Source organism: Sciurus carolinensis, chromosome 13, assembly GCF_902686445.1.
Source record: "Sciurus carolinensis chromosome 13, mSciCar1.2, whole genome shotgun sequence".
Lineage (NCBI taxonomy): Eukaryota > Metazoa > Chordata > Mammalia > Rodentia > Sciuridae > Sciurus > Sciurus carolinensis.
Genome location: NC_062225.1, coordinates 37,043,565 through 37,187,743, shown reverse-complemented (window position 1 = coordinate 37,187,743; position 144,179 = coordinate 37,043,565). Strand labels below are relative to the sequence as shown.

At 37.7% G+C, this 144,179-nt stretch overlaps 1 protein-coding gene, 1 long non-coding RNA gene, 1 other non-coding gene and 3 pseudogenes across 3 annotated transcripts; 3 read left to right on the top strand and 3 right to left on the bottom strand.

Moving 5' to 3' along the window:
• Positions 1–19,174: 19,174 nt before the first annotated feature.
• Positions 19,175–22,909, bottom strand: LOC124962688 (uncharacterized). The gene is made up of 3 exons (XR_007104557.1): positions 22,814–22,909; positions 22,234–22,292; positions 19,175–19,542 (listed from the first exon to the last, which is right to left on the bottom strand). It is a non-coding gene; the product is annotated as an uncharacterized LOC124962688 (long non-coding RNA).
• Positions 22,910–40,272: 17,363 nt separating this feature from the next.
• LOC124962862 (neugrin-like) lies at positions 40,273–41,327 on the top strand (annotated as a pseudogene).
• An 11,984-nt stretch (positions 41,328–53,311) lies between these two features.
• Positions 53,312–132,898, bottom strand: Kcmf1 (potassium channel modulatory factor 1). Its single transcript, XM_047522204.1, has 7 exons — positions 132,512–132,898; positions 88,960–89,127; positions 85,701–85,840; positions 64,323–64,424; positions 61,410–61,584; positions 58,913–59,195; positions 53,312–55,387 (listed from the first exon to the last, which is right to left on the bottom strand). Exons 1-7 carry the CDS (start codon positions 132,525–132,527, stop codon positions 55,126–55,128), a joined length of 1,146 nt encoding a protein of 381 aa, XP_047378160.1. The 5' UTR covers positions 132,528–132,898; the 3' UTR covers positions 53,312–55,125.
• On the bottom strand, positions 78,772–78,843 carry Trnat-agu (transfer RNA threonine (anticodon AGU)). The gene has a single exon. It is a non-coding gene; the product is annotated as a tRNA-Thr (tRNA).
• Positions 107,869–116,120, top strand: LOC124963482 (cleavage and polyadenylation specificity factor subunit 5-like; annotated as a pseudogene).
• Positions 132,899–138,371: 5,473 nt separating the features above from the next.
• On the top strand, positions 138,372–138,485 carry LOC124963796 (uncharacterized; annotated as a pseudogene).
• The last annotated feature ends 5,694 nt before the right edge of the window (positions 138,486–144,179 follow it).

Here is a 144,179-nt window from a genome sequence, read left to right as displayed (position 1 = left end):
TAAACTCTCCATACCCAGACATACTTCAGTCCTTCTAAAAACTTTGTGGTACTTTAATTCCCTTATCTCTCTACTATGTTCATGGAGGAAGTGCTTTGGCTTGTGCTTCTGGCCCCAGCAATGGATGTGGTGCTGGGGAGTTCTTCCTTATTTTATTATATCCAATCTCCTGAGTTCCAAATCTGCTATGAGCGTCCAGTACTAAATTCCAGTAAAGTATTCCCCCCCTTTTTTTTTTCACCCACCTTGTTGAGAAGTCATGTGTCTACTTTCTTGGTTTCATGCCACAGAGCATCCAGGAAAGTGACCTGCTTTATTCCACCATCTTGAAACCTCCAGGAAAAATCTTTTCTCAGCTGCACTTTTGTCAGTAATACTCTCTCCTGAAAAGAAAGATTATTGTGGACTGAGGTGTGAATTGGCAGAAGATCACTTGCCTAACAGGCATAAGGCCCTAGGTTCAGTTCCCAGCACAGAATACAAAATAATTTGGAATAAGTCACAAGATGTTGAGTCTTCAAAGGATTGTTTGTTGAGATAGCTTTCAGTGTCTTCCTCCTACAGCAGTCCACCCTGCCCTGCCATGCAGCACCCATTCAGTGGGCACACTGTAAAGTAAGTTCTGCACACACACCCAGGTCCAGCTGAGGGTAAAGCAAGTTCTGATGCATAGAAAAATGATTAAATATTTTCATTTTCTGAAAAGAGTTGTTTTTTTATTTTGTTTTCTATTAAAATATATTTAGTTTCAAAAAATGCTAGACATGAGGAAACAAATATGTGCATGTATAAATGTCCACAAATCATTCAACACATCAGAAGAAAAGGGAATCTTGATGAAAAACTAAGAAGTCATTTCCATTTCAATGGACAAAAACATCAATGAGAATATATGCCAGTTTCTGTTTCTTCTTGGGTGCAAGTTAGGGGCCGCAAGTTGTCAATTCCTTTCTTATATCATGTTGCACATCAAGATGACTGTTGAAGTTCAAAAACTTCTACTTCCCTTCTGAGAGGTAAGATGAAGTTTGGGATGGGAAATCTGTCAGTTCCTCTTTAGGGTGAAGCCACACTTGGGTTCTGTGAGATGAGTTCCTGTAGAAGCTCTTGAGGGCAGGGCTTATGTCTCATGAGGCCATACATGCTTTATTGTGATGCTACTTATCTGAATATATTAAACAATGCACCTTTAGAACCCATCAGATATATTACTATGCTGGAATACTGTACCCCAAGAGTCTCCCCAGGGAACCACTTATAAGATGAGGGAGTCCCACATCACTTCTGTTGCTCACAGGTTCCAACCTTCATGGCCTCTCAGAGTTCATCTCCAAGAACAACCACACCTTCCAGTTCAGGTTCCTGACCTGTGGCAGGTGGGCCTGCATTCTTTCCTGCCTCCCAATTCTCTGAGAATGGACACACCCATCCATTCAGATTCCCAATCTAAATCCATCCCAGCTTCTTGGGGGTCAGTACCCCAGCACAGATAAACCTACTTATTCCAATTCCCAATCTGCTGCAGCTGGTCCTGAAAGTCACTGAACTCAAAAGGAGGAGGGAGACAATTCTCCCTAGCCTCCCAGACTTGTTTTCCCCCACTCAAAGTACTATCTATACCTAATTTTCTCCAAATTTTACTAGGCTCAAAGTAGTTCAAGTGGCTGGTGTCTGCCTGTACCGTGCATTGGAACCAGACCCATTTTCTTAAGTCCAAGTTCTCAATTCTGGAATACACTGGCCATGGCAGTACAGTAGACTCAAAATGGATCATGCCTAAGCTCTCTGTGAATAATTGTTAGTCAGAGGGTATCATTCATGTACCAATTCATTGTGTCCAACAGCCTCTGGATCACCCTAGGGCAGGCTGCCCTTCCAATATCAGGATTTTCCACACTAGGACAGTTTGATGTATTTCTTGATTTTTTCTATCCTTGTATGCCTGTTCTACTGTTCCTGTCAGTATTTTTGTTCCTCTTCTTGTTTAGTTGACCCAAAATTTCTAAGTCTCTAAGGAACTCTGACTGTCTAGTATTGAGTTTTAGTGAAATCCTTCATTCACCCACCTCACAGAGAAGCAGTATTCCCACTGCTTGAATACCAGGTCACTGAGCAACAAGAAAAGCTGTTTCCCTCTAGTCTACCATCTTCCTTCCCACCTCATACTTAGTTTTCAATGGTGATTAGGGAATTGATTTTCATTACAGCACCATTTTCACATTCTTCCTATTGGCTTCTTTTGGACTAGGCTAAATACCACCAAATATTTTTATAGTAAAAATAACTGGTAACAGCAGGATAAAAATGCAGGTGTTGGCCTGGAGTTCTAGCTCAATGGTAGAGTGCTTGCCCAGCATGTGTCAGGCACTGGGTTTGATCCTCAGAACCATATATAATTAAATAAAATAAAGGTATTGTGTCCATCTACAACTAAAAATATTTTTTTTTAAAAAATGCAGGTGCTAATCATAAGCTCCAGTAGCATTTTCAAAGTTAGTACACAGAGTAGTTTTCCAGAATTCACTCATACTGCAAAACCACATTGAAATTCTTCCTATGACATACTTTGCATCAATGCCCAATACTGGTACATACATGCTTTCTGAGAACAGCTTGAAAGAGAACTAAAATCATATAACTTAATTCTCAGTGTGCATTTTAGGTTTTATCCCAAGATACACTAACATGAACTGATAACTCATTTGTGATCATGAAGACCAGTTCTCAATTTTGCAGCACATGTGCCATTTGTGATCTGCTGTTCATAGGAAATGGGAAACCACTGTCCTAGAGAGTTTCCACAAGGAGGTTCATATTTAGTTTTCAATGCACTTTAGGGAATTGCCTTTCATTGTAGTACCAGTTTCAGTTTCTTCCTGTGAACTTCTGCGGGTTCATGCTAAATAACACAAAATATGTCAGTAGTGAAAAGGGCTAAAAAATCAGCAGAGAAAGGCATGTGTTAAACAGGTTCAGTAGAAGTTTCAAAGTCAATACATAGAATATTTTCCTGGAATGCTCTCATATTGCCACAACACATTCAAATTTTTCCTATGAGACACTGTGAATCAAGGCCCCAAAATTGCTATACATGTGATTTCTTAGAAGAGTGTTAAAGGGAGATTCACAATAGTGGAATAGAGGAAAGCTGCATTCCTTGTTGATCCATGACCTGGGATTCAAGCAATGGAATAGTGCTTTCTCTGTGTAATGGATGCAAGAAGGATTTCACTAAAACCCAGTATTGGACAGTCAGAATCTTTGAGACTCAGAAATCTGGATACATTAAACAAAGAAAAGAAATGACATTGGAGTTAAGCTGGTTGTGGCAACAGCAGCAATGGTTGTAGTGGTGCTGGTTCAGCACAGAGGGAGGGAGTGTGCAGAGAAACACAATGGACAGATTTAGTATGGAAAATCCTGAGCTTGGAAACTCAGCCTAACTGTTCTGGAGGCTATACTGTACATTTGTGCAAGTAAAGTACCCCATGTTTCCCAACTGGCCTCAGAGAATGGCAGGAAGAGCCATCTGATGCAGCCACACTGCAGCTGCTGCTGTGGAAGCCAGAAGATCTGAGCAAAAATGGCTACATAGTCCTGCAAGTGCCTGCCACATGACCTAGGTAGTACCTAGGAGAACAGGAGTGAAACAGGCACATAGAGTGTTTTGCCAGGGGTATTGAAGTTGAAAAAGTCAAGAGAAGAATAATTTGCTTCCCCCTTTGAATCTGGAAGCTCCCAGGAGCAGCTGAAGAGGGTCAGGAATTTGAACAGGTAGGTGTAAATACACTCAGGTTGTAAACCCAAGACATCAGGAAAGACTGTGTTCATGGGCAGCAAGAGGGTATGAAGGATTGACTCCCCAACCCTATGAATAGAATCTTAGGTAAATTTCTGATATCCAGACTCCCAGGGATGTATTGATCTTATCTCTCCAGAGAAATCACCACCCAGCAAAGCTTGAGACCCGATTACACCTAAACCCCTCCTGTGGGAACTCCATTCATAGAACTCTGCAGTGGCCCAACCCTGGGAATGCTTCCACCTAGTTTGTGCAGACAAAATTCCAAATGAAAGTACTTCCCATCCCATCCAACCTCATACTGGTAAGAAGGGAAGCTGATAATTTTTGAACTCCAACTGACTACTTGGTGAGAAACACAAAAAGAGAAGGGTTTAACAACTCTCAGCTGTAACTCTTGTGCTAGGTACTTAACTCAGGAAAAAACAGAAGGAAAGAAATTTGGCATAGACAGTGAATATATATTCTCATTGACTATTTTGACCAGCTCAGTGGAAAAAATTCCTTAATTTTGTATTAAGAATCTCTTTTTTCTTTCTTTTTTCCTGTTGTTTGGTGGTTTGTTTGTTTTATGTGTGTGCATGTGTATATGTGTGTGTGCGTGGATTGATTCATGAACATATATACATATACATATTTATTTCTGTTTTTTTCATATGTAGGATTTCTTAAAATGTAGGTATTTTTCCTTGCCTTATCTTTTGAAGGTTAGGGTTTCTGATTAGTATATTTTGGTTTTGTTTCATATTGTTTTTCATTTGTCTTTTTCTCTTGTTTCTCTCTCCCTCTTCTCTTCTGCTAACAGCCAAACTCTGTTGTTTCTCTTTCACTCTTTCTTTAATGTTCGACTTCGGTTTCTCCTCTTTCCTTATAACCATCACATCCTACATATCTTCAGCATTCTCTGTTCTTTTTGAAAATGTAAATTCATTTCTACCTTTCTATCACATTTATCTTAATTCACTGTGTTCTTACCATCTTTTAGCACTAATTGGTTTATATAATGACTTCCCCCACCATTAATGCTGTTACAGTTAGTACTACTGTGGATGTCATAGTTTATACCTGTTGTTTGATTTAATGCCAGATATAATACAAAGCTACTTATTGTTTTTGTTGATTATAATTACTGGCCCTATCATTTGTTTTTGATGGCAATTGATATTGTAGATGTCATATTAGGAATGAAGTATTTAGTTTAATTCTGTATAATATTTGCATTGGGTTTTGTTATTATTTCCCTCTGATCTCTGAAGTACTGGAAATCTATAGGAATACTACAAGTTCACAGGATACAAACCCTGCTGCTGAACTAAATGCAAAAAATAGAGAGTACACCTTGCTCCACACACAAATTAATGACACTCAACTTCGGTTATACTTTAATACAAATATTAGAATAGACAAAAACCCAAACTACAAGGCCCCATGAAGGAAGAGCTAGACTGAGCCCCCAGATTCCTCTTATGGACACTCATTGCTATAGTAGAAACAGAGTGAAATAACACAAAGACCCAAACACCACACCCACAATGGGATCTCAATCCAGATCACTGTAGGACACTTTAGTGATTGAAGACTGTTGCCTTAAAAAAAGAGGTAGAGAAATCCATTTCAATTGATACACAAGACCAAGACCTCTATAAACATGAGAAAACAAGCAAACAAATCTCCCCTCAAAGTCCAGAATCCCCCAACAAAAGAACTCAGTGAGGTAAATGAAATCCAGACAAAGGCTTTAAAAAAAAAAAACTGGTTATAAAAATGTTCAATGAACTAAAATAAGTTCTAAGGAATGAATTAAGAGAGCAATTATAGGAGATGAAAGACTATTTTAATAAAGAAATAGAAATAGTGAGAAGAAACCAAGCAGAACTCCTATAAATGAAAGTCAGGATCAATTAAATTACAAACACACTTGAAAGTATTAATGACAGACTAGCTGGTGGAGAAAACAGAACCTCATCCCTTGAAGACAGAACTTCAGGCATTGAAGTCAGGCTATATGATCTTAAATACACAGATGGCAGTAAAGGATGAAAATCATAGAGCATGACCAGAATATGAAAGAACTGTAGGATAATGTTAAAAGATCAAACTGAGAATCACTGGGATAGAAGAGAACATGGAGATATAAACATTTTCAATGAGATAGTTATAGAAACCTTCTCCCATATCAGAAACAAGATCCACACACAGGAGACATCCACATACAGGAGACTTACAGAAGCCCAAATAGACCAAGCCAAATGAGAAACTTTCTGAGACATATTATAATTAAAGTGCCTAACAGAAAATAAGGAAAGACTATTAAAAGACAAGAGAGAAAAAAAACAGGTCAACTTTAGAGGTAAACCAATAAGACTGATTTCTGATGTCTGATTTCCTGCTCAGACCCTAAAGTCAAGGAGAATCTGGAATGAGATAACTATCAGCCAAGGTTACTATACCTAGCAAAGTTCAATTTCAAATTCAAAGGGGAAATTAAAATAATTCTGACAAGAATAAACTAAAAGTTAATGAGATGAGACCAGCACTACATAGAATTCTCAAAGATATACCTCACATGGAAGAATGAGAAAATAATTCCCAAAGCCCACAAAAGAAGAAAATTCAACAGAAGAATAATCTACTAAATGAGAACCAAGACAGGATAAAATATAGCAAAATATAAAATAAAATAAAATGCAGGAAACCGCAATCCAATATCCATACTAACACTGAATGTTAATGTCTCAACTACTCAATTAAAAGATACAAATTAGCAGAATGGATCAAAATCTAACTATATGCCATTACAAGAAACTCATAAGCAAAGACACCCACAGACTGATATCAAAGAATGGCAAAAAAAATTCCAGGCATATGGTTCAAGAAAACAAGCAGCAGCAGCCATTCTTATATCTGAGTAAGTAGACTTCAAGCAAAAAATAATCAGAAAAGACAAAGAAGGAAATTATATCCTAGTAAAGGAAACAATCCAATAAGATAGATCCATAGTAAACATTTATGCCCCAAATATCTACTCACTCAGTTACATGGAAAAAATATTCCATGACATTAAATTCCACATAGATCCTCAATACAATAATGCTGGGGTATTTCAAAACAACCTTATCAACAATAGACAGATCATCAAAACAATAAACAAAGATATCTCCAACTTAAACAACACTATAAAAGAAGTGGACCTAACAGAATATTCCACCCCAAGACAACTGAATTTACCTTCCTCTCAACTGCACATGGAATGTTTTCCACAATAGATCATATTCTCTGCCACAAAGCAAATCTTAGCAAATATAAAAAATCATTATATCTCATGTGTCCTATCAGATCATAATGGAATAAAATTAGAAATCAAGAGCAAGAAAAATATTTGAAACCACATAAACTCATGGAGATTGAACTGCACTCTCTTAAATGAAAAATTGATCAAAGAGTAAATGAGAACAGAAATTAAGAAATTCCTATAAATGAATGAAAATAAAGACATAACATATCAAAATCTGGGACAGCATAAAAGCAGATTTAAGAGACAAATTTGTAGCCCTGAGTGCCTACATTTAAAACATTAGACCACTGCCCATGCTGGAGTGCTGCACCAGACCCAGACCCACCACATCCACACATGACCCACCACACCCACACAGGACCCACACATACTTGGCCCCATCTTAAAAATGTAGGGCTCCTCCAGCTGCCTCCACCTTGGGACACTTCAATCACCACCATAGCTCTCTCCATGAGGTAGACTCCAACTGGCATCACCAGGTGGCCTGGAGGCAGTTGCCCTCCCTAGCACCACAGGCCACAGAGCTGCATCTCTGAACAGGCTGCCCACTGCCACTGCACAGACTACCTCACTCCTCCATCTCTGAAAATGCTCACCTCCATCATGGGACACTTGTGTCACCATCTTGGGTTATCTCCACTACCACCATTGCCATCTTTAGTTGGGGCAACTACCATCTTGGGACACTGGCTGGGACCTGGAAGCCCATTATCAAGGTTCGCTCAGTATTCCAACTCACCCACCCCCAGTACCAATCCGGTCCACAGCTCTCAAAGCCTGGTCCTGATCTGCCCAATACAGAACAGCTCTCCACCACAGGCACACAGTCCTGGCACTCAGCCCTCAGGACATCTGGAGAGAGAGGTCCCTGAATGGGAAATCAAAAGGGTGGGGACAGGAGAGATACAGTTTAAAAACTGAACTAGAAACCAGGAATTGTAGGGTCCACAGGTGATGTAAGGGGCTAACACCAGGCTCCTACATTACATGAGTGAACCCCAACAGAGATTCCTGGGGGTGGGGGAAGTCTTCCAATAGGGACCAGAAATTGCTGTACCCCACCTCCAAGAATTCCACCTCCGGGACTAACCCAAACTAGTAGACTTCACCATCCTGGGGGTGGAGATACCAGCAAACTCCAGACAACGCCATCTATCAGATGGAAAGGGAAGCAGAGAAGATATCAAACTCCAACAGAAACAATTATTCAATTTTCCTTTGAGATTTTTTCTTTTCTCTTTCTTTTCCTATTCTCACAACCCAAACATTTATGAAACCAAGTACTTTTCATGCAGCACACTAAGGAGGACTGTGATGTCTAATTAGTATGTTACAGTTCTGTTGTAATGCTTTTATATTTATATAGTTTTAATTTTATAATTCAATTTTTTATTTTTTGTTTTTATAATCTTTTATTTCATGTTTTACTCTCTAGAGTCTCCTCTTATGTATCTATTTCCCCAGTCTCTGTTTTCTCCTGCAATCAGTCAACTTCTTTAGATTCCTCATTCATCCCTCCTATGATCAAATACCTCTATATCTCACCTCCTACCTCATTAACATTTTATCCTACGCCCCCATTCTCTCTTTGTCCACCATTAGAAACTGTAGACCTATTAACAAACCTTCTGTTTATATTATAGATAATAATTGAACACACCATTTCTGTTTATTGTGACAAAACTATAAATATCCTAATAGGAGCTATTTGGTTTAAGACTGCATAATGTTTGCATTGGGTGCTGTTAATATTGATCTCCCCCTTAAAGGCAAGGTATTGGAAACCTGCAGGGACACTATAAGTTCTATAGGATAGAAACTATCCTACTAGAGGGGAAGACACACGAACAACATGAAGAAAACAGGGAAGAAAGTACCCCAAACATCCAAGAAGCTACAATAATAGAATCCTTCGACAGCTGTGGGCCCCTTCTCCTAGAAGGAGGCCTATGTCATATTCTGTTGGGAGACAAACACACCTTTCAGGCTACTCAGGTACTAAGACTGTGCTATCCCCTGGAGGAGGCCTATGTGGCATGCACTTTTCAGGCCACTCAGGGACTGGGACCTCCATCCCTCTTTTCCTGTGCTCTGTGAACAGGTCATTCTTCTGTGGTCTGTAAGACGGTTCTTCAGTGTCTGTGAAATTGTCAGCTTCTGTGTTCACATGGCTATATTTTACTTTCTGTTACCAACATATAATCTTCCAAGAAATAGGCTAGTAACTGCTTATGCAAGGCTCAATCTTTAAGATGTATGGCTAGTTTAACTGCTATATGCAGTGTTATGTGTAGCAAAAACAGAAGCAGCTTCCTATGTGATGAGTGTTCCACCTCTCCCAAATAAAGCTCTTCTCCTCAGAACCTCGGTGAACAGAGACAGTACTTTTCCTATTGTTGTCAGTGTTGCAGACTGGGATAGTGTAACAAGTGGTGCCCCAGACCCCCCAGAATTGCAGACAAGGACAGTGCAACAGTTGATGCCCAACATTTTCTTAAGGTCTGGAGGTAAGTACCTGGCAGTAATGTCCCTGGCCAGGGTGAAGTGTTATTTCAGCAGTGGTTCTCACTGATCAAGAAACTGCATCTGCCCCCACCCCTGCCCATTTTGGCAACATGGGAAACAACCCCAATAAGATGGAGCCTCATTTAAAGATTCTTAAGATAATTTTGATATCTCAAGATCTTCAGATAAAACATGATGACCACCTAAACTTTTACAAGAGAGTTCTACAGGATAATTCCTGGTTCCCTGAAGTAGATTGTTTGATTCTGAACTTTGGAAGTGAGTATTTCAAAATAGTAATCTAAATGCTCATGATAAGGGAGGACTAGAGCCAAAGCTATTTTCTTGGCTGTCTTATCAGCCTTGGGAACTAAAGTGGAGACTTCTAAACCAGACAGTAAAGATAATCTGGAGATAGAGAAGCAAAGAAAAGAATACTTTACCTTGTTATGACCTTTACATTAAAGTCTGGAGGACTTAACATCTCCCCAGCATTCCATAAAAGGGTTTTTTAATCTTATTGTATTTGGGTATGTGGGTGCATTGGTGGTTCAGTGATTAGTTCATCACATTACTTTTTGTCAGTCCTATTTTTATTATTTCAACTGGAGTTTTTTAAAACATCTGTTACATTGCAATGGAAATTCACCTATAAAAAGGCCTTTACCTTTGAGTTATGTGTATATCATGTTGTCTGATAACATGCAGTCTATAAATGTGTGCCCAAATATCATGTACATGATGTTAAAATTTATATATAATGAGCACTCATAAATTAAAAAATTAAAAAATGGATCCAATATGTTTAATTCACATGATTTTAAAGGGTTTAATTTAAATTGGGCAAGCAAAGGAAAAATGTCTTTAAAAAAATAACTCACAGGTTTCCAAATGTGTTGCCATCCGCGGATATTTATTACCGCCCGCAGCAACAATTGCATGGGTATTTATCAGTGGTGGTCTGGAAACTGAACTACTTTTTCTGAGCTGCTTCCTTACTTGCTTGTTTATAGAGGATAGATGAAATGAGGCTTATTGCTTTGAGAGGAGAGAGAGAGGCTTTGCATAAGAGAGAAAGAGAGACTTTGCTTAAGAGAGAGAGACTACACTTTCAGAGATCTATATCTTCTTAGTTCTGCTGCTTCTTAAAGGTGCATCCTGCATCCTGTGAACTAAAGGTGCGTCTATCTGAGGTGCTTCTTAGTGATGCGACCCGCGTACTGTGATCTGCCTATCTGTGACCTAGAGGTGTGTTCTCAATTCTCTGCTCTGTGATCTGCCTTCCGCCGCTGCCTGCTGCTTCTCTCTGTGAGCTACTTCTATTTGATTGCTGCCTTTTCTTCTTCCTTTCTGCTAATGGCTTCTCTCCACTTCTTTCTGCTAGCTGCTGCTCTTTGTTGTCGCACCCCTGCCTACTGCCCACTTATATTCCCTCCAGGAGTGGAGGGCGGGGTCATGCCAGTTGTGATCAGGCAAGGGGCCAGCTGCCCTATCACAGCAAGGGTCAAAACGAGCAGGCCCAAGCAGGTGCACTCGGGAACACCTGTGCACGTGTTGTGCGCATGGACTTAACTGAATACGGCCAGTGATAAATCACCTGAGTGTGCTTATGTCAATTAACCTCCTCACTGCTGATGTGATCAGGTGCCATTCTGGTGTCGTACACATGGCACAGCCCCCAACACAAATGGGTCTAATAAAATGCTGATGTCTATAAAATATCTAACCAATTGTTTCCTAGGACTTTTCTTCAACAGGAAGATGATGACAGATGTTACTTTATATATTTGTTTGATATTTTAGTTTTTACAGTAAAATAAGTAAATTAGATTTAACATGTATAAAATTACTTAGATATGTTTGAACAAAGACATCTGATTAATTTGCAAGGTTAAAATGCTAACTTTTAAACATAAAACCAAGTAATCTTAACTTCTTAAATTCCATGGGATGATATACTAAAACAGTGTTTGTGTTTTTAAAAATTGCTAAACAGGTGTTATTCCATGTATGAGGAGTTCAAAAGGTTTCAACTGGGTTTTTGACTAGAGTACTATAAATAACATAAAATTTCATCTTACATAAATGGAGTAAATTATCAAAATTAAAAAATTTTATAAGGGTCACTTCAAAAATGTGAACAAGAAGGGATCAACAGATAAAAGACCCAACTACCCCATTCCTTGGTATTTATACAAAAGTACTAAAATCAGTATATTACAGTGATACATGCACATCTATGTGAATAGAACTATTCACAATAGCAACACTATAGAACCAGCTTAAGTGCCTATCAACAGATGAATATGAAAAGAAAATTTGGTATACACACACACATACATACATACACCTCAATGGAGTTTTACTAAGTCATAGAGAACAATGAAAATATGACATTTGTTGGTAAATGGATGTAACTGGAGAACATAATGATAAGTGAAATAGTAAGTCAAGGGTCAATTTTTTTTTCTCTCACATGCAGAAATTAGAGTAAGAAGGGAAAAAAGGGGATAAGAATCACATGAAGATGGAAAAGATCAATGGAATAGAGGAAGAGGATTGGGGGAAGTAGGGATGGAAAAGGCAAGAAGTTGAGAAATGAAATTTACCACATTATGCTGTATACATATGAGACTATACCACAGTGAATTCCACCTTTATGTATATCTATAAAACACCAAAAAATAATAAATAAATAGAAGGAGGATCAGAAAAGCAGAGGGAGGTGAATGGGGGAGGGGAGGGCAAGGAAAATGGAAGTAATAGAGATTGAAATGAAGCAAATTGTATTCTATGCATATATGTATATGTCAGTGAACTCCAATGTTATGTATAATTATGCACTAATAAAAACATTAAAAATAGAAGCTAAATAGAATTTAGAAAGATTTTAATAAAAGTTTTAAAAAGTCAAAAATAGATGTGAGAAGAAAATTTGTAACAAAAATACAAGTTTTCTAAAATGTATTTAAATATGATATACTATTTTAAGAATACATATTTGAAAACACTTTAAACTGTTTCTGGAAAATGTTAATAACAAATGTTGCTGGGAAAACGAAATCCATATTAGCAAAATGAAATTAGACCCCTACCTCTCACCCTACACAAAACTCAACTCAAAGTAAATTAAGGATCTAGGCATTAGACCAGAGATCCTGTGCATAGTAGAAGAATAAATGGGCCTAAATACTTGTTGAATTCCTCAACAAGACACTGAAAGCACAAGAAGTAAAATAAAGAAATAATAAATGGGATAGTATCAAACTGAAAATTTCTTCACAGCAAATGAAACAATCAAGAACATAAACAGAGAGCCTACAGAAGTGGAGAAAGTCTTTGCTACCTGCACCTCAGACAGAATACTAATCTCCAGGATATATAAAGAACTCAAAAACCTTAACTCCAAATAATAATAACCCCATCAATAAATGGGCAAAGGAACTAAACAGACACTTCACAGAAGAAATATGAATGATCAACAAATATATGAAAAAGTGTTCAATATCACTATCAATTAAAGAAATGCAAATTAAAACTACACTGAGATTTTATCTTACTACAATCAGAATGTAATTGTCAAGAACACAAGTAACAATAAATGTTGGCAAAGATGTGGGGGGGAAAGGTACACTCATACTTTGGTGGTACTGCAAATTGGTACCACCACTCTGGAAAGCAGTATGGAGATTCCTCAGGAAACTTGGAATGGAACCACCATTTGACCCAGTTATTCTGCTCCTCAGCACATACCCAAAGGACCTAAAATCAGTATACTGTAATGATGCAGCCACATCTGTGTTCATGGCAGCTCAATTTACAATAGCTCAGCTATGGAGCCAACCTAGTTGCCTTTTAATAAGTAAATGGATAAAGAAAAATATGGTACATATACAACATGGAATCTTAGTCATAAAGAAGAATTAAATTATGTCATTTGCTGGTAAATGGATGGAACTGGAGGCTATCATGCTGAGTGAAATAAATCAATGCCCAAAAACCAAAGGCCAAATGTTCTCTCATATGGGGACAGTGACTCACGATATGTGTTGGGGAAGGAGAAATGGAGACTCACTGGATTGGGACACAGGGGAATGAGAGGAAGGAAGTTTGGATGGGAATGGGAAAGACAGTAGAATGAATCAGACATTACTTTCCTATGTTCATATGTGGATACACAATCAATGTAACTCCACATCATGTACAAAGATAAGAATGTGAAGTATGTATGTATATGTCAACATACATTCTACTGACATGTAAAACTAAAAAGAACAAATAAAAAATTAGAAAAATAAAATAATGTTGATAATCATGTAAAATTTTATCTCCATTCCTCAGTTAAATGCAATTGCGAATGATATCCTTATTTTTCTGATTATTTATTTATTTATTTATTAGAGATTAATGGTTATACACAGTCATTGGATTAATCCCAACAAACTCATCATATATGCATTTAGGAAATCAATTTTAGTTCATAATATGATCCCCCTTTTCCCCTCTTTTCCTTCTTCCTCCCCTCTCCTTTTCCTTCCTCTACTAGACATCATTTTGCTCTAGTAATGTATTTGATTTGTTCTTTATGTGATCTTATCATTCCCCCCTTTCCTTTATTTTACTCTAGATTCCACATATGAGAGAAAAACATTCAATCTCTGAGTCTCTTTCTTTCTTTTTTGAGAAAAAAAGGAAATTTTAATGTTTTGCTAGAAAAGGAGAAACACAGGGGACTCTGGTCCCAGAGGCTATGAATCTGTCCATCAGGAGGAATAGGAGTGTTTTAAAGAGGTGATTTGAATGCTACTTTCCAATGTTTTGTTCATAGTTGTAATTCACTTGTTAATTTGGGAGATAGTCTTTCCTGAGATCTTCTGGTTCCATCCCCAAAGTTGAAATTACTTCATTCCTGTGGTGGGTATGTGCTCAAAGGAGGATAATTATGCCTAGGATGGGGAATAAATGTAATCCTGTTTCCCCTGAGGTTAGGGAGGGGTCTGAGATTAGGGAGGACCAGGGAGAGAGGAAGAAAAAGAAACATGTCAATTTTAAAAATCAGTTGCAGTGGCAGAGAGAAAGTGCTATGTTCAAGCATAAAGTGAACCACTGTAATATTTCCCAATTGTTAGTTTCTGCATTCTATTTCTGTGGAAAATGGGCAATGACATCTCCAAGCTGCTTTCTGCTGAGAGAGCAAAGTTGGAGGAAGTGACCTGAAGTCCTTGTTCTTTATCATGTGGGACATAGAGAGTTTAGGGTATTCAACCTCAGAGCAGTTCAGAGATCCACAGTGGCAGATGGCAGGTGACTGGACAAGGCATACATAGCATGATCTCTGATCATGCTAAAACAACAATGAGACAGAAAAGCATTATCTTTTTATAGACAATTAGCACAAAAGCAACTAGTATTTCAGCCATTTTTTGAAAACCATGAAGACAATAACTCATAATTATCTGAAAAACAAATCAACAGATCTTGTTTATCTACACAGGAGGTTAGAAAGATTTGTAGGTCTACGAGATCAGCCTCAAATTGATTCAGGACAAATTTGACTCTAGAGTTCTTTGTGATCATTATTTTTAGGCACTCCCACACAAGAACTCTTCCCTTAGAGTGTCCAACTTTACTTATATTGTCTTTCCTTTTAAATGTCCATATAGACTTTACTTTGGCTATACTCGCCTATCTAGTGGTTTTAACCAACTTTCCTCCTATCTAAGTTATGAGTCAGCTAACATTCCTCAGAAATCACTCAGGATCTTATCTTGGCTTCTTTAGCTTTCCTCTACTAGTGGTGCCATCTCAGGATGGGCCAGGTCTTGCTGACTATATGTGGCTTCTCCTGGAAGCATCAGGGACATTTCTCTCTCAAATGATCCTCCTCTTTGCAGAATGTGCGCTGGTGTTTTCCTGTTCTCTGAGGTCCTCTTGATCTCCCTGATCAGCAGATCAGGTCACTTTCCAGAGTTGCAGGGTCTTTCGAGGGGTCCTGTCATTCTTTCTGTCCTGGTGACCTTACACAGCAAGGACCAAAATATTGGCTGCTTTTTCATTGACCCTCTTACTTCCTTGTCTTTGTCTCCAAGTTTTTGTTTTTGAACAACTAGCAGGCCAGTTTCATCGGTCTTAAAGTGGGAGTAATTAGTTATATTTTAATATCTATAATTTTACACTTACCCCTTCTTTTAGTTGGAGTTAGTATTAATACTGCAAGTCAACATTATATCCTATCTATCCTATAGATGATGGTTTATTGTATCAAATTAATTCAGGTTGATCTGTTAGAAGTAGTATTTATGTGAAACACTAATAGACAGCAGTTCTGAAGTTTTATAAGGAAAACACAAAATGAACATTAACATATCTTTGATATCTATTTAGCTTCTAAAAGGACCCATATATTTATCAACTCAATTACATATGTTTTACTTTTTAAAACATTTATAAACCTAAATAACTTTTACAATTTACCCAAATTTTTACTTAAGTTTTGTATTATAGCCCCTGCTTACTTTGAGATCACAGTAATCTTACAAGAAAAAAAATTCAGTCTTTTGAACATGACTTTAAATAAGGCTAATTCTAACCTACTTTGGAGCTCTCCTAATATGGTGAAGGATGAGAGGCAGAGCTTTAACTCAGGTGAGGCTAGCCTTTTGACAAATTTTTAAAAAGTATTTTATTTCTAAATCTGATCTTTTCCCCCTTTAAAAATATCATTCTATGAAGTTCTTATGCATTATTTCCCAAGTCTCTGAATATCAGTTAATATAAGACATTACATCTGAAACATAGTCAAACATAAAGTCTAAGAGAACTCTTAACTTCTTTGTTTGGAAAAGGTGGTAGAATGTTTTTATGTTCCACATTGTCAACCTTTAAGCAGACCAGACTCTCCTTAACACCTTCCAAAAATACATTTAAATTCCCATCCCAATGTAATGAGCAACACAAAATTTTATATATGACTTACTGACAACAGGTTACTTTTATCCAATTATAAAACATTAAATGACATAAATAAATACCAACCATATTTGTTGTGTTTACATAAATCTGAAGGAGAGGTGAGCATGCTGTCTCCTCACTAGAAGCAGGCAGTGGGGGCATCTGTGTGAACAATCAGAAATGTGGGTGATAGTCTGAGACATTGCCACCAAGCTGGAAACTGGAGGGATGACTGAGACTGACCCTAAGACTGTGTAGGACCTTGCTTCAGTGGTGCACACTCCTGCAGCAGATGCAAGATAAATTCCAGACCATGTCCAACCAGATCTTTGGAACTATTGATAATATGAGTAGTTGCATTGATGATCTGGAAAAACCATTGAAGACATCATGACAGGCTGGCGTGAAAGAACTGGAAGGCAAAAACAAGATAGCTGCCACACAAGAGTTGAAAGTTGCTTCTAACGACCATGAAGTTTGGAACACCATTTTTCCGAGACAAGAGAAGACTGAATGGATATTTGCAACTAACTACTGTGTAGACAGGTTTTACATTTTGGTGCATTTTTATCACATACCATATAGTTAGTTTTTAGAGTGATTTTTCCCCCCAGTTTATCACACATGGTATCTTCACATCTTGGAACTTGGTCAGCTATGTCTGTCACTACTTTTTTACCAAAACTCAGAATTTGAACCACAACTTATGACTAGTCTGTGAGATCAGATGCTAAAGTCAGTGAAATGTAACCACTGCCACTGTACTATATTAGCATTTAAATACAGAAAATACCCGAATAGCCTTTTGTAATGAGGCATTTATTTGTTAGTGTTTTGTGTAAATTCCCAGTACTTCAGTAGACCGTTAGTTGTTCATCTACAATGTTTACCACAAACAGCAAACTTTTAAAACTCAATTATTCCATCCTTTCTCTGAGCTACTGATTGAAGAGGAGGAAGTGGGGGGGGAGAGAGAGAAAAAGAGAGTTGATTCTGTGTCAGTGACTTGGGTAGAAAATGATGAGTGACTGGTAGTAGGCTCAAGTTTTTGAACTATTTCTTACCTAAATCCTTGTAGAGTAATAACTTTTGTTGTTGATTATAGAGGAAAAAGATAATAACATTTGCCATTAAAAATGCATTTACAGAAATACTTAGCCTAGAGACCAATATTGATAACCTAGAAGATAATTCATGTAATTTTCACCACAAAGTAATTTTCTACAACCAAAACATAAATGCCTGAAAATGTTAAGGAATGTTATGGGAAACAAATAAAAACAGTAGGATTTAAGTTTCCCTTATTACCAGTCTTGTTTGTATTGCAAACATATAATAAGAAATATTTTATCTTATTTGTAGATTATGTGAGGAACACAAATTCTGTAATAAAGCTACCAGGATTGTGATCCAAGCTGCAGCAACTTCTGGGAGCAGGCCAGCAGCTGATTATGCAGGACAGATTATGTGTGTGCTGCCCAGACAGTGCCAGCTGCAGCCTGCATGCAGGATGGGCTCAGACCTCCTTAAGGGTAGTAGAAATGACAGACTACTGACTGTTGGAGGATGATGGGGACTTGGGGAAGAGTTCACTTCCTCGAAGTAACATGTTTCAGAAGCAAAAAATAAATATGCCTGAAATCCTGCTAAATAAATAAATAAATAAAATCTGAAGGAGACTATTGCTGCAGACAATCTTAATTTGGAGAGTACCAACTTGGTAAAGTACTGTCTTAAGCTTCACATTTAACTGTTTAACTTTTAAAGTAAAATTTAGAATTTATAATGTATGATAACAATAATCACAGGTCTGCATGTTGTTAGCAGTACTAGCTAAAAATCAAAGAATAGCTTTAAATCTCTTATACATTTAGGAAACAGTGTTAATGATTAGAAATAGACTTAGTCAAAACACATATAAGACAGGTCTTCAAGTGACAGTGTGGCTCTTCTATGTCAGTTGCAATATATAAAAAAAGAGCACTTATTGGTTACCTTGCCAGTAAACCTAGAAGAACTTTCATTTTGTAAACTTTTACATAACACTTAGACAAGGCTCATACAAATATATTTCTCAGATGTATACATCTATCTAGTCACATATATTTAGGGTGTCAACTATATTTAGGTAACAACTATATTGTATATTTAGGTAACAACTATATTGTCGTTACGTAAAATAACAATTGTTTATTTAACCAGTTATGAAATAATCGTTTACAAGACTTTAAAGCAGGTACAAACCCTAATTCCTTTAAGACTTAGTTTCCCTAAGCAACAAAACCTAACAGATACAAGAAAAGTATCCTAATATACAAGAGCACATCACTGTTTCAGACTTTTCTTCATATAAGCACATTAAAACTTGAATAACTTTGTGTTAATTATAGCCAATTTCATCACATACACAAATATTTTGAGATTTACCTTCCACAAACCTTCTGCCACTTACTTAGATATGCAACTTGTTTACATCCTTAGTTTTGTTCTCTCTTTATCTTGTGCTTTAACACAAGAATATTACTTTACCATACAGAATACTTTCTTATCCAGAAACATTTAATTTATTTACTGTTTCCATACTAAAATATATTTACATACCTATAACTTTCTTTTAACTCTTTTCTAGTTTCAGACCTTTTTTTAAAATTCATATCCTGGAACAATCCTTATGAATGTTATTTGTGCATTTAATGTACATGAATTCTCATTCCACTAGCGGAATCAGAAAATCTGGCATATACACAAATGTTGTCTTAATCTTTTTTTCTCCCAGGTTATAGTCAAGAGGCTGGAGCACAGGATATTTTTTAGACTGACTTGTCTCCCTTGTTATTCTCAAAATGCCGTCTACTGTGAGTTTCCCATAGTCAATTGTACTCAGAGTCTCCTTTTGGGCCTTTTTCTTACACTAGGCATATTGATAGTCAATGAAGGAGGACACTTTCATCATTTTCTTCAGACTTCCTTGAAGATCCCTTTTCAGAGGCTGCCAATAAAACAGGGGTTGGCTTAGTTTCTGCTTTTTCTTTTTCTGGGTGCAGTTGTTTATCCTGCCAGTTTTCCCATGCATGTAGTTTAATGGAATATTTTCATAACAGGAATTGCTCTACTCCAATGATGGATATCACCTGGCCAAATGGGATATCCTGTCAGATTTTAAAAGGGGAGGCTATTCCTGTCCCCAGGTCATAAACTAACAGTACTAGGACCTACTTCCATGTCCTTTGTGGTCAGCAACCTCCATCCCTACCATGGGCAAAGGTGACTGGAAGACAAGGCAGAGACCAGGTTCTCTTTGCCCATTTCTACAGTTCAGGCAGCTTTCCCACGATTTTTTTTTTTTTTTTTTCAGATCAGGGGTGGTGGCTCGGACTCACAGCAAGATAATCTGAAGTGGCCTGGGGCAAGACTGAGAAACAGTACTGGGATTACAGCTTTTAAAGCTTTTTTAAACCCTTTCTTCAGGTGTCCTATCCTTGCACACCACAGGCAACTGCATTCCTAACGTAGCGATAGATTGTTCAGATTCCTTATCCTGCAACTGCATAAATGCTGTATATACAGAATCTCTTCCATATATTTTACCTCTGACAGACCAACTTCGACGGCAAGACTGTATGATAATCCAGAGAATCATTCAATGGCCACCAAATTGTGTTATAGTAAAACATCTTTCTCTTTGATAGGTTTACACCTGGAGGTCACTCATTCTGCCAAGTTCTTTCTTCCCAAGAGAGTATCTGTAAGGTCAATGTATCATGACCCATGCCTTAAAGGGCCAGTAACACATGTGGAAAACACAAGAGACAGACAAGAGAGGGTCACCAAAACCAAGGTTGACAGGAATCTTTAAAACAGCCAAATTTCTTCTACTTACTCTATTTCTGACATACTAATTCTATTTATAAGGTTGTAAAATTCAGAAAGTTATCAAAAGCCAGATTATTAGAATAAAACATTATCACTTTCTTAGACAGGCTTATACTTATAGGTGGTCATTTCAACTTACTTTATCTCTGACAGAACAACTCCAATTGCAAGACTGTACAAAAAAAGAAACAGACAGACAACCAGAAATGATCCCCAAAACCATGGCTGACAGATAGGAACCTTTAAAATAAATCAGTCAAGATCTCTCTCTAGCCGACTGACTATAGGATTTACACAGTATTGCCCATGTCTTAAGGTTAAATATTTTGTCTTCAATATCTGAGGTTCTGTCTTCCAGATGTTCTATCCTATTGGTTATGCTTTCTATGGAGTTCTTAATTTGGTTTATTGTTTCCTTCATTTCAAGGATTTCTGGGTTTTTTTTTCAATATCTCTAACTCTTTATTGAAATGATCTTTTGCTTCCTGTATTTGCTCTTTTAACTGTCGATTGGTGCGATCATTCAAAGCATGCATTTGCTCTTTCATCTCATCATTTGCTTCCCTGATCATTTTAATTATGTACCTTCTGAACTCCCTTTCTGTCATTTCTCCTGCCATGCTGTCATTGGATTTTATTGATGTAACATCTAGATTTGTTTGGGGCATTTTCTTCCCTTGTTTTCTCATATGGTTCAGGTATCAGTGGACTGCTAAGATATTGCAGATTTCCTCTATTGACTTATAATGTCCCTGAAGATTGCTAGTATATCCCCTCTTAGCCTTCAGTAGCCTGAAGTCTTGGAGGAAGTTGATAATGTGGTGCTCCACAAGGAAGCTGCCTCTCTAGGGGTGGTGGCCTTCAGGTGGGGTATATTCCCTGCTAGTGGGCAGAGGTGCCTCCCCTTGTTGACCAATGTCATCCAAAGGGGAACTAGGCTGTGGGCTGAGGCAAGGCCTGTTTGTGCCTGTGTCTCTGGTTTTACCATCCTTGTGGAAAAACCTCACCCGGCAGTGGACACTCACCTGGTTGGGAGGTCTCGTTGGTCAGTTCCCCTCCTAGAGGTTCCCCTCAATCCACAACTATCGCCTGGACTGGGCAGCCTTCCTCTGCAATTTTCCCAGGGGCCCGGACCTACCTCCTGGGCCTGGGAGCCTCACCCTTCACAGACGAGTCTCCTTAGGCTGCCCCTCCTCAGAGAAGCTGCCCGCAGTCCTGGAACCTTCGCTCCGCCCCTCAGCTTGTCTCTGTGCGGCTCTTCCACCAAGAAGCCGCCTAGGTCCTGGGACCCTGCTCTGTACCTAATTGCCTGGCTATGCAGCCCCTCCTCTGAGCAGCCACCTGGAGCCCTGTGCAGTCGCTCTGAGTCCAAATGACCCGCCTCACACCTCCTCCTCCTGCAGGCAGCCTCCCAGAGTTCCAGTGTGGTTGCCATGAGTCCAAGCAACTCACTGCACACCTCCTCCTCCTGACAGCCACCTGTAGCCCTGGTACAGTCACTCTGAGTCCAAGCGACCCGCCGGCTCCTCCTCCTCCTCTGGGCAGCCCCCCAGGTGTTCAGGAGCAGTCACTCTGAGTCCAAACAGCTCGCCGCGCACCTCCTCTGGGCAGCCGCCCAGAGCCCCAGTGGGTTTCTCCGAGTCCAAGCGTTGTGCTAAGCGGCCTCCTCTACAATGCTCCCAGTTGTCCGAGTTCACTGCTCCAGCGGGGGGAGGGGTGTTTCGTTGTGTAGCTCTACTTCACAGAGTTCCCTAAGTTCCGGGACTACTGCCCCATCCGGGACACTTCCCCAACGGGAGAGACTCACCTGGCGGCTTTGAGTTGGTCCCAAGTCTCTCAATATCTCCTCTTCTTGAATTCTGAGTCCTGGAGCAACATGAAATGCAGTCACCCTCTAGTCTGCCATCTTGAAAATCCACCTCTCTGCCTATGTCTTAAAAGTGGCAGTAAGAGATACAAACAAAACCACAAACAGAAAACAAGAAGGAATTCCCAAACCCAATGCCAACAAACAGATGAGAACCTAGAACAGATCAGAAGTAAATATCTCTAGGTTCTTGGGTCCTACTTAACCGTAACTCCTACACCAGTGGTGCCACAGATTTCCTCACAAAGAGGGACCACAGGTTCCCATGAAGAGGAACCAGATCTGTGGAATCAAGTGGCATGCACACTGGGGGACTTACCGGGTGACCAAGAGTGTCATGACTGTACTGAGTTCAGTTTCATTTTTCTCAAAGTGGACCATGATGGAGTAGCCTGTACTATTCAGGGAGAGAAGGCAGGAGTTCCCCAAAGCAAAAGGAACTTCAACAGCCACTGGGATGATCTGTCAGTCCCTTTACACACAGGAATACCTCCTCTGGTTCAACCTAAAGCAAACTCACCTGTCTCCTAACTCTTCAGCAAGTTGGCTTTCAATAAGTTTTCCAGTCACATTGCATCCTTAGTATGGAAGTAGAGTTCCTTGGAGATCCAGGCCTGTCCAAGAAAGATTGAACAGAGGCTGCTCTCAGGTCCCACCTGTGGTACTAAATTTGTTACCAAAAGTTCAGTCCTCATCACCAATGCCAATCCAATAATGAGAACACAGTTTTGAGAAAAAGGAAAAAGAAGTTTTATTGCTTTGCAAGCAAAAGAGAAACACAGGAGACTCCTGTCTAAGAGGCTGTGATTTGACCTTTGAGTTTCTAATTTCACTTAACATGATATTCTTCATTTTAATTCATTTACTAGAAAATGCCAAAATTTTATTCTAATGACTGAGTAGAACTCCATTCATCTATTGATGGGCATCTGGATTGATTACATAATTTAGCTATTGTGAATTGTACTGCTACAAACATTGAGCTGGGTCAAATGGTGGCTCCATTCCAAGTTTTCTAAGGAATCTCCATACTGTTTTCCAGAATGGCTGCACCAATTTTCAGTCCCATTATCAATGAATGAGTGCGCCTTTTCCCCACATCCTTATCAAAACTTATCATTATTTGTATTCTTTATCACTGCCATTCTGACTGGAGTGAGATGAAATCTTAGTTTTGATTTGCATTTCTCTAATTACTAGAGATGTTGAACATTTTTTCATATATTTGTTGATCCATTCTGCCCTTGATATCAGGAGCCTCTATGGTCTAGGTACAATTTTCTTTGTTCCTATGTCAGTCACTGTTTCAGTCATACTCTGGGAATCATAATAGGTTGCCAACTTCCTATATGAGTTCCTATATCTTGCCAATGCTCACTGCTGAGCAACACTTAGAGACTAGCAACCACTTTCTGTTCCTGGGCACAGTTATTTCAGTTCTTGCTGGACTAACTACTAATGGGGAGAGAGATTTTTGGTTGGTTTTAACTGAACCACTTCTCCCACTGATTCTGTGTCCACTAAGATCAGCCTTTCCATCTAATACACAGGTTACCCCAAGCTGATTTTTTTCTTTTATTTTCTTATTCACCAGCAGCACTGTCTTCTCCCTCTGCCTGCAGTCCCCTCTCACCTCAGTCACCATGGCTAAAACCACTGGCAGCCAAGCTGGCATGTCTCTAACATATTATTTCCTATATTGTGTTTGAAGTTCCTTACTTTCTATGTCTGTATGATTTCTTTTACAGTCCAGTGTTGTTTCACTGAGTTCCCTTAGTTATCCACCTAACTGAAGAGCAGCCTTCCTTCTTTGTAAGTCTGGTGCTACAGAACTGCTAGGAAGTGCATACTTCCTCTAACTTGCCATCTTCTGTCTTCCTCTAAGTTATTCTTACTTGGTAGTTTGGTCACAGTGATGAAAAGTTGATAACACAAAAATGGGTACCAAAAAGTGAGGTAATTGTTGTGACTATATTTGACCATATGGTTCAGAAGTTCTTGGACTTTGGAAAATTTTGGAGATGGGGTCTAGAGAGATCTTATAAAGATGTAAGTGGAGCTTCATGAGTGGTTCTTGTAGGATCTCAAAAGACTAGAATGCTGATAGGAATGTGGACAGCAAAGATTCTGCTCATGTTTCAGATGGATATGAGGACTCTGTTGGGAATTGAACTAGAAACCATTCATGTTCCATTTTGGCAAAGAACTTGTCTACACTTCATCTATGTCCTGACAATTTCTGTGAGGCTAAATTTTAAAGTGACTGATTAATAAATCTGAGAGAGTAAATTTCAAGGCATGCAGCATTCAAACAATGACATGGGTAATGTTAAAACTTTGAACCAAGTTTAATGTGAGAATCAGAAACAAAAAGCATAAAAGAATTTTTTAATGCAGGCTTGGCCAGAAAAGTGTATGTAAAATTGAGGCAAAAGAAGACATAGTTGCTGATATTAGCAACATTAGAGAAACAAAGTACATTGCACAGAGACAATAGAAAAGATTCCTTGAGAGCATCTCAGAAGCCCATCACAGACTCGATGCTGTAAAAGTGTAAACTCATTTGAGGCTTTCTGTTTTGTTTTGTTTTGTTTTGTTTTGTTTTGTTTAGAAGAGCACACCTTGGTGTCCTGCCCACACTGGGCATCCTTGGAAGCTATTTTCCAAGGATTCATTTCACCATACTCAGCCACCCAGGCTCTCAGAGTTTGATGTAGCTATGGTCAGAGTCTCAGATATGGCTAAAACTGGTGGCAAAATGTATCAGAGTTGGAATCCCTGAAAGAAACTCCTGATAGGGAAATGCATGAAGTTTTAAGAGTGAAGCCAAAGATGCACTGGAGACCCCAGAAATTAAGAAATGCCAGGAATGTGAAACTTCTAAGGAAAACTGGAGGCAATGAGGAGTGTCAACCCAAGAGAAAGGTCATGTGAGTTGAAATGGGCAAGGCCATAGGAGTGGTGTTCACCCAAGCCATTTGGAACCCACATTATCACCACATGCCCCAGATGCTGGACATGGAGCTATAGGATTTAATATTTGTTCAGCTGGGGTTTGGTCTTGCTTTGGTCCCATCTGTTTTTTCTATGCCCCAATTTCTCCCTTTTGGGATGGAAATATTTATACAACTATATGTTGGAGGCTTATAACTTGCTTTTTGATTTTTACAAGGTCTCACAGTTAAGAGATTCCCTTGAGTCTCAGAGGAGACTTTAAACTTGGACTTTTGATCAATACTGAAACTGTTAAGACTATGGGAACCCTTGGAGATGAACTAAATTTTTCATTTTGAGATGGGCATGAGTGTATGGGGTCCAGGGGTAGAATGTTATGGTTTGGATTTGAAATGTCCACCAGAAGCTTATGGCCAATGTCCAGAGGTGGGGCTTTAAATAAATTATTGGATCATGGTATTCTTACCTAATCATTCCATTTGACTAATTAACAACTACTGAGTAGTAACTGTAGGCAGATGTGGCGTAGCTGGAGGAAGCAGGTCACTGAGGACTACAGCTGTCCCTTGAGAATATCTCTTCTCTTCTCTTCTCTTCTCTTCTCTTCTCTTCTCTCTCTCTCTCTCTCTCTCTCTCTCTCTCTCTCTCTCTCTCTCTCTGTCCGTATAAGCTGCCATGAGCTGAGCATAACATAACTTTCCACCATGCTTTGTCTGCTTGGAGACTACTTACCATAGACTGGATCTCTGAAAACAGGAAGTGAAATAAATATTTTCACCTCTAAGTTGTTCTTGTCAGTATTTTTGTTACAGCAAAGCTGGCTAACACAATAACTTTGTATTCTTATAACTTCTTAATCTCAGTAATTCTACCTGTATTCTATTGGTAGAGTGGAACTTGTTCTGAAAATAAAAATAATTTTTAATGACCCCAAGGAAAAATATTTGGGCAGTTACATTTCCCCTTGTAGAGTTGGGAGACATAATTCCATATGGGATAGAGGATCCTTATGATAAAACAATCCAGGAGGTCACAAAATATTTCTTACTTTCCCAAATAGGTTAGTTTGAGGTGGGTACCTATGAAGTGGGGGAGAGGACATATTTCCATGACATGAATTTCATGTTTCTGGGAACATTTGTGTTTTCATGGAGTCATTGAAGCATAAGAGAGAAACTGATCAGATAAGATAATAGGTGCATTCTGGAATATGTAGGACAGTTGAGATCCAGGCAAAGAGTCCAGAGATGGAAGGTTATATATTCATGACAATCAATTCTTGTTCTCACTGGGCACATTAAAATAGGCTTCCAGTAGGTCAGTTTTATAGAAAAGTTTATTTGACAGAGCTGGAAAGCCAGGTGCCTCAGGATTATGCCCTGGGAAAACAGTACCTAAGAGCAGAAGATAACAGAGGAATGGAATTCACCATGGAGAAAGGGAACATACCAGCATACCCAGAAACCAGTATTACCTGAGGTCATTCATGGCAGGTATAGGGAAGAGGAAGTTATCCAAATGAGGGCAAGTGCTTTCTGAGGTAATGGGCAAGCTTGGACCATTCTGGAGGAAGGATGTGAAATGCCCATGTGTGATAAACCAAAGGTTGAGATACAAGCCAGAACAATTTTTGCAACCTAGGCCTCGAGTCCTGAGATTATACTGGATTTGTCTCAGATCTTCAAAACATGAATCTTTGCTGTAGGTCAGGTTGCTAAATACAGGTTAGGTGAATTATTATCAATATCTCTAGACATACATCTACATATCTATTTATAGTCTACATTGGAATATGTACTGAATCCTATGAATGTGTGCTGATCCAAAATGTTAATGTTCATTTCATTTCTGTGATAAGACTGGTTTTCCTGAATGCATTGACTGGAAGAAAATATTTTTTTATCATTTTTCAAAAGATGATGTAACTTTCCTATGCACATATATTAATACAGCACAGTGAATCTCAGCACAATGTACATTAACAAGACTGTAACCTTAGAAACTTCCTTAGAAGTTTCACATTCCTGGCATTTCTTAATTTCTGGGGTCTCCAGTGCATCTTTGGCTTCACTCTTAAACCTAATTAGAACAAAATATACTCCATGTTTGTATAAATATGTCAAAATAGACTCTACTGTCATGTATAACTAAGAATAACAAATTAAAAAATAAAAAAATTGAAAAGGAACAGATGCATTCACCTGGTAATTGTGTTTTTACTAAACTAACAGAACTTCCCAGTAAAAGTATTTCAATTCCCAAGGAAAATATTAATTATCATGAAAGAAAATGACCACAACCAATAAGAAAAGCACACATAATAAGTAAATGCAATGAATATATGCAACAGAAGTATATATAATGTGATATACACATAACAGTTCAGGCTCCTGAGAACAGAAGAAGGCAAAACATATACTGACACCAATGTATGCTTTTAAAGAAACCTATATTATTTCTACACAGTGAGTTTAAGTTTTTCCTGTCCTGAGGCTATAAGTCTGTATTGATCTCTTGCATCTGATAGAGCCCAAGAAACCTGAATATGCTCTAGTTTGTGGTCCCACATGCCAAAATTGTCCAAGAGATCAAAGAACACTTCCTATTACCCAAATGGGTTGCTTGAGGTGGGTGCTCATGACTGAGGGTGAAAAGACATATTCCTACTATGTGACTTTCATGTTGCTGATAGTGTGTGTTTCCATGGAGTCACAGTGAATACCTAGAAGGGAAGCCTTGGACTAGGTGAGACAGATAGTTGGAATTTGAAGGACAGTTCAGCTCCAGAAAAAATACTCCAGACTTGGAAGTCTCCACATTCCTGACTGCAAATGTTATTTGACCCTATGAGAAATTGGACAGGCTTCATCGGACTTAGGAGGAGTTTGATTTGTCATAGCTTGGGAGCCAGGAGTCTCAGGACACTGCCCCCATGAGAACTATATTTGGAATAAAAGAAACTCAAGGAAAAACTTTTACTAAGGATATATTTGTGTGTCCCAAAGGAATTGAAATACTTTTACCGGGAATTTGTGTGTTAACTAAAAACATAGTCATCGAAGTGAATGTATATGTTCTTCTGAAACACAGTAACAAGTACTTTTCTTTCAGTACTATATTTTCATTCAAGAAAGCAGTTCTAACAGATAACAGAAAAGTGGGAAGATTATTAACATTTTGCATCACCACATATACATAGTATATAAGTGCTAATTTGTAATATATACAGATGTATGAATGTGTGTTCAGAGATATCAGTAATAGAACTGTAAGACTGTGTTTAGCATATAAATAATAAAGAAAAGATCCATGCCTAGAGAATCCAAGACATATTACTTTCAGGCCTCAATGAAACCTACATTTAGAGATATCCATAATAATTTATCCAAGCTGTGCTGAACAAGTTAGTACCAAGGCCAAGAACCATGCCAGAGGACCTAAAATCTATCCAATATTATGGCAGAGCCTTATGCACCAATGGCCTACAGTCATCTAGGGCCCCAACCTAGGTGTAGGACCTCCCTCATGAACATTTCACATCTCTCAGCAACATGAGGCCAAACCACACTCACAACCTCCCAAAAGTGGTTCTCCTCGTTCTGGTTATTTCTTCCAAATTGTACCTAGCAGGAATGGCTTCATGTTTTAACTGGGACCTAGGTATATTGATTTTTACCTCTTTCCTTGGCAAATCCTTTTCCTCAGATTTCCCCAGGTCTGCCCTGTGATTCTGACATTGAAAGGCTCTTCTAAAGGCCCCAGACTCCCCAGCTGTGACTAATAAAATCTCATCTTAAGTCTGGCCAGAGAAGGCTTAGGCCAATACACCAATATTTAGTCACCAGTGGCCCCGAGATAAATGTGTAGTCTTCTAGATCTGGGCCATCCTACCTAGAAATCAGGAAATACTCCTATACTTCCAGTTTTGTCCAAGCTTCTCTACAAGGTATTCACACTGACTCCACTGTTTATTGATTTCTGCCAGTTGCAGTGACTAAAACTGAAGCTCCTTGCTTGTTGAAATAGCTCTCATTTTTACTTCTCACCAGTATGAAGATGGAATGGGAAGTTATCAATTGGAGTTTTTTCTGGACAGATCATATTGATGCAACCATAGGTGTACCCCACTTACCCTGATGTGTACAACATGATTGCCAGATTTACATGAAGGATCTCACTCTTTTGAGGCCTACAGGGAAAGTGAAATCCTCAAACTTTGACACAATAAACATAGTATCAAAATAAACTAGCTCCAAAGAATTAGCAGGAAAACTATAGTATAAAACCCACTTGGAAAAATGTTGAAATTTTTGCAACTACCTGATATCACAGAACACTTTGGCAAGAGAAGGCTGTGTCCTAAAAAGGTACACACATATGATACATAAAATCCAGCACAGGAACATAAGAAATATGAAAAAACAGTAGCACAACACCTCCTAAAGTTTGTAATTAATCAGAAAATGACTCCAAAGACATTAAAGTGTATGAAATATCAGATAAATAATTCAAAAGAATGATTATTAAAAATGTTTGATGAATTCCAAGAGAACACAGAAAACTAAATGAAATAAGGAAGTCAGTATAGGATATTTTGAGATTTCAATAAGGCAATAGAGATATTGAAAAAGAACCAAGCAGAAATCTTAGAAGTTAAAAACACAATAACATGAAAATTTCAGTTTAATAGAATAAACCATGCTGAAAGCAGAACTTCAGAGATGGAAAAAAAAAAAAGTGGTATCTTGAACATTCAGGCAGTATTAACGTAAAAAAAATTAACCATAAGTAGAATATACAAGAACTCTGGAAGAACATTAAAAAGAATTTTAAAAGATTTAAGAATCACTGAAATTGAAGATGGTTGTGAGAGGTAGACTACTGACATGAATAGCCTCTTCAGGGAAATAATAACAAAAAATTCAACCTTGACAACGAGATGGACATCCAGAAACAAGAGACATTCAGAACCCCAGATAGACAAGATCAAGAAAAGAACCTCTCCATGACACATAATAATTAAAATGCCCAACGTACAGAACAAACAGAATTTTAAAAGACTCAAGAGAAAAACAATCATGTTAAAAGGCCAAAGTTTCTGAAAAGATGGAGAAATAGAGGAGGTCACTTTCCTGGCTGCTCCAAGGCATATAACCAAGAAAGCAGACAAGCAGCTTCTCAGCATGGTGGGTAAAAAAAAATAAAAAGGGGACTTTTCTGGGAATTAATACTGGACATTCAAAGTAGATCAAGGACTCAGGAGGTTGAACAAAATAAAGTAAGGAAGAGACCTCCAGTGACAACACTGCCATCACTGTGCAACCTGGAGTGATGGCTGAACCCAAAAGACCAGGAAATGCAAAGACTGCAGGTGACCAAGGGAAGAAAGGATTAACTCCTCTGCTACAGGAATGGAACCTAAGGTCTCCCAGCATGGACTGCCAACCACTAGGCTCTGGAGGTGTTGATTTAAAATCTTCAAATCAATCACTGCTCAACAAAGAACCTGGAAATTACCTAGGCTAAACCTTATCTGCAGGATCTCCTTTCACACTCCAGTGTCCCCACCCTGAGAGGGAAGCAAATATCACGCTTCACCCCAACAAACCACTGCTGAGAAGAGAAGTCAAGAAGTTTGTGAACTCTAACAGAAACAATTCTTTAACTTTTTGCTGAGAATTTTTTTTTCATATTTTATGTTTAATTGTAAGCTGAATATTTCATGGACACTTATAATTATACATATTTGTCTGTTTTTTCTCATTTCTAGAATTTTTTGAAGGTTTATTTGTTCTACTTAGTTGATAGATCATACATAAATGTAATATAATCTCATTTTTCCAATTGTACATATTGTAAGATCACATCAGTCATGCAGTCATATATATATACTTGAGGTAATAATGTCTGGTTCACTTCACCATCATTCCTTCCCCCATACCCCTACCCCTCCCTTCACTCCCCTCTACTCTCTTCTCTAAGATAAAGTAACTCTATTCTTCCCTATGCTCCCCCTGATTATTGTAAATTAGCATCAGCATATCAGAGAAAACATTCGGTCTTTGGTCTTTTGGGTTTGACTTATTTTACTTAGCATGATATTCTCTAACTCCATTCATTTACTAACAAATGCCAGAATTTCATTCTTCTTTAAAGCTGAGTAATATTCCATCATATATATATATATAACATTTTCACATTTTCTTTACCCATTCATCTGTTGAAGGTCATCTAAGTTGGTTCCATAGTTTAGCTATTGTGAATTGAGCTGCTATAAATATTGATGTGACTGTGTCACTGTAGTATGTTGATTTTAAGTCTTTTGGGTATATACCAAGGAGTGGGACAACTGGGTCAAATTGTGGTTCCATTCCAAATTTTCTGAGGGATCTCCATACTGCTTTCCATAATGGTTGCACCAATTTGCATTCCTACTAGCAATATATGAGTGTACCTTTTCACCCAGCATCCTGGGCAACATTTATTTTTACTTGTATACTTTATAATTGCCATTCTGATTGGAGTGAAATGAAATCTTAGAGTTGTTTTAATGCTTCTATTTTTATTTATTTTTGTTTTTTATTTTGATTTTATGTGTATTTTTCTTTTTCTCTCACTTTGTTTTCCATAATTCTCTTTCTTTCTCTTGTTCTGCTAACAAACTCTATTGTTCTCTTTCAGTCTTCCTTTAATTTTTTTACTTATATTTTCTCTCCTCCTCCTTAATGATTAACTCACTTGTATCACCTGCTCTCCATGTTCACCATTCAAAATTGAAAAAGATTTTGAAACTTACTGTTTTTAATGTTGGTAATAATTGATCATATATTTTTGTTCATTTTGACAATTAGCATTGTAAAAGTCATGGAAGTAAATATTTGGTTTAATGTTTTATATCATTTAAACTAGTGGTTGTTACTGTTTGTCTCCTCCTAAACTGTGAAGTATTAGCAAAAAAAAAAGGACACCATAAGTCCACAGAGTACAAACTCTACTGCCTTAGAGTCATACTATTAGATGGATAGACAAATAAACAACATGAAAAGTGATTGGAACAAACCACACCAAAAAAACAAAATATTGCAATACAGAATCCATCAACACCACAATGAAAGAAATGGCAGAGAATATTAGAAAGTTCATAGTTAGGCTGGTCTGCAAGGTAAAGGATGATGCAAGAAATAAAATCAGAGAGCAAATACAGAAAGTTAAAGGTCACTTCAATAAAAAAGAGATTCCAAAGAAAATAATGAAGTGGAAATCATAGAAATGAAGGAATCAATAAACCAAATTCAAAATTCAATGGAAAGCATCACCAGCAAACTAGACACTTAGAATACAGAATTTCAAGCAATGAATACAAAATATATAATCTTGAAAATAAAGTTGACCATGGAGAAAAACATGTTAAAAGATCATAAACAGAAATTTCAAGAAATAAGGGATAACAGGAAAAGACAAATTTAAGATTTATTAAGATAGATAAAGGCTCGGAGACACAAATGAAAGGAATGCACATTCTTTTCAGTGGAAAAAAATCATAAAATTCCTAAAACCATAAAAAATAAAATGGAAAATCAAATACAGGAGGGTTACAGGACCCCAAATATACAGAATTACAACAGACCCATACAAAGGCACATTGTTTTGAAAAATGCCTAACATACAAAATAAGGATAGAATTTTAAAGGCTGCTAAAGGGAAACAACAGGTCTCATTGAGAGGTAAACCAATCCTGGTCGCAGCTGATTTCTCAACCAACACCCTAAAAGTTAATAGGTCTTGGAATAAAATATACCATGCTCTACAGGAAAATGAATGTCAAGCAAGAATACTATACCACCAAAATTAAGCTTAAGATTTCATGATGGATAAAATCTCCCACAATAAACAAAAGTTAAAAGAATTCACAACTTGCAACCTACATTACATAACATACTTAATAATATACTTCATGAAGAAGAACTGCAAAACAAAAGTGAAAATCAGCAAATGGAGGAAGTACACTAGAATCAAAGGAGAAACTAATTCAAATTAAAACAAAAATAAATCAAAATGACAGGGAATGAAAATCATATCTAAATAATAACATTGAATGTAAATGGACTAAACTCATCAATAAAAAGACATAGACTGGCAGATTGAATTAAAAATCAAGACCCAACAATATGTTGTCTCCAAGAGACTCACATCATAGGCAAACACACTCACAGACTGAAGAGGAAAGATAGGAAAAAACATATCATTCACATGGGATCTCATAAACATGCAGGGGTTTCTATACTCATATCAGGTAAAATGAACTTCAAGTCAAAGTTAATCAGATGGGACAAAGAATGACATTTCATATTGCTTAAGAGAATATAATATCAACAAGACATAACAAGCATAATATTTATGCCCCAAACAATGGAGAATCTATGAACATCAACAAACCCTTTTCAATTTCAAGAATCAGATTGAACACAACACAATAATAGTGGGCAATTTTAACATGCCTCTCTCATCACTGGATAGATCCTCCAAACAAAAACTAAATAAAGAAACTATAGAACTAAAAAATGCAATTAATAATTTATACTTAACAGATATATATAGAATATTTCAGCAATCAATGACTGAATACACTTTCTTCTCAGAAGCACATGAGTCCTTCTCCAAAATAGACCATATCTTAGGCTACAAAGCAACTTTAAGCAAATACAAAACAGAGATAATACCTTTCATTCTATCAGACTATAATAGAATGAAAATAGAAATCAATTATAAAATCAAAAATAGAAACTTACACCTGGATATTAATAAATACTCAACTGAATGTTCAATGGATAGCAGCTTTTTTTATTTTATGGGTGAAATTAAAAAAATACTTAGAGGTAAATGAGAATAGCAACACAACATATCATAATGTATGGTACACTATGAAGGCAATTATAAGAGAAAAGTGTGTTACATTGCTTATTTATTAAAATAGTCACCAAATAAATGACCTAACATCACATCTCAAAGCCCTTGGAAAAGAACAACAAATTGGTGACAAAAGCAATACAATACAGGAAATAATTAAAATTAGAACTAAAATCAATGAATTTGAAACAAAAAATCCAAAACAAATCAATGAAACCAAAAGTTGGTTCTTTGAAAAAATAAATAAAATTGCTTAATTGTTAGCCATACTACCAAAGAGAAAGAGAAAACTCAAATCACTAAAATTTATGATTAAAAAGGAAATGTCACAACAGACACTTCTGAAATACAGATGATAATCATAAACTATTTTGAAAATTTATATTCCAATAAAACAGAAAATCTCAAAGACATTGACAAATTTCTAGAGACATATGACCTACTCAAATAGAACCAGGAGGACATAGAAAATTTAAACAGATCAATTTCAAGCAATGAAATTGAGGATGCCATCTAAAACCTACCAACAAAGAAAAGCCCAGGTCCAGAGATACTCAGTCAAGTTCTACAACACTTTCAAAGAAGAACTCACACCAATCCTCCTCAAAATATTCCATGAAACAGAAAAGGAGGAACTCTTCCAAACTCATTTTATGAGTTAGTATCACCCTGATACAAAAACCAGACAAAGACACAGTAGGGAAGAAATTTCAGACCAATATCCCTGGTGAAAATAGATGCAAAAATTCTTAACAAAATACTGGCAAATCACAAACAAAAACATATTAAAAATATAGTGCACCATGATCAAGTGGGTTTCATCCCAGGGATGCAAGGTTGGTTCAACATACAGAAATCAATAAACGTAATTCAACACATTAATTGACTTAAAGACTCACATGATTATCTCAATAGACACAGAAAAAGCATTTGATAAAATTGAGAATATATTTGTGTTCAAAACAAAAGAAAAACTAGGGATAGTAGGAATATACCTCAACATTTTAAAGCTATATATGTTAAACCCAAGGCCAACATCATTCTAAATGGAGAAAAATTGAAAGCATTCCCTCTAAATATGACAAGACAGAGATGCCCTCTTTTGCCACTTCTATTCCACATAGTCCTGCAAACTCTAGCCAGATCAATTAGACAGAATTTAAAAATTAAAGGGATACAAACAGGAAAAGAAAAGCTCAGACTATTTCTGCTTTGCTGATAACATAATCCCATGTTTAGAAGACCCAAAAAATTCTACCAGAAAACTTTTAGAACTCATGAGTGAATTCAGCAAAGTAGAAGAATACAAAATCAACACCCATAAATCACTTGCAATTAATCAGCTGAATGTGAAACTAGGAAAACTATCCCGCTCATAATAGCATCAAAAATATATAATACTTAGGAATCAATCTAACAAAAGAAGTGAAAGATCTCTATGATAAAACTACAGGACACTAAAGAAAGAAACTGAAGAAGACCTCAGAAGATGAAAAGATCTCCCATGTTCTTGGACAGGCAGAATTAATATTGTCAAACTGGCTATACTATCAAAAACACTATACGTATTTTCAGTGCAATTCCTATTAAAATTCCAGGGCTGGAGATATTGCTCAGTTAGTAGAGTGCTTGCCTTGTAAGCACAAGGCCCTGGGTTCAATCCCCAGAACTACAAGAAAAAAAAATTCCAATGACATTCTTCATACAAATAGAAAAAGCAGTCATGAAATTCATTTGGAAAAATAAGAGGCCCAGAATGGCCAAAGCAATTCTCAGTAAGAAGAGTGAAACATGAGGCCTCACAGTACCAGGTCTTAAATTATACTATAAAGCTATCCTAACAAAAATGGCATGGTATTGGCACCAAAACAGACTTGATGATCAATGGAACAGAATAGAAGGCACAGAGAAAAACCTACATAAATACAGTTATCTCATACTGGACAAAGGCACCAAAAACATACGTTGGAGCAAAGATCACCTCTTCAACAAATGGTGTTGGGGAAACTGGAAATTCACATGTAATAGAATGAAATTTAATCCCTCTCACCCTGCACAAAAATCAGATCAAAGTGGTTCAAGGACCTAGGCATTAGACCAGAGACCCTGTGGCTACTAGAAGAAAAAGTGGGCCCAAATCTCCACCATGTTGACTTTGGAACCAAATTCCTCAACAAGACTCCTGAAGAGCAAGAAGTACAATCAAGAATCAATAAGTGGCATGGTATCAAACCAAAAAGCTTCTTCACAGCAAAGGAAACTATCAAGAATGTAAAAAGAGAGCCTACACAATGGAGAAAATCTTTGCCACCTGCACCTCAGAGATCATTAATCTCCAGGATATATAAAGAACTCAAAAAAGTTAACACCAAAACAAACAAACACAAACAACCCCCACAAATAACCCAATCAATAAATGGGTAAAGAAATTGACCATACACTTCACAGACAATGAAATCTGACTGTTCAACAAATATATGAAAAAATGTTCAACATCACTAGCAATAAGAGAAAGGCAAATTAAAACTACATCAAATTTCCATCTCACTCCAGCCAGAATGGCAACTATCAAGAATACAAGCAACAATAAATGTTGACAAGGTTGTGGGGGAATAGGTACATGCACACATTACTAGTAGGACCACAAACTGGTGTAACCACTCTGGAAAGCAGTATGGATATTTCTCAGAAAACTTGGAATGAAACTACTATATGACCCAGTTATCCTTTCCTCAGTATATATCCAAAGGAATTAAAATCAGTATAACAGTGAGGCAGCCATACTAATATTTATAGCAGCTCAATTCACAATAGCTAAGCTATGAAACCAACCAAGCTGCCCTTCTACAGATGAATGGATAAAGAAATGTGGTATATATAAACAATGGAATATTACTCATCCATAAAAGAGTATGACTTCATGACATTCACAAGTAAATGGATAGATCTGGAGACTATTGTGCTAAGTTAAATAGGCCAATACCTCAAAATCCAAGTTCAAACATTCTCTCTGATATTCAGATGCCAGGACACAACAAGGGGTGGAGGATTAGAAGTTCAGTGGATTAGAAAAAGGATAATAAAGGGAAGGGAGGGGAATGTGAATAGTAAAGACAGTGAAATGAATCAAACATAACTTTCCTGTGTTCATATATGAATACACCACCAGTGAAACTCCACATCATACACAACCACAAGAGTGGGATCCTAACTAGAATAAGTTATACTCCATATATGTGTAATGTCAAAATACACTCTACCATCATATATATCTAAAAATAACAAATAAAAATTTTCATTACAAAATAAAGAAATTTGTATAAAACACAAGCCAATCAGAATTACTTTTAATTTCTCTCTACAAACTCCAAAATGCAGAAGGACTTAGAATGATATGTTCCATGTTACTGAAAGGCCCCTGCCTCTCAGCCTGGAATGACTCCAAGTCAACCAGGGGATTATCAACTAAGACAAGGTTTTACTCCACCTTCTGGAAGTACCATGACCCCTCCTCCAAGTGGCCTAACCTTTATACACATAACTGTCCTCCCTTTGGTCAGGGCTATACCCAACCTGGACCTGGTTATTGATAAGGAGGCCCAGCTACACTGATGGATGTAGCTTCTAGCTATTTGCCTCCCAAAATACTCCAATACCATTTTATTTTAATTTGTGTTGAAGTTCATAAATTTTAAAAGAGCATTTTTATGATATCATTGTTGATTTTAATAAAAAATTATAATTTGATAGAAAAAAAAGAACAAAATAAAAGTTGTTTTTCTTCCACTCTGCTTACAATGTAGCAGCTTTCTAGTTATTTTGGAGCACTACACTTACATGTGTGTAAAGTGATTGACTTTCTAGCTTCCCTTGTCCAGATGATATTAAAATGCCAGGTTGAGGTTTAGCCATCTTACTTGGCTTTTTATTAATAACATGATATGGAGCCCTTTGAGAAGATGACTGAATAATATGTATAAAATGTAACATTGATAGGTTAATGAAAGTGACTGAATCAAAAAAAATGCTGCTGAGGAAAAGGAACATTCATACATTGCCGATGAGACTTCAAATTAGTGCTACCACTAAAGAAACCAATATGAGGATTCCTTAGAAAACTTGGAATGGAACCACCATTTGACCCAGTTATCCCTCTCCTTGGTTTATACCCGAAGGACTTAAAATCACCATACTATAGTAACGAGGTCAAATCAATGTTTATGGTAGCTCAATTCACAATAGCAAAGCTATGCAACTAACCTCGGTGTCCTTCAACAGATGAATGAATAAGAAAATGTGGTACATATACACAATGCAATATTACTCAGCCATAAAGAAGAATAAAATTATGGTATTTGCTGGTAAATGGATAGAACTGAAGACTATCATGCTAGGTGAAAAAGACAATTCCCAAAATCCAAAGACCGAATGTTCTCTCTGATATGAGGATTCTAACTCACAATAAGCAGGGGGGAGGGGAATAGGAAAGAGAGTAAAATGAACTGGACATAACTCTCCTATGTTCATATATGAATACATGACCAGTGTAACTCCACATCATGTAAAACCACAAAAATGGGAAGTTATATTCCATGTATGAATGACATGTCAAAATACATTCTACTGGCATGTATAACTAAAAAGAACAAATAAAAATTTATTTAAAAAGAACACATCAAGAAAACTACAGACCAATATCCCTGATTAACTTAGATGCAAAAATACTTAATAAAATATTAGTAAATGATATTCAACATCATTACAAAGTTGGTTTTATCACCAGAATAGAAGAATGGTTTAACATGCACAAATAAATAAATGTAATTCATCATATAAATAAATGTAAGGACAAAAATCACTTAGTTATCTCAACAGATGCAGAGAAAGTTTGGTAAAATTCGGCATCCATTTATGATAAAAACACTGAAGAAACTAGGGATAGAAGGAACATACTTCAACATTATAAAGATTACATATGATAAACCCAAAGTCAACATCATAGTAAATGGAGAAAAACTGAAAGTTTTTCCTTTTAAAATTCAGAACATAACAAGAATGTCCATTCTCACTACTCTTATTTAATATAGTGCTAGTATTTTTAGCAGGAGAAATTAGGCAAGAGAGGGAAATTAAAGGGCTAGAAATTGGAAAGGAAGAAGTCAAATATCACTCTTTACAGATTATATAGTCCTATACTTAGATGATCCAAAAAGCTCCACCAGAAGACTGCTAGAGCTAATAAACAAATTCAGCAAAGTAGCAGGTTACAAAATCAACATAAAAACATCAATAGCTTTTCTATATAACAAAAATAAATCTTCTGAGAAAGAAAGCAGGAAAACCATTCCACTCACAATAGCCTCAGGAAAAATACCTAGGAATAAATCTAATCAAGGAAGTGAAAGATATCTACAATGAAAACTACAGAACATTGAAGAAAGAAAAGACCTCGGAAGTTGGAAAAAAAACTTCCACGCTCGTGGGTAGACAGAATTAATATTGTTAAAATGGCTGTACTACCAGAAGCAGTATACAAATTCAATGTAATCTCCATCAAAATACCAATGATGTTCTTTACAAAACTAAAAAAAAAAACAGTCCTAAAATATATTTGGAAGAATAAAAGATCCAGAATAGCCAAAGCAACTCTTAAGTCAAAAGATCAATGATAGAGGCAACACAATACCTATACTGCAGAGCTATAATTACAAAAACTGCACTGTACTGTCATAAAAAGATACATAGAACAATGTAAGAGAATAGAAGACACAGAGGCAAACCCACACATCTACAGTCATCTGATCCTTGACAAAGGTGCCAAGACGTACAATAGAGAAAAGATAGTATTTTAAATAAATGGTCCTGAAAAAACTGGTTATCCATATGTAGAAGAATGAAACTAGATCCTTTTCTCTCACCCTGAACAAAAGTCAACTCTAAATGGATAAAAGACCTAGGAATTAGATGAGAAACTACACAACTCCTGTAAGAAAACTAGCATCAATTCTCCTACATATATATATACAAGCAATGATTTTATCGATAGAATCCCTACAGTTCAGGGAGAAAAAATGCCTAGTTAATAAATGAGATTGTATCAAAATTAAAAGTCTCTAGATGGGCGCAAGGCATCCTTCAGCCACCTCTGTTGTGGCTCGAACACCTTTCGTGTTGTCAGCGGCGTTAAGGGCAGATATTCAGCTCCCTTGGGACCACAAGTCCCTTCACTAGTGACATATGTTTCATTACCCTTTAGGACAGTTCAGCATGCTTATGGGCAATTACTGTTCTAGGTGTTAGATTTTGGTGGCGGGAGGGGGGGTACAGAGCAGCGCTACGCTGGCGCACATGACCTGATGGCCTTTACCAACCGAGGAGAGATCTTGGTGATTTAGCCCTAGGCTTTTCAAACACCCATCTTGCTTCCACGCATGGCTTCTGCCCTTGGTTCTCTCCCCCAGCACCCTGATACGACAGAAAAAAGCAATTCGATGCCAGAAAATTCAGAGGCAAATGTAGGCGCCTGGTGCCCTGCCCAGAACCCTGACACGGGAAGCTATGGAGCAGATACGGTATTTACATTTGCATGTTCCTGGGCATTTTCCAGGTTGACTGAAGGTTTTAATGTCAGCACCGATGTTATCCAAAGGGTTTTTAAAAGTAAATTTGTACCCACTTTGAAACAGAAACTGAAGCAGGATCAAAAAGTCCTTAAGAAAGCTGAGTTTGCCCACTCACTCTGGCAACTCCAGGGCTCTAGAAATACCTTGAAGCCACTTGCCACAGGCCGCTCTGTATCAAGTTCTTTGCTGATACCAGGGGATGAAGCCTCATCTGAAGGTCAGCATCACAGTACAGCTTTGACAGTGATAGAGTCAAAAACTCACAGTACAAATGCAGTGAGACAAAAGGGAAGGAATAAAGGAATCCAGGGCTTGAAGAAGGAGAGCTTTATGCCTGTCACTGAAGCTTTGGGTCATCAGAGAGAGCTGCAAAAGTACTCCAGTGATTGCGTGGGCACCAGAAGAACTGACAATAGTGGATTGCCAAGTGGCGAGAAACTGGAAATGTTGAAGATGGTGGAACCAGGAAACCAGAACTTCAGTAGCAAAGTAGTGCAGAGGGCATGGGAGTTCTTTGACAGCAATGGGAATTTCCTGTACAGAATTTGAGCTGGGACCTGGCTTGTGGAGATGCCATGTGAAACACAGCTAGACAAATATATTTGGAGCTGCCAAGATTTCTGTATGTGGATAACCACTTTGGAATAGGAGGAATTGATGAGCCTGGAATACGGACAGAAAGAGCTGCTTAGTTATTTAAGCTTCTTGGATCACTGCTCCCAGTCTTTGTATCTTCAGTATTCCCCCTTATTGCTTAACTTTTGTATATTAAAAATCAGAATTGTTTCTGTGATACTTGCCAATAATATGTTTGGGAGAAGTTAAAAGTTTACCTTCTGACCTCATTTTCTTCCTGATCATTGAACACTAACAGTTTTTGAGCTGCTTAGTAAATTGGTTGTTTTGTTTTCCTTAAGTGCAAAGATAAAATGTAGGAGTTCTTGTTGAAAAAAAAAAAAAAGCCTCTAGCTGGGCATGGTGACACACACCTGTAATCCCAGGGGCTCAGGAGGCTGAGGTAGGAGGATTGTGATTTCAAAGCCAGCCTCAGCAACTTAGCAAGGCCCTAAGTAACTCAGTGAGACCCTATCTCTAAAAGAAAATACAAAAAAGAAAATACTCGCTGATGTGAGTCAGTGGTTAAGCACTCCTGGGTTCAATCCCTAGTACCAAAAAAACAAAAAGTAAAAGTCTCTGCACAAAAAAGGAAATAAGAACGTGGTGAGAGAACCTATAGAATGGAAGAAAAATCTTTGCTAACTACTCATGACTGAGAATTAATATCAAGAATATATAAAGAACTCAAAAACTTAACATCTAATTAATAGACAATTTAATTAACAAATGGACAAATTAAACAAACACTTGTCTAAAGAAGAAATACAAATAGCCAGCAAATATGTGAAAAATGTTCAATATTGTTAGCAATTAGAGAAAAGCAAATCAAACTACACTACAATTTCATCTCACTCCATTTAGAATATCAGTCATCAAAAATACAAACAATATTAGATGCTAGAGAGGATGTGGAGAAAAAGGAACACTTAAAATTTTGGTGGGATTGTAAATTAGTACAATCACTATAGAAATCAGAATGAAGATTCCCCAAAAGATGAGGATTGGAACCATCATATGACCCAGGTATTCCACCCAGTATTTATCCCAAAGTATTAAAGTCATCATATTACAGTGATACAAGGAATACCCATGTTTATAGCAGCACAATTCATAATACCCAAACTGTAGAACCAGCTGAGGTTTCTGTCAATGGATAAATGGATAAAGAAAATGTGGGATATATACACAATAAAGTTTTATTCAGCCATAAGGAAAAAATTACATTTGCAGGAAAATGAATGGAACTTGAGAATATTATGTAAGTGAAATAAGTAAAACTCATAAAGTTAAGGATTGTATATTTCTCTCATATGTGGAAGCTAGAGAGGAAAAAGGAAAATAAAGTTAGGGAGAGGGCTCTCATGATAATTGAAGGAAGGAGAAATAGAAGGGACTAGGAGGAAGTAGGAGGGGAGTGAAAGGGGAAATACTGGGGAATGATATTGGCCAAATTATGTTGTGATATCATGTGCAATTTGTAATAACATAACCCACTATTATATACAACTAAAATATACCAAAATATGGGGGAAAATGTGATAGGAAGTATTCAAAAATTTAGAATGTTCAAATTTAAACAGACAGAAAGCAGAAGAGATGTAGCAAGTGATAGCTATGAAGAATGGGAAGTCAAAATAAATTCATTTGAGCAACTGTTCTCAGCATATCTATACCCATCCTGGACTTCTTTGATCATTCAGTCTAAGTAGAATCTTTGTTTGCTCGTCAACTATTTGGTCCCTCATTATGCTAAATTCCGTTAACCGTATTTGTGTCTCTTCTCACCTCACTCTGTGAGCTGCCATTCCAGGTTTGCTGTTCATTCTAGTCATTGCAATCCCTTGGCTCTAGCAGTTAAGCCCTGACACATGCTCTCTGTTTCTTATGGTCTTAACCCCTTGTTGTTGAATGACACACACGAAGAGGAGGAAACAAGATCAGGGAGGGCAAACAAGAATAGTAAATATTTCCCTCAGTAAATAACACAGGTGTCTTCACTGCCCCAGGCATCACACTTTTACCCAGTTCCTGCTATTGCCTAGGAAACCTGCAAAATAGAGGACTGAACAAGGGGTTGCTTTTCCATTTCATGTTGATCCACTGCCCCCACATGGCCACATTCTGAACTTCATCCGTGTTTGGTCCCAAACTGTAAAGACCTTTATCCTAGTAGAAAACATTCCTGCTGACCTCAGACTGCAATCTATGACTTGGAACAGAATCCTTATCCCTCCTGAGCCTCAACGGCATTCTTTCCAAAACTGGATGACACCAGGTTAATTGAAATGATTAAATAAAATAATACATCAAAATTTCTGAATCAAACTAAGGGCCCAATAAACATTAGCTATGGTGCTGTCATGCTCAGTTCTTTCCTTTCTAAAATAAGGCAGCATCCATTATCCTTATAACTTCTCTTTAATGAGTGAGTTGCAAAGGCAGCTGCAAATATTAAAAATTGGTACTCCACATGAGGCCATATCCTTTTCAAGCTACTTGCAAAGACATAATTTCTATTCAATTTTTAGTCAAGACTCACAAGGTAGGAGAGTGGGCTCAAAGTTGAGTTGCTCCAACCTTTTATAGCAGCCTGAGCCTGGGCTGGGATTTGTTCCCAGGCCTGGTCCTTCCCAGGAATGGTCCTGTGTCATTAATCAGCCTCTTTACAACATGGAACTACTTCATAATGGCTGACCCCCACCCTTAAAAAGCTAGGAGAGGAGCCTGGCCCATGTCTGCATTATCTCCCCATCTGGTGGTCTCCTAGACCACAAGCACAAGTGAAAACTTCTCAGGATCTGCTGATTGTTATTCCCAGGAATTAGCTAACTTGTTCATTTTGAGGACAGAAGAGGCACTGGAAGATTAGGTTGGTAGGTGAAAGGTTATATAAGGTGCCATGTCTCAAGTGCCCTTCATGAGGGAGGACTTCCTGCCTTTGTGGCACTACAGTGGCAATTTTAGAGACAATGTTCCAATAGAAGACTACCAGTTTGATTTCTAATCATGCAAAAGTTTGTGTTCCTAAGCCTATCAGTTCACTTCTTGAAGTATCCTATCCTGAAATTTTCTCAAGGACTACTGTCTTTCCTCCCCACTTCTGAGTTCTTTGACTCCTCTGAATCTAGTAAAGATAAAGCAGACATTTTAAAGAGGTAGAAGAGACCATTAAAACAAATCTTGTATTTTCTAGAACTGTCTTCATTTTAAGTTACTATCATATCAGATAACATGCCAAATGGATTCTACTTTGTCTAACTTGGTTCAGATTACTTGGGACAGGTCCCCAGCTCCAACAGAGGTGGGACCTGGGAACATTTCTTCTCCACATCTTACCATTACACATTGCCAAGGAAGCAGTACTGTGGCTATCTCAGTCACAAGGATTACCCCTGCAGTTCCAGGATAGCAGTCTTACTTCCACATATTGGACTGTAAGGAGACATTGACACCCCATGGATTCAGACAGGTTGTTACATACACAGAAAACAAAAGCAAAGTAAGTATAATGTCAGTTCTCTGTGTCCCTAAGTCCCATAGGATGATGTTGAGCTGAGAGGCAACAGATGGCACTGGCAGTAGGTGGCCAACTACTGGCTAAGCAGTGTCTCAGACCTCACTGGAGCCTACAGACGTGTCTTGGAGTCAAGCAGAGCTGGAAAGTGCTGCACTTGATAGAAACCAGGAAGGCAGATGAGAATGAGAACAAGGTGGCAGCACATTTTGATGTCAAGGAAGCAGATGAGAAAGCACCTCATTACACAAGGCTGCTCAGCTTCCCCATGACAGGAATCACAGGTCAGGCCATGGTAAGGCTCTGTCTATGCCACCTCTGCAGAGACATGCCAGGTGGCTATGTACCATGGTAGAGCAGGTCCCCTGAACTTAGTTTCATCATATGTGAAATAGGGATACTAAGAGTACCCACCACAGATATTTTATTTTTACATAAAATTTACCATTTTAAAGTGAATTATTCAATGGTTCTTAGTATATTCACAGAATTATACAACCACCATTATTATATGATTCTAAAACATGTTAATTACTCAAAAAGAAATCCTGTATTTCTTAGCAATCCCTCTCTGCTCTTCCTACCCTCAGCCCCTGGCAACCATTTGTCTACTTTTTGTCTCTCTGGACATTTCATTTGACTGATTTATTTCACTACTATGTTTTAATGTCCTGTTATTGTTTTGGTGGTGCTGGAGATCAAACTTAGGGCTTCACACATGTTAACCAAGAACTCTTAAACTGAGCCACATCCACAGCCCATCATTTAGTATGTTTTTAAGGTTCCCCAAGTTCTACCGTGTATCAGTACTTCATTCCTTTTTAGAATCAAATGATTCTCACATGTATAGCTATATCACATTTTTACCATCAGTTGATGGACATTTGGATTGTTCTACCTCTTGACTAATGTGAATAAATCTGCACTGAACAGTCATGTGAGTTTTTATGTGAACATATGTTTTCAATGCTCATGTATCCCTAGGAGTGGAATTGCTAGGTCAAATGGTTAATGTTCAATGTTTTGAAAAACTGCCACTTTCCACATGACTGAATATGTATTTTATATCAGCATATACTTTTAAATAATAAAAAAACCACTCTTTAACATAGCCTGGCCCACAATATTCATTCTTTCATTCCATAAATATGGAGCACCTACTATGTGTACATGTGGAAATACAGTGATGAATACTAGAGAGCTCTGCCCTTCTGTAGTTGGCACTTGTGAGGGTGGAGTCAGACAGTGATATGAATTATGGAGAAACAAAGTAGGGAAGGAGGGTAGAGAGTACAGGGTGGGCATGTATCAGTTTTCAATGGGATAACAGAAAGACCTCACCGATGAAGAAAATGAGGTGAAAGGATATGGATCTTCTAAGAACAGTATTTCAAGAAGTAAAAATATTCCCAAGCTGTGGCATGCCTGAGGAACAATATGGTCATTGAGGCTAGGGTACAGGGGATAGGCACAGAAAAGAAATGAGAACCATGTCCCACAGATCCCTGTCATGGTGAAGGCTCTGACCCCTACTCTGAGATAGCTGGGAGCCACTGGAGGGATTTAAAGCATAGTAATAGGCTCTCACCTGGGTTCTAACAAGGTCACCCCACTACTGTGTTGAAAGACATGGAGGGCAAAAACAGAACAGAGCTGCCGGCAGATGATGACAATGTCTTAGCAGAGAAGAGGGTGGCCTAGGCCAGAGGCAATGGTGGAAAAGCTGAGAATAGTCAGTTCCTGTGAAAGTTATGGAAACAGAGCCAACAGGAATATCTGATGAAATGGATGTTTGGCCTGAACAATTGAAGAAAGGAAAAGTTGTGTTATCATCTATCATCTACCTACCTACTTTGTGGTGCTGTGGACCACTGTGCTATTTACTGAGCTGGGGACATCTATATTTTGTTCACTATGGAACCCCAAGTGCCTAGAACAGTGTCTGGCACTTTGCAAGCACTCAATAAATTACACAAAACATACCAGGACTCACAGTAAGTCCTTGGTCAGTATTCATTATTTGATACCTATGGTTACCTGACCTTTCTCCCTAACACTCTAAACTCTTCATATTAAGAATCTTGAGCTTGTATGATTTTTACCAGATTACTGACCCTCACAGCATGTCTCATAGAACTACTTGCGAATGTTTGAACTGGGGTTAACTGAATCAATGAATCATGTTTTCACAACTGTATGTGACTCTGTCTTGTCTGCTTCCATGCAAATCCCATCCTTTTCATTGGCCACCTTTGGGTCCCTCCTACATTGGCTATCTTCCAATAATTACCTGCCATTTACTTTAAAGTTGCTTCTACCTCGGAACTGTATTAGTACATTATTCAATACTATTATTAGCCCCATTTAAAAATGAGACAAGAGGCACCCTCTTTAATTTAAGGTTAATTAATTTGGCCAAGATCAAACAGCTAGTAGAGCTACAACTGAAACTGTGAAACTCCCTGTAGTTGCTGCTCTCACCTTCCCCCTGCTTTGCGTGGGTATACTATCAGGAGTGCTTCTGTAAAATTTATGCATTCAAAGGGCAGTTGGACCTTTCTAACTCTGAGCTTTAACTCTCCAGGTTTTCCCTAAACTTCACTGTTAATCCAACTTGATTTCTAACCCCATCCACTGCCCTTGACATAAAAGTCTACATTTCTTAAATTGTAGCCATGAATTTGAAATTCTACCATTTGTCAAGAACACCATCATCTTCCTTCTTCCTCCCTTAGGGCGAGCAACATCAATAATCCAGGGAATTCTGCGTATTTGATTCCTATCCTGTAGTGACCTAGTTTAGGCATGCTTTGGAGACTTTTGAGGTGAGAAAACCTCAAGATTATTAGCTGGACAATAATTTCTAATACTGAAAATTCACATCCATTCGTATTATATTCATTATAACCTCTCCAACCACTTCTTTTCATGGGTCCAATTCCTTTCTTCTGATCACCATCTCTTATGGCTGGTTACAGAATTTGTAAGCATCTCAAAACTGAGAACTTCACAAATACTTCAAAGGTTGTCTTAAATTCCACTTGAAATGCCTCATAATTAAGACTACCTTACAGCAATATTAAGATGTGAAAAGTGGTACAAGACTCCAGATATTGAGACAGGAGAATCTCAAGTTCAAGGCCAGCTTTGGCAACTTAGTGAGGCCCTATCTCAAAATAAAAAAATACCAGTACCTCACACAAAAATTAAGATTAGAGGTATAATTAACCAAACTACCCCACCTTTGGCTGCCAAATTCTGGCAGTAATTTGAAATTGAACTGTATGAAAAGTTAGTCTGGACCCAAGGACCACTGGACAAGTGCTTGAATGAATCTAAAAAGTGGGCTTTGGGTTTAGTAGGGACAGACTTCCCCACCCTCTATAGTCATAGGATGGTCAATGTTTAGAAAACAAGGATTGAGACTTACTGAAATATGTTAGAAATGCTCTTAAAAATATACAATTTGCCCTCCTTCCCTGAATACCAGTGATTTAGGGGACACCTAGTCCTAAGCTAAAGTGAAAGACTTTGGTTCAGGCTAACTGCTAAACTTTTGTGATTTTCATCAATCACTTTCAACCCTACCAATTGCTGGAGGCAACTGGATATTCAGAAAGGGGGAAACCACCACCAACACCACCAACAAAAAGCCAATTGAAGCTCTGAAGAGGGGAAAACAATTTGCTGAGAAGCAAACCTTTCCTCCTCTTTGGTCCAGGGTGGCTGTGACCAATATCCATGCCTATGACGTTTGAGTGGTTTCTTCTCAAGTCCTTCTATCTCATTTGCCCTATGAAGCTGTGGGTAGAATAAGTCCCATTGTGGACTGAGGACAGAGGTCACACCTTTACCCATCAGGCTCATCATAGTCTTCACACCACAGACACTTGCAGTGGGTCTTAGCATAACCTGGGTGGGTCCTAAAATTCTGTAGAAAAATGGAGCTAAAACTGCAGGTGTCACTCAAAGCATTAACAAAACACAGGTGAACAGAAGGAAATTGGAGACATTTAAATTGGTACAGAATAGCTGAACCTCCAGTGCTACAGACAATGAAGTCTGGTACAGCATTACTTATATTTTAAGATGACACTACACAGTCACTGAAGCCACGCACCACCATCCCAGTGATCAAAACTTAAAGTGATGTGTGTAACATAAAAGTCGGTCTACAGACGATGTGCCCAATAAGAGACAAAAACAGAAAAGCTGGGAAGGCAGGTGATACTATAGAAGATGATCTACATAAGGAATTCAGTGTGAATTAGCAGAGCAGCCTGTTACAATGTATTTACTTAAAAATACTTCTGTATAGTATGACCTTCTCCAAGGTAAGGGGGTTTTTTGTTGCCCATTTTTCTGAGATGGAGGTCTCACTATATTGCTCAAGCTGCCCTCAAATTTCTGGGCTCAAGAGATCTTCCTGCCTCAGTCTCTCAAATAGCTGGGAGTACCGGCATATGCTCACACACCCAGATTCTCCAAGGCAAGTTTTAACCCTAAAGGAGGCGAGCAAACGTGGTGGCTGCCATCCAACTGGGCTAAACTCCAATAGAAGCTAAAGCCCATCTGTAATTCAACACTTGCTATTTAGCAAACTGCAAGTTTAAAAAATGGGCTTTTATTGGTGAAATTAATTTCTTGTTAATGGTCATGGGAGGTTCTCATAAGCAAACTAAAATATACCCATGACTGGCCAGAATAGCTTCACTGACTAGGATGTTAAGAATTTACAAAATCTTGCTCAGTCCCTGGGACAGGGGCTGAGGCCTGCTTCTCCCTTGGTTCAGTCCACTTACCAACTGAGTAGTAGTACAACTGAGTAGTAGTACAGAATTGTACTTCAGGGAGATTGCTGCACCTGCCTCAAGTAAACCTTAGGGTACAGAGTAGACTTTCTGTAAGCCAGATGTATCTACTGTTTTTGTGCCAGCTTCACCATTAACTGGTCCTGATTTCTCATGTGTGAGGCTGAATTTCAAAGTCTCATTCTAATGTAGTTGACTTAAAGGAGTAGTTCTCACCAGATCAGATTGATTATGTGACCTACCAAAAGCAATACATTTAGTTACCTGGGAAGGGAGAAAGCTCCCTTTAGAAAGTTATTTTTGAAGAATTCTCTTACAGGGGATGTCTATAAAAACCAAAGGTTGTAAATGACTAACTTCCTGTGCCTGATAAAGGGTTTTTGTTTTGTGGTACTGGGGATTTTGTGGTACAGGGGTGCTTTAACACTAAGTTACATTCCTTGTCCTTTTACTTTATAATGAATCTCAGTTGCTGAGGTTGACCTCAAACTTGCAATCCTTTTGCCTCTGCCTCTTGCCACTGAGTTTACAAGTGTGCACCACCACAACCAGATAGTACATTTTAGTTAGAAGAGGAAAACTCATCTAGGCCTATGGGGGGCAGCCCCAACTGTCTATGCACACTTGGCCCACAAGGGTTTTCCAATCAAACACAACTCATCAGTACCTGTGCATCATCTGCATGGCCAGATTTACTGAGACACAAAATAGGACTCAAGGGTTCTTTTTCATTTTTACTAGTTGCTGTAAAGTTCAGCTGACTTTTTAAAATCTGAGGACTTAAATGAAGGGAAACCTTGAGAACTCAAACCCAACCAAGGCAACACCCACCTGATAGCTCCTGATTAAAATGAGACCTGGACTTGAGGTTCAGATACTTCTCTGAATCATCTTTTGAATTATATCCCACACCTAAACATCACATCTTTATGTGAAGTGCGTTGCTTATTTAAGAAATTCTGTAGCTCAGGTATTTACATAACATTATTTGACAGAAATTGGCTGAAAACCTATAGGAACCAGAGTTCCAAGAGTACTAATTAGAAAGGAACACTGTTTCCACATGATTGAAGCTAATGCGCATGTGCAATTAGATTTTTTTCACTGCTCTAAAAAACAAAATAACTTAAATCTCGCTTCAGAATACTGTGGTGACTATACAGATTAGGGTAATGTCTAATGTCACACATTTCACACCACTTTGACAAAAAAACTTGAAATTCTGCAAAGGATATTCCAACTTGCATTCCAATCCTAATCCCTCCCCTTTCCAAACTGAACATGGGGTCTCAATTAGTAATGTTAATTCACATAACCCCTCTCCTCCTATCTCAGGAAAATAAGTTTAAAATTGTCTAGGTGAAAGAATCCAGACGACCATTACCATTTTCCAGCATACATGAACTTCTGTACAGAATTCTAGGGCAATTTCACACCATTTCCCTTTACTGCACATTCAATCAATGCTAAAAGTATCCAAAAACTGAATGCGTAATTAAGGCGCACAACAGATGTCTCATAAGAAGTAAACATTGCTGTGCAGCTTTATCCTACAAAATGGATGCATTTAATTCCTAACACCTACTCCTCCATTATAATTGGACAGCTTTTTTTTTCTACCATACCTATTATCACAATGCTGTAATGACATTAGACTCCAATTAAAACGGACTTATGTATTCAGAGCGAACCTTTAGTTACCAGAATCCCACTGAGATTGCCTAGCATGTGCAAGGCCCCAAGTTCCATCCTCAGCACCACCCAAAAAAGAAAAAAACAAATTTTTATTCTATCTTACCATCTCCATACCACATACCATCCCTAGTCCCACCCAATTTCCTTATTTATTCTTACAGAGAATAATAAACAACTGAAGGTGGTACCTGTCCCAAAGTCAGGAAGTGAAATATATGAAGGAAGTGGAGTATTTGCTAAGAGGGGTCTAGCTTTCTTCTGGGAACTAAAGCTAGGATCTGTGGTGAGACTTTCTTTTTTTAAGTGTAGATGGAGATAATACATTTATTTATTTGTTTTCATGTGGTACTGAAGATAAAACCCAGTACCTTACACATGCAAGGTAAGCACTCTACCACTGACCTATAACTCCAGTCCTGTTGTGAGAACTTTTGAGGCCCCTTACCTGTGATTTTTTGTTGTTTATTTGGTTGTGGTTTTTCCTTTGTTTTTAATTATGGCCCACAGACCAGAAAAAGTATAACAGGCTTGATGACCTTAAAATTCTTTTAGTATATTACTGAAAAGATATATATTATGAAATATTTAGAGGGGAGGAATATTCAGCAATATTCAGCAATGGGATGAATTTTTGTTACTTCTATTATTTATAATATAATCAACTAATTTAAACTACATTTGGGACAAGAGGGACAGAACTTATTTTACCTGAAATAAAAATCCACTATTTTATTAGTAGCAAATCTAGGTTCTAATTCTGTGAATTAAAACAACAATGCAACTTAAATCCAAATCCAAAGATTTCACTATAGCCAACCACAGAAATTTTATGATTGTGGCCATAAAAGAAAACCACAGCTATGTATTAAAAGAATTTTTAAAAATTTAGGAAAGTAAATAAATGAAAGAGTTCAAGAAAGTTATGAGACAGGTACAACTGTTTCAGTCAAATTCCAAATTTCACTGTTCTCTGATTGCCCATGGATATTCTTCACAGAATCATAGTTTAGATGGTATTACTTTAGGATTCTTAAACACACTGCATATTTCATTATATAAATCACACAAAAATAGAAACAAATACAGTTGTCAAACATTCTCCATAAATTCCACCGTTCAGTATATTTGGGGTGTCTCTGAGTCAAGAAGTTAAAACCACTTCCAGAACACCTTGGGCAGAAAAATTATTTCCAAACAGGAAATAATAACAAGCACCGCAGAACATTTACAAATTTATAAGACACTCATAATTCAATAAAACAAAACCTCTCAAAACTCAGGAACTGGTCCTTAGAAATTTGAAAGTGGAGCCAAAATAAACGATCGTGCTATTCAATTATGTCTTCTCTCCATCAAAGTCTCTGCAATTTATTTTTATTCAGTAGTACATCCAATAATATGATGTTAATTCAAAAATTAAAGAAAAAGGACACAAGAATTTGAAGGGCTTAAATATATTTTTATATTGATATTCTGTGTCTTTCTACTCTAAAATAATACATTATTATTGATTACATACAGGATGAGGTGAGGTATTTGTAAAATATCTGATAAAAATAATTAATATACAGTATTCTACATGAGATGGAATCTTAAGAACCTCTAGTCTTCTTAAGTGTTAAATTGATCATCTAAATTAAACTGCCCTGAATGGACTTACAGTTGTTCCCTTAAACCATGTTAGAAAATGGAGGATCTTACATTTTCCCAGAATTTGTGCAGAAAAGGGAAAAGCACATAATTGGCAATTTCTTTCTCACATCCAAAGTAATGCATTCACACAAAATCAGGATCTCCATGTTTAGCATAAAAAGAGAAAAATACTGGATTTGAGATATAAAATCTCTTGAGAAAAGATTAGGCTAATTCAACAACACGAAGAAATTCAAGTGGTCAACAGTCTTGAAAATGCTTTATTGAAATGTGTGACTTATGTGCGAAGATGTGTTTGAAAAGACCACAGCTTGAAAACTGGATTTTAAACTTCTCAACAACCAATTAAAAAATAAAGAAAATCCCTACTGGGCTTGACTTTTAGTATAACTAAGAATCCTGGTGTAAAATTTTCCTTCAAAACATTTTGTTACAGAAACTAAACAAAACAAAACTATTATATTTGGAAACCACTGGAGTCTGAAGTTTCAGAGAAGCAACAGTTTTTTAGACATGGAGGGTGACTTCTTTTTTGGTACATTTGGATGAACATGGACTTCACAGTTCTCAGAAGAACACTGGAGGGGTGTTCAAGTCTGTATGCTTGTCATGTTGAAGAAACAGAGAAACAGAAAAGGACAAGGATGGAGACAGGAGAGGAGAACAAGAAAAGGGCTCAGAGGAAAGAAACTGGAACAAGACATGATTACGTTAAGTCTAGTTATAAATTTATCAGAAGCTGTGCGCACCTTTTTTAAAAGTCCTAAATTTACATTCCAAAAACTGCCCCCATTTCCCCCGAACCCACTGTCCCTGCCTTGGAGCTATTGTGAAAGTCTATGCACAAAAATTGAAACACAAAATAAAAAATAACCCGGCCCCTCCGAATCCAAAACAAACCCAAAAAAGCTGTACATTTTTTTACACATAGGATTAATAATATAGGCATATAGGTGGCATGATTCAATTAAAAGGCTTTACTTTTTATGCCAGGAAAAAAACCCCAATAAATAAAAGGTGCTAAAAGTTAGCATTAAGAATTTGGTTGTAATATCATGACAAAAACCTGGGAAGGCAAATCCTCAAAGCTCCTCTGATACTGATCTGTCTAAGCAAACTACAAAGCAAATACATAAATAACACAAAATGATTGAGAATGTGAGAATTTCAGAAACAGACAACATAATTCAGGTTAACTTTGTTGAACAGTGAATAAATGAAATTCATCTACACCTGAATAAAACATATTTAACAATCAAAAAATTTTAAACCACCACAAAAAGTAAAAACTTTAAACAAACAAACAGGATTTGTTTTTAGGGCACACAAACACCCCTGCAGCAGATTCCGACAGTAGCTTTACTGTTGTGTCTTCTACAGATGAGTTAAAGAGACAGGTTGGGCTCCATACAGGTAAGATGACTAACAGGGTGACAGGACAGTCAGAGGGTGGAGCGCCACACCTGGCTATACGACCCCAGATTCCACTGCAGAGCTGGCTTTGTGAGTAGGAGGCACACAAAGAAAGGTGATTCAGGCAGACATTATTCAAGAGCTACTTTGTCCGGTAACCATTGAATAATGTTTGGGAAAGCTTTGGGCTTTGTTTTTTAAGTTTTACTCCTTGTATTTAATTTTTTAAATAACAAGGTCACTAAAACTCATGCACGCTGCAAAAAACCTCATGCAGTAGTTAAGGTAAACCATCCAAGCAGTTTTTATTCATTAATATTCATAAATACACACAGCAGCTTCATTAGAGATTTCAATTTTCCTCTTCAGTTTGAATGTGGAGTATTAGGAGAGCCTTTTGCATGTCAAGGTACAGGAAGCAGAGATCACCCCTGCACTGCTACCTACATTTACCTGCTAGAAGTAAAAATTAGTTAAGTGGAAATGATTATCATATATATTTTCTCTCTTCCTTTTGAATGTACACAATGTAACAAGAGTGACAGACCTGAAATTACAATCACCAAACAAACCCAAGATAGTTGTTGTCCACTTTCATTGGCAAATACAGCACAGAGGACATTGTCTGCGAATTGGGATGTCATCAAAGAGGAGGTGGTGGAGGCTCATTTCCTTTATTACTCTCTTTTAAATTTAGGTTTTCTAAAGCAACATCTAAAGGCATAATATCTACACAGCCCATAGCACCAAAATCTGCCATCTCCCCCCGTTCATCCTCATCTGAGGACGAGCTCTCTTCACGCACTAAAGTGGACAGAAGGAGCTCTTGAACAAACAGGCTGCGGTCTGCACGCTCGCTTTCCATGGACTGACGCTCTGTTTCAGACATTTTAGGATCATTCAACCTGTGTAAGTTAAAAAGAAAAAATCTTATTGGTAAATAGTCAAGGAACAATGGCATGACCAACAATGTCCAACAATGTCAACAATGTCTTCCATTGTACAAGCTGTACATAAGTGGCAGCATTCAGAATCTAAGATGTATATTAGAACACCTTGCTCTAATTTGTTACCTTAGTTATATTCAGATGAATTTACCATACTTTTAGCAATACTATCATAACCCTGAGGTGCAAAATTATGCCTTAATTAGATTTAATTGGGGGGAAAAGATATTTAGACTTCCACTCCCTCTAGACCTCTAGAGAAAACAGTGGTAATTTTTTTTTTTCTGAGAAAACAATACTTCTAACAGATTAATGCTTGAGGAAATAGTGATTTCCCGAACTAGAATTTCACTTGTGAGATGTCAAAAAAGGGAAACAGCAACTTTACTCACGAAATCAAAATCTATACTGATCAAACTATACTGACCTCAAGAAAATCCTAAAATTTCTCCTGACTACTATTACTTCCAACTAATTCTCACAAAATAAAGATATGTCCAAAATCCCAAGAAGGCAAGAAAACACATACTGTCCTCACTTTCCCTACTAACAACCAACCCAAGTGTGGCAGTCCACTTGCCCATGGTGCTTAGCAAAGCATGCAGTACTATGCTGAAAAACTTGGCTCATCCACACAAGGCCTGGATAGATGTTAAGAGTTGAAAATTCTAGTTAACAATTGCTAACATCTTCTTAAAATTACTATAACATTTCAATTCTCCAATAAATAATTGAAATTGCTTAGTTTCAGTAGTGATGTTATTTTTCTACACTTTTAGTGGCTAAGAAACAAAGAGAAACCAGCTGAAACAGTGGAATCAGGAAAAGGAGCAAAACAGAGGACAGTGAGAGGCATGCATGCGTGATAGGCATGCATGTCAGGTACCCAGGTGTACCCAAGACTAGAGACAGATCTCCATGCTGCTCACTAACCAGTTCCCTCTTCCTACTGAAAGGAAAGAAGCATTCCAAAATCATAATGGCAGTAGTATGGGTCAGAGTCTGTTCTAAGGGCTTTTTATGTGTATTAACTCTTTTAACTCCTATCAGGATACATAATGAACATTTTAAGGAAAACTGAAGCAGAGAGTAAGGTAACTTGCTCAAAATCTCATGGCTGTTAAGTTAAAAAACACCAAAGAAAAACAAGATTTAGAGCTCAGAAAATAGAAAGTTTAAATTTCAGAACTTAAAAGTATCTAGAAGTAATTACATAAAAGCCACTGAAAGGAAATGACTGGTAACATACATAGTTAAAATTATATTCAGAATATCACAAGGGCACAGCTAAGGGAATGGAAATTGAATAGTAAGCTACATGTTCTCAATCCAAAACTACAGAGCTGTGTTAAAACCTGAAATGTTTTCCACGTTCTTAGCTTTGAAAAAACGTTCTTTGTTTAAAAAAAGAAAAATCTACAACAGTCATATCTATCATAGAAATATAGATTTCATATTTAAGACCACCTAGACAGTATCAAGCAAATTACAAGACACAGAGGTTGAGAACTTCAGCATTTTGTGGAACATTTGATTCCAATATTACTGTTTTGATTTTCAGGGAAATAACTATCAAAATGCCTCATACTTGAGGGGCAAGTGTAATCTGGTATTAGGGCTTGATCTCCTGATGGACCAACTTCTTTTGGGACCAAAGGAAGAGCAAAGTTTGTGAGGATCTTCAGACTGGGATAGCAGAACTAGCTGGCCCTAGCACCAAAAACCTGAACACACACATATTAGCTGGTGTCTATGAGATCAGAGACCAGGTTTTCCCCTGTGTGCAATGCACATGCTTTCCTTGCCTTAAAAATTTACAAGGTATGTTTGTAATATATCTGAAGTTCTTAGGAGCCCAACAGTAAATAAAACTTTTTGTTTGTTAATTAGTTTTCCCTAAACTTATAACAAGAAAAAAAGAATGTAAGTAACTATAAATTCCTCAGCATATATAAAATTCTAGGAAAATTTTTTTTTTAAATACTGCCTTGAATAAATCAAGTGAGTTCACATCAAATGATACAATTAAAGACATGGAAAATGATCTGCAAACTACAAGGTACTGTGCAACATGAAGATTCAGATGATAGGAGGAGTCTTCCAGAAGCGACAACTCAAATTCAAGGAAAGCACTCAGAGGCCATCTCCATCCTATGTCCTAGGAGCAGGATGTCTGGTATAGAATAAAAATTCCAGATCAAGTCCACTTAATAGTTTGGGGTTAAAAGACAAAGGGAAAAGAAAAGGGGCAGGAAAATGTCTTTTTCAAAGGGCACTGATGAGAACATCTACTCATAGTTCCATGAACTCTCAGTGAATATAGATACAAGTTGGTCTCCTTTATCAGGTAAGTGCCTAGGGATGACAAGTTATGAACTTGCTATTGGCTAATCCCTACAGGTAATACTATATGGCAGTAGGTAGATCCATCTGTGGCTGATTTCCTTACAATGAAACATTTTCTGGTAATAAGCAGGCAGTTACTGACCCTGGGGAGATAATTCAAAGGTAAATTCCTCACATGAAACTTCCTTCTTAGACCCATAATAAATGGTAACATGTACCAATACATTTAATCCTTTTTAATTCTCTCATGTGGCAAAACTCCTGGGATATTGACAATAAAACTTGCCTAAAGTCTAAACCTAGTAAGTAACAAAATCAGAGCTATAGACAGGGGCCTCAAACACTTTTTATTCCACATCCACAATATGTTATTTGTAAGTATACACATGTACCATTATGCTAACATATTTTTAAAAGTGTGAGATAAAAGAAATATAAGTAGAAATTTTTATAGTTTCTTCATTAGAAGAAATCAATGCATCATCATACACACTGAATTTTGGAGAGAGCTATATTATATGATACTAATTTTCTTCATTTTATGAATTTTATATTACTCTGTCACATTAAAAGCCCAATTAGTCCAGGTTTGTTATGTGTTGTGCCTAAGACTCCAGTCACCACTACTCTTCCAGTGGAATGGTTTACTATGTGTACTAAATATTATTTAGACTGTGGTACCCAACTTTTTAAAATCATTACTTCTGTGTACTAACCATAAGAATTTAAACATAGCTCCTTTAGAAATTCATAGGAGAAAACAATTGTATGATGAAGTCTTCTGTACCTTTTAATACTTCACAACAGACTAAAATTGGCAATTAGAAGCAAGCAATGTTAATTATGATAATAAATGTACCTAATATGCCCATATATAAAATGACATGATATGGTGCTTAAGTTTTATGTGTAGTATGGAAAAGGAAATTCATATTAGATGATCATGTGTACCTTGAGAAGAAGACCAGCATTCTTTCTTTATCTAAAATAGTAACTATGTTTCAAATCCTTAAATATGCAGTTTTAATTGGAGAGGTACTGAGTTGTAATGGTTTACTCAAAAGCAGAATTTTTAGACCGCATAGTGTCAATAAAACACTGGTTTTCCAACAAAAACTGTATTAATAAATGTGCTACCTTGTTAAAAGAAACTGGGAATTCTGGAGAGTCTGCTGACTGCTTTCTGTATTCGCTGTATTGGTTGTTGCTGTGGATTGTGTGATTGTAGTGGTGACACTGCTTGTGTTAGTACGCCGGGTTGCGTTGCGGGCAGTCTCCAGTTGTTGCCGTGCTGCCTGGGCATGCTGCCGTTCTAGCTGCAGCTGCATCTGCAGTTGTTGTAACTGAGAAGCGGAAGGGCCAGAAGAATTAAGCTGTCCTCCTGCAGAACGTCTCACTCCTGATAACTGAGATAAAAGCTCTGCCAATGGAAATGAAGATGATCAATGTCTACTTAACAACAAGGAAAACAAAATGCTAATAGAACACACTTTTACTGGGAGACTATGAAAAGTATTGTCAACAAGTAGATACTCAGAGCAACAGGTAGCACATCTAAGAGTGCAATACTCTTGAGAATGTCTCTTAGAGGCAGGAGTTACTGTGTACAGGAATGCAAAAAAATATGAATGTTACACACTATTAATTTTGTTCTAAGAAAAACTCAGAGACTATTTTAAAATTATTTGCATTGAGTACTAATGTATACTTCCTCTAAAAATTTAGTAGATTAAGGTGGTTTACTTAGAAATCTGATTATAATATAAGCCCTCTCAATACTAAGTTCCACAAAAGCAGAGAACAAGTCATACTCTGTTTACTACATTCCCAGTTCTCCTAACAGAGCCTGACACATAATGGAAATTCAACATGATTTGATTCCTTCAAAAATTGAAAGAATTATTAGAATTAAATCCAAGAGTTTGGAGCATTTTGGACTGTGACCCATGCACACGCACCTCTGCATTCCCTCTGGTACTTTCTGGTCCTGCCATTCAAAGTACCACTATGCCACCAGTAGAGCTCAGTAAGTCTGGTTCCTGGGAAACTGTAGCACCTAACTGGGTGGCCTATTTAGTCTGTTATAATCCAGACTCTTTTCTGTCAATAAGGTTGTATTGATGAAGAGTAATCTGGACCTTTATCCCTGTGTTCTCATCTAAGAAAGGTAAAGTTACTGCCATCTCCCATGGAGTGTCTACCTAGCTAACCAGAGAATGACCATTATCTTCCAGATGTTCTCAGGCCAACAAAGCATCTGATTTATCATTAAAACTAATTAACATGATCAGTTTGTTTTCTTGTTCACAAATGCTTTATCCCAGAGATTCTTAACACTGCTCTTTAATGAAATATACTCACTAAAATAAATTAATTTTCCCTGACTGTCCCCCAAAATCAAAGTAATGGAGAGAATTTCTGAATTCTGACTTTTGTTTCCAGAAATTACCCTTTAGAGTCTCTATTAAAGATAGCAGGTAAACGGTGCCTATGGATAGAGAAATGTTTTCTCAAATCCCAAAAACTCAGTTCACTGGGTTTGTTTTTGTTTTTCTACATATAAATGTCCAAAGCACATTTGGAATTTTAAAACTATACACTGTACATCTTCCATTTTTAACAGCATTTTATGAGTAAAACTGTTCTAAATGTCTACCACCTATTTAGATCTATCAACATTTCAGGTATTCTACAGGTATATCACAGTTTCTAGATACATATTACATCACATGAACACATTAAAACACATTTAAATTTGCAGAGACTCCTAGAATCTTACTGCTTGTGTGCTTGAGATTTCTCAGGTTCTCAAGTTATAGTGATTTCTGACATTTTATTCTGTCCCTTGTACTCTGCCGCCATCTTTCCAGGTTTTTCACTCAGTGAGTTGGCCGTGAACTATAGGTTAAAATACTGTCATTCTCAGATTTCCCCAAACATGTACCCTTCACTGTGTTCAACAACAATGTGGTTCTCAAATTAAGTCAAGAACAGAGAAATTCCTACTTTCTTCCATGAGAAAAGTTTGATTCTTTAGTACTGTCAAGTAGTTTTTTTAATCTGTGTGTACTTCTGAAGGATGAACCATGGAATTCTGGAAGTCTTCCACTCTGAAACCTTTTATGATCTTCTTGGGTTACAACAGAAGCCATAAACACAACATTAAGCTTTCTATGTTATCTTATGCTCCTAAGGACTTAGAGAAATGCATACCAATGGGAACTACTTTACATTAATAGCCTACTTTGAAAATATTTTACAGGGCTGGGGTTGTGGCTCAGTGGTACAGCACTTGCCCTAGTACGAGTAAGGCACTGGGTTCGATTCTCAGCACCACATACAAATACATAAATAAAATAAAGGTCCATCAACAACTAAAGGAAAAGTTAAAAAATATTTTACATTTGGGGATGAGGGTATAGCTCAGGGTAGAGCACTTGCCTAGTGTATGTGAGGCCCTGGTCTGATTCTGAGCACCACACGCATAAATAATAAACAATTTTCATGTTTATAAAATATTTGGGAATTCTGCAAAGAAACATAAGCATATATCTAAAAGGTAAGACAAAGATCACAAATCACATGAAAAAAATGTGCTCACACTATTTCCTTCATGAAGATGAAACTAACTTACCAGCTATAGGATCCATGGCTTCCCTATTGCTTGGAGAATATGAACTCTGAGAAGAAGAAAGTCCACCAGTAGAACTGCTAGTAAAGTGCATATTTGATCTACGAGCACGAGGACCTCCTAATCCCCGGCCAGGGTGAAACATTCTACGTACATGTCGAACACCACTCGATTCATCATAACTCAAAAGTTAAGAAAAGGATCAAATATTTCACAGAAATTAAAAAAAAAAAATCAGCCCTTGCTAGATAGACCTAAGAAATTCCTAAGCCGTCAGTATTTTAAATCAACACATTTAGTTTAGAATGTAATAGCTGTATGTGACAGCAATTCAGGAGGCTGAGGCAGAAGGAGCACAAGTTTAGAGATAGTAAGACTCTTGTCTAAAGAAAGGATTTAAAAAAACAAACAGAAGAATATAAATGTAAATATCCGAACTCTAGGAGGCCTATAAACCCTAAAGAATACTAAAACATAAAGCACAATGCATGTGTAAATGTTTGGGTGTTTTTAGGTTGCACATGCAGGCAAGGATAAGCACAAAGTTTAAAAAGTTTCACTGCAGGGAGAGGAATTTCAGAGTAACACTGCCAAATGAGGTCAAAGACACTGCCTGGTTAGATATCAACATGCATGAACATTCCCTTATCCTGATCTCAGTACTGAATTTTATATATGCTTACATTCAAGTAACCACAATTAGTATCAATTTTATTTCTGAGGAGCTGTATTAACATACAGCTACTGAAATCTCCATTACCATCTTTAATAAAAAAAGGAACAGTATACTATAAATTTAGTAGATAAAAGACTACTTTGATTATGAGTTTTAATCTTTGTCTTACAAGTTTTTCTTGAGTTTCTTTTGTTAGTGGACCAGAGAGAGATAAGCATCTATTTATCAAGAAATCAGATTTCCAACAGTGTAATTCATCTCACACAGCTGAGTGTGAATCAAACTGAAAGTCTTGAGAAGCAAATAGCTGTCAAAACTGAAGAAGACAACTTGTGATTTCACATGGGCAACTGTGTGTGCATGTTGGGGGTGGGAAGCCAGACTATAGAAGAAACTTTTTTTTCAAAGAAACAAACAGAAAAGCTTTATCATGCAGATTGTGTTACTAGATTCCCAGTTTTTCAGCTGATGGTTCCGAAGTCAATTTAAGGATAGGTGAATAGTTCCCCAAAGCCATCAGGTACCATTGTCATGCAGTTTCTTGTTGGCATTCATAAGGATGGTTTGGGTTCCAGTGAAAGTGATGTTATGATCAGTATATTTTAATTTTAAGAGCTGGCCAGGCACGGTGTTGCGTACCTGGAACCCCAGAGGAGGTGGAAGAAGGATTAACAAGTTCTTAGGTCAGCCAGGGCAACGTAGTAACTGTACACAAATAAAAAATTGAAAGGGCTGGGGATGAACTCACTAGTGAGCATTATGCCCCAGACCCTCACCTGAAAAAAAGTAGCTGGGTGTGGAGTGCACTTTAAGAGGCACACAGAGAAGACACCCCTTGATGTTGAACATGAACTTACTACAAAACAACATTGGAAATACCTGAAAAATGAACATGTTTTCAGTATAGCTGCCATGGCAACATTTTGTTTTATACAGCTTGATGGTAAGAAATCAAAAAACATATTTCTTCTTATTCTTATGTTTTGTATAATTTCATCTTTTCTTGGTAAAAGAGACATTTATTAAAATCGTATAAAGAATAGACAGATGATGAGGAATATTCCATTGAATGAATACCAAAATTACAGGAAGCTCCAGAATAAGCTGAAAATTTCAGGATGTCTACTTGATTTTAAATAATTTGTTTCATCTCTCCATGAAGATGAAGTGTGGATCAAGCATAACCCTTTTTGGGTGTTGTAAAGGATTTTTTTATACACAATGCATAGTGACTCAAATATTCTCAACCCATTTGGATTTTTTTCATTTCACCATTTCACCAGTTCCCAGACCAGTTTGGGTTTCTAGTTTTGCAAGCTGGTTCCGTTTCTTCATCTTTCCATTATTTTCCACTTATCTTCCCCACCTAAATCTAAAAAGCCATAATCCCAATTAGAAAATTGGGAACTGTGAGCAAGGGAGCTGTAGAATGAGAAAAATCACCATTTTCTTTCCCAAAAGGTCTAAGGTTGAAATTTTGACTGCCATAGGATAAGCAAAAGAATCAAAAGAAAGTCTGGCAAGAGAAAAAAGTTCTGATTAGCTCTTGAATTGCTTCAAACTACAATAAACATTGGATTCTTTTTATGAGACAAGATTCTACAAGGTAACACAGTTGTAGAAAAACAATTCCTGACCTTCTGGTTAAAGCATTCAGTCTACAAAACTAATCTGGTAAACCAGTAATCTCAGAGAATACAGCAAAGAATTATTGAGAAAGGAAAGAGTATGCAGAAATGAAAGTAGGAAAAAACTAGACCTGACTTTATTCTATACTTCTAAGAGAAGAAATGGCTCTCTTTGGAGAGAGGGACCCCAAAAGGGAGAGAAGCCCCACCATTATACCTCATCCACAAAAGGGTAAGGGTGCAGAGGAACAGAGAGGGAAAGTAAATAAAGCTCCTTTATATTTACCTAATCAAATTTAATTTGAATTCACACTTTCCTCTTTTTTATGAAATCACCTTCCCAGAAGACCTATAAAATCAAATTGCCTTTAAAAAATCTGATTGAAATGAACTAAAGATGATGAGCAAGTCAACTTTCACTTAACAAATATGGTTCATACAACTATTGTAGGTATATAGAAAGAGAAGAAATTGCCTTTCAACATTGTGTCACTTTTAGGAAAAGATGAAAGAAATCAAAATAATTTGAAGATTAGTTTTTCTCTTTTGGGGATATAGTCCTTAAAAATAATCAAAATGACAAATGTTATTTGTTGCCTCTTAAAAGGATATTAAATCTCTAGGGGCTCTGTGTTCAAGTGTAAGATGAGCTGCAAAGTCATCCGTGACATGATTAGGATCGCCTCCAGGTAACGCTGCACATATTGGACAAATCTGAAATGAAAATAAAGAGAGCAGGTTTAATAAATAGATACTGACCAGACATCTTTCTGGACCAGCATTTTGTTATAAATTTTACTATTAATATGTTTCAACCAGGCAAAAACACAGTAGATCTTTAACTAGTGAAGTTCAGTAGAAACTAAGCAAAAACTGTTGTACATCAATGCTATCACCCACAACTAAAACACCTTCTCTCAGAATCACACACAACAGTTCTAGACAGACAGTTAAACTTGATCTCTGGAAAGACCTTCTAATGGCCTGGCCAATTCATATTTGCATGGTCTTTCAAAATACTTTTTCATCCATTAAAAATACATAAAAATATGCTTTTTAGATGCACAGTTACATCTAAGTCTAGTCTTGAATGTTAAAGACAGACATAAACTAATAGCATACTTCTCCAAAGTTAGCTAATCTTAAGGACTGCTCCCCAAATGAAAAGGAAGAGGTCTGATAAAAATGTAACTGTGCAAACTTACATCCATTCAAGGTGATACAATAAGATAGATATGGTTACTGACAATACATAAATATGCTCTGTAAATTCATGAATGCAACTTCACAGGGGAAAACAGGATGCGGGCCCATTCTAGAACCTTATTTCTGGAGGGATAGGCAGTGTGGTAGAAGTTTGTAACAAGGTCAAATTCAAGGAATAGAAGATCAACTTCCCTGTGGCTCTTTTAAGAGATAAAAGGAAAAAGCAAGAATAAAATAGAGTATACAGAGGCGGAATTCACAGGAGGCCTGATAGTTTGGGAAGCCAATTTCTGAAACAACAGTTTTCAACAGAACTGGAGAAAAAGTGTGCATGGGAAGGGAAGGACAGAGAGATTGGGAACTTTAAGATGAAAGGCCCTTATTGTTCCAGAAAGTCAAATAGGCAAATAGTGGTATTAGAGGAGTGGTCAAACCTTGAGGTGGGAAAAACTTTAATCTTAACCAACAAGGGCCAAGAAGGAAGTCCTAAAGCAATGGGGCATGACCAAAGGCAGCCCCCAAGAAATGCAGTTAAAGTTGAGGTTTGTGCCTCTCCATGGTTAAGATGGCTTCAGGATGAGACAGTAAATTCATCTCACCAATACATGTTTCCACATGTAAAACTGAGGCCATCAGTAGACTTTATTGTCTGCTCACAATAGAGAGGAAGAAGGAAATGGGAAATGTGAGATAGAGAAGGATAATGCTGGGGTGTGAAGTGGAAAACAAACTACTCTGACTCCTAGAGCCTAACCAAACACAATTTCCCATCTTCCAATGGCAAAAAAAGCAGAAATCTCTTGAATATAACTCTGATTATCAAATCAAACCAGACTCATGCCCAAAAGGTCAGCTGTTCTGATTGGGACTCTGGAAAATAGTCTCAATAAAATCTAAAAGACATTCACTAGAAATAGTGACTAAGCATGACAGTGTAAAAAAGAATTAGGGCACAATGGAATGTACCTAAGGGGAAAATGAGAAAAAAGTAAAGTCAGATATACATGTGCGTTTCTTACAAGATGCCAGAAAGATGCTGAGGTCATATTTTTTTCTTTGGAGAGAACAGTAATTCTATCTGCTCTTATGTTCACAAACTATCAATTCTCGCTTTACTAGAAATTCAGGTATCATTCCTGTGCTCTGATAATGGTTGTTAGTGTCTGATACACTTATTTCACTCTTCATGTGCTTATGTCTTACCTGGCTAGATTGTAAATTTTTCGAGAGACTCAGGACAGTGTGTTTTATCTTATATTTTTAACTGGCCAGACTTGCCAAAAACAAAAAGAAAAATAAGACTGAAGGTTTGAACTAAAACAAGTTCTAGTTATTTCAAAAAATAAGCCAATATTATTTTTTTTTTGGTAGTGCTGGTGGTGGTGGTAGTGGTAGTACTGGGGATTGAGCCCAGGGGCATTCTATCACTGAGTAACACCCCTAGCCCTTCTTATTTTTGAGTTACTAAGTTGCCAACCTTGGCCTCAAACTTGTGATCCTCCTGCCTCAGTCTCCCAAGTAGCTGGGATTCTAGGTCATTTGTCACCCTGCCCAGCTCAGCTTAGATATTTTTGAGACTCTTAATTTTGTAACAATTAAATATTGGATTGCTTAATAACAGTGTAAGATTTTTATCCAAAGAGAAAATTACCACCAAAAGGAAAAGGTATCTTTTCCTAAGAGATGTCCCTTTAGATTGGTCTTTGGATAAAATCTATACACAACTCCAACAGCACAAAGATAGTGTCAGAAGTTCAGTACTTTGAAGGAAAATGCTAAAAAAAATTTATGCATGTATGTGTGTATTTATTTTTGAGAATGATCTTGCTATGTTGCCCAGTCTGGCCTCGAAAACTTGCAATCCTCCTCCTGCCTCAGTCTCCCAAGTAGCTGCTACTACTATACTCAGGTGTGTGCTACCACACTCAACTCAGCACACATATATTCCTAGAAGGAGACAGAACAGGAAGAACAAATGCCAAAAGTACTAAAAGTACCCCAATTAGATCATCTACAAACTAGAAAAGCACCTCTTAGAAGTAGATGTAAAACAAAATCAAGGGCTAGGGACGTGGTTCAGTGTCAGTGGTAGAGTGTCTGCCGGGCATGCCTGCGAGGCCTTGGGTTATAGCACCAATCAACCAAAAAAAAAAAAAAAAAAATTTCAAGATTCTCACTATTCACTAATAGTCCAATAACTGTAGTTCTTAGCACTTTTTTCTTTGCTTTGAGCCCAGGACCTTGTTCCCAGCCCCCTTTTCAGTTCTACACCCAGGATCTTTTAAATAGTAGGATGAAAGTGTTCCGAGAGAAATAACACACAAGCAATCCACCAACTCACTTTCATAATGACTAGAGATAAAGAATTACTGAGGATAGGGAATTACTAAGATGTGAAGATCACCTAGTTTCACAGCTGGCACACAAAATGAAGAGAACAGATTTAGATCCAAGTGGAAGATGTTGTCATGTTGGGGGCACATGAAGTTAATTCAGCTGAGAACCTGGAAAGGAAAATTAAACTCCAGTGCTAATAGGACCAAAGGCAGAGCCATTTTTAAAGTTTTATATTTTATGCTTAACAGGTGAAATCATATTTAAAAATAAAAACTCTGAGCAGGTCCTAAGTTCAAGGTTGTGTTTCTATAGTTCCATTACAGAGGAAACAAGAGAAAGAAAGAAAAATGAGAGCAAAGTGTGGCACAGGAAACACAAAAGAAGAACAGATTGGGCTGATAGGAGGGAAACAGAGATCCACTCTACCTTTCACATACTGCTTAATTCTGAGAGGGCCTTTATTTCCATATCATCGTATCTAATGCCTTTATAGGACAGGAAAAATCTACACAAAGGGTGTGGGCTATCATCTCTAAAATGTGACAGTCTGCCAACATTCATATTTATATTTCTTCTGCCACATGCTACAGTAAGTAGTATCTATTACTCATGCAGGAAATTTTCATATAACACATGCGCTTAAAATTATGACAACTTGCCAAATACTGAATTGTTTTAAATCAAATCAGTCTTTCCTACATTTGGCTAAGAATATAAATTACCTGGAGCAATTGTTAAAAATATGTTTTCCTAGGCCTTGAAAACATGTTCTAGGAGGGGGGTGAGAATCTGTATTTTTAAACAAAGGTCCCGGATGATTCTTATTCTTATAATTTAATAAGTCTAGCAAATACCATTTAAATATACAATGGGACAGAAAACTTATATTTCCCTGTTATGTGAAACACCAAATGCTGTTATTTATAGAAGCAAAAAAAGAAAAAAGAAAACCCCACTTATTCATAAAAGGCCCTGCTATTCTTGATCTTGTCTCTGTTATTGTTCAAGTCTTCCTCTTCTTTATCTTGCCACTGAGAGTCACCATCAGTCCTGCTTTTTATCTGCAGCTCTTTTGGGAACCTTTACCAAACAAGGTGAGTTTTTTGAGTGGAATGGAGTGAATGGAGTGTAATGGAGTTTCTATTTTTCCAGGTGGTCTCAGTGCACAGCTGCCAGCAACTTTTCATTGCACATTTTAACACAGGTTTTTTCTAATGCCTAGAACATATCTCTTAAAGTCACTATTCCACATATAAACCCGTGTCACGGCTCAATGTAAGAAAACTTTATGGCACAGGCTATTTGTCCATTAGAAAACCATATAAAGTCAGCAGTGTTCTTTTGTTTTTAAACAAGAACTCCATGTATTCTTCCCCATACCGAATTCAGATTTCCTCCAGAGTCTTTATTTTTTTATTTATTGTTTATTTATTTAGTGATGCTGAGGACTAAACTTTGCCACTGAGCTACACCCCAGACCTTCTTATTTTTTAATTTTTAAGACAGTTTTTCTCTAAGTTGCCCAGGCTGGTCTCAAACTTGTGATCCTCCTACTTTAGCCTCTGGAGTAGCTGGTATTACAGGAATGCGAACAACACACCAGGTCCAGTCTCTCTTGAAGAAATATAACCGCATCAGACAGTGTTCTCAATCTGCATACTGTGTACAACTTTAACAAACAGTAAAGGAGAAGTTCTGCTATGTGATGTAGTAATTTCTTTCCTGGGGTGTTTGTTTTTGTATTTTGGGTTTTTTTTTGTGTGTGTGTGTGTGTGTGTGTGTGTGTGTGTGCGTGCGCAGAGACTCTTCACAAGAAGTTTCTTGCCCATGATATTCACTGCTACAGAAAACCTCATTTTAAAAATCGCCTATGTGGTCCATCATAAAACTTGGCTTTCACTAAAGCTAGAATGCAACATGATAAAGAAATAGAATATATACTGAGTACTGAGAGCTAGATGGGGCTCTTCATCATACAAGGTAGATCTACTCAGAAGTATCATCCTCAGACTATTCAAATGCCTCTGAATTGAGATTCTAGGTTACCATGCTTCTTGTTAACAGCAAACACCCTCCTTTCATGAAATAAAGCCTTGGCATTTGGCATTTGTTGAACTAGGTTTCTGGATCACGAATTTGATTTCAATCTCATATCTAGTTAATTTTAGATCCATAGTAAAACTTCCCTTTTGAGACTATCTGTTCAAATACTGTGATTTCTCTACATCATTTTTTTTCCTCCTACTTTTTGGTGACATCAGATGTTTGAAGCAACTGTTACTTGGTAACCATGATCCTATAAGGGTCAGGACAACTTCTTTGTACTTTCTAATTTTTCTATGGTCTGTGCTCATGTACATGATCATTATGACTAGGTTTAGTCTGTTTGAAAAAAACTACAGAATCATGCAGACTTTACCTTATTTCCTTCCCAAAGGACAGCCTTGGTAGCATGGTGGTGGAGAAAGTAATGTCATTCCTCAAAGGCAGTGAAATGTCTATTTACTGTCCAACAAATCAAGAGGACAAGTTTTCTGACTTAAAGGTTTTCTTTTATCTGATCTCACTTGATTGACCCAATTTTATATCCTAGTATTTCACAAACCAATAAATGCCTCACCATCCCTCCCCACTCACTACTCTTTCTCAACACTGCATCTTGATTTCTGTGTCTTTCCTCTGAAAAATTCTGTTTTCTTCCCATTCTTTTAACTTTTTGAAATTACATCCTTTTTTCAAAAACTAGCTTAGGTCACAAAGCACTCTACTTCCCACATTACTCTCTAATTGAGTCAAATAAGTTAGTTTGGTCTTTAACCACACACACCATGAGATCTGTGTGTACAGAAGTCAGCTTTGAAATTGGTTATCATGTTGACACTTATTGTACCCTTACTCCAAGAATCCCATGATTTTGGAAAGCAACACTTTACACCTAATGTTTTTCCCTTTCCAACCTCTTAATGATTTGCCCAAGAATTATCTAGTATAGTATTTCTTCTTTTATTTCTTAAGCAGTGTTGTTTCCCCCATGCTTTTCCTTGTTTATAGCCAACAATTCAGTTACTTTTTGCTCAGGCTCCCCCACTCCTGTGTTTCTTTGCTTTCTGTCCAGGCTATCAAAAATAGCCTTTTTATGTTTTTCCCCTTTCACAGTCCTCAGTCCTTTCCCCCTGTTAATTTGGCTGAGTCAAATTATGACATTAATTAAGGTTGAAAATTTTTTAAAAAGTATTGTCCTTATTTAGAGGAGTAAAATAGTTAGGATAAAGTTATCCTAACTTTTGAAGAAATATCAGGATACAAGGAAGAATTTACCCATTGCCATAGCTCTATTCTCTCCAAAAAAGCTCTGCCTCTGTGAATTTGCTTTTTCCCCTAAACCATCGGCACAAGAAAGATAAAAACACAATTTCAAGTCAAATTACTTTACTATGTTTCAAACTAACTTCCTAAAATAAGATTAGACAAAGTGTCCTGAAACATCTTTCAAACTCCTGCCTACTTATGTGCTTTACTGTGCACCTAGTCTCAAACCAGGTGTCCAAAGGACATTTACCAAAAATAGCTTTTTCCCCCCCTTGTGGTGCTAGCAATAGAGCCCAGAGTCACATGAATAACACCCCCAGACCCAAAATGGTCCCTTTTTAAGTTAGGGTCTTCTTTTGTCACCTATATAATCTAAACAAAACAACTAAGCCAAATCATGAATGTGGAATAAGACAGAGCCCATTCTAGAATTGTAATAAATGCAATTCTCTCATGTTACTCTGTAACTGAATCCCTATTTCCAGGAACCTGTGCTACGAAATCCAGGTGAGTTTGTAAAGCTAAAGTTCTGATTGGCTATATTTGATACCATGGATTAAAAATGCAGTATTTACTGAGTGTTACATAAGTGCTAACTTCATACTCTAGGTTAAAAAACTGTCAAGAGAACATGGGCACAGTGACACACACCTATAATCCCAGTGGCTCAGGAGGCTGAGGCAGGAGGATCACAAGTTAAAAGCCAGCCTCAGCAATTTAGCGAGTACCTAAGTAAATCAGCAAGACCCTGTCTCAAAATAAATTATAAAAAAGGGCTAGGGATATGGCTCCTAGTTTATAAAAACAAACAAACAAACAAAAAACCTATCAAGAAATAAGAACACCATGTGATGATGGAGTGATACATCTACAAGTCAAAGAATGCCAAAGACTGTTGCTAAGTCAGGAGCTGAAAGGAAGACATGGATCCTCAATCATTATCTGTTCTATGGATGAAGGAAATCTTCAGGCCCTAAGCTCTTGAGGACAGAGACATTCTCTCCCCCACTTCATCTCCAATAAGGAAAGAAAAAAATGTGACTATTTGAAATATGTGTATCTGTCAAAAGGATTTGAAATCAGTCCCACAAACAGCAACTTTTTTAGTCAATAATTTGTTCTGGGGCAATGAAAAAAAGCCAAATAAGGCACCACTGCCATGCTGAAGTGATAATGTGCATCCCCACCTGTGGTTCTATGTCCCAATTTACCTGTGGGTTTGGTACCATTATCCCCACTTTAGAGATGAAGAAACTGAAGTTCGGGAAAGTTAACGATGCTTATCCAGCGACACGTATCTTCCAGAAGACAGCCATGTGAAGACAGAGACACAGGGGGTAGCCGTGAGAAGATGGATACAGAAACACATCTATAAGCCAAAGAGTGGCAAGGATTGCTGGTCAGCATCAGTGCTGAGAGCAGTCATGGAGCCAACTCTCCCCAACAGCCTAAAAAGGAACCAGCCCTTTTGACACCTTCATCTTGGACTTTTGGCCTCCAAGAATGATGACAGAATATGTTTCCGTTGCTTTAAGCCACCCAATGTGTGACCGTTTTTTAACAGCAGCCCTAGCAAACAAATACACAGCCCTTCACACCATCAAGAAGGTATAGGAAATATTTTTGTTGTTGTTATCTTGGCTTGTGGGGTGGGATGGAGGGGGAGATGACCAACAAGAAGGCTGGAGGTATGGCTCAGTGGTAAAGCCCTTGCCTGGCAGGCTGGGTCCCTAAGTTTGATATGCAGCACTGTGGGGGACAGGGACAACTAGCAAGAAATAAGCATAATTCCTGCCACCATGAAAGCTCACATATATGATTTCATTTCTTTTTAAAAATTAGTGCATATTTTTCAATATTTCTTCAAACTGGAATACAATACATGTCTCTCTTGAGTAGTCTCCTTTTAAAATTCAGCTCTAGAAACATCTGTAGCTCATCCTAAAAGGCAGATTTTCTGATCATTCTCAACATAAGAGTTTTAAGAGTTTCTTTCAAAGAAGAGTAATACACCAAAAAGAGCCATCAGAATGGAAAAACAAGACACAAAATTGTGTACTAATACTGTAATGCTTATAAATAGGAAGGAAAAAAGAAGAGAAGAGGTAACATTATACTGAGTGAACCAGTTCCAAGGTCAGTGATAACTTAATGTTTCTGGATCTCCTGTCTAATTAAAAATTTAATTTATCTCATAAAAATCCATGGATTTCATAAATACTAGGCTGGTGATGTTTTGCTTTGAGAACACATATGGAAAAATCTATGCTATACATTAACTTTTGGGCCTTCTAGAACAATCTAATTTGTAGCTTTTTGTACCTTGGCCATTCATTTTGCCAACAGAAACACAGTTCCTTTTAAGAATTGAGGGAGCACTTGGTTTCTTAGGCAGATTAAATCTAACTTTCTGCTGTGGCAGTTAAATACAAAAACTAACTTCTGCTTAAGTATGAATTACTTCATATTAAATAATTTTTTCCCCTTGATTCAATTCTCCCCATTTTACTTCTAAGTAAAATAGCATTCAGAATGTTGGGGGGAGGGCTGTTTACACATAAAAGTTTAAATCTTTACATGTGATTCAGAAAGTCCTAAGAAGTTTAAGATTTGTTTTAATGATTTATTTTTATTTGTTCTTCTTAGATATACATGACAGTATAATGTATATTGACATATCATACATACATGGAACATTCTAATTAGGATCCCATTCTTGTGGTTGTACATGATGTGGAGTTTCACTAATGGTGTATTCATATATGAAAATAAGAAAGTTATGTCCGATTCAGTTAATTGTCTTTCCTATTCACACTCCCCTGACTTCCCTTCATTCCCTTTTGTCTACTCCACTGAACTTCTATTCTTCCCTCCTCCCTTACTGGGTTGAGCATTCACATAGCAGAGAGAACATTCAGTCTTTGGTTTATTAGGATTAGTTTATTTCAGTTACCACAATAGTCTCCAGGCACATTCATTTACCATCAAGTCATAAAGTCATTCTTTTTTATGGCTGAGCAATATTCCATTGCATATATGTACCACTTTTTTTTTTATACATTTATCTATTGAAGGGCACCTAGGTTGGTTCCATAGCTTTAGCTATTGTGAACTGAGCTGTTATAAACACTGTTGTGGCTGCATCACTACAGTATGCTGATTTTAAGTCTTTTGTGTATATGCTGAGGAGTGGGATAAGTGAGTCAAATGGTGGTTCCATTCCAAGTTTTCTGATGAATCACCACACTGCTTTCCAGAGTGGTTGCACCAATTTGCAGTTCCACCAGCAATGTATGCATGTACATTTTCCCCCACATCCTCATCAACACTTATTGTTGCTTGTATTCTTGATAGTTGCCATTCTGGCTGGAGTGAGATGGAAATTTGATGTAGTTTTAATTTGCCTTTCTCTTATTGCTAGTGATGTTGAACATTTTTTCATATATTTGTTGAACAGTCAGATTTCATTGTCTGTGAAGTGTATGGTCAATTTCTTTACCCATTTATTGATTGGGTTATTTGTGGGGGTTGTTTGTGTTTGTTTGTTTTGGTGTTAACTTTTTTGAGTTCTTTATATATCCTGGAGATTAATGATCTCTGAGGTGCAGGTGGCAAAGATTTTCTCCATTGTATAGGCTCTCTTTTTACATTCTTGATTCTTTCCTTTGCTGTGAAGAAGCTTTTTAGTTTGATACCATGCCACTTATTGATTCTTGATTGTACTTCTTGCTCTTCAGGAGTCTTGTTGAGGAATTTGGTTCCAAAGTCAACATGGTGGAGATTTGGGCCCACTTTTTCTTCTAGTAGCCACAGGGTCTCTGGTCTAATGCCTAGGTCCTTGAACCACTTTGAGCTGATTTTTGTGCAGGGTGAGAGGGATTAAATTTCATTCTATTACATGTGAATTTCTAGTTTCCCCAGCACCATTGTTGAAGAGGCAATCTTTGCTCCAATGTATGTTTTTGGTGCCTTTGTCCTCAGTATGAGATAACTGTATTTATGTAGGTTTTTCTCTGTGCCTTCTATTCTGTTCCATTGATCATCAAGTCTGTTTTGGTGCCAATACCATGCCATTTTTGTTAGGATAGCTTTATAGTATAATTTAAGACCTGGTACTGTGATGCCTCATGCTTCACTCTTCTTACTGAGAATTGCTTTGGCCATTCTCGGCCTCTTATTTTTCAAAATGAATTTCATGACTGCTTTTTCTATTTGTATGAAGACCATCATTGGAATTTTAATAGGAATTATATTGAATCTGTATAGTGCTTTTGGTAGTATAGCCATTTTGACAATATTAATTCTGCCTAAGAACATGGGAGATCTTCATCTTCTGAGGTCTTCTTCAATTTCTTTCTTAGTTCTGTAGTTTTCATTGGTAGAGGTCTTTCAACATATTTTCTGTACAGAAATTAAACCTTAGGTATATGCTGATGTCTTGGGAATTCACAAAACTGGAAATGGCATAATTTGGTCACGTTGAAAAATAACTCCAAAGAATCAGAATTGTCCCATTTCTTTAATGTTGTCCATAATTCACTCTAGTGGCAAGCATCTATCTTAGCTGGAAGAAAACTCCTATCTTAAGCCCTACTCTTTGTATCTTCATTGGGAGTAGTTACATATTTTACTTATAGACTTTGAGAAAGAAAAGGAAATAGACACTGCTTAAAGATGTCAGTAAGAAGCTGAAAACACTGGGCACAGTAGCACAACTCAGGACGCTGAGGAAGCTTTATCATGCCAAACTAATTTAAGTGTATTAGAAATAATAAAAACTCACATAATTCCAGCAACTTGGGAGTCTGAGCCAAGTTTGAGGTCTTCTCCTGAAACTTAGTGAGACCCTGTCTCAAAATAAATAATGGGGGCCAGGAGAATGAAAGCTGGATGGGAGAAAGTGACCAAACACTAGCTAGTAACAACAATTTTAGTGAAGAATGAGAAATGTAATCAATCCAAATTAGAGTATGTGTTATTTACTCACCGCCCCCAGTAATGGAGTTTGGATCCAGTAACGTACTGAGTTACAACCCCAGTCCTTTTTATTTTGTGACAGGATTTCACTAAATTGCCCAAACTATAATCAAACTTGTGATCCTCCTGCCTTAGCCTCCCAATTTGCTGGGATTATATGTTTGTGTTGTTTCTAATAATTTTAAATGAGTCTGGTGATAACAAAGTTTTGCATTTTTCTCTTCTCAAGGTCATAACCAATTTGTCAGGCACAACTGAGTTTGGTAGAACAGCCTAGAAAAAATGACTTCTGCCATGAATATTGAGATTGGAATCTTCAAATAATTCTCTAACCAGTATTTTTTTTAAACCTGAGAGACAGGGCAGGAAAAGAAGGGGTCATAGGAGGGAAAGAGACAAGGCTGGGGACTTTTTAAAAAAACTAATAAAATTGGGCACGATGGCCCACAGCTATAATCTTAACATCTCAGGAGGCTGACACAGGAGGATTGAGAGTTCGAAGCCAACCTCAGCAAAAGTGAAGTGCTAAGCAACTCAGTGAGACCCTCTATCTAAATAAAATACAAAACAGGGCTGGGGATGTGGCTCAGTGGCCATGTGCCCCTGAATTCAATCCCTGGTACTACCCCCGACCCACCAAAAAAAAAAAAATTAATGAGTTCCGTATTACAATTTGTTAACAGGTACCACAGAGCCTCTCACCTTCAGTTTATACCTCCTCTAATAGGGGGCTTTCTAAAAGCCCTGAAACACATTTTTATGCACTGACTTGAAATTAGTTGGACACCGAACTAGACAAAAACCAGAATTTCACAGGACAAAGAATAAACCAGACCAAGGACTGAAGAAAATTGCAAATGAAGGTCTCTAACATCTGCTGTTACTCAGCACCTCCCTTCACATCAGACATTCCTCCTACTCTGAAAACTGCCTTGTTCATCTTCCCCTATGGGATATATTTCAACTCAAAAGAAAATACAGAGTAATAAAATCCCTTCCCCAGAAGCAAGAGAACACCATATTCTCTAGAACTAGGCACAGATTCCTGGAAAAGCTACTGTTATTTCATTCTCATAATAACTTAGATGCTTTCCCTCTTGGTTTTCATATCATCTTAAGGAACTGATTTCTTATAGAAACAGCTTTGAAAATACTATGACAAATAGATACAGGGCTACCCTAAAACAAATCTGGAATCCCCACAAACTCTAATTCCTTCCCTAATAGCAACTCAAAATCTTAGGCTGTGTCACCCTTAAAATTAAAGAATTACTATCTGATTTTAAACAAGTAAATGTGCTCAAAAAGTACTGTCTTTGAACATGCGATTCAAACAAATTTCTAAATACAGAAATAATTATTTGATAGAGTGTTTGCCTGGCATTCATAAGATTCTGGATTCTATCCCCAGCACTCCCCCAACAAAACACACACACACACACACAATGAAATGAAAGGTACAAATGGTAAAAAGTATTATATTCAGACCCACAATGTCTCCAGCTAAATGCAGTTGAGTAGTGTTAATATGGCACATTATTAAATAAAATACTTCCACAAAACAATTTTTAACACTACTATTAAATAAAATACTGTTAGTTTACAGAAAAGCAAGAAGTATCCAATTATAAACTTTGATAAAGGCTGTAAGCAGTTAACAATCAAAGTCCATTTTTTTCTATATCTGGCTTTTAAATGCTTATCTTTTCTGATTATCCGATTATAATAGAAAAATAGGTAGCATTCATAAATATTAATATAAATATTTAATATATAATGTATAAACCATATTTTAAGAAAGCATGATAGAAAATTTATAAAAAAAAAAAAATAATAATATATGCATAGTGGTTCAAACTATTACTGCTCCTAATAAGGAAGCATATATATATTGGAAGGTTAGTGCTATATACCTACATATAAAAGTTCTATCTCGACGGTCAGAATTAAAAAGTCCTGGGGCTGAGGATATAGCTTAGTTGGTAGAGTGCTTGCCTAGCATGCATAAGGCCCTGGGTTCAATACCCAGCACCACTACCAAAAAAAAAAAAAAAGTCCTTTTTACCCTGTATCACAAACAATTCCAATAAAAATTTTTTTTTCTCTTTAAGAATTATTCAAAGTAAAATTGACAATGGCAGTTAAGTCTTTTTATTTATTTATTTATTTTTGCAGGGTTGGTGATCAAAACCACAACTTATCATATGCTAGCCAAGCACTGTATTACTGAGACACACTCCTCCCCTTAATTTTTCTTACCACATTGGTATAACTGGAACACAATACCACTAAGCTATTTCAAAATTAAACTCAATTTGTTGCAAACACATAAAAGTTTTTATTAAAAATGGAGCAAATGAGGACTGGGGCTGAAGCCCAGTGGTAAAGTACTTAAAGGTCCTGGGTTCAATCTCCAGGAGGGAAAGGGGAGGGAAGGAAAAGTATCATTAAAAGTAACCCTGAAAGACTGTGGACTGGTCTAATCCCTTTTCTGGAGGGTAATGAAAGCAAAGAGTAAATAACTGAAAAAATAAAAAGTAAAAAATTCCTAGCAGTGAATTAATACAAAACCACTGTGTTTATAGACAGAATGTGCTACAATTGTTTACAAGTGAACCTAAAGTTAGTTTTACCTCTTAATCATAATTATTTATCCATTTTTAATTAGTGTCTTGTAGACATCCACATGGTGAGATTCACTGTGGTATATTCATATATGTACATAGGAAAGTTAGGTAAGATTCATTCCACTGTTCTTCCCTTATCCTATCAATCCCTCTTCCCTCCCCCTCAATCCCTTTCCTCTACTCCACTGATCTTTCATTTCTGCATTTCACATAAATATTGAGATCTACTAAACAAAGAACTGAAAGGATTACTTATCATTAATTAAAGATATAAAACATTTCTTTCCAAAAAAAAAAAAAAAAAAAACCAAGGGGGGGCAGTTTACTGTGGTTTAAATCCAGGTGTACTTTACTACTGAGTTACATCCCCAGACCTGCTTATTTTTTATTTTGAGACAGGGTTTGCTAAATTGCTGAAACTGGCCTCAAACTCTCATCCTCCTGGCCTCAGTCTCCTGGGTTGCTGGGATTATAGGAATGTGCCAATGTGCCAGTCCCAAAGGTTTTCTGATTAGCTGTAGTGCCAGTTACGTCAAATGAAAGAGCTAAGATTTTTTCAGAGGAGCCACCCTTTCTAAAATTTTTATTTATTTATTTTTATTTTTTGGAGGTGCTGGGGATTGAACCCAGGGCCTCATGCCTACTAGGCAAACATTCTACTACTGAACCACATCCCCAGCCCTCAGAGCAACCACTCCTAATGCCATTCTTTATGTTCTCAAACAGATGCCAAAGGAAAGAAAAGCTTTTCCACCTTGTTTGTATGTCTCTTATACATCCTGACCTTTCCTCAACAGAATCTATATATTTGCAATATTGTTTGACCTCTCCTGCTGACTTCAAACAGATTGATGGATTTGGAAATTACATATTGTGCCTTATTCCCATAACCCATATTCCAGCCACTTGTCCCAATCAACTAAATTGTGTAATAACGATGAAAGTTTTTTTTTTTTTAAACTTGGGCTTAATTTCAAAATCACATTGTTGATCATATTTGATGCTTACATAGATTGCTTGAGACTAGTAAGCACCATAATCAATAACCAATCTATACCATCCTAAATTTTTTTTAACTAGTAAACAACTTTACTACACATTCTACACATTGATATTGCTTTCCATGGTATATATCTGAAAGATCTTCCTTCTCCTCCATACCCTCAGAATTGAGCCTCTTGAATAATCTTAAATTAATCTTAATGAGGCAGACATCTTGCAGTGAGCCATAAAGTTTCTAGTTGGGAAAAAAAAAAGGCAGAAAAATACAGATAAGGACTATAACATTGTTTTAAAAATTATCCTTCAGTAAACTTTACTAGCTTTGTCAGCCCAGTAAACATTTACTGTGATGATAGTGATGTTTTCAGTGATTTATCTTCTTGCTCCTAAATGTTCGAAAGGGATGCTTGGTAAAAGATTACTTCTTTTGTCCTATAAGGAGGTACAATTGGTGGTCTAGAGGACCAACAAAGGTAGCAAGGGAGCAAAATCAAGACAATGAATTGGGCATTTAGAAAAATGTTAAGAGAAACAGAAAAGGAGACAGAGCAAGTTGTCATGTGAATATAATTGCCCATCCAAACAATGTGATTCAAGGGTCTTACTAAGTTATCCAGGCTGGCATCAATAACCTGCAATCCTCCTTCTTCAGCCTCCCAAGTCACTGGGATTGCAAGTGCCACCATGCAAGGTTGTGATTCATTCTTGAGCTCCATAATGCAAATAAAAATGTTTGATTCACCACAACTGGAAAAACAGTGTGGAGTAAGGGGGACACCTTGACATTTATGTATAATTGTAACACATGTGACACCCAAAAACCTTCACCTGAAGACTTCTAGAGCTGATAAGCAAATTCTACAAACAAAATCAACATAGAAAAATCAATAGCTTTTTTTATACACCAATACCCACCAAAAAAGAAATATGAAAAACAATTCCATTTGCAACAGCACAAAAAATAAAAAATAAAAAACACAACCTAGGAATACATTTAACCAAAGAGATGAAAGACCTTTAGAATGAAAATTTCACACTACTGAAGACAGAAATGAAAAGATACTAGAGGATAAAAAGACCTTCCATGTTCATGGATAGGCAGAATTAATATTGTTAAAATACTAATAACACTCGTCACAGAACTAAAAAGCAAAAAGTACTAATATTCACATGCAAGAAGAAAAGACCCAGAATAGCCAAAGCAATTCTGAACAATAAGAGTAATGCTGGATGCATCACAATACCAAATTTCAAATTATGCTACAGGACTATAGTAACAAAATCAGGATGATACTGGTGTAAAAACAGACTAAAATAGAAGACACAGAGAAAAATCCAGATATAATCATCTGATTCTTAATAAAAGCTCCAAAAACATATATTTGAGCAAAGACAGAACTTTAACAAATGATGATGTAAAAACTGAACAACCATATGTAGCAGAAAAAAAATATATCCCTGTCTCTTGCTCTGCACAAAAATCAATTTGAAGTGGATCAAAGACCTAGGAAATAGATCAGAAACTATGCAATTCCTAGAAGAAAACATAGGGTAACATAGGTACAGGCATCAACTTTCTCAACAGGACTCCCTAAAGTTGGAAAATAATAACTAAGAATTAATAAATGGGATGAAAAAAATTAAAAACCGTCTGCAGGATAGAGGAAACGAGTATGAAGAGACAGCCTACAGAACAGAAGAAAAATCTTCACTAGCTACTATTCAGACAGAGGATTAATATCCAGAACATATAAAGAACTCAAAACACACAACACACACACACACACACACACAAAAAAAAAAACCCCAAACCAATCAATAAGTGGACAAATGGACTAATTAGACAGTTCTCAAAAGAAGAAATACAGTGAAACTCCACATCAAGTACAACCACAAGAACAGGATTCTAATTAGAATAAGTTATATTTCGTATGTATAAAATTTCAAAATATACTCTACTGTCATATATATCTAAAAAGAACAAATTAAAAAAATTAATTTAAAAAAAGAAATACAGATAACCAAGAAATACATGAAAAAATGTTCAATATCTTTAGCACTTAGGAAAATGCAAATCAAAATTACACTAAGATTTCATCTCACTCCAGTTAAAATGACAATCACCAAGAATACAAGGAATACTAAGTGCTGGTGAGGATATGGGGGAAAGGTACATTATTCACTGTTGGTGGAACTGTAAATTAGTACAACCACTAAGGAAATTAGTTACGGAGTTTCCTCAATACCTAAAGAATGGAACCAACCAGTTATACAACTCCTGGTATTTTTTAAAAAGAATTAAAAGTCAGCATACTAGAGTAATGCATGTATACCATGTTTACATCAACACAATTCACAATAGCCAAGTTATGAAATCAGCCTAGCTCTCTGTCAACAGATTAATGGTTAAAGAAAATGTGGTTTATATACACAATGGAGTTTTATTTAGTCAAAAAGAACAAAATTATGTCATTTGCAGGAAAATGGATGGAACTGGAGAACATCATGTCAAGCAAAATAGCCTGATTTTAAAAGTCATGGGTTGTACGTTCACTCTCATATGTGGAAGCTAGACAGAAAAAAATTTTAAAAGGATCCTCTGGAAAACAGAAGGGAGATGAGTAGAACTGAGGAAAGGGATTGGGTAGGGGTAAGGGAAAGGGAAGATATTGGGGATTGAAGTTGATTAATTATTTTATGCATGTTATGAATATGTCACAATGAACCCCACTATATTGTTTTGAGTACATTATAGTAACCCATGCAAGAATTATATAGCCATTTAAAATTATTTTTCAAAGAGGTTTTTGTTTTGTTTTGTTTTTGTTTTTTGTTTTTTGTTTTGGTACTAGGGGTCAAACCCAGAGGTGCTCAACCACTGAGCCACATCCCCAGCCCTTTTTAAATATTTTTATTAGAGACAGAGTCTCACTGAGTTGCTGAGACTGGGTTTGAACTCATGATCCTCCTGCTTCAGCCTCCCGAACCGCTGGGATTACAGGCATACTCCACCAAGCCCAGTTCAGTTTTTAAAGACACGAGATAATAAGGAAAGCGATATGTGATACATTAGCCCAAATTTACACATAAAAACTGTGTTAATATATAGTATGATGCCTGAAATAAATATCAATATTTTAATATTTACTTCTGCCTAGATATATCACAGGATATTTTCATTTTTTTATAGTTTTGTGTTTTCAATATTTTCTCTTTAAAAAATTTACATTTATAAGTTGAAAATGTTACATAAAAATTTAATATTAATTCTAATTCTATTAACCCTTTAGCATACCAGTATTCATTTCATATTTATCCTTCAGTTTCTACTCTTCATTTAGTTTTTCTTTGGAATTTTTTTCCAATTTGTCTGTCATTTTGTGATTTTATTGTAAATGTCTTAAATCCTAATGGAATCTAATATAAACATTCAAAATGTTTTTTAAAAAAAGACAATGATTGTCTAATGGAGGTTATTATGAAGGTGAACTGGATGATATACGTGAAGATCTTTATAATAATCAAAACAGCTGTATCTTTTAAATAGTAGCTATTCATTTTTTTATAAAAGAGGGAAACAAAGAGACATAGCAAGTTGCTATGTGAATATAATTGCCCACCACAGAATGTGATTCACACTATTTTCTCCTGCTTGGTACTAAGAATTGAACCAGTACCGGGGCTGTTTTACCAAAAGGCAACATTTCCCCGCCCTTTTTTCTTATATTATTATTTTGAGATAGGGTCTTGCTAAGGTTGCCCAGGCTGGCGTGTTAGAAACCAATAACAGGCTCTGTACGTGTACAAATTGTGCATAAGCACCAATTCTTCAGAATGGACACTAGCCAGTGAAACATACTTGAGTACTCTTCCTGAATGTCAACCCCGGCATTAGGATATGACCCACAGATTCAAAGAAGAAGAAAAAAAAGTAACTTTATACCAAAGATCCTTGTCTGCTTGCCACTTTTCACCTTAAAATGGCTAGGTGTGACATGGGTGGGTAAAGAGGTAGGTGGTACTCAAGCCAAGACTAAGGGTTAATGAGGAGAAAGAAATCCTTAAAGTTTTTCATAAAACCAATATGAAACACTAAAATGGTGACTGTTTAAGTTATGTACCAAAAGCTTAGAAACTCAGAAGGTGAATAACAGAACACAACTTACGGGTTACAGACCACAAAACCATTTGTAAATGGTGGATATTTGATTTTCAAAGTGTATATTGGGTATATTGAAATATAAACAAATTTGTGAATATTTGTTTTCAGGAAAAAGAACAGGCAAAGTTACTGGGTACTGATTGTTAATTTATAAAAATGAATAATTTGCTTTTCACTCATTGAAAGGATTCTTTTATTAGTGTACTATAATTAATATGTTGTTATATATTTGTACATGCACACAATATAACAATATAATTTGGTCAATATTGTTATTCAGTATTTCCCTCTTCTCCTTCCTCTTAGTCCCTTTTCCTCTACTTTGCAGTATCCCTTCGAATTTCTCTCAAGATTCCCCTCACACACCTTTTCTTTCCTTTTCCTAACTTTCACATGTGAGAGAAAATGTGACCCTTGACTTTCTGAGTTTGGTTTATTTCACTTAACATAATGATGTCAAGTTCCATCCATTTTCCTACAAATGACATAACTTCATTCTTCTTTTTGGCTGAATAAATCCCACTGTGTATATGAACCACATTTTCTTTATCCATTCTTCAGCTGATGGACACCGAGGATGGTTTCATGGAAAGGATTTAAATCTCCACTGAATTCTCTAATTTTATATGTGGAAAACTAGGTAAGTTGTTCTACTCACTGGGATAATGAAACTACTACATTAGGAACTATTGGCTTATAATGATTTTAAGAATATAATAAGGGAACCTCCTGCTCTTCCCACTTCTTACCTTACTGCATCTAAGTAAGTAAAGTACCTAACCCTAATAGAAATTAAATCAAAGAAGAATGACTGCAAATTTTCCATAACAACCAGGATGGAGATGCAAATTAAGTCAGGATTCTTCATACAGTTACCTGGGACTATACCAAAAGAAAGCAATATTCCTTTACAGAATTCAAAGAATAAACTAAAAACAGTAGTAAAATGTGATAATAGTGCTCTGATTCCCTACATGCAAAATGAGAGCATTCCTGACCTATAGACAGTAAAATGTGGCTTGAGGACCACGAAAATAAATTCACCAATTGTTTAAACTCTAAATTTTAAGCACTGACCTGGTGGTGTCCATGGGAATAAAGGTGAAACTGTACTAGTCAAAATAAAAGGGTTGCAGCAGAGTTAAGGAGAGACTCTAGAACCCAGAGGGACTCTGGCTCAGTTCAAATACCTACATGTCCTTGAACACACTACTTTATTTCTCTAGATTTCAGTTAACGTGTTCCAAGTACATATGAGGGCTCTTTAGTTGATATATACGCAATTGTACCAAAATTCTTCAATTCATTACCTATAGTTCCACACAGTCTTCATTTTGCCTCTTATTGGCAATGGTAAAGAGGTGAGAGAGACTCTTTGGGGTATATTGGTCATTTCTTTTAGTTGAATGCATGCTAAGATGTTACATAAAAAAACTCCAAAAAGGCCAGGGGCAACAGCACACACACCTGTAATCCCAGCAGCTGTGAGGCTGAGGCAGGAGGATCGAGAGTTCAAAGCCAGTCTCGCCACCTTAGCGAGGGAGACCCTCTCTCTAAATGTAAATATTAAAAAAAGGGCTGGGTATGTGGCTCAGAGGTTAAGCATCCCTGGGTTCAATCCCTAGTACCAAAAAACAAACAAAAACTCCAAAAGGCTTTTAAGGTAACACTTTGTGTATTATTCTGTATCTCCTGACTTTATCTATTTTTAAAAATATTTTTAGTTGTAGATGGACACAATACCTTTATTTTATTTATTTATTTTTTATGTGGTGCTAAGGATCAAACCCAGTGCCTCACACGAGCTAGGTAAGCACTCTACAACTGAGCCTCAACCCCAGTGCCCCTCCTTTCTTTAAATTACTGAAAAGATTAGGAAAAACTTCTGGGGACCTCAAGAGTTTTTACCTAGCAAACAAGATTTGATCTGATGAAAACCAAGGAAGTCAGTAATACGCTGCAATGTGTGGGCAATGGATTACTGCTTAGTGCAACCATAGATTTTTAAATACCTTTGTTAAGAGTTTTATATATAAGAAAAATGAAGTATGTAGTAATGTGAACAATACTTAAAAAAGAGATGCACTGAAGGTTGGCTGGGATCTGTTCAACCTTTTCACAATGCATTTAATGAAGTTCTTCTGAATTTGGCCAAGACTTTATGCTATGCTGTCAGCAACACAATAATTAAAGGTTAATGTGAATAAATATCATATCAAATGTAAAATTTCTGTTAAAAGATAATTTTAATAAATATCATGTAAACACTATATATTAAACAAGAAGTAAATGATAGTGACCTCAACTTTATCAATGTTAGGAATAACATTCTTCACAACATCATTTTAGACACAAGGCTACTTCACATACCACTTCTGTTGATGTTTCTGCATGTTCAGAAGTAACATGTTCTTGAAGAGATGTCTCCGTGTAGCCCATTTTTCCACAATAGGGACAAGTAAAAGACTGTGGCTGCTCTACAGAGAAAGCTTCCCCACCATAGTACAAATCTGAAAAATAAAGTATAATCAAATTGAGATATAATTATTATTAGTTTTTTAATGTATAAAAACATAACCATATGGTATAACAAAGAAAAAAGTGCACCTGAAATATCCACTTTACTCTGCCAAGGAATGCTTAGATGCCTCTTTGTTTATATCTGAAACACTTTTTATTCCCACAGGGCACCAGACTACTCTTTCAACATTCTTTCCCCAGATAGTTACTCTAGCTGGAAAAGAAAACAAAGCAAACTATTTTCTCCCTGCCATAGTCTGAAATGTCCCCCTAAGGCCCATGTGTTAAAGCCTGTGGTACTAATGGGAAGTGGTAGAAACTTAAAGAGGTGGGGCCTAACTTGGAGGAAGTTAGGTCATTGAGGATGTGCTCTTGAAGGGACCTTTGGGACCTTAGCCCCTTTTTCTTTCTCTTTGCTTCCCAGCTGTCATGAGGAGACTAGGCTTCCTTCACCATGTGTTCCTGCATAATGTACTATGCCACCACAGGCCCAAAGCAAAAGAGTCAAATATTCACAGATTGAAAACTCTGAAACCATGAGTCAAAATAAACCTTTCCTCCTTTTAAGTTGATTATATCAGTTATTTTGTCACAATGACAAAAAGCTAATATAATCCTCTTCATTTAAATTTTAAAGTGCTCATTCCACATGTGTATCTGCTTAATGGTAATTAATTTTTCCTTCTCTCTCTACCTACTGTGGCAACAATGATATCAATAGATTTAGGAGAATGTACTACACATAAACAAGTGCTCAGAGGGAAAGAATAGACCACTATGATCAACAGAAAAACTAACTACCAGATGCTACTATTTGTGGGACATAAAATTCTTAGAGCAGAAAGGATCCTAGGCATGCAGTTTTTGTGGATATGATTTGAAAAGGGTACTACCACAATACACTCTGCCCAAATGGGTTATTGAAGAACTAACCAGAAAGAGTCTGTGGGAATAATCTGTTTGCCTCATTAATTTATCTCAGAAAATAAGTCTACTTTTCTCCACTGGTAGCACAAAAGAAAATCAAAACATATTTAAAATGTTACACAACTCCACTTCACTACAAAGAACTGAACTGAGGTCCTCACACAAGTATTCTGCCACTAAGTAAATCATGAAGTAAATCATTTCCTTTAACAGAAGTAAATCATTTCCTTTAACATGAAACTAAGAGAAGAGCATAAGATAACTTTTGTAAGAAGAAGAAATAAAAGTGTTCACTACATGATATTTGTTTATATTCATTCTTTAGGAGCTTTAAATTATCTTAAAAGCATTTACCCATTAGGTATATATTGACAATTTATTATAAGAACAAGATTCGCTCAAATACCCCAGGGAATTTGGGGTAGTTGAGAATAAATGTATATATTAAAGAGCATAACTTCCTCACCCAATGAAGGATATCTATCAAAACCCCACAGCCATTATAGCACTGGTAAAAGACTAGATACTTTTCCCCTAAGATCAGAAACAAGACAAGGGTGTCTACTCTTGCCACTTTTATTCAATATTTTACTAGAGGATCTAAGCAGAGAAAATGAGGGAAGAAGTAAAATGACCTCTATCTGCAGATGACATGACCTTATTTATAGAGAATCCTAGGGAAACAAATAAAAAACTACTAGAATTAATTTCAGCAACACTGCAGTATGTAAGATCTATATTAAAAAAGCAATTGTTTTTCCACATATTTGAAATAACCCAAAAATAAAACAATTTTACTTATAAAAGCAAAAAGAAGAAAATACTTTGGAATACATTTAATTAAACAAGTGCAAAACTTATGTTGATAACTATAAAACTTTGTCAGAAGAAATTAAAGACCTAAATAAGTAAAGATATCTTATGATCATAGGCCACTGATTTAACATTAGTATTATTATAATTATTAATATTATTAAGACTCTCCAAACTAACCTACAGATTCAATAAAATCCCCATCAAAATCCCAGGTGGTTTCTTTATAAAAATTAACAAGCTGATCCTAAAATTCACACAGATATTCAAAGGACCAAGAATACCCAAAATAATCCTGAAAAGGAATAAAAATTGGAAGACCCACACAATTTCAAAACTTACTTTTAAACTAGAAAAGATAGTGTAGGCCTGGCATAAATGGACACACAGGCCAATGAAATACATTGAGTAAACAGAAATAAACCCTCATTAATGGTCAACTTAATAAGAGTACCAAATTCCAATATTCTTTAAATAAAGAACAGATTCTTTAAAAAAAAAAAAAAAAAAAAAAAAAAGGTTCTTTAATGATGCTGGGGCAACTGGATATCCATCTGCAAAAAATGAAGCTGACCCTCTACCTCAATTCCCTATACAAAAAAATTCTGCCAGGCAGTGGAACACGCCTGTATTTCCAGCTATTCAGGAGGCAAAGGCAGAAGTATTGAAAATTCAAAGCACTTGCCTAACTTGTATGAGGCCCTGGGCTTGATCCTAATACAGGGGAAAAATAAAATTCTATTGTAATTCAATCATAAAGGCACACTATGTAATTTTTAAAATGGGCAAAGGATTTGAATTGACATTTCCTCAACAAAGATAAACAAATGGCCAGTAAGTACAATAAAACATGCTTACATCATTAATCATCAGAAAAATGGAAATCAAAACCACCTGAGATACCACTTCATACACTTTATTAAGAAGGGCTATGACCAAAAAAGACAAATACTAATAACAAGTTTTGGCTAGGTAAGAAATTATAACATAAAACATTATAGCTTTTCTTATAGATGAACAATGATTCCTAATAAATTGCAGAAATGATCTGCATTCTAAGAACTAGAGCAAGAATTACTACTTGTGTGTTGCTGACAAGAAGAGTAATTTTGACTTTATTCCTTCTTTACTAAAGCACTCTTCTATTTCATACCTTGTCAGGCATGTATATTTTGGAATGGCCTCACAAAAAAGTAAACTATGATTTAGAGACAGAAATACTTAAAATAAAACAGCACAATTTTTAATGAGTTTTGACCCTCATGTTTGCTATTAAGGATAGTTTTAAAACATTTTACCTTTGCTTCTTCACGCACATACACATAAAATTCTAAATGACCATTTATTAAAATCGTCTTTAAATACTTACCAAAATCTACCCTTGTTAATATGCACTGCATTGGGTGGTCAGTTGTATGCCTTGTTGTTGTTGCACCACTTTCATAACAAGATGCACAAAGATCGTAATCGTAGCAAATTAAACACTTATATCTGCGACCTCGAAAATTTCCTTTTAAACATGCATCACAGCTGACACCTATAAAAAAAATCCTTAATTAGCAGCTATTAAAGTCACTTTCCATTTCATTTTTATGTTTAAGATTCCTTTTACCCCATATATTTGTTCCACAATGACTAAAAACAACATAATAAAAAGATACAGGAATTTCCAGCATTATGGAAGATTCATTACTCAGTATAGTGAATTTATACTCCAAATAAAAATAACTTAAAATGTTTGATGAAATGTGAAAGTCCCTCAAATAAATGCCTTGAGAGGTTAGCCAGAGAATAAAACCTGAGGTAAAGAGGAACTGGTAACTGAAAGCACTAAAAGGGGCTTTCAGTCCAAGAGCATTTGCCAAAGCAGGTAAAAATCTGAGTTGAGATTTTATTTTTCCCCACATTTTTTATTGGTGGCTTCTAGTCCTACATAATGATGGGATTTGTTGTTACATATTCATACATGCACACAATAGCACAATATAATTCACTCCTGTGCATTCCCCACTCCCTCCCTTCCTTCACCCACTTGTTCCCTTTCCTCTTTGGATCTCCATTTTCATGAGATCCCTCGCTGACCTTTCTTTTCCTTTTTCCTTTTGAGTTTCTGCATATGAGAAAAAACATATGATCCTTGACTTTTTGAGTTTGACTTATTTCATCTAACATCATGGTCTCTAGTTCTACCCATTTTCCTTCAAATGACAATTTCATTTGTCTTTATGGCTGAATAAATGAGTTTAGATTTCCACAGCATTGCAGGCTGAAGCACAGGAAGCAAAGATGAAAGTCTGCCAAAGGTGGGTATCTATAAGTAGTTTCCTCATAAAACTGAGACCCTGAATATACCCATATTGGACTCATATCCCAGACACAAAAATCAGCTCAGAAGGCTGAAGTAGGAGGATCTCAAGTTCAAAGCTAGCCTCAGCAGCTTAGTGAGACCTTGTATCAAAATAAAAAAGGGACTAAGGATGTGGTTCATTGGTTAAGCACCTCTGGGTTCAATCCCAGGTAGGTAGATAGGTAGGTAGGTAGGTTGGTTAGGTGGTAAGTAGGTAGGTAGGTAGGAAAGAAAAGAAAGAAAAGAAAAGAAAAGAAAAGAAAAGAAAAGAAAGAAAGAAAGAAAGAAAGAAAGAAAGAAAGAAAGAAAGAAAGAAAGAAAGAAAGAAAGAAAGAAAGAAAGAAAAGAAAGAAAGAAAAGAAAAGAAGGGAAGGAAGGAAGGAAGGAAGGAAGGAAGGAAGGAAGGAGGGAGGGAGGGAGGGAGGGAGGGAAGGAAGGAAGAAAGAAAGAAAGAAAGAGAAGGAAAGAAAGGGAAGGAAGAAAGTAAAAGAATACTGATACATCAATAGGAAAACGACCAATACGAAATTTAAAAAAGGCAAACTGTCAACAAGTACTACAAAGAACAAACGCAAATGGCCAAAAATATATGAAAAGACAATCTCCGTACTGATAAAATATATGGCAATAAGTCAGACATGGTGGTGCACACCTATAATCCCAACAATTTTGGAGGCTCAGTCAGGAGGATCACAAGTTCACTACCAGCCTAGGTAACTAGTGAGACCATCTCAAAATAAAAAGAGCTATGATGTAGCTCAGTGGGAGTGAGTTCAATTCCCATTACTTTAAAAAAAATGCAAATAAAACCATGATAGCTATCATTTCACACCTGGCAGAAAAACTAAAAATCATGATATTTGATACAAGGATCTAATAAAGACACAGACTGACAGAAATGGTTTGAGGAGGTAGCTCAGCAGTAGAGTCCTTGCCTTAAAAAAAAAAAAAAAAAAAATCCCAGAAATAATTCAGAACCTGCTGGTGGAAGTATACCTCAGCTAAATCACTTTGAAAAAATTAAACATGTATACTTCCTATGATATTACAATTTATTCTTTTTCTGTTTGTTTGTTTTTTTGCAGTGCGGGATTGAACCCAGGCCTTGTGCTTGTGAGGCAAGCACTCTACCAACTGAGCTATATCCCCAGACCTACAATTTACTCTTAAATATATTCCCAGAGGAATCTTCTGCAGTTACACCATATAATATGTTCTAGGTGTTAAGGTTACAACAGTGAACAAAACCAAGTCCTATCCCCGAGGAGCTAACATTTCAATGGATGAAAAGTAGCATAAAAACAGAGTAAGTTATGAAACTATGGAGAAAAACTGAGCAAAATATTAGCTTAATATGAAAAGATGATATCTGAAAAAGAAGATGATATATTTCCAAGTTTACTTATTCAAAATAGCTTTCAAGCATGACAATACTTTAATCGGAACAGTAAAAATACTGAACGGGAGTAAATGTCTATTTAATCACTGGGTACAATAACCTTGACAAATGTGGTCTGAATTTAGATGCCAGGAAAGCAAACTCGGTTCTGCACACTAACTTTTTGGTGTGTAGCCTGTGGGACAATACTGTGTGGGTTTGCCATGGTGTAGATGCCTACTGACATATGTAAATGATCAAACCCTAAGGTGATTGGGCATGGTGACACTACTCAGTGTCAATAAAAAGACACTGATGATGCTTGTCCCTTATCTACTCTACTCTTCTGATTTAATTCTAAATTATCTACACGGTTTGCTCCATGGGACAGGGTATTGGTATCAGGCTTTACTTACAGCCTAACCTGGGTTATCGTTCACCACTGTGACCAAAATAGTTGACAACAACAACTTAAGAGGAGGAGTTGTTTATTCCAGGCTCACGGTTTCAGAGATTCAGGGCATAGTCAGTCAACTACACTGCTCTGGGCCTAAGGAGAAACAGAAGAGCATGATGGAGGAAAGCCATGCAGGCTGGTGGCAGCCAGGAAACAGAGAGAGGGGAAAGGGTTATCAACAGATAATATTCCAGGGCACACCCCCAGTGACCTACCAACACCAATCACACCCTACCTGCCTACAGATGCTACAGTTACCACTCAGTAGTACATTCAAAATTATTCACATATCAAGTGAATTAGTCCACTGATTAGAGCTCTCATTTATCTAATGATTTCACCTCTGAGTATTCTTTATGTTATCCAACATATGAGCTTTTCAGGGGACAGCTCATATCCAAATCATAGCACAGCTGAATCTAGTAATAATAATAAAGCCTTTAAAAAACCAAGCCTATACACCCTATCCCCGACATTGCTAGGGATTAAATCCAGGGTCTTGCATACACAAAGTCAGCAACCTACCATTGGACAACATCCTCAGTCAAGAAAGAGACTTTTGGCTGGGGGTTGGAGTTCAATGTTAGAGCATGTGTATAGCAAAGGTGATACATGGGTTCAATCACCAGCACCTGATCCTCCTCACAAAATAAAGAAAAAAGAAACAGGCTGTTGTTGTTGTTCAATTTATATACTATTTTTTGTGGTATCGAGGCTATACGTGTATTTTCTAGCTGCTTAAATTATGAAAGACATTATCACTCAAGGTCATTATTTCTAACACAGACATTAAAGTTTTGAACACGGTTTCTTACAATATAAGAAAGATTTTATAATTTACAAGGCAAGCAGGCTAGAGAGGGTTTTGTGTGTGTCTTTGTGTGTGTGTGTGTGTATGTGTGTCTGCTATCCTTTCTCACTGTGCTTATAACAGCTGTAAATGCTGTCCTTCGATTCCTTACATAGTCACAAACTTCTTAGGTTATTTTTTCCCCCAGTACTGAGGATAAACCCAGGGTGCTCTACCAGTAAGTTACATCCCCAGCCCTTTTTGTTTTTTTTATTTTAAGACAGGGTCTCAATAAATTGCTGGCCTCTAACTTGTGATCCTTCTGCCTAAGCCATATGAGTAGCTGGAATCCCAGGCATATGCCAACACTTAGTTAATATTTAATTTTATAGAACACTTCATATTACCTTTGACATGAAAGTCTCTAAATGAAAGCACAGAGGCATACGTAGGCTTTGCCAGTTTCTCAATAGTAGGCCACTCTCCCCACTCCATGCATTTAGAACCATTTACTCTCCATTTAGCTTTGAAAAGGACATCAGGTTTCTCACTCAAAACAGTCCCTTCTACGTATACCTGTCAGAATTTATGTCATTTTATGGCACAGAATAACAAAACTTGCACCTTTAGTGTTAACCATAGGTAACTTAAAGATTCTTTTGAAAAAAAAAAAAAAAAAACAAGTTAGCTCTTCGCTCATGTCTCTTGGTTAACCAGCGAAAGCTGAAACAGAACAAATACATGGCATGTAACAATCAACTCCTTGACAGAGGAGAGTTGCTTCTGATGAGGTATCAGTAAGTTATTTTTTTGTGAGGGGAGAGTACTAGAGATTGAACTCAGGAGCACTCGACCACTGAACCACATCCTCAGCCCTTTTTGGTATTTTATTTAGAGAAAGGGTCTCACTGAGTTGCTTGGTGCCTAACTTTTGCTGAAGCTGGCTTTGAACTCCCGATCCTCCTGTCTCAGTCTCCCAAGCCACTGGGATTACAAGTGTGTGCCACAGCGCTGCGCTCGATATTTAATATTTAAGATATTAAGAATTAAAGTTTCTAAAGAAAAGTACTGGACAGAAATAAGTACAGATATTCTCAAGTAAAGTACTGCCTTGAGAGTCAGTGACGGAGAACCACTGGCTCAGCACTGAAATCTATCAGATTAAAAATAATTATTAGGGCTGGGTTGTAGCTCCATGGTAAAGCACAGGTTTAGTATGTAGGGGAAAGAAGGAAGGAAGGAAGGAGGGAGGGAGGGAGGGAGGGAGGGAGGGAAGAATAGGTTTCACGTACCATTTGCCTGCAAAACCTGAGTTAACCAAATAATGAAATATGCAATTTGTTGTTTAATAATATAGTTTTAGTCATACCAGATTATAAAGACAATCAGTAGTTTGTAAAATGGTAACTAGCATAAGCCACATAAGAAGATGATGATGGGATATTTATGATCCTGCATCTGATCAAATTCATTTATCTTGCTAGGAAATACAGTTTAACCCCAACTTTGACACTGACACAGGTAAAACCCAAATGAAAAGCACAGTGTATGTCTGCCATTCCCTATCTGTTGTATCTGAACATATTTCTATCCTAGGCATTTTCCTTATATTTAGCAGTTTTGGAAAATAAATACATGAAAGTTATGAACAAAAATCAGAATGCCCTCTAGTGAGTACAGATTATTTAAAAGCCACTGAAATAATATGTAAAAAGTCTTTCTTATTTTAAAAAAATAAAATAAAGAGGTACTTATATTTATTGGTTTTCAGTTTAGTTTTTTAAAGGGGAAAATCTGCCAGGCACAGTGGTTCCTGCTTGCTACCCCAGCAACCTGAGAGGCTTAGTAGGAGTATAGCAAGTTTGAGGCCAGTCTCAGCAACTGAGCGAGACCCAGGAAGCAGGTTTTGCAATGTATGCTCTTCCACTTAGTTTTCTTGCTCAAAACTTCAATGCATTCATTCAGCAATTTAAGACAACCCTTTCTGTACTAGGAATCAGTTTTTTTTCCAGGTGAATTCTGCAAGATTTGTGACATAAGGAGCATCCATCCATCCTTTCCTTATTCACCAAGTATCTATTAAAGGCCAAAATACAAGAGTAAACCAATGTATTTGCTGAAGGGAACTGAGGATGTAGTTCAGTGGTAGGGCATGTGTTTAGCATGCACAAGGCCCTGGGTTCGAGCCCTAGCTACACACACACACACACACACACACACAGTTTTTTTGCTGAGGGCAGAATAGTGAATTTTTGCCACACAGAGCTTACAATCTAAGTGGTTTTAGTAGTAACTTCATTATTTATTATAAGCCAGATGATTTACACATTATTTTATCAATCTTTGCAGAGTCAAGTAGATAGAAAGTGTGATGAAACTTCTTATCTTGGTAGATGATTCAAAGTCAGTTCAATTCTGCACCCCCAAAAGTGAATGAATACAATGGTTGGATATTATATTTAAGGGTTTCTTTACAAACTTTGTCAAAGAAAATTTAATTTGTTTCTAAGTTTTTTTGGATAGAGGAACAACTGCCCAATTAATTGTTCACACATATCCATGCCTAGCCTGCAAACAGAAAACTATCCTAGTGCCAATGGCCTTGATCATAAGTGAGCCTAAGAATAGCCTCTCGGTTTCTTACCTAGAAAGAAAGTTTCACATTACTCAATCAACTGAGATTCAGTCATGATGATTAGAGCTTCTAACTTCTAGAAGAGGTATATAAGGAATGCCTGGAATAATGTAGGAATTCACTGAAAACCTTGCTCAATGAACAAAGTGAATGAAAAGATATTTTCCCAGAGTAATCATATAAGAGATCAAAAAAAGTTAAGAGGAAAAGGCTTAATGTGTGTCTATAATTGACTTCTGGATACAAGAATGACCAAATAATGAAAGTAAAGGGAGGAAAAAGAAGGGGATAAACAAGTACTAGTTTCTTATAAGAGGGGAAAAAAAACTAAATAGGCAAGAATGCTGTACCAAATAATTTTAGGCACAAGCCACTAGGTGGCAAAATCAGCGCAGGAAAGCTTGGATGCAAGTAATAAGTGATAATACAGCAGTTGGGAGGGGAAACAAGTTGAGAAACCACACTTTTGTTAGCCATAGTTTTGTGGTAATTTTATATGCAAAAGTCAGACTATAAAAAAAGTATTTTTATATCTGAAAAGCATTTTTACTTTGAAAATACTTGAAAAATACTTTCAAGCCAGGTGTGGTGATGCACACCTGTAATGCCAGCAACTCAAGAGGCTGAGGCAGGACGATCACAAGTAGGGGGCCAACCCTGGCAACTTAGCAACCTCATCTCAAAAAAGAAAAAAAGAGGGGGTGCTGGAGATGCAGTTCAGTGATAGTGTACTACTAGGTTCAATCAAATGTGTGTGTGTGTGTGTTTGTGTGTGTATTGCACATATATACATATCCCAGGACTGGGAGGGTAGTTCAATAACAGGAGCACTTGCCTAGCATGCACAAGACACTGGGGTTCAATCCCCATAACCACAAAAGGAGAAAAACAAAACAAAAACCCTAGTGCTACATGCCCCTAGATGCTTTAAAAAGTGCATGCTAGACAGAAACTACTTCATTTTGGAGACATTTTGAGGACCCCACAGTCTGTGAGTCAAGGCAAAGAGCTTGGTTTAGGCTCAAGGTCACCCAAAAGACAAAAGCCCTAAATTTAGGAAAGGTGGTAAATTTCATGAAAATATCCAGTGATTACATGAGTATTTTGTAGAGACTTGTAAAGGACAATCTAGTTACAAACAGATTAAACTTCAAACTGTCAGGGTGGTGGTCTGAAAAAATACATTTAAAAAGACCCAACATAGCTGGGTGCAGTGCTGCATGCCTGTAATCCCAGCAGCTGAGGCAGGAGGATTACAAATTCAAGGTCAGCCTCTGAAACTTATTAAGGCCCTAAGCAATTCAGCAAGATCCTGTCTCTAAATAAAAATACAAAAAAAGGGCTCAGGGGTTAAGTACCCTGGGTTCAATCCCTGGTACAAAAAAAAAAAAAAAAAAAGACAGGGAAGAGGGCAAGAATGGAGGAAGGAAGGACTGTATAGAGGGAAAAGAGGGGTGGGAGGGTTGGGGGGGGAAGGGAAAAAATAACAGAATGAATCAAACAACATTACCCTATGTAAATTTATGATTACACAAATGGTATGCCTTTATGCCATGTACAAACAGAGTAACAACATGTATCCCATTTGTTTACAATAAAAAAAAGGAAAAAAAAGAAAGAGGAATAAACTATTAATATAAACAATAAAAAAAAAGAAGACAGCACAGCTCAGAAGAATCACCTCTAATTCTTCTTCTCTCAATAATCAATAAGTGTTTACTGACCTCGATGCTCTAGACACCTGCTAAATATTTGATTGGTAAAATATTACTATTCTTTTATAGATAACTGAGACACATAGGCACAAAGTTAACTGCTCCAAAGGCACACAGGCATTAAGTGACAAACCAGTGATTAAGATGAAAGGCATCAGGCTGGGGTTGTAGCTCAGTGGTAGAGTTCTTGTGAGGCAATGGGTTGGATCTTCAGCACCACATAAAAATAAATGAATAAATAAAATAAAGGTACTGTGTCCACCTACAACTAAAAATATTTTTTAAAAAAAGATGAAGTCTCCTACTGATACTTATCTTTTATTAACAATCTGTATCCACCCCCCCGCTTTTAATTTTGTGGATGTCTTCAGAACTTTTTATTTATATAATATAGAGATATATATTTGGTGTCATATTTACTGTTTTCCCTCAACTTTTTATATTTGAAGACCTTAATTTCACCAATTATATCACTTCTCCAAAATGCAACCCTAAGATTAAACAGCTACTCATGACGACATATTTATTTTCAGATAATCAAACAGTTTTTACTTAAGACACTTTTTTTTAGTTCTTGGTCTAGAGTAGCATTTTCTTAACTCTGAAAACCCACATCCCTTAGTGATAAGAATGTCAAAGTTTTGCCATCTTCTTTATCTAAAGTTGTTTTCAAAAAACTAGAAATATCTGGTCTTGTCCCTTCACATCACTATAATTTGAATCCACCAGTATAATTCCCAAATACATTAATTTATTTTCAACTGTTGTATTTTTTTTAATATATAAAGAAATCTGGCCTAAATACATCTTCAGAAATGGAAATACCAGAAAACTACACTCTATGAACATATCAACGTACACAAATGCCCACAAAAACAAGGTACAGAAGATACATAATATATGGAATGATTCATGTGAATTTTTAAATATACAACAACACTATACAACAGTTTACACATACTTAAATGGAAAACATACTGAAATATGTGTGGGAATGATATACACCAACAACAAAAAGTGATGACCTCTGAAGGGTAAAGGCTGAGGATGTATCTCAGTGATCCAGTGCTTTGCTGGCACAGGAGAGGCCCTAGGTTCCATTCCTAGTATAGCCCAAATTAAAAAAAAAAAAAGAGGGTCTGCCCATCTGCCTGTATCTTCAATGCCTACTTTGTATGTTTAAAATGTTTCATGAAAACAATATAAAAGTGAACAAATTTCTCATCCCGTCTGAGTATAAAGGAATATATGAGATTATTTTTGGTTTTATGGTACTAGGGATCAAACCCAGTTCCTCATGTATGCTGAAGAGTAAGATGACTTTTAGTGACAGGATGGTTAGTTTTATGGTGAGGTATAAATGAATAAAATAGTTGGCCTAGAAAATTTATGAAATAAATCTACCCTTTTTTGATTCCCCAGAATCAGATTCTATATCCCATACCTGTCAATTCCTATATGGCCACTGAGTTTCCAGCTGTGCTTACAAAATGACTTCTCCCAAACATTAGAGATGTCTAGGCAGATTAAGTTGTCCAGGCAGATAATATGAAGACACTACTACTGGGCTTTGAAACAGGATCTACAAGATGTTTACAATGCCCTCTCAACATATATTTGGCCAATAATGTGCAAAGAGCAATAGGCAACTTCTGGCCCAGAGACACAGACTACATGTCTTGTCTTGTGAGAGAAGAATGTTATTTCAAACTGAAGATGAAATATATTTAATGGGGTTCCCCTATCTTGGAACTTTTTGGTCTATTGGTTAAATACTTTTAAACTGATTTTCTCCAAATATTTAAGGGGGAAAGGAAGAAACATGAAAACCCTTAATAAACAGAACAGAAAACATACTATTTGCTGAATGTTATTTGTTTAATGATTTTTGAGCTAGAAATGTTTGCACATCTATCTGTAATAGATTCCCAGTCAAGTAAGGCACATGACAGCTCCTTCTACTGTGGTGGAAAAAGATTTGTTCTGGATATGTACTAGGAGATATATTGCACTGACTTGTCCCAGTCTCACCCTGATCCAGCGCTTCATATCAAGAAGTCCCTCAGTATCTCTTCTTCACAGCATTGCCTCAAGTACATCCTCTTCAAACACTGAAACACAACATCAGGAGTTCCCTACACAGAAAGCAGTTATTTCAAATCAAGTCTCAAAAATCCACCATCTACAAGAACTCGATTACTTTCTCCTCTTCTCTAGGCTAACCAATTTAAAATACAAGTCCTCCAAAATAGTACCTACAAATGTTACATTACTTTATGTCTGCTCCAGTTTGCCCACAGACTTTAAAGGGACCTAGCTTCTTTAAAGCTCTGGACAGTACCAGGAATAATGAAAAGAGTATGAAGAGATCAATTAACTCATCTTAATTTTCTTCAATTAAAAAGAATGCAAAAGATAAAACATAATGATCTCTTTAAGTTGCAGGACCGTCACAGGTACATAACCATCCATTTCCCCCACAAGGGCATTTCAAGTGAAGTAGGGTGTTGGTTATTGTTAGTACTGTACCTCAGTTCCAAGCCCATTTTTCTATGCTCTGCAATGCTAGTCCCCATTTTGCCCCTTTCTTGGTCTTCCAGAGTCATTTAACAATGCAATAATATATTCTCAGCTATCACAACTGTGGGGAGGGGAAAGGTTACTGGTATTAAACCTGTAGTGGCAGGAAATGTTACTAAACATGCTTCAAAGCATCCCCCTGCCCCAAAATGTCAATGATGCCAAAGTTAAAAACAAAGACCTAGGATCTGCCAATTCTATTATTCAGATGCCCTTGGCAGCTAGCTGTCTTCTGGTTCACCTTCTGCCAGTGGAGGCCCAAATGGAGAGAGAAAGACAGAAGAGGTCAGTATCCCTCCAGCATCAGAGAGGTTCCTGCAATTGCTTCTTTGGACCCCTTCATCGTCAGTCAGCTGCAACCCACTTAGGAAGCTAAGTATCAACTATGTGGAGATGAGCCAGAGGACCTCTGAAGTATCAAATTCCAGTAACCCCATCTTTTCCCTCTTATTTATTTCTTTTTTTATGTGGTGCTAAGGATTCAACCCAGTACTTCATGCGTGCCTTGCTGAGCTACAACCTCAGCCCCTCATCTTTTCCCTTTCTACAATGATGGAAATGTCCTTCAACTGTACTGTTCAATGTAATGACAGCAATTAAAATGCCTTGACAGTTGAGGGCCCAAAAGCAGCAAGGAGCACACCAAGTGAGCACCCAGATCTTGGTGTCCAAACAGCATCCTCTAGTAGAAGAATGCAGAGTTCCTTGTAGAAATGGATGATCTCAAGGCAGGGCAAATCCATGAGCCTGAAATACCCAGTTCTGAAATGAATGATCCAGAAAGACTGATGAGGACATGTCAAAAGAACATGAAAGAAATCTTCGAGAGGCTCCCACTGGCCAAACTGGACACAATCTGAACATAAAAATGAATAACAGAAGCAACAGATTTATAACCCACTGACTAAGATAGTAATCTCCAAGTCCATACTGATATAATGGGAAATAAATAAATCAGGGAGAATGAAAAATGAAAAGAAAAAATCTTCTTTATGGTAGCTATATTGATGAGGACTTTAAATTTCAACTTTTACTTCACTAGTACTGGCACTCTGCTGTCCAGAAGAATAGCCACTAGCCACATATGACTATTTTATTAAACTTAAAATTTGAAATTCAGTTTCTCAATGGCACTAGTCACATTTTATGTAGTCATGGGGTTATCAGCCACTATACTGAACACTGATATACCAAACAATGGCATTTGAGACTCCAAGTCATAGTTTTGTGAAAATATGGCCTAAACTAGAGGGAATTCAAGGCTTCATTAACAAAGCATCCTTTAGTAAAAACAGGGGTGGGAGGTAGGGGGGAGCATGACATGATGGAACTGGGTAACTAAATCCTCACAAGAAGAGAAGGGGGAAGAAGAGAAAAAGAGAGACAGAAAAAATAGAACATAAAAGGAACACAAGTCCAGGAGCTTCAGAATTCTGAAAGGAAAAAAAAAATTCTGAAAGGGAGAAAATAATCAACAGAATGATTCAAGAAACTTCTCAAAAATAAGAACATGAATTGTCAGACTGAAAGTGTCCACAAAGCATTCAACATAATGAATTAAAGGGAAAAAAAAGGACCTAAACCAATCTTGTATCAGAAGAGCAATCAAAAATTGGTGATTCTACTAACTTCCAGGAGACAGGTAAGAAAAAGGAGTAGAGATAACACAAAGCTCAAGAATCTGATGTTTTCAACAGAACACAGGCCACTAAAAGTGATGCACTATCATCAACAAAGTTCCAAAGAATTTCCAAATGAAAGTTCTATACCTGGAAAAGTTATAATTCAGTGTATACTATAATAGAATAATATTTTCAGGCATGTTTAGTCTGAGAAAAATTACTTCCCATGTACCCGTTCTCTAGAAACCACAAAAGCATGTACTACCAGAGAAGTGAGAGAAGGATTTGAAAATGGGGAAATGGAAGCAAGAAATCAGGAGAGCCAATGAGAGAAAAACTATAAAAATCACCAAATCAAACAATGCAGGGAGAACCCCCAGAATGACAATGATGCAGCCAATGAGGGCAGCAACTCCACCCTGAAGTAGTGACACTCAAGAGTCCTACCCTACTCAAGAGTGAGGGTAGTATGTCACCCAGACGGTGAGGCCTCAGTATTGTTTTATACTAATTAACATAAAGAACCATGCACAGCTTGGTTTTAACAAAGTAAACACGCATCCTACGTAACCAATGTTTTAGATCCCACAAAGTTCTACCCCATTTATAGACTATCACAAGTTATCATCCCAAATACTGTCGGTGAAATTTGTCTGCTTTCTTTATGTACACACATACATAAACATATATCAATACTTGCAGTACTTTCACTGTCATTCTAGTACATGCAAAGAACAGAATGAGGGTTAAGATACACAGTTCCCCACCGAAGTTCCTAGCTCAGAGCAAAAAAGTCAATGTTCTGCTTTCTTATTTCATACTGTAAACAAGTGTACTTTTCATGGTCTATTTAGTGTCACATTTTCCCCTGTGCTGCTGGTGACTTTGCTACTTAAAAATGGACCCCCAAAGTAATGATGAAGTTCTGCCTATGTCCCAAAATGAATTAGATAAGCTTGGTTTAGGCATGAGTTATAGAGTTGTTGATCTTGGGTTCAATGTTCATCAATCAACAGTATTTTTAAAGTGTCCTTCACCAAGCGCAGTGGCACACATCTGTAATTCCAGCAACTCAGGAGGCTGAGGCAGGAAGATCCCAAGTTCAAAGCCAGCCTCAGCAACTTAGCAAGGTCCTAAGTAACTTAGCAAAATAAAAAAGGCCTGGGATATGGCTCAGTGGTTAAGTGCCCCTGGTAGAAGGGAGGGAGGGAGGGAGGGAAAAAGAAAGGAGGGGGAAAACAAAAACAAAAAAGAATCCTTCAATAGAAATACACATAAAATAAGGTTATATATTGATCTACTGATGAAATGGTTGTGACCAGAGGCTCATAGGAACCTAACCCTTTTATTTCCTCTAGGAGTAGAGGTTTGTATTTGTTAATTCAGTGTATGTGTCAACTTTACAGACTACAACACACACACACTCTTTCTTTCATATTCTTTTTCACCTGAGGGCAGAATGGAACCTAAGGGGTATGAGTCAAGCCAACTTCTTTCTTATCTGGTCTTGTTTGTGTGCTGATGAAGTTCCTGCTCTGCCTTCCAGAAGAAAAAGGTTGGCTGAGGACTTGGTTCATCCCAAGGAAGCATCCAGTTCTAACCTGCTCCTAGGAGATAGAGGTGGGCCACAGTAAGCAGTAGCCCTCTGACCAATCTCTGCTAGAAATCAAGCCTGATCCAATGACAGTCCAGCCACAGCTCCCTCCCTCTGGTGTGGGTCCTGAGCTTCCAAGGATCATTTATGATCTGGCCCAGTGATTTCTCCAAAGGTCTCTCAGGAATTCCTCAAGGAGTTGAAGGGAGATCTTGCTCAGGTTCCCTTTTCCTATAATTATCATTTAATGGTACAACTACCCTTTCCTTACACAATGGGGCATGAGTTCACTGTTCCTTGTTTCCTAACTTAACAGCTCAGAACCTAGATAGGAATAAATATTATGTTTGGAAATAAAATCACAGAGAAAGGTGAGAGGATGATTAAGACAAAAATCCAATTTGTGGGTATGAAGATGTTTGTAAGTAGCCGGACTGGTGGTGGCAAATGCCTATGATCCCAGAGACTCAGAAAGCTGAGGCAGGGCAATCACAAGTTAGAGGCCAGACTCAGCAATTTAGCAAGACCCTGTCTCAAAATAAAAAATAAAATGGGTAGGGAATATGGCTCAGTGAATAAACACTCCTGAGTTCAATCTCTGATACCAAAAGAAAAAAGAAAAAGGAAAAAAAAAAAAAAACAGAAAAAGATGTTTCTGAGATATCCTATTTCTTAATAAGAACAGTGGCTCCATGGATGCTTGTTTCATTCTCTTTTTTCTCAATACATACTGTTTATCCACTTTCCTGAATGCATGACACTTCACACATACATGAAAATTCTATTCTCAAAGAAAATAATTGGCTGGTCACATATCATTAAAATAGCAAATACTGTTAAATTTTTTTAAAAGACATAAAATTCTTGCCAGGCACAGTGGTGCATGACTGTAATCCCAGTCACTCAGAAGATGAGGTAAGAAGATTACCAAGTTTGAGGACTTAGCAACTTAGCATGACCCTGTCTCAAAGTAAAATTGTAAAAATGAGGGCTGTGATGTAGCTCAGTGCTTGCCTACCATGTACAAGATCCTGGGATATAGGTATAGTTCAGTGGTAGAACACTGGCTTAGCATATTCAAGGCCATGGGTTCAATCCCCAACACTGTCCCCCAAAAAAGTCTGTACATGTTTTAATACAGATGCAAGTTATTTAATATTTTCAATTCAGTTGGTTGAACTCATCAGGCTATATAAGTTTATGCATTAAAGAATCAGTCAGGACCAGGGGTATAAGTCAGAGGTAGAGTATATACTTAGCATGTACTTAGCATGTACTAGACCCTGGGTTATGGGAAGGAGGGAAGTAGGGAAAGAAAAGCTAAAATACCGAGGACAAAGTAGAAGAGAAAGAAATCAATGTGCCAAAACAAGATGAATCTTAAGAGGGATTCACTTAAATTCTGGGTTAAAAAAAAAAAAATTAAAAAGAACACCAGTTTTAATATTTAGTCTAAGATGGGATGCAGGTATTTAATAAGCCAACAAACAAGCAAATGTAAGCTGCATTAACAGCCATACATGCTACATAACTATAAAATTTCCACAATACTTACTCTTGCCACTTTATGTGAAGAATAATATCCAATCCTTGTGCACAATGACTGAATGGCAAAGTATAGAAAACTGTCAAGAGAAACTATTAAAAGGCAAGATGGGCCATTAAGCAGAAGAGCTAATAGGAGGCAATGCTGAGGCAATGTCATAGCTCTACACAACCTTAGAAAAAGAACTAGTTCTCTGTAGCTACTGAGTTAAAAACCAGGAGGCACTAAATGCAACATGGTATCCTGGATCCTGCAACAGAAGAGGGTTAAGAGTGGGAAAAGTGGGTGTAACCCCAGAGTCTGGAATTTACTAAGTAAAGTTTCTGAGCTGTTCCTTTGTTTTGGTGCTGGGGATTGAACCCAGGATTCCTGCTCTAAGCAGGAACCTTTCCACTGAGCTACATCCCCAATCTGGTTTCTGGTTTGACAAATGTGCCAAGGTAATATAAGATGTTAATACTAAGGGAAAAAGAGTGAGTATATGAGAAGTACCTAAACTATCTTCTTAGCATTTCTGTAAATGAAATATTACACCAAAATAAAAGTTTATTTTAAGAAAATAAGAAAAGATGCTTCTGGTTCAAAGTATGATTCTCTTACAAGGAAGTAAATGCTCTGTCAATGCATGGATTCTCAGAAATTAGAAGACAAACTGAAACATGCTTCTGAAAAGATTCCTACTTCTTGGGACCTGGTTACCATCTAAATTGGAGGTTGAAAAATTCACTAGGCCTTTTTTTTTTTTCGCCCCCTTGGTGATGCTGGGGATTGAACCCAGGGCCTTGTGCATGCGAGTTAAGCTCTCTACCAACTGAACTGTGTCCCCAGTCCTAGGCCCATTAATATTTACCTTGCAATCTGAAAATCAAAATGTAAAGAATAAAGCAACTGAAGCACTGGGCAAGTAACAATCTTGCTTATGAATAATGTTGTAATCAATTCTACCAGCTTTTGCAACTATAGGTTATAACCCAGTGAAATCAAATTAGTCACTGTAGCTCTCAACTGGGAGGCACCCCTCCCCAAGAGCATTGTAACTCAGGCGTAGGAGGTTTTTTTTGGTACTCACAATGACTGAGGGTCATAGTAGCATTGGGGGAAAAGTGTCAAAGATTCTAGGTGTCTTGTAATGCATAGAAATTTTTAAAAATAAAAATAAACTTTTAAAAAAAACTTTCAGGTGTCAATTTGACTGGATTAAGGAATACCTAGAGAACGAGCAAAGAAAGCATTACTTTGGGGGTGCTTCCATGAGGGTGTTTTTGTTTTCATTTTATATGCTAGGGACTCAAACCCTGGGCTCCTCATATTTGCTAGGCAAGTGTTCAACCTATGTGCTATTCCCCAAACCTCCTGAGGGGTGTTTCCAGAAAAAAGGTATTAAGTGAACTGAGTGAGAAAGATTCTCCCTCAATGAGAGAAGTTATCCAATGGACTGGGAACCTAGAGAGAATAAAAAGTAGAGAAAAGGATTTTCTTTTTCCTGAGGTCTCCTCTTTCCTGCCCACCAGAACTATAGATTCTCCAGTCTTGAAACTAAAATAAGCAAACCACTAGTTCTCTGGCCTTTGACCTCAGACTGAAAATTACATCATTGGCTTCCTTGGTTCTAAGGCTTTGTATATAGATTGGGCCATGCTACCAGCAATAGTCTGTTGTGGGATTCCTCAGGCTCCACAGTCATGTCAGTCAATTCCTCTTACTTCTCTAACATGTCTATATATACACATCCTACTGGTTCTGTCTCTGGAGAATCCTGACTGATATTGTCACTATTTATAAATTTAAAAAGATTTTTGTGTTTCATTTAGAGACTTACTGAAGACTTCCAGCATTCCGAAAAAAAATCTGATGACAAAGTCATTTGTAGTGGCTGAGTTTACTACAGTGGCTGAGTTTACAGTGCATTACCTGTACAGAATTTTCTTATAGCTATAACTTCCAAATATGCAAGACTCTGTTGAACTTATTTCCAAACATTAAATTAGTACAGACTTAAGAAACACAGGATTCTTGCTAAAAATGTTGTTAACATTTAATATTTTACATCGGTGTCATCAGATTTATATTTAATATTTAATTTTTTTTTAAAAAATTGTGATACAATGGCCAGAAATCTATGACATAAAAATAAACTTAATTGGGGGTTGTTATTATTTTTCTATTTACTCATAAGATCCCTTAAAGTGGTAACATAGTTGTTGCTGTTTCTTCTTCCAATTTATCCTTTATTCCCAATTACCTAGCAAAGGATATACTCTCCAGGAGCTTTAAATATCAGATGCATGTAGGTTGACAAAGCCAAGTTCCATCAGGCTTTCCATGACACCATTTCACAAGGAACTGTTTTGACACTAACCAGTGAGGTCAAACACATTGGTGACTATGTAATATTACTTTTATTTCTTCTTGTTAACAGTCTAATTTGTCTTATGCTATCCCTATATCAAAAAAGATATCTCTTTCTCTCAGTATATACAAATTGTTCTTTTTTATTTATCCCAACAACTTCCATTCTAGTATCTATCCACATGTCCATTTTTTCTATACTTTTTAATGGGTATGCCTTTATCTTTTAAAACCAAGCTTATTTCTTAAACACAGATGCAGGCACTTGACTACTTTGCTGTAATGTCTAAGGTAGTTACAATCTATTCATTATATTTAAGAATAATCAACATAATAAAAATTATTTGTTATAAAATTAAATGATGCTCCAGGTCACATGCCTGTGATCCCAGTGAACTAGAAGGCTGAGGCAGGAAGATCACAAGTTCAAAGCTAGCCTCAGCAACTTGGCAAGGACTTCAGCAACTCCAGCAAGACCCAGTCTCAAAATAAAAAATAAAAAGGGATGGAGACATAGTTCAGTGGTAAAGCATCTCTGGGTTCAATCCCCAGTGCCGAAAAAAAAAAAACTAAATGATGCACTGGCTCACCAAAAATAATGACTAATCTAGTGTATCTGAAATCAGAATTTCTTAAAAACTGAACAGAATTAAAATTTATCAGAATACACTGCAAATAGGGTATTATTTCATGAAACTTTTATTTCTATTAGGTGTGTTTTCTAGGTGCCATAAAATTTTTTTTGTTGTTTTAGTTTTGGGGGTGTTTTTTTTTTTTGGCAGGAGGGCAGTCAACAAGAGATTTAACACAGGGGTACTTGACACTGAGCCACATCCCCAGCCCTATTTTGTATTTTATTTAGAGACAGGGTCTCACTGAGTTGCTCAGCACCTCGCTTTTTGCTGAGGCTTGCGTTGAACTCTTGATCCTTCTGCCTCAGTCTCCTGAGGCACTGGGATTACAGGCATGTGACATTCCACTAGCTCCAAGGTGTTTTAACACTTGTATATGGGTGTCATTGCCTACACAAAGGCCTTAACCCTGTTGAGCTCTAGTCTTACTCTGTGATTCACTTCCCACTCTACTCATCCCACCCAGTCAATCCTCTTCTCCCTGAAGTAGATGCTTTCATCTTTCTCACTTCCTACATTGATGCCTTCTTCAAGTCACTCCCTCAATTGCTTTAAAAATTAAAAAAAAAAAAACACTTTTCTGTTTAAAAGCAAACCAGAAAAATCATGGGTATGGCACTAGCCTGTTTAGACATGAAGAAATCCAGAGGACATAAAGGTAAGGTAGAGGAGGGCCAGGCATGGTGGTGCTTGCCTATAATCCCAGCTAAGCAGGAGGTTAAGGCAGGAAGATCACAAATTCAAGGTCAGCCTGGGTAATTTAGCAAAATCCTGCCTCAAAATAAATTTTAAAAAATGAAAGAAAAAATAAAAAGCAGGGATGGAGCTCAGTAGCAAAGTGCTTTCCTAACATGCATGAGGCCCCAGGTTCAATACCAAAGGATATATTTATATAAAAATGAAAATGTTCAAGGGAGTCAGGTTTGATGTACTTAAATCAATCAGGAAAGAAGGAAGCAATTCTATGGTGGGGGGGGTTCAACAATAACAAAAAGTTAAATAAAAACTAAGTTGTACGCCTATGATATGACCTAGCAATTATCATTTCTAGGGATATACTAAGACAGTATCTTGTTAATTCTAATAATTTTTAAAGTTTCTTAAGCTTTTTTAAGGTATAAAGTAATATCAGCAAAAGAACGATGATTTTAATCTCCATTTTTGAATGTTTATATTGGTTACTTAATTTCCTGTCTCATTATATTCATTTGACCAAGCAGTTTTTGACATAGCTAACATTACTTCCTAACAGGTATTGTGAAAATTTGGTTTTCACAATGACTGTGAAGTTGGCACTATCAGGATTCTAGACATTCTGCTGTAATGGACAATACTACTACTCAATGAAGAACTGTCCCAACTTCCCATGACTTTCAAATGTCGCAACACAAAAACCCGTGTATAATATCTCGAGTTTAGAATCAAGCTCAATTTTAACATGTAAAAACTACATATTTTGAATGATTTTAACATATACTGAAATCATCAGTAATACAGTTGCTTGGAATGTGATACCATGAGTTGTTCAAAAAGAAACAATGATAAGCAACATTGTTTATGGTATCTGAATTGCCAATATAACATGTTCCTTAAAATAGTTGTTCCTAAGCATTCATTTCTTTTGTGTGTACATTTCCGGTGGACGAAGAACACAAGTTAAAAAGCCAGTGCTGGAGTTCGAACCCAGAGCCTCTGAAGTGCTAGGCAAGCACTCTACCACTGAGCTAATCCCCAGTCTCTTGAGCATTTATATTTTGAAAGACATTACTTATTATTCATTATTTCAGTTTTATTTTTCCTTTATATTAGAGTATTCTGGTGATTCTTTAAAGTATGAGTAGAGTTCTTCATAGGAGAATTCTAATAAACAAAAATGATAAGAAAAGTCAACATCTTTAATCACCATGAAACAATGGATCCACATCAGTGACCACCAGTGGAGAGAGAGCCTGACAGTTCAAACACTCAAACAACCAGACATTATGGGTCTCTCCATATTACATAAAAATGAGTATTACAAAATATTTAGTACCTATGATATATTCTTACCAAAGATAAACAAAAACTTGAGTCGGGCCTCTGGAACTGCGTGCTATTCAAAAGAAATATGAGGAGCAGGTCATGATATGAAAAGTATGCTAATATGGTACCATAAAAATGCAATTCAGAATGTGGAAACTATTAAAGAAATGGTCTAATATATTCAGCAAACGAATAGCATTTTCAAAGGGAAGTAAGGGCTGTTGAAAAGCAGTATACTTTTTATTTTATTTTATTTTTGTAGTATTGGGGTTCATACTAGGCAAATACTCTAACACTGAACTAAATTCCCATTCCACAAATCTGAGTACATTTCAAAGGACATACCAACCAAATGTAGTATGTGGACCTGACTTTACAGGTGTGGCACACACAAATCCCAGCAGCTGGGGAGGCTGAGGCAGAAAGACTGCAAGTTCAAAGCCAGCCTCAGCAATTTAGCAAGACCTAAATAACTCTGCAAGACCCTGTCTCTAAATAAAATACAAAAGAGAGCTGGGGATGTGGGGATGTTAAGCGCCTATGGGTTCAATTCCCAGTACCCACCCCATCTCCCAAAATAAATCAAACACATACACATTTGTAAGTAAAATAACATGTGGGGCTCAAATTTGCTTTAAAATACTAAAATCCAAAACAGTAGAAGAAATCAATATAAAAATAGCAAAAAGTCTTGGGAGTGTAAGTTCAGTGGTACACCACTTACCTAATATGTGAGGTCCTGGGCTCAATTTCAGCAAAAAGAAAAAAAAAAAAAAACGGGGTAAAATGTTGATGTGTTGAAGATGGGTAACAGAAAAAGGGAGTATATTAAGTACGTGTTAATCTCAAATTTTGTCAGCACTGGGGCCTGAACCCAGGGCCTTGTGCATGCTAGGAAAGCACTACAACACTGAGCTACATCCCCAGATCCTCGGTTGATTTGAAAAACCATCTTAGAAAAAAAAAAAAAAAAAGTGATACAAAATCATTTGAGGTGCTATTGTTATACCTGGTTGACAATCATTTATGTGACACAACACTCTGTGAACTACTCAATGCAAAGTTCACCTGACACATCTATCATTTTCATAAGGACTCAGTGACAATCTCTGTCTCAAAAGGTCTATAGTGACAATTTAGAAACCCAGCCAGTTTAGCCCCAATGGATTCTAAAACTATTCTCACTGCTCACAAACTCTTCCTTGTGTTTTCCTGCCACCTTTGTTTAATACTTGCTGGATTGGAAAGTCTTTTTCTACTCTATCCAGACAAATATCCCTTCCCCACAAACTTTGTTCAAACTCCTTCCGAGTCCCTGGTTTTCATCTGAAGACATTTTGAACTGATATAATGTCAGAAAAGGAAGAAAATATTTAACACTTTCATAACCCTTGTAGTATATCTAGTTTTTAAACTTCCTGCCTTGTTAGAATACAAATGTCTCACTTGAGAGCAGCAACCTTATCTTATATAAAGAAAGATACCTGTATGTTACTAGCACTCAAATTACATGGAAAGTCACCAGAAAGAATAAATTTGAGGTGCTACTGCTGTATTAATTAGTATGAGTTAGTCATTCCACAAGATATATGTATTTCAAAATATGTTGTACATACAATTAAAAATACATGAACTTGAAAACTATATGAAAAATATTAAGGAAGGTAGGCAGCCACTTTCTGTATCCAAGATGAGAACAATGAAGTCACTAACAGCCCAAAAAACAAGTGCTTACCATATGCCAGGCACTACTATAAACATTCTATCTGTGATAACCAAATACAACCACTCTCTCAAATTGCTAAGCATTATGCCCATTTCATGAAATGAAGTACAAAGAGATAACTTACCCATGGTCATAGTAAGTAACCAAGCTGGGGTTCGAACCCAGGCAGTCTAGCTCTGTTTTAGTCAACTTTTTCACTGCTGTGACTAAAAGACACAACCAGAACAACTGTAGAGGAGGAAAAGTTTATTTGAGGGCTCACAGTTTCAGAGGTCTCTGTCCACAGAGCTGGCTCCATTCCTTGGGGCTCAAGGTGAAGCAGAACAACATAGCAGAACAGTGTGGCAGAGGGAAGTAGCTCACATGACGATCAGGAATCAGAGAGAGAGATCTCCACTTGCCAAACACAAATACATACCCCAAAGCCATGCCTCCTCCAGGTATACCCTATCTGCCTTCAGTTAACACTCAGTTAATCCCTACCAGGGAATTAATTCACTGATTAGGTTAATATTCTCACAACCCAATCATTTCTCCTCTGAATCTTCTTGCATTGTCTCACATGTGAGTTTTTGGTGGACACCTCACATCCAAACCAGAACAAGTTCCAAAGCTTTATTCCTGACTTCACTATTCAGAATCTGAGGGAAAACTTTATCCACTGTAGAGTCTGGCTTTGGGATATCTATGAATTAACAAATTCTGAGTCCGATGTTTTGGTTCTCTCGGTGCTCTCTGTCTACTGTAAAATGGGCTGGAGTAATGGGATCTAAATTCTAGTCCTGACATCATCACAAACTTGTGGTACAAACTCAAGTAGAATGTGTGACTCAGCCTTTCTAAACCACAGCTGGAGGTAAAGATGTAGGAATGGGAGTAGCTCTAGTAGAGGCTGCTATTGCAACTGATTTACTTCTGGACCAAAAGATCTTATTCTACCTTCCTCTTGATTTTTTTGGAGAGAAAAAGGACTAAAATAAATTAATTCATTATCCAGCTGTTAAACTGGCCTAATAAGCATAGTGAAATCTTCAGACCCAGACCTGTATAGCTACAGCACTAACATTATGAGACATACTGGGTTTTCTACCTCTAGGTTCCTTCTCTTCTGCTACTGAGGAGAAAAAAATAAGGTTCACAGGCCTCCAAACTAGTTACCTAATAAAAGGTCTGGGAAACTCAAGTCACAAGAAACTGAAGAGAAGGACAAAATAATCACATCATGTCTTGACTTTATTAATAAAGACTCCTAAACTTTCTTTGCTCAGCACAAATTTATTCATATTCATTACCCAACCAACTGAACTACAGTTCATCCCAATGACCTACAAACCTCCATTTGAGTATCTGACACATCTAACACATTGGAAACAGAACTCTTGACTTTCACCTTCAAAATGTTCCTCCCTTCCTCCTGCCTTCCTCATCTCAGTAAATGGTCCTCTTTCTCACCACTGGCTTTCAAAAGGATGACCAAGCTGTCACCCTTGGCTTCTCCTTGTCCCCTACACTGCACCAGAAGTCCTGTTGGCTCTACCTTCAAAGTACACCCATTTCAGGATTGGGGGTATGGCTCAGTGGCAAAGCATGTGCTCAACCTGTATGAGGTCCTGGTCAGTTACTAGCAACACACACACACACACACACACACACACACACACAGCCACTCAGCTTATCTCTCATCACTCAAGCTACCTTTATCCTCCACCTACAGAGCTTCCCGACCTACCTTACTCTAACCTCCTCTGAAATACCTGACCATTTTCTCTAAAATAGTCACACAAACTACCCATCTACCTTCCATGGTTATTTAATCTTTATTCTCTGAATTTATCTTCAGAATATTTGGCACCATCCAAAATTATATATTTCATCTGGGGCCCTCATCTCCACAAAGACGTAAGCTCTACAATGAGAAGAACTTCTTAGTTGTCATCACTATTCCCAGCTTCAACAACAGTGCCTAGCATAGTTAATCATTAGTTTGTTCATTCATTTATTTATTCATTCATTCATTTCATGGGAATGAACCCAGGGCTTCTCACATGTTAAGCACATGTTCTACCACTGAGACACACCCCCAGTCCTGACCTGAGTATACTTCTGCAGGAAGAGCCACAGGACATGCTGGTGTAGTATAAGGGAAAAGAAGCCAAAAATTAGTTTAGTCCTCCTTGTGAAAGTAAGTAGAAAGAAGCAGGCCATTTACTAAGATGAGGAAGGGAAGAACATTTTGAAGACAGAGGTCAAGAGTTCTGTTTCCAATGTACTGAGTTAGTGATGTCTGTTAGAAATTCAAATGGAAGTGTCTTATAGAGCTAAGTTGGGGTTGCGGCTGTAGCTCAGTGGCAGAGCACTTGCCTAGCATGTGTGAGGCATGGGTTCAATCCTTGGCACACATAAAAAAATGAAAACAAATAAAATAAAGGCATGTTGTCCATCTACAACTATAAAAAAATAAAAAATAAAAAATAAAGAATATAGCTAAGTGATAGAGCACTTGAAGGCCAAGGTTCAATCCCCAATACTACCCCAAAAAAGAAAAAATACAGAAAGAAGAAAACCCACATCATCAGATATTCAAATGGAGATCTGTAGGTCATTGAGATGAACCAACTATAATTTAGCTGACTGAATATGAATAAATACATGCGAGGCAAAAACTATGTTAGGAATTTTAATATCTGTATTATATGCCAAACCCTAGGCTAGGTGCTAAAGATACCTCCAACTATTGTCATTTCTCTCTCCCTCCACTGAAGAATCTTTGGGGAGTGTCCCTAATTTTTCATGTGCACTCAGGATTTAACACATTGCAATCTGAACTCTAGCCTACTCCTTTGAAACTACTAACTTCCACAACCCTCCCCACTCCAAGACCCAATCCAATCAACACTTTATTCCTTATCTTCTTAACCTTTCTACAGCAATATTAAGCATATCCTTCTTCTGAAAAACCACCCTTCCAAGTTTCAATACCACCAACGCTCTCTCCAGTTCCTCTACTCTCCATGCTATTTCCATTCAGTCTACTGCTCCTTCAAGATTCAGTGTTCCACAAGGTTTGATGATCAGTCTCCTTATCTTCCCAATCCATATATTCTCACCATCCCCCTGAACAATTGATTCATCTTAGTTCAGACCTCAATCTCACATGTTAGCCCCCTGACATCTCTACAGGTGTCTCAAGCCGAACAAGGTGAAACCAAAGGCAATTCCCTTCTAACTGCTTCTGGCAGCCAATTTCAAAGCATACTTCTCTGTTCTTTATATACATCTTGATGAAAGGTACAGTACAACTAATCAAGCCACAAACCCAAGAGTTTTCATAAATATTCCCTTCTTCCACAATCCCTATGCCTGATCAATCACATCTACTTGCCCCTACAACTATCTTTTCTTATGGTAACTTATCTGTTCCCCTCCTGTTCTCCTCCCTGCAAATCCATCCTCCAGAGCATATCTTTCTAAAACACAAAAATCAGATCATATTACTCCCCGGCTCAAAATTTCCTAAAAACGAATTCCCCATTTCCATACTCTCAACAAAGTTCATCTCCTGGCATGTGTCCCTCTTTTCTGATTCAGTAATGCTATGCCTTCTCCTACACCATAAGCCTGGTAATTCAACAACTACCATTCTTTTGGGGATACCTTCATAAATTCATCCATAAAACAAAGGAGCCTGCCATCTGTTTTCCCACTATACCTTGTAAGGATACCTTTATCATAGTTCTTACTACCCTGTCCAGTAATCACTTGTGTGATCCTAGGAGGCTGGAACTCCCCAGTGTCCAGCAATCTCCACACAGAAAAATCAATATACACTTAATAAGTGAATAGTTTAAAGCAGGGTCCAGGAAGCCACAACCTGCCAGCCTACAGTACAAATCTGGCCCATCATCTGTTTTAGTACAGCTTTTTAGCTGTAAAAAACTGGAAAACTTACAAAATAATAATATGCTGTAAATATTTACACTATTACACTGCAGTTCAGTGGTAGAGAACCTGCCTTCCTTTCCAGGCCCTGGGTTTGATCCCAACACTGCCAAAAAGAAAGAGAAGTGGGGGGTGGTATTTAGTAGTATTATGTAAAATTCAAATTATATAAAATTCAAATTTCAGTGCCCATATTTATGGCTCACTGCCATGTTCATGTATGTGTGTGTGTTTGTGTGTATGTGTGTGTATATGGTCTTAAGGTTGCTTTTCTACTATAACAACAGAGTGAGTAGTTGCAATTGAGACCATATGGCCCATAAAACAACATTTGCTATTTGGCCCTGTACAGAAAGATTGCTGATCTATGAAGTAAATACAAATAAGATCTTGACCTCTTCTGTTATTGGCAGGTGGCAGTGGCTTATCAGGACACAGATAACCACTGCCTGTACTGCACAGGGAGAAGTTTTCTTTGCCTCCCACTTTCTGGCTTTTTGCTTTCCTTCCACTTGCTGCTAGTGGCCAAGTTCACCAGAATGTCTGTAGTGCAATGCCCAAGAGTTAGCAGATGGGCTGGTGGGATTGGGGTAAGGGGACATTCCACAATGAGTGCAAGCAGCTGATCAAGTACACCATCAACCTCTTATCACTTATACTTTTGGTACAAAAGAGCTCCTCTATGAGAAGGATAGCTCTGCTGCAGACAGATTTCAGCACATGAGGAAAGAATTTTATAAAACTGATATGAAAAGGACTGTAGAAGGGATACGGATTGTATGAGAACTAGTTACCTAATGTGTTATAGCTAGGGCTAGGAACAACTTTCTTCAGATTACCTGGTGGTGAACGAAACACAGAAGATGAAGTTGAAAGACTAAAATGCTTAATGACAGAGATACTGGGTCATCAAGATAGAATCCTCCAAAGTTGAATCACTGATGACTGCACTGGTAACTGGTAGAGACCAAATTTGAAACTCTGCAGTATCAACATACTCCTGCACACATTACAAAGCCTAACATAAGCAGTTGTTTCTAATGCAGCTTCAAGAGAAAGCCTTATTTGCAGTCTCTAAATATGACAAGTTGGTAGGTGCCCCTTTGTTTGAATTGACAATGTGCCAGGATATGGACCCATCATTTCTATTTCTAGCCTTCCTCAGTTGTTGAGCAGTTTCAGTTTCATATACAACTGAACACTGCCATAGAGAAGTAAAAGAATCCCTCTCATAGCATAGCTATACACAGTACAGAAGAGGCATCTTTGTAAAGTTTTTATTTTTCTCTTTCTCAATCCCTAAATTGATACCTACTTTACATTTAAATACTAAGGTGAATATGAAGAACTAGATAGTGGTGTAAATAAGTGATGTTTATTTACTCTTGACTCTAGTAATAATTTTGTGTAACATTATTGAAAGTGAATTTGTATTTTTTTCTCATTCAACTTTTAAAAATCTAAAATAAGTAAATAAACAAATAAACACAGACTTTTTTGATAGAACCTAGTTCAAAATCCTGGCTTTAGCACTTGCTACCTGTGTAACCTAGGGCAAATAACCTCTCCATTCATAATCTAAAATAATGTATACCTTGCCAGGTTGTTTTGAAATTTTAATATGCCTATTTACTGAGGTCCCTGCTATAGGAACCAATCTATACAGTACTGATACAGAGTACAGCTAAATATTTAGAACCTAAGTCTGGGTTTGCATTCTAGCTCTGTCACATAGAGTGTCACCTTAAGCAAAATAATTAACTTCTGGGCATTTCAATTTCCTTCTTTATAAAATGGGGTCATAACTGGTACCTCACGGAACTTGTGAGAATTAAATGAGTAGGTAAATATGAAATGCTGAGAATGGTTCATGGAACATAGTAAGTTCTCAATAAATATTACTATTCATATGGCAGGTACTTGTTTAACAGCTTTTCGCCCTCCTGCTTCTTCATCTGTAACTCCCATCCCAAGAAGCCTACATTTAAAGGAAAAGACAGGCAAATAAGTCAATACTTGCATGACAAATATTACTACAGAAGAAGGCTTCCAAATCAGTAACTTGGTTCCCTTAGTTCTCCAACTTCTCCTTTTTTTTTTTCCAATAAAACAAAAAAAATCAATCCCTTTGTCACTGTTTGCTAATTTCTGTGGTGTAACCAAATTCAAGCTACCAAGGTGACACTGTTGAGTGAAAGCTGGGCAGAAAATAGCACACCATTCTATAATATTTCTACCAAACAGACATAATAGATATAAACAGCTTCAAGAGCCAGATAATGATACCTAGTAGTAAAATAAATAGGAAGTGGTGGGTTTTGAGTATTCCTTTTTAAATATAATTTGATTGTCATTTTATGTAACTTAATTTTATCAATGACTCAATGGTATTTAATAACTGGCTCAATTTTTCTGAAAACTTAGCAATCACTGTTGAAAGTCAGCATGAGCCAGTGCCAGAACACCACTGTTTAATACACTTAATATAATGTTCTACAATCTAATAGACACCAGAAACTTCTGGAAGAATATCTTATTACCAGATAGTATAACATCCCACACCTACTTTCTTCTCCATGGGCATCTCTTGCCCAGGGGATAACCATTTGTAAATAACAGAATCTGGAGAGTTGAAACCAGGATTATCAACTTTTTTTTTTTTTTTTGGTACTGGGAATTGAACCCAGAAGCACTTTACCACTGAGCCACATCCTTTTTATTTCTTATTTTGAGACAGTCTAAATTGCTGAGGGCCTCACTAAATTGCTGAGGATGGCCTGGAACTTGCAATCCTCCTATTTCAGCCTCAGTGTCACAAGTACTGGAGTATAAGCATGTGCCACTATACCCAGCTAAATTAACTTCTACCCTGACTCCTTCTCTTCTTGCTCCTAAATACAAACTCACTACTCCCTTCTCTTTGCTTTCTTCCTTAGAAATAGCTAATCCCCAGGCTTCAGTGCAGAGGCATATAAGATTATCTCTAACCCTCATATGTCTTCCCTGAGCCCCAGTATGATTATTTTCCAACTTTTGATTTCTATCAAATGTACTACCATCATCTTACATTCAGAAGCTGAAAATCATTTTTTATCCTGTCCCCCTTCTCTCTTCCAAATTTATTAGAAGGTACTATTCTTTCAGCACTCTGCCTACTTACCCTACTCTATTCCTTGCTCTCTCACAGTGAGACCTTATCCTTTTGCTTTCTATTCATCTTGCCATTGATCTTTTTAATTTTGAGCTCATTTCAGCAAAAAGCTTCTAACCAGTCTCCCTGTCACAGGCACCAAACTACCCCTCACATACTTCCACACACTTTCTAAAACATATCACTTTTCATTGTGCCTTTCTCTGCTTAAAACTTTTCCCCCCAGTGCTGGGGATCAAACCCAGGGCCTTGCACATGCTAGGCAAGTGTTCTATCACTGAGCTACACCCCCAGCCTTCTGCTTAAACTTTGATGCACTACCCACTCCTCCATCCTGCAATCTGTATGGAAAAAGAAAATGATTGACCTTAATGTGGCAATCAAATCTTCACTCATCTACCTTGTTCCAACCTCCACTTCCAATCGTATCTCCCATGATAAAAAATTCCACTGCCTTTCGTTTATGCTTTGCCTAACTCAGAAAACCTTCTTACTTGCACTGGCAATTCATCCCAACAACCACCCTTGGAGAGAAACTAAACAGGCATTAGTATCCCTCTTTTACAGATGAGAAAACAGACTTCTAGCACTGAACAGAAGTCAGAACAGTAAGTTCTTGTCCCACTTCTCCCTCAAAACCTTTGGCAAGTCAATCAATCTTTCTAATATTCCTCACTTTTCCCACTTACATACAGAAGTCTTCTATTTCAGAAACTAGTCTTCTGATTACTGGCCCACTCATTCTCTCCAACACACCTCATGTTTTCCTAGCTTTGCACTTTACCCCTACCATTCTCTCACTTGGTAAATACCCCTATCCAATTCTTATAAAAATACAGTATTTCTTCAAGTCTTGAGTTTAAATGGTACCTTTTTGGAATTACCTTCTCTGACAAAACTGCCTTAGCCCACTTGCCAACACTATAGAACTTGTAGCAATTTTGGATTTGACACATTTTTTATTGTCCCGGTCACATTTTGGCTATTATTTTGCTTAGTGCTATGGTCATTTTATTTTATATATTTGGACCTTTCTGCTTCAGCCATACCATATACCACATACACAGAAAAATGTTCTATGTAACTCCCAGTATGAATAACAACATCTTGTACATAAGAACTCAGAAGCTTTGATTCGACAGCTCAGGCCATTGTTTTTCAAATTGTAGACCCTGACCTATAAGTAGAATATGAAATTAATCTAGTAGGTCACAACCAGTATTTTTGTTTCTAATGAAATAACTCGTTTCAGTACATTTGTGTGTTCAGTAAGTGACTACTGATCATAACAGAGAAGATGTTTCTTACTTTTTTTTTTTTTATATATAAGTTTGAAAGCTACTAACAGACATACACCTGTTTTGTTTTTTTTGCAGTGGTGGGGTGGGGGACAGTACTGGAGACTAAATACTGTACTTAGAGTACAGGTGCTCTACCACTGGAGTTACATTCCTACCCCTTTGTATTTAATTTTGAGATAAAGTCTTGCTAAGCTGCCCTGATTGTCCTTGAGCTTGAGATTCTCCTGCCTCAGTCTACAAGTAGCTGCCACATTTCAAACGACCCCTTCCCTTCCAGGTAATATCAGTTAAATAAGAGTACATGGAGGCAAGAGAGATAAAACATAGGAATAATTAATGTGTGGTAAAGTTTGTAAAGAAGTGTTTCTCAGAGATGTTTGGAAGACAACACTGGGTATTTACTTTCCAGACTCTACCATCTGTTTGGCCAGAAAGATCCCTCTACAGATTTAGGGCTTCTGAATTGTGTGTTTTTATTTTTATATTTTATTTTATTTTGGTACCATTGAACCCTGGGACAATTAACCACTGAGCTACATCTCCAGCCCTTTTTCAATTTTTTATTTAGAGACAGGGTTTCACTAAGTTGCTTAGGGCCTTGCTAAATTACTGAGGCTGGCTTTGAATTAGTGATCCTCCCACCTCAGACTTTGAAGCAGCTAGGATTAGAGGTGTGTGCCACCTGAATTATCTTTTTAAAGCACTCATAGTTAAACAGTTTTCACTGGAGGATATATTATAAGAATGTGTAGGATCTGGCCCCAACAATGCCAACTTCATTTCCTCTCACTTTCTATTTCAATCACTGCCCTCCAGTCACAAAGCCTTTCTGCTATTCCAAGAACATTCCAAGTGTCAGGGTCTGGTACTTTATCCTTTATCCTTTTAGACCTTTCTTCTTTAAATATACTCTATTCGTGTTTTTCTTTAAAAGTCATCTTCAGATATGCCCTCTCTGACTGCTCTACTTAAAAGAGCTCCCTACTTTTTATATTCTCTTATCGTGCTTTAAGGGTTTCCCTACCATTTGTCACCTCCTAACATTCTATTACATACTCATTCTTTCATGATCTAGTTCAGGTTATCTACAATTTTTTCCTGTACAGAATCAGATATTAAATATATTCTGCTTGCTCCATCACAACTACTCTATTCTGCCACTGTAGCACAAAAGCAGCTTAGACAATCCATAAAGAAGCAGATGTGACAATGTTCCAATAAAACTTTATTTCCAAAAATAAGAGCAGGCTGCATTTGCCCCATTTACCATTGCCAACCCCTGGTATATCCCTTCTAATACAACCTCAACCTCAAAAGGAAAGAAAGGAATTTTCTCTGATTTGTTCATTATGGTATCCCTGTGTCCACAACAGTGCCTGACCCCAAATATGTATTCAATAAATGTATATAAAGTGGAATAAACAATACTAGACTTTCAACCCCCAGAACCACCAAACACAAAAAAGTACAAGACTGGAGTGAGGAGCTAGTAAGGAGTTACACTCTTCTTACCTTTCCTCATGTGACAATACCATGGTGGTCACATTAGGTAGAAGAATGAGGCTAACGTCAACAGGTTTATTCCCATTTGGTGAATGATCCTGTAACCACAGTATGCCCCTCCTCAGAAATAACCATCTCACATATAAATGCCTTTGATTCTATCTGAGTTCAGATGGGAATCTATTAAAAATACAGATTGCATACACCCACTGAAGAAATTCTAATTCAGAAGATCTAGAGTGAGGAGTCAAAGAATCTGTATTTCTAGCAAGTTCCAAGTGATGTTGATACTGCTGGTCCTGGGACCACGTTTACAGAACAACTAGATAAAAGCACCCAACTAAAATTCTACTATTTTTATACTCTGGGGGTGGGTGGGTCATCAAATTCCTGATGCTCTGATTTCTCTGGAAGGGGACTGAAAAATAATAGAATCATAATAACAGAATCAAAGGAACTGCTGCTTCGATAAAATGAAAGCAGAAAACACTAAGCCTTTTATTTTTAACAAACTATCTTCTAAATCTAGTTTTAACTAAAAATAAAAGGTAAAATAGAAAAATCATCAATGAATGACTAACCTTGATATTGGCATAAGTATTAACCACTAGTATCACTTTCTCTAAAATTACTTTTTAAAAGGATCTACTAGCCATCGCAGCACACACCACCACTCCCAACTACTTAGGAGGCTAAGGCAGGAAGATCACTTAAACCTAGAAGTTTGAAACTAGCATTGAGACCATGTCTCAAAAATGAAATGAAATTAAAATGAATAAAATAAAGAAGAAACATTACCATCCGTTTTTTCTGTTGCTAGATTTGAGTCTTTTAAAGATGATACCAAAGATCAAGCTGATTTCAATGAGAGACCTGCGAAGGGTTGGTGCAGTTGGTGCACGCCTACAATCCCAGCAGCTGGGGAGGCTTAGACAGGAGGATCTAAGTAAGCCTCAGCAATTTAGCGAGACCCTGTCTCTAAAATACAAAAAGAGCTGAAGATGTGGCTCAGAGATTGAGTGCCCCTGAGTTCAATCCCCAGTACAAAAAGAGAGAGAGAGAGAGAGAGAGAGAGAGAGAGAGAGAGAAAAGAAACAAAACTTAAATTATCAAGCCTAGAGTTCACTTTACTCAAGTGTTGAAAATTCTATCACCCTGGAAACAACTCCCAACTCTCCTCTGAATTCACAGTACTAGAATTTGCAATGAACTAGCAACAGTTTTTACAAGCTATACACATCTCAGAACAGGGAACTACCCATCAAAACTGGGCATGGTAGCACACTCCTATAATCCCAGCAACTAGGGCTGCAGAAGGATCAAGTTCAAGGCCAGTCTCAGCAATTTAGCGAGGCCCTAAGTAACTTAGTGAGACCTCATTTCAAAAATTTTTTAAAGATTAAACAAAAAAAGTGCCAGATGTGGCTCAGAGGTAAAGAACCTCTGGATTAATACCCCAAAACCAAAAAATAAATAAATAAAATAAAATGCCACCACAAACACATTAAAATCATTCCAAAGCTCTTACTCCTCCAACCTGAATGGCCCAAATTAAAACTCATGTATATTAGTAGCCAGCTGTCTATAAAATGAGTTTCTACTGTGGTGATGGTTATGCTTTGCTAAAGTAGATTAAAAAATAATTTTAAGGTAGGAAAAAATGCAATATCTAAGTTCTAAGGGACAGAAATTGAAGAAGTAGAAATCCAGACTGTTAACCAATGGCCCAATAAATAAAAAGCAATACTGTATCAAAAATATACCTACAAAAAGGCAGCATGTGATGAAAAGATGAATTAGCATACCCTTAATGCACAAATCTAAAGATGTTTCTCAGTTAAGATCAGGTATTTTTGATGAAAATGTAGCATCCAGGGCTGGGGAGATAGCTCAGCTGGTAGAGTGCTTGCCTCACAAGCACAAGGCCCTGAGTTTGATCCCCAGTACCGCAAAAAAAAAAAAAAAAAAAAAAAAAAAAATAGAAAATGTAGCGTCCAAATTAAAATACCCTAAATATAAAATGCCTAGCATGTTATATTTGATTCTCAGTACTGCATATAAATAAATAAATAAAACTGAGGTTCATTCACAACTAAAAATAATTTTTAAAAATAAACTGCACATCAGATTTCAAACTTCACAAAAATGTAAAAACATCTCATTAATAATTCTTACTAAGTTACATTTGAAATATTTGGATATATTGTTATTTATTAAAATTTAATCTTTTAATTTCTAGCTACTAGAAAATTTAAAATTACATTTGTGGGTTTCATAGATTTCCATTACATAGCAATGGTCTAACCCAATTCTGCAAGTAGATTTGCTATCTCCTCTTCCAGTAGATGGCTTTTAAAAAAAAAAAACTTGTAGAAATGATCCAGAGTAATGAAAAATCATGAAATATATGTATATCTGACATGGAGTAAAGATCCTGATCCTCATCTACTGTCACCTGAGGTCTTAATCAACATTTTTCCTAGAAAAGAGAAGATTAGTTTTACTTCTGCCACACCATGTTTATTCATATTGTATCTATAGCCACAGAAACACATATCGCAGTTTACATTCACTTCAAATTGCAATTAACTTCATCAGCATCCTCAACTGACAAACTACCTGCCTTCCCATCCATTATCCAACCATACCCAGCTCCACTAGGAAAAAGGCACATATCTGTAACACGTTTTTTTATATAATCCTTGTCTGATCCCCTTCAACGTCCTTCACTCCTAATTTAGAAAGATTCCCATTTGCTTGCACTGCCAAACCACACAGGGCACCAAAAGGGAATACTGGGAGACAGGAATAACAGAAGTGGGGTCAGCTACTCACTCTAACAAGTGATAAGAATAAAACCATTAGAACTTTGCAAAACCCTCTAGTAAAACAGATCTAAGCACTTTTAACAGAAAACTTAAACATTTAACCCTTTGAGCTCTTTTCTCTTCAAGTATCAGGAAAGAACCAAAAACTAATAACAAACCTATAAGGAATAGTCTATTTGAACTTTTTTTTTTTTTTTTGGGAGACAAGGTCTTGCTAAATTGGCCAGGCTGGCTTCAGAACTTGTGCTCCTCCTTCCTTACCCTCCCAAGTAACCTGGATTTTAAGTTTGCAGCATCACACCAGGCTTTGAACAGACTTCAATGTGTGCAGATGTGTACTGAGACTTCATTATGGCACCATAGTTTGAGGACAATACTATAAAGGAAGGAAACATACTTCTGGGCAGAATTACAACTGTGAAATGTAAATGAAAGCAAGCTTAGAGGGTAGGGGTACATAAAAACTTTGCTAAAACATTTAAATACTTACATGATTTAACTACTCAGTCATAAAAGATAAATGTCAAGAATTCCAGCACACTGGAAAAGAGCTTGTGCAACAGGAAAGCATTTAATTTCCAAACACGTATTTCAAACCCACTAAATATTATCATCTTCCAGCAAGAGGTTAACAACCTGTGGCAAGCACTGGAGATGCCTTTGAGTGGTACCAGACTAGTGAATCCATACTCACTGAACAAATGACTGAATGAACCAAAAAACACAGGGGGCACATTGCAATTAATACACAGAACCCACAGCCAGACCCAGTGGTAGAATCTCATTCCAGGACAATCCCCCCCAAGAGTCAGCTCCCCAAGTTATTTTTGTCCTATGTAGTTTTCATCCCTCTTAACTTTTATAAAAGTCCTCTTTCTTATAATCCCCTTCCCTGTTAATCTACTTTCCCTGATAAAAACAAGAGTATTTTCCAGTCTTACAGTGCTTTTAGACAAGTATTAACCTATCTAACAATCACCCAAAAATGTTCTCAGGGCTCCCACAGGCCAGATACTGTGGTAGGTGGTAAAGCACAAATGTAAAAAAGTCTAACACCATTCCTGCCTTTCAGGTAGATGGTGGGGGAGGATGGCAAGTAAACAATTTCAGTATAAAAATGCCTAACGAATAAAGCAAGAATGATACAGGAGGAACTCTTAACTCTGCTGGAATGAAGAGTCCAGTGACAATCTCAAAGGAACAATAAAAGAAACAAAAGTCATAACCAAAAAGTAAATTATAGTCAAATACACCTACAATTGTTCCAACAGTCAACTCATCATCAACCTAGCACTTAAAGTGACTCTGAATGAAAACCTCTTACTGAAGATGAAGTTCATTCCACCAGCAGTGGCACTGAGTGACAGAACAGAAGAGGGAAAACACCACACAATTTGCCAGAGATAATGTACAAACTTAATTAGCCATGATGTCACCTACTATTCTGTCACCTTGTGGTTGAAGGTGATGCTATTGACCCCTCTCCTGTGATTTGTTTTTGTTGTTGTTGTTTTTTAATCCCCTGTCCCCTACTCCCAGAAGTAGTGATGGATTCACAGGGATCCATCCATACCTTCTCCCTGATTACCACTGTGGCCACTGCAAAGTTTCCTGGACTGCGATCTGGTGCTATGGCAAGGGAAGAAATGATACCACTTATAATGTAAATGAACTGATGGACCTACAATTCTGCTTTGCTATAATTTAAAAAGATGACAACTAAAGTACTTAGGAGAGGTGTGAGGGAAGTAGGTGGGATGCCTCTATGGAAGATATCTAACAAAGCAATTCATCTCATGTTCATTTCATGGGACACAAGTCATCCAGCTCTCAGGACATTCCATCCAGTCTAAGAGTTGACTTTGTTTCTCATACCTCATTGCTATAGCTTCATAACCCACCTTGTCTGGTCTTTCATTCATCAATACCTGGCTTGCCTCTTGTCTTTACTATTTCAATAACACCCTCAGTCTTTTCCTGAACATTTATTTCCTTCCCTTGCAACCTAGTAATATGTTGCCCTAGGAAACTATCTTCCTTATCCTACATCTCCACCATGAATCAGGTCATGGTCAGTACACAGAAATTACACTTTAAAAATACTATGGGCTAAGGATGTGGCTCAGTGGTAGAGTACTTGCCTAGCATGCATGAGGCCCTGGATTTAGATTCCCAGAATGGCAAAAAAAAAAAATTAATTTAATAAAAATTTAAAATTCTATGCTCTGAGATAGGCATGGTGGTGCACATCTGTAATCCCAGTAACTCAGGAAGCTGATACAGGAGAATTACAAATTCAAGGTCAGCCTCAGTAACTTGGTAAGGTCCTAAGCAACATGGTGAAGTCCTGAGCAACTTTAGTAAGACCCCATCTCAAAATTAAAAAAAAAAAAAATCTTTTTAAAGTGCTGGTGATGTAGCTCAGTAAAACATCCCAGAGTTCAATCCCCAGTACCAATCAAAAAAACAAAAACTGTAATAAATTCACTTATTGAAGGTTAACTTTGTATTAATTTTAGTTTTGTCATCATTTTTTTCATTTCCTTAAAATAGTAGATTAGACATTTTTTAGTCATTGAAGTTATACATTAGAGTACAAATATGTAACAACAAATCATGTGCCAAAATTATGTGCAAAGAAAAAAACCACTGAGAAAAGAGGCAAGACATGGTAGTACATATCTGTAATTCTAGCTACCACAGAAGCTGAGAAAGGAGGACCCAAATTTCTGGTCCAGCCTGAGCCACTTAGCCAGACTGTCTCATAATAAAATTTAAAAAATGAAAAACACTGGGGATGTAGTCCAGTGGCAGAGCACTTACCTAGCATGTGTGAAGCCCTGGGTTCAATCTCCATTACTGAGGGGGGGAAAAAAATTAGCAAGGAACTCTTAGGAGGGGTATACCAAGCACAGCATTTTTTTTTTTCTTTTGGTACTAGGGTTTGACCCCAGGGGTGCTTTTACCATTCCCAGCCCTTTCTACTTTTATTTCTGAGACAGGGTCTTACTAAATTGTTGAGACTGGCCTTGAATTGCTGAGAACCTCTTGCTTTAGCCTACAGAGTCGCTGGGATTACAGGCATGCATCACTGCATCTACCTGAAGAATTTCATTAAGAATATCATTCTACTTTTATGAAATACAGGCAATGTTTTCTTTGAATTCATAAAAGTAGACCCACAGCAATATTTATAATGAAATAAAAATTTATTTGTATAATAATTCAGAGACACCTTAACTTTCACTACAACCAACTTTTGGAATCTCCATTTTAAAAACAAAGCACAAAAATCCTGAGTAAATATGTATGTAGGTTTTATAAAGCTGACATTCTGAAAATTAATCTTGACTCATAAATACATGAATTGCCTTTAAAAGATTGCAAGCCAAATATGAAGAATTTATCATTTCATGTGAGAAATTTCTACTGTGAAAAAGTTTATCATTTTTAAACAAAACTTTTGCTAATGTATTTTAAAATTCTAAGAACAAGAGAAATTTCTTCCAAATTAAATTTATAAGCTAAAACAAAAAGTTGTATTTCACTACATTTTTAACTTAAAGGGGTTAAAATATGGAATTTTAGGGTTTTTTGTTTTGTTTTTTGGTGGGTTTGTTTGTTGTTTTTGGTACAGGGAATTGAACCCAGGAATGCTTTACCCCTGAGCTACATCCCCAGTCATTTTTATTTCCAGACAGGGCCTAAGTTGCTGAAGCTGCCCTGGAACTTACCTCAGCCTCCTCACTCACTGGGATTACAGGCATGTGCCACCAAGCCCAGTTCAGGAACACAGAATTTAAACTGAATATTATATAAAATCAAAGACCCCCCAAATTATAACGCTGCATTTTTCCATAAAATTACATTCTAAATAAGAATGTCACAATCTTCTAACAGATTATAGTCAAAGTAAAATAAAATTTCAGAAAACAAGATCATAAAGATCTTTTCAGCATGAATGAGTTTACTCTACTACAGGAATGTAAAAGTTACCACATTAAAATCATGTGCTAATTATCAAGCATGGATTTACAGTCCCCAAACTCTGAAAACAAAGTTATCACAATTCACTTTGGGACTGTCTGTGTGTTTTTAGTGCCCGACAGCAATTTTTTAGAAGAGAAAACATAAGAAAACTTTCAAAAATTAAGGACTGTCAATCTAGAATACATACTATCTACATCAAAACATCATGTTGTATATGATAAAACTATTTAATATACAATTCTTATTAAAAAAAAAAAAAAGAAAGAAAGAAAGAAAGAAAGAAAAAGCTTATGGCTGGAGATGTCGCTCAGTGGCAGAGTAAGTGTCCAGAATATGTGAGGCCCTGGGTTTGATCCTAGCACTGCAATTAAGTTCAGACTAACTAGATCAGAGGCCCACAACTGAGAAATACAACAATATATTATCCATCCATTTATTCACTATCATTATACATGTGAAAAGCTTCAAAAACTAAGGGAATTACAAATCAGGTAAACATGTAAACATAAGGACTCTATCTAAACTCAAACAATTTTACCCATAATCAAGAGTAGCACAGAGTCAGCCCTGTGTCTAATGAGGCTGAGTCAGAAGGATCTCAAGTTCAAATCCAGACTGAGCAAAGGTAAGGTGCTAAGTGATTCAATGAGACCCTGTCTCTAAATAAAATACAATATAGGGCTGGGGATGTTGCTCAATGCTTGAGGGTCCCTGAATTTAATCGCTGGTCCCCCCCAAACACACACACACAAAAAAGTAGCACAGAAAGAGTTAAGAAGGCACTCAAGGAAAAGGTGCTAGAATCAAAGTACATTCCCTCTCTAAAACTGAGCAAAATTAGTGGGAAAAAAGTTGGTAATTATTTTGTCATCAATTTGTTTATCCCTTCCCAATGGCATGTGGCACGCCTCTCATTGCACTATGGAAACTGTCTACAAATGCATTCTCCCACCTGACTCAAGGTGAACAGCTGTGTCTCATCCATTCTGTCCCACATTCCATGGTACCTTATACATAGCAACTGAAAAAAAGGCTAAATGATTTAAAGCCATATATGCCGTTAACGCCAGATAATCAATCAGGTAGGCTCCAACTCTTGAAAAAACATTCATAATTTCACAGCTAATAAACGCCCAGAAATCTGATATGCAGTAATTTTTTTTTTGCAAAGCTTATATTAAGTGAATTTTAAGTTTTGAACAACATACTTTATTTTAAATATATTTTTAAGTATGGTAGTAAGACTGCTTGTTTATTTTTGAGACAGTGTCTTGCCCAGACTCTGCTAACTACTGGGCTCAAGAGAGCCTCCAGCCTCAAACTCCTGAGGAGCTGAGACTACAACCATGTGGCATGGTACCTGGTTTTTTTTTTTCCTTGAAGCTAGGGATAGAACCCAGGACCATGTGCATGCTAAGCAGACACTCTAGTACCCAAACAACATCCCCAGCCAGAGACATTTTTTTTAAAATACAGAAAATGACTGGTTTCACTATGTAAAACACGAAACTAGATAGTGTTGGTATACTGAACATAAAGTGATTGTGTGCTGATGTCTGTAAAATGTTTACTAACATGGCAAGAACATTAAAAAATGAATTTAAAACAGGTCTTGAAATTCTCACTTGAAAAAGTCATAATAGGCAAGCAGGAAACTTAATTGATGTAGATAAAGTTCAGACAGGGTCTGAGTAAGGAGAGTCTGTTCCCAACACTAAGAAAAAATTTCTTCTATCTTAATCTGCATGATACTGCTGAAAACTGGGGTACAGAAGAGTTGGCTCAGTCCATGAACTCATTCCCCATAACGAAAGGAACTGAAGAAACTACCAAGCAGAGTGGGCCCTTTCTGGACCACCAACTATTCCAGTTCCATCAACTCTCTGAAGCTGTGGAGCAGAGGGATGCAAACTCAGGCCCCTGGACCAACCTGGCCACCCGCAGTTCTTTTGCTCCCCACTAACTAAGAATGATTTTTAATTTTTTAAATTGGGGGACGGTCAGAGGAAGAATCATATTTTATGACACATGAGAATATGAAATTTAAAGGCCAATGTCCATAAGTAGAATTTTAATTGGAATATAGGCATGCTTATTCCACAACTCAGTGTGTATAGCTGCTTTCAAATGACAATTATAAAGCTGACACCTCACAGCTCACTGATCCTACAATGTTTACTACCTGCCCCTTAACAGAAAAGTATGCTGACTCCTGGGCTGGAGCATTTCTGTTCCTGGTTGCATCTCTTTTTTCAGAGATAGTTCACTGCTTCACAAGGTTGAGCCTCTAAGCTAGACAGGTGTCCTCTTGGAGCTGTGTTGTTCAAAGTTACAACATTAACACAATCATACAATACAGTACAATTCAACAGAGTGGGCAGATAGACAAAGTAACAAGTTACTTGTACACAGAGGCCCTGAAAATAAGGATTCAAGTCCATTACTGGTGGCACAGACCTTTTACCAGACTACCACATCCAGTTCTGGGTTACACTTGGGATGGTGGCAGGGGACCACAGAGAACTTGGAAATGGACAGATGATTAAAAGGTTCAAAAATCTGACCACTAAAGAAATGCTAAAAGAAATGGAATTAGTTGGCCCAAAGAAGACAAAGGAAGAAAGCACTGGTATCAACTCTACAAGTGCTGACAGATCAAATTCCTACTGATGAAAATAATGGCAGCCTGAACTAATATACGATAAAACATACATGTATCTAATGAATTAAATGTGATTCCTAAGAGCCACTCCAGCCTCAGGCCATAACCTTTGAAGATAATCAGTTGTCAAATATTGTACTATAAGTATTCAACAAATGTATTTAGGGATGTTTCTTTTTCAGACACCTGGCACTGATATAAATTACCAGGAAAGGCATGCTATTATTGTGCTAAGACTCAGTAATAGTAATATAAATTTTATAGCCACACACCTTTCCACAGCCCCAAATAGGGGGAAATGGGCTTAAATTACAGAATGTATGTTATACTGAAGAATGTTTCAACTAGGGGATTTTAATTACTCTAATAGAGTACTGAGAGTAAAGGAATTTTTTTCTCCAGGCCACTGTACAATTGGAATACTCTGGAACTATCTGGATGATTCCTTAGGGCAAGGAGCATGGGTCTCAAACACACTTCTTCCACAGCTGTAATTCTGCACTATTAATTCTCCCAGTTCCTGCTCACAGTCACTGCTCACTTTCATTTTGTCTTGAAGGTTAACACACACACACACACACACACACACACGACTAAGTCTAAGATAAACTTTAACATCCCAAACTCCAACTTGAGTATAACCTTAATTGCAACTTTTTTTAATTACAGAGAAAACAGATCTAACTTTCAACTATTTCTATGTCCCTTTCAATGAGACTAAACTAAGTACTCAGATATTTCAAAATGTTCAACATTTAAACACAGTACTCAATAAATGCTCTGTAAAGAAAATAGTTTATTTCCTACTGGTTTTGTAACTCTGAAAATACAGAATCCTTGAACGCAAAATGTCCTTTGAATCAATCTTAAAGTTGCAATTAGTAATGCAAAATTCTGAAACTTTATCTAAATATAATGTTAATCAATCTGAGTTTTTCAACCTTGAATTCTAAAGTCTGTATTTCTCTAAGAATGCACTTCTTTAGATGTGAAGCACAAACTAATCTGACTCACTAAACTTTCTCCACTCCTACATCACCTATACAGGATTTTTAAATCTAAAGTACACAATACGTTCAAGTCACTTCTACAATCTTGCGTTAACCTTACTAGGATAAACTTTTCACCAAGTCTATTTATACTTTTTATTTAAAAACCTGTAGTAGTGAAACAAAGAAAACTCATCCTCCCTCCCCCTTTACTAAACCATATGGCAGTAAATTGAAGTTAACTTATTTTTCACCAGTTCCACCTATACATCGGCTCTAAACATTTTTTGTTTTTGTACCCTGGGACTGGGTTGGAGTAGTCTTGCTTATTCGGAACTGTACTCCACACGTATTTTCAAATCCTAAAACAAAGTCCAAAAGCCCCTGACCACTAACAGACCACACGACCGTCATCTACCTAAACCTGGCTAGGCAGGCAGCGCACGCCGGTGAGGGCCCTGTGAGTCAAGCTTCGGCAGGGTGACCAAGCACGGAGTTTGCTCGCCGCGGCCGGGCCAGATCCGCCCCGGGAACTTGGTTACCCAAGACCAGGGACGCGCCGAGGCCTAGCCGCGAGGCCGGGCGGGCTCCAGGTGGCGAGGGCTTCCGTGCCCGGCCCCAGAGCCTTCCCGCCCGCACCGCGGTCGCCCGCAGGCGGGGGCACTCGCGGTCGTCTCCCGGCGACCGGACGCGACCGCCGGTCCCAGGCCAGCTCCCCAGGCCCCTGCCGCCGCCCGTGGACCAGCTCTGCGACCGCACCGGGCCCTTCCGGGGCGGCGGGAGCTAGGCCGCGATGGGGCCCGCGATTCCGGGACCCGCCGGGCCTCGGCGTCCAGTACCAGTTCGGAGGGCTGGGCTCCCGCCGGTAACGGGCCCCGCCGCCTCCCCTCCCCCTCCCCCGCCCCATGACAGTGCAAACCCTCCGGCCGCCCCGGCCGCCCCGCCTCCGGCACCAGGCCCATTTCAGGGCCGCGGCCGCAACCGTGGCGGCTGCGGCGCCGCGGATCTCCACCCTCGCTTGCTCCCAGCTGGGATCGGCACCCTCGGGCCCGGTTCAGGGTCCGCCAAAGTCTCCGCCGCTCTCCGGCCGCCCTCCGCGGCTCCCGGCCCGGGCGGGGTAGGCCGAGGCCCGGGCGGTGGGGGTGGGGGCGGGAGCTCCTCTCACCTTCATGTCGGGACATCCTAGTTCAGACGGTGGCGGCGCGGCCCCTCCCGGGCTCCGGCTGCAGTGTCCCCTGCGGGGTCCCGGCGCTGCCCGCGCCGGCCGGCCGACTCCCACTCGACTCCCGGGCTCGGCCGCGGGGGCGGGGTGGGCAGGGGAGCGCTCCCGCGGCGGCGGCGGCGGCGGCGGCGGCAGCGGCGAGGCGGCGCGGGGCGGGATTGGGGCCGGGCCTGGCCCGGGCTGAGCTCCTCCAGGAGGCGGGTCCGACGCCGCGGCTCCGCCGGCGCCCGCCGTGACTCGGTCACTCTCGGGCCCGCGGGCTCCCGGCAGCGGCGCCGCGCTCCGCAAATCCCGCTCCTCCCCTCCCCCGGCCCGCCCCCCGCCCCTCTACCCCGGCTCCCGGCCGCCGCCTCCTCCTCCTCCTCCTCCTCCTCCTGCTCCTCTTCCTCCTCCTCCGCCTCCTTCCGCCGCCCGCACGCCGGCCCCGCCTCTCGCTGCCCGCGCCGGGCCCAGCCGCCCGCAGGCCCCGCGGGCGGCTGGAGGCCGCAAGGCGGCGACGGCTCGGGGCGCGGCGCTGTCCCGCGCTCGCCCGCAGGCCGCGATCGGGCGTCGGAACCCGGCTTCGGCCTGGCCTCCGCCTCCGCCTCCGCCGCGACGCGCGTATAGAGGAAGAGGAAATGCCTAGTAGCGGACTCCCGCCGCCCGCCCGCGAGGCCCGAAGGGCCCGCTCACCTCCCCAAGCCACGCCTGAGGCCTGCTTGGGTCCATGCTGTATCTGGCCCGCAAGATCTCGGGGGTCGAGTTGCGACCCCAAGGGACTGGCGTCTGCAGGCGCAAGGCTGCCGGGCCGACCGCGGACCGCCTGGGGGCAGGTGCTTGTGTTTCTTTTTAAGCCAGCAGCCGAGAAGGGAAAGGCTGTTGGCCTCCAGTTGTCGCGTGTTAAGAGGCCGGGTGATGAGCGGTCAGGAGGGCTTGAGCGCAGGGAGCGATGAGGGGAAGCGGCCGCGCTTGGCTTCAAGGTGCTCGGCTCCGGCCAGGCCGGGTGTGCGGAAGGCTTGTGCCCGCGCCTCCGCTCACCGTGAATGCATTGCCTGGAAAACTTGAGGATTTTTATCTGGATTTTGCCCATGGACTACTTTGCAGATTTTGTGTGTCTTCTCTGCTTTTACCCTCTTCCTTATTGTCAACTTTGCTTGCAGGGATTATTAATTCAACATATATTGATAACTGCCCCTTATCATTTGTCTGTGGTAGCAGGGCTTGGTGAAAGTAGATTGAACCTTGAAATTAAGACACATCAGCCGTGCGATTCTGGTCTAAATTACTTAAATTTGCAGATATTCCATTTGTCTTTGTTTTGGTGATTATTTCTTGTTTTGCCGTTTGAAAGTTAGCTTTTTATTTTGATTCTGGGGGTTGTTTATGGTGGACATAGAATAGAATGGGCTAAGTCAACGGAAATCGGGTCCAAGGATTCTGCCTGCTTTGGAGTTACTCCTTTCTTGTCCACCATTCACTAACGTTATAACCTGTGTCAAATGACTTAACATCTCTGTCTTTAAAATCGGTATAACAATACGAGGTAGATGCTTAATAAGAGGTAATTTCAGAGAATTTTGTGCTAAAGTGTATATAAAATATCTAACACGAGACAGTAAAAACAGTTTGTCACGGTGTTTTATTGAACCTGATTTTAAGAAACTTCCTTATTTCGACGAATTGTATTTGGTAGCAACTAGTAGTAAACTAGGATTTAAATGAGGACTTTCTTAGCAGAGATATTTCCACTGCATGTATAGAGATTTTGCCCAAATTCACTGTAGCTCAGTTGTTGGAGAAAGTGATCCAACTTGGCCATAAATGGGGTATGGTGGTATAGAAAGAGCAAGGCATTAAAGAAGTCTAGCTAACATTTACTGAATGCTTACCCTGTGCTGGTACCTTTCTAAGCATTTTACAATATCTGTATATGTGATCCTGGGTACCGATCTCTTAGGAGCCTCAATGTCTTCAGCTGTAAAAATGAGGACAACTGTTTTTAACCCCACAGTCTTGATGAATGAAAATGTCTTTATATAAATTATGTAAAGATTTAACCATTGTCACTTTATTCAGATGCAATGCTATTATGGGTAGGAAAGCCTACAAAAACACTAAACTTCAGAAAGGAATAAAAGTAAGTATAGAAAGAACCAGGTGTGGTGGCACATACCTGGAATGTAAGGCTGACAGGAGGATAACAAGTTTGAGGCCAACCTAGGCAATTTAGCAAGAGCCTGTCTCAAAAAAATAAAAAGGGCTGGGAATGTAGCTTAGTGATAGAGTACCCCTGGCTTCCATCTCCAGTACCACAAACATTTTAAGTATAGAGGCTTATTTTGGCTATGTTGAGGGTTTAGCTAATCCTGTTAAGGGGAGCAAACAGATTCAACTTTGTCAAAACTCCCAGGGAATATCAGATCTTTGACAGTTACTTCATTGTTTTCATTCAGGCAAAAAAAAGAAAATGAAGAAAGTGATCAGCCTTTTTTTTTTTTTTTTCCTGTTTGAATAAAAGTAAGCAGAAATATTATGGTTATGTGGTGTTTCCATTTCCTTTATTAATTTAGAGGTCAGGTTCTTCAATTTAAAGCAATCTACTTGCTGTCTTACCATATGGAAATTTTTGTTTCCAAAAAAAAAATTTTAAGAATTTAAACCCTTGGGCTGGGGTTGTGGCTCAGTGGTGGAGCGCTTGCCTAGCATGTGTGAGGGAGTGGGTTCGACTCTCAGCACCACATATAAATAAGTGAATAAAGTAAAGGTCTATCAACATCCAAAAATATTTTAAAAAAAAAATTTAATCCCTTATACCAAATTGTCCACCCACTGATTTTTGTTTCACTGGAATCCTTTCCTCTCCTTTCACCTTTCTGAGTTGTTCTTTCTTCTGTGGACAGTTGTAACTAATATGTGTCCTTGCCTGGCCAAACTGTTATATTTTTGTTTTTGTTTTTTATTTTGTTGGTACCAGGGATTGAACCCAGGGGTACTTTGCCATTGAACCATATCCCCAGCTCTTTTATTTTTTAATTTGAGACAGGGTCTCACTAAGTTGCTGAGGCAAGTCTGTAGTCCACCTGATAGTAGTGTATCACTATCATTTTTTTGGCTTTAGTATTTTTCTACAGTTGGTGAGATATTACTATTGCGGGAAGTATACATGGATTCTCTAACTTTCTGTGGGTATATAATTATTTCAAAGTAAAAAGCTGTGGGGAAGTCAGATCAATGGTTGCTTGCAGGACTGTATTGACTACAGAAAGAACTTTTTTTGAGACAGAGAAAATATTTTTTATCTTGGTGTGGTACTGTTTACATAACTGGATATGTTTGTCAAAACTTGTACACCTGAAAGGATGACTTTTACTTCTATGTAAATTATGCCGCAATAAAACTGACTTTAAAAAAGAAAAGCAGTCCCAGTACCAAAAAAAAAAGAAAGAAAGAAAAAAGAAAAGAAAAGCAGGCTGGGAGTATAACTCAGGCCCTGGTTCAATCCCAAGCACCACCAAAAAAAAGAAAAAAAGCAAGGGTCAGGCATGTGGCTCAGTGATAAAACTCTTCCCTAGCATGCATGAGGCCCTAGATTGAATCCCTAGTAATGAAAAAAGAAAAACAAGCTCTTGTCACCCCAGCTTCCTGGTATATAGGATGAAATCTAACTTCCTGTGAACAGCCCAACATGCTTTTTTAGCACACTGACTTCTTGTGCCAGTGCACCCTTTGCTTCTACATTGATTCCTGCCCCTGGGTTGTTGCACCTGCTCTTCTTGCTACTTTTTTTTTTTAGGGGAACACAGGAAATTCATGCCCTAATCCAAGTTCAAATTTCCTTTACTTTAGTAATCCTCCCCTGCCTCCTTAGACTCACAGGTAACCCTGAGACTTCCTCTTATGTGCTTGTTCATATTTGTTTTCCTCTTTTCTATTAGGATAATCCAGGGCAGCAACCACAGGATTCACCAGTCTCTAGGATCCTGAAGTGTTGACAAGTAAGTAAATGACTGAATGATTTAGAACTGAGAGAAAGCTTAAAGTAACAGTTCTCAAAGTGTGGCTTCAGGGGGCCAGTGAAGTGTTAGGATTTTCATACTTCAAGCAAAGAACATGTCTTATTTAAATTCAGAAGCAGATAAGATCCCCCTGTCTTCAGTTAAAACCAAACTTAAGAGATTTGCAAAATGGAAAAGCAATAACACACTTCCATTTTAAAAAAAAATTATTTTTTCTTAAAAATGTATTAATAAGCTGGACACAGTGATGCATGCCTGTAATCCCAGCTACTTGGGAAACTGAGGCAGGAAGATCTCAAGTTCAAACCAGCATGCCCTGAGAGCCTGTCTCAAAAAATTTAAAAGGACTAGGGGTGTATCTTAGTGTAGAGCACTTAACTAGCATGCACATGGCCCTGGGTTGAATCTCTTTTACCTCAAAAAAAAAAATTTTTTTTTAAATAGTGAAGGGATTCTGAGCCCAAAATATTTGAGAGTTTTTTTTAAATAGTGAAGGGATTCTGAGCCCAAAATATTTGAGAGCCTTGGAGACTCTTAAAACTCCTATGTTCAAGGGAGAAATGATAATGATCCTGACTTTTAAGTAATCCTCTGGTACATGTAGCAGGTCTTGATATAAATGCTATACTATACTAGTATCTTCATTTTACTGATTACACAGGAAACACAGAGAAGTTAAATTGGCTTACCCAGGACTTGACCCCAGTGGACTCTATCCAGATGCCCTGATGTAAACCAGATTTCTGCCACCTCCCTGAGGCCTGGAAAGAAACAGAAAGGCACATGCAATATGGTTACCTAACCAGCTCTTTGTTCTCTACCCATTTTACAATCACTATGAGGCCCTGAGTCATTGAAACCTTGAATCTGCTTTACAGTTTTCACCCCAAATTCCGAGTGTATTTAAGCATTACCTTGCAATACCTTGATTTCAAATCTGTGTACTTCCACTTTAACCACTCATTTCCTTCTTGTGATCATATGTAATGATCACTTTCGTTACCTTTTCTTAGTTGTGACAAAATACCTGAGGAAAAAACAAAGAACAGGTTTCACTCCAGTCACTTGGCCCCATTGCCGTGAGTTTATGGTGAAACAGAATATCATGGTAGAGAGCACAGGGTGGAGCAGAGCTGCTTACCTTGGGGCTGCAAGGAAACAGAGAGAAGGGTAAGGGGCCTGAACATGATATACTCTTCAAGGACACACCCTTCAGTGACCTACCTTCTCCAACTGGGCCCCCACCTCCTGGTAGCCTATTCAGCTCTGAATTCATCAGTGAATCAACCCTTTGCTGAGGCTGGTGACCCCATGATCCAGCTACTTCCCAAAAGTACCACCTCTGAACATTGCTACACTGGATACCAAACCTTTTAACACATGAGCCTTTGGGGATTATTATCAATTCAAACCATAACAAATGTTTTGTCTTAATAGTAACTTCATATCTTTTCATATTTTTCCCACTCTACACCACTAAATTTTTTTAGTGGGTGCTGGGGGCTAAACCCAGGAACTTGTACATTCTAGGCAATTGTTGTACCACTTAGCTACACCCTTCATCCTTAAACCTATTATTTTATTTCTCTAGGACTCCAATTCCTTGATGTTTCCAGTTGACCTTGCTTCTCCACCCCCACCTCCACCAACCTTCACCTACCTTTAACTCTGTTCTCCTGAACCAGTATGTACCCTGTGTTCAACTCAGACTTCTCATAACTTGAACTCTTTAAACCCCTCATTCTTAGACTGCACTAACTTACAAGCTCCCCATTCCTAAATCAATTGAATCACTGCATTTTTCCCCAGTGCTTGTTCAGCAACACATTCACTAAAACTTGGAAAAATATGGAGTAGATTAGCATGGCCTCTGATCAAGGATGACACACAAATTTCTAAAGTACTTAAAAAAAAAAATTTCTCGGGCTGGTAGTGTAGCTCCATGGCAGGACGCTTGGATAGCACACATGAGACTCTAGGTTTATGCCTAGGTTTATAGTGTAGCACTGCAAAAGGGAAAAGAAAAAAAAAAAAAAGGATATAGATTGGAGCTGTTAGAAATCTAGAGGATCCAACTATAGTAGGACCTCAGAATCTCAGTACCATTGAGCCATTGATCTGCTTGTTTTGGTGGGCATTTATACAGATTCTCTTGCTTTTCTTTTTCTTTCCACTTGGAACCCAAGAGCCTGGTGCATACTATGCAGGTACTCTACCACTGAACTACATCCTTAGCCCTTTTTAAAAATTTTTTACTATGAGACAGGATTTCTCTAAGTTGCCAGGCTATCCTCAAACTTGAGATCCTCCTGCCTCAATCTCTCCCTGGCTAGAATTACAGGCATGCGCCACCATACCTGGTCCCTTCTACAATTTTTAGATTAATAAATCTTCACTGCTTGTCTCCAACTGCTTATCCACATCCCCAGAAGATAACCAGACCCTAATTCATAGAGGGAAAAACATTCCAAAAGCTGAAACGTCTTCCCCTTCCTGCTATGAGACTCAAAAGGAGTTTATTCTACCTTCATATCCTTGCTCCCATCTCAGAAGGAGACATCCTTTTTCTTGTTTTGTTCCACTTGTGCTTATCATCCCACTTCATCCCACCTTTGGGCTCTTGCTTTCACACATCCCCTTAGTATCTGTACTTTGAATCCTTCTGCCTCTACTGGTTCATTTGCCTCACCAGAAAACACTTCTTCAACCCTGTATTTCCTCTGATTGTCATCCTATTGTTTGTCTTTTTAGAAGAGCTTCTTGAAAGAATTGCCACTCTTCTTCCTCAGCATTATACCTGGGTAGATCATACAGCTGAGAATTTGGTGCTGTTGGCCACCCTCTTTCTATGCTGCCACTCTCTTATCCCTTGGGATGCCTCTGTGCCCTTTTGGGTTAAATGGAATCACCATCAACCTAGTTAATTATCCAAGATAAATCTGAAAAGGAGAAAAATACCATTTCTTTTTTCACCTATCTAAATTTTTAGCCAGGACAAGTTCCTATTAAAAGGCAGATTAACAAGAGAAAAACAAGTTTATTATGGATGTACTCTTCATCATCTGGAAGGGAGTTACTCTCAGGAAAGTGGCTTTCCATTTACTGGCTCAGAAGCCTTGTCTAAAAAATATTTTAAGCTTTTCATATTGGTGCACAATTGTAGTCCCCAATGCTGTGGAGGGTTCGGGGGCTGAAGCAAGAGGATTGCAAGTTCAAAGCCAGGCTCAGCAACTTGGAAAGGCCCTAAGCAACTTATTGAGACATTCTTAAAAATTAAGAAGGACTGGGGATGTGGCTCAGTAGTTAAGCACCCATGGATTCAATCCCCAGTACCATAAATAAATAAATAGTATTTTAACAAAAAGCAGTAAATCTCAGCAAACAAAGATGCAAGAGGTTTCAGGCTTCCCACACAGGAGAATTCTGGGAGGGGGGAATGTCTGCACCCAACATCCTATGTCTGCTGATCCCATCTCTTGGCTGATCAGCAGCAATCTCTAGTGAGGTAGGGTTTACATATGTGACTTGGGTGGGAAAGTAGGGAGAAAGGCAGAAAGACCCTTGTCTGAATCTGTCCTGACATCAGGCAGGGAAAAAGACAGACTTGATGTTTTTTAATTGTTTTCAGCTCAAAAATCCTCAATATTTTGGTAAGAAATACTTTGATTTCCTACAAAACCCAATAATCATCCTATAGTCTTGCATCCTATAGCCAATAAGTCACCAAATTCTTTTAGTTTTGCCCATTAAATATCTGTTAGTTACTCCCTTCTCTATTCCCACAACCACTGAACCATTCCAGGCCACTGCCACATCTCATGACTCAGTGATCTTGGCTCCTCACCATCAATTGTACTCCCTTCTGGGGCCCTTCATAACACTTTCAACCAGCTTTTTTTTTTTATTTTGATTAAATTTTTAAAAGCATAAAAGCAATGCATTGGGTCAGATGTGGTGGCACATGCCTGTAATTCCAGTTACAGAGACTGAAGCAGAAGGATCACAAGTTCAAGGCCAACTTGGGCAACCTGGACTCTGTCTCAAAATAAAATGGGCCAAGATGGCTCTGTGGTAGAGTGCTTGCCTAGCATGTGCAAGGCTCTAGGTTTAATCTTCAGTACTGCAAAAGAAAAAAAAAAGTAATGCAATAGACTGGGAATGCAACTCAATGGTAGAGCACTTACCTTAGCATGGGTGAGGCCCTGGGTTCAATACCCAGCACCACAGAAAGAAAAAAAAAAAAAAAATGTAATATATGTTCACTGCAGAAATCTTGGGAAATGTAAAAAAGCACAAAGAAAAAACTAAAAATCATATAACCCTACCACTCAGCCACCCAGAGGTAAACCTTGGTATATTTTGATGTATTTTCTTCGTACAGCTATTGTTCAGAGAAACAATCATATCATTCTACTGCTTTAAGCCCTTTTATGGCTCCCCTGAATGTTCTTCCAGGTTACAACTCAAATTCCTATTAAGGTCTGAATTCCCTGTAGGATCTGCCCCTACCCACTTCTCCAACTCATCTTCAGCCACCCCCCACATAATCAGTTTAGGTGGGTTGCCCTGGCTGCAGTAGGGTCTCCTTTCTTTCCCGCCTCAGGGCCTTTGCATCTGAATTCTGGAAAGTCTGTATCTGATTCTTCATATGACATCTTCAAGGTCATCTCCAAGAGGCCTTTCATGTCAATATAGGGACCTTGCCCCACTGTTTTTTTTAAATCCTCCTTACTGTTTATTCACACTGTTATAAATTTGCTTTGTTCTCTAGATCACTGCACTGCAGTGTAGACTCCTTAAGGCAGAATTCTTCTCTATCTTCACAGCCAAGCACAGGCACTTAGTAAATATTCAGTGAACAAATGAACACTTGAAGAAGGTACCTGGGTGGAGAGGGAGTGTACAAGAGAGATGAGGACAACCTGAACAAGAGCCATGAAGATAATTCCATGAAGATGGAATTATCAGGATATGGTGACTGAGTAAATAAGGGGATAAGGGAAATAGGGAATCTAGGACTATTCCCAAGGTGGGGCTGGAAACCCAGTGCATGGTATTCTATTAACTGAGTTCAAGAGCATAAGAGGAGAGGTTGAAGTTGGGAGAGATGAAGAATTCAGTTTTTATTTATTTATTCATTTAGGTGTTGGGGATTGAATCCATGGCCCTGAACATGCGCCCTACCACTGAGCTATTCCCTCAGTTCAATTTTAGATACACAGAGTTTGAGAAGCCTATGTTTCATCCAGTAAAATTCAGAGGAGAAACCAGGACTGGTTGTTCCTTGAAGATCAAGATCATAAGCTTCCAGGTGGCAGTTAATACCATGAGAGGAGGAGGGTAAGAAGGAAATGGGTATGAGATAGAGGGCATTAGGCCATGGGAGAAGCCCTGGGCAACAGTGCTGAAAGGGTTCCCAGAGAAATCTGTGCCAGAGAACAAGGGTGACTGAAAAGGCTATGTTGGTCAAAGAAGCAGTGTTGTCCCAACAGAGACCCATGAGAGACTGAAGCATGGCCCCAGAAATTATCTGTCAATGAAGGAATAGGGTCAGAAGCTTGCTTCAGTAGTCAGAAAGTCCAGGGAAGCCTATAGATGGAGAACATCCAAAAGAGAAGCTGAAATTAGTGTGTGAAAGAACACTTTCACCACTTAGGAATCAAATCAGTACGAGTTAAAAAGAGATATTTTGCCTCTCAAATTTGTAGAAAAATACCTTTAATAATGGTCAATGATTAATGAAGGTCACAGAAGGAATATGAGTTGTTACAAGCATTCCAAAACAGGATTTCATAGTTTCAAGAGCCATAGACTTTTGCCCATTCTTTGATACATACAAAGATTTTAGATAGGATGTTTATCTCAATGTTATTTTTAATATGTAAAGTTGAAGACAACCTAAATAAAATGGCCTATTCAAACTCAGAGCAGTAACTAAAAATAAGGTCGTAAATGAATAGGTAGTGAACTAGATACATTTTTGATTTTTTTTTTCTACTTTGAATACTGGGAATTGAATCCAGGGATGTTCTACCACTGAGCTACATCCCCAAACTTTTTATTTTTTACTTTGAGGCAGTGTCTTGCTAAATTGACCAGACTGGCCTCAAACTTGTGATCCTCTTGCCTCTGTTTCCTGGGTCACAGGAATTATAGGCATGCACCACCAGAACCAGCTTTTGATATGTTTTAACTTCAAAACAGAAATTTATCCTTTTCTAAATTATGTACATGTATTATGGGACCATTATTTTTGTTTTTTTAACAAAACAAATACATAAAGACTGCTGAGCCATTACACCTATAATGCCAGCTACTCAGGAGTCTGAGACAGGAGAATGGCAGGTTCACGAGGCTAGCCTTGGTGTTTTGGCAAGACCCTGTCTTCAAAGAAAAAGAGCTGGGGTGTAGCTCAGTGACAGCATGTGCAAGGCCCTGGGTTCAATCCCCAATACTGCAGAAAAACGAAAGAAACAAAACTGTAGACACCTGCCTTTGAACCTTTTCATAGGGAAGGCGTGAGTTGGGGCCACTTCCAGTGCAGTCACCCTCAGGGAGGGTGGGGGTAGTCACATGTTAAACATTCAAAGTCCTTGAACACTCCTCAGTCAGCTGGATCAGAATCTCTTAGGGATGGGACCCAACCACCTGCACTTGAAAGAACATTCAGGTGGGAATCCTGATGATGGAATAAAGTTGGAGAAATTCCCCATTAAGTGCTCCTGATTCCTTTTACAGTTCTCCATTACTGCAAATACACCATTCTCTTCCCCAGCTGGGCTGCTCTTGTGCTGGATTCTCATCATTTGATTACTTCTAGCACAGCCCTGCACCTAGCTATCATAGTGGACTTTGCTTATTTGTGTCCAAAATTGGAGCCCAGGAGTCCTGATCCACAGTTTTCCCTGTCACAAGTTTTCACTCTGGAAATTGATGAATTCTTCATGAAGGCATTTCCTTCTTCAACAGTGACTAAAAATCATGTACTAGTAAAAAACCTCATACATTCACGTACAAAGATCCTGGAAAGAATAGGACTTAGTGGAATTGGTTTCTCTAAGGAAGGTCAGAAAATGGAGTTATCTGAAAGTAAAGGGATAGAGTACACACAGAATGGGTACACAAATAAATCTGCCTGCAGCAAATGTCTATTCTAATTGTGTCATTCAAGTCTCCCCCAAACCAGTGAAGGAGTTAAAATAGTTAAAATAGATTCTGGACCTGGAAAAGAGCCCCAGAAGATAACAGTTAAGAAGGTGGTAATGACTCATTTCAGAAGGTTTAAATGTGGACTGCATAGAATCCAGACTAGGCAAAGCCATTAGGTGTGTCTTACTGGGTGGGGTGGTACATGCCTATAATTCCAGGAATTATAGGTACATGCCTATAATCCTCAGGAAGCTGAGGCAGGAGTATTACAAGTTCTCAGCAATTTAGCAAGATCCTGTCTCAAAATTTAAAAAAAAAAAGAAATTAGAGTCTTTCATACCATAGAGAGATGAAGAAGCTCTGGTACTATTGGCTATACTATTCATTTAGAACTGGTCCAAAAGAATGCAGATTTAGCCAGGCATGGTGGGGCACCCCTTTAATCCCAGCTGCTCAGGAAACTGAGG

Bases quoted from the DNA above. Each gene is read 5' to 3' on its own strand.
- Kcmf1 (XM_047522204.1), bottom strand. The intron at 64,425-85,700 runs GTATGTGAAGTA...TTTTCATTTCAG, and splicing joins CAGAAACATCAACAGAAGTG to ATTTGTCCAATATGTGCAGC. The intron at 59,196-61,409 runs GTAAGTTAGTTT...TTCCATTGGCAG, and splicing joins AGCCATGGATCCTATAGCTG to AGCTTTTATCTCAGTTATCA.